The sequence below is a fragment of the Carassius carassius genome, chromosome 29, assembly GCF_963082965.1.
Source record: "Carassius carassius chromosome 29, fCarCar2.1, whole genome shotgun sequence".
Taxonomy (NCBI): domain Eukaryota; kingdom Metazoa; phylum Chordata; class Actinopteri; order Cypriniformes; family Cyprinidae; genus Carassius; species Carassius carassius.
Window position 1 is genome coordinate 25,671,441 of NC_081783.1, and position 144,179 is coordinate 25,815,619.

Consider the following 144,179-nt stretch of genomic DNA (forward strand, 5'->3'; position numbering starts at 1 on the left):
CGTAAGAGAACTCTGAAACATGTGCCGTTAAATTATTGAAATATTAACTTAAAATCTCAGAGGTACTTCAAGTAAATATTTTGGATATTTGGCTTACCAAAACATTTGGGAACCTATAGACCATCTTAATCAAAACGTGTGCAGTATTGGTTACATCAGGAAAAATAACTGGGTGGAAAATAACGTATAATAAAAATGTATAACATTATCCTGAAAGGCAAAAAGTACTCGGATGACCTACTACTTTGATTCTGAAGTGTACATCCGATGGACAATTTACTATCCCGTAAAGCCACGGGAAAGGATTTATGAATAGCAGTGAAGTGACGCAACTGATGCCGGTAGGTCACGTGATGGCGGATGTAGTCATGTGACACTTTTTGAGCGGTCAAATACCTACTCAGTATGTGATTTCGGGCCCACCAATGTGGTATTTATCAGGATTGGGAACCAGTGCCCTAGATAATTATTTAATAATAAATCAATAATAATAATTAAAAAAAAAGTTTATTAGGGCACTCAGTTAAAAAAAAAAGATATTTTGGTTAAATGCAATAATAAAGTTAACTGTGATAAATTTGGGTTAGGGGAACTGCTTTTGATCAGTTCTATTTATGTATTGTTCCAAATCGTATGATACTTGGTCAAATGCAAATTCTTTTGCAACAGCTTTCTTTGGTGAAAATAAATAAATAAATAACTGGACGATGTATACTCCTTGTGTAATATTGCTTAATGAAATTAGCGTTTTCGTGGGACGCGAAGAGGTCCACCTCTGCCCTGCCAAATCTCTCCCACAACAGCCGGACTGTTTGCAGGTGTAGAGACCATTCGCCCGTAGGAACATTGCCTCTGGACAGCCTGTCTGGACCCAGATTCTGTAGCCCAGGCACATGCACTGCCTCAGCGAACGCACGTCGTGCTGAGCCCAAACCAGGAGGCGTTCCGCTAGCCTGTACAGGTTTCAGGACCCGAGACCGCCCTGGCAATTTATGTAGGACACCACAGACATGTTGCCCGAACGGACTAAGACGTGGTGATCCTTGATTTGGGGACAAAAGCGCATCAGCGCGTTCTCCACTGCCAGCATTTCCAGACAGTTGATATGATGGAGCTTTTCCCGTTCTGACCATAGGCCAAAGGACGGTCTGCCCTCGAGCAGCGCTCCCCATCCCGAAGTGGAGGCGTCCGTCGACACCATCTTCACATTCGGGGAAGTCCCCAGGCTTACACCTGATCGGTACCAGCCGTTCGCTGTCCAAGGTGCCAGAGCTGTGACATAGCTCTGATTGACCTTGAGATGCAGCCGGCCAGACGCCCACGCTCTGCGCGGCACCTGCGTCTTCAGCCAGAACTGCAGGGGCGCATGCGGAGCAGGCCCAGCTGCAGAGCCGGAGATGCTGAGGCCATGAGGCCCAGCATCTTCTGACAGTGTTTGAGCGACACGATCGCGCCGCAGCGGAAAGAACTCGCTGCGCGCTGAATGCCCATCACGCGCTGTGGTGACAGCCGCGCCGTCATGGAACACGAGTTCAGAACTATACCCAGAAACAGAATCGTCTGACTGGGGTTCAGCGAACTCTTCGCCCAATTGACACTGAGGCCGAGCTTCTCGAGGTGATCGAGTAAAATGGCCCTGTGGTCCACAAGCTCCGCTCGTGATCGGGCCAGAACCAGCCAGTCGTCCAAATAATCCAGCACTCGCATGCCTCTGAGTCTGAGAGGAGCGAGCGCTGCATCCATGCACCTCGTAAACGTACGAGGAGCCAAAGAGGACTGTAAACTGGTATGCCTGGCCCTCGAAGGCGAATCTCAAATATCGCCTGTGGTTTGACGCTATCTGTATTTGAAAATACGCGTCCCTCAGATCTATTGACATGAACCAGTCCCCTCTGCGAATCTGCGCGAGGAGTTTCCTGGTCGTAAGCATTTTGAAACTGCGTTTCATCAATGCCTTGTTCAGCTGTCTTAGATCCAGTATGGGCCTGAGACCCCCGTCTCTCTTGGGCACCAGAAAGTATCTGCTGTACAGCCCCCCCTCGCTTTGAGCTTGAGACACAGGCTCTACAGCCCCTTTGCTCAACAGTTTTGATATTTCGGCCCGAAGTATGTGTGCTACTTCTGTTTTGACCGTAGTTTCGACGCGCGCTGAAAAGCATGGAGGGCGTCGAAAAAACTGTAGCGAGTAGCCTCTCTTTATAATGCCTAGCACCCAATCCGAAACTCCTGGAAGCGCTGACCATGCATCTGCATGAATGGCTAAGGGCTGGATGCGAAGCGCGCTCTGTTGACCGGGCAACGGCGGCGCTCGGGTGTGCTGCGCATTTGAGGCGGGGAGCGCGCTGATCACACATTATGAAATACTAATGTCCTTTGATGCTGAAAATCAATTAATGCTCATACTGGAAATAATTTTGTAAGAAGATAATGATTGTGAGCTCATATCATAGTTTTGATTTTTACCCAAAAGCCATTTCTTTTTGTTCTTTATTTTGGACAGCTTAAATTTACATATGGAAGAGTAATCACACATTTTTATTTTCTTCATCCTCAGTGGCCAATCATCATGCCCTGTCTGTAAACCTTCCCATGAGACATTATCAAATCCCTGGCAACTCAATATGAATTTTAAGCACTGGTTTGAGGTTGGGCCTTGCATGTTTTGAAATGTGTGTTATATAGATATGATTGTAGTTGTCTTAAATTTAAACCTTATAATTTCGCATCTCAATGCTTGTTTCACACAAAGTTCAAGACCTGAGACTTGGAACAGGACTCTCTCTTGGACTCTGTAATGGTCATGCTAAAGCTACAGGCCAATCCAACATTTTTTGTGTGAAGTTTCATTCTTCTAGATCTCTGTAATAATGAGGGTCAATTTATTGGTTAAGGCAAGGATGTTTTTGAATTAAATTCACCTCGTCTGTCAATGACAGAAACAGGGATTTGGCATTAATATTGTTCACATAATTCCCTACAGATTTTACAGGGGCTGATAAAAATGTGAACACAAGTCCAGCTGAATTTAGCCAAACGTGACTTCATCTGCATGTCATGAAGAATTAAATCATTTTATGTAGAGCAACATGACAAGTCACGGGTTGTTTTGGTTAGGAAAAATAAGCTATGTTGTGCACATATTGTGCCAAAATGTATAGTCTATATGTGTTTATTGTTGACAAACAAACTGTTAGGGAGATAACTCTTCACTATGATTCTTAAAATTGACCTTGGAAAGTCATGTGCATTTATGCCAAAATGTTTTGGAAAGGAACTTGGGGAACATATTAGACATTGTCTTGAGGATCATAGAAGAATCATACCATGTGAATTTATTCTTCCTTCAGGCATTTATGATTATAAACTACTGTGTGCTCTAGACGATGTTGTAATTCTTGAAATCATAGGTCAGTTAAAGATAAATTGCTGGGTGTTTTCAAAGATAAAGAGCTGATGATTTTGTGACAATGTTTTTAAGTTTAGTTTTTGTTTTGTAGGGATTTCTTATGAAGAACATATTAGTGAATTAGTAAATCATATTAGATAATTGAAACAGTTTTCTCTAAAGTACAGTTTACTGGGACATGCTGTCATTTTCTTCTTTAAAAAAATGTTCTGTTTACTTGTTAATCTGTAATTATGATTTGCCTTGGTGTTGTGTGTTTGCTTAATATTACTCTTCTCTTCATTTCAAATACATTCTATATAGCACACTGAATACAAGTATTAATTTATTAGTCACTGAATAGAATTTGAAATCATAACAACTAAAAACATAACTGAAGAAACATCAGTTGTTTAAAACATCATATTTCGTAAAATTATTTTAATCTAAATCTAACCCTTTTTTTTCTTTTTGCATTATTGACAAACTATTATTCTATTTAAAACTGTAAAACTGCTCTGATACAATCTGTATTGTTACAAGCTATATATAAATAAAGGTGATTTGACTTGACTTGAATGAAACCTGCGCAAATCACTATTTAATTACAAACATTATTTGGTCAAACCCTTAAGCTGTGTCTTCCTTAGAAAGACCTGGAACTGTCCATTATCATGGAGGGAAAAAAAGGACCTTTAGGCTATATAAGATGTCAAGAGAAGTTAATTAAACTGGGGCATATCCATATGGTAGTACCTTAGGATGGAGTTTGGCTTTACTTAATTATGAACCCAGCTAATTCTCTCAAAGCTGTTTTGGTATACCTATGACCATAACATCTCACATGCATCACTGTTTCCAAAGACTCCCAGAGCTGAATCGTGTGTCCTACTAGTTGAAGTAAGCCCAACTGAAAACTTTCAGAAAGGGCTCAGTCCTGTCTCACGTGTGATCTTACAAGCATGTGAGTGAGACGGCATGGATTCAATTTACAAATGTAAACTACATGGCTTAGGACAGCTGGAGAGTACCACTAACTATCAGGATTGTACTTAAAACTAATTTTATATATTTACAGAAATTGTAATGGTCTGTAAAGAAGTCATGTGTCAAACTCTACTTCCAGCTTTTCAACATACGGAAAACAAAAACATTGGAAATGTGGGTCAAGCAAGAGCCCTTAATGGAAACAGTGACTGACAAAACAAGTGCACGTGTTTGCAAAGCCAGGGGCTCCTGTCCAAAACCTTACAATCTTTTAAACAAGTTTTTTTTTTCTCTCTCTCTCTGTGTGCTTTGTTGTGTTTAACTAATGTTTCCCCATCTTTTCTTCAGAACAGCCTTTTTTTCCTACTGGGATCTGAATTTGATAACCATCATGTAATGTAGTTGGTGTAATTTAATATTTTAAAGAATAATTTAGATTTTTACAATGCAGGTTGTGTCAAAGCAGCTTCACAGTATTAAACCAGAAATATGTGCCGTTCTTCTCTGGCCAGACGAAACCTGGTTCCTGTGGTCTTGTCCTGATGACAAACTACGTGAGGAGGTCTTTGGAGGGGATTGGTCTCTGGGTCTCATCTAGTTGACATGGTCTCAGCTGACCCTGCCTTCGAGTGGCAAGCTGCCTATTGAGCACGAAGTGAATCGGCTCTGGTCGCATTCAAGTAAAGCATGGGAACAAACCTGGATTTTATCAGTGGACCTAAAATAAAATATGTCTATCTTATCTCTGTCACTAGTGTTTTATGCTAGAGCATTCGAACAGTGACTGCTCTGCATGCTCTAAGTGTACAGCCACAATAACAGGTGGTCGCCATCATTTTCAGAATAACCTGGCCAAAGGTTTGAAATGGCACATGACCAGCCTGTGCAGATCGCTATTGTCAAATAGTGGGACCTGTCACTGGTGTTCAGGGCAGTGTGAGACCTGTCCTTTGAACTGCTTCATGCGAACGAGTTGAGAGTGCTCTCATTTAAGATGCCGGTGTTTCTTGCACTGATGAAAGGAAGTGAGTCAATGGTCTACGAGCCTTTCAACTGACACTCCTTACAAAAATTAACCATGGTTTTATTACAAATAAAATGTCTATCTCCTTCCATTCATAGCAAATAAATCTCAAAGTAGTTGTTTTCAACCAGGCAATAGTTTCTTTCACAGAACAACAAACTGGACACTAACCACTCAGGTTTTAGGAGTGGCCATTCAACTGAAACTGCAATACTACCAGTCAAGGAAGACTTGCAGATTGCAAAAGCTGATTTCAAAATATCAGTTTTTATTCTGCTGGACCTATCTGCTGCTTTTGACACTGTCAATCATCAGATCCTCCTGTCCGCCCTCTCATCAGTGGATATCACAGGGATTTCACTTCGCTGGTTTGAATCCATCAACTGGTTACTGGGGTCCCATAGGGATCAGTTCTTGGACCCCTCCTCTTCTCCATATACATTATGTCACTGGGTTTCATCATATAGGCACATGGCTTCTCCTATTATTGCTATGCTGCTAGCACAAAGCTCTATCTCTCATTTCAAACAGATGATTTAACGGGAGCTGCACGTATCTCAGGCTGCCTGGCCGACATCACGGCATGGATGAAAAAACATCCCCTACAGCTCAACCTGGCAAAGACTGAGCTTCTCATCTTCCCTGCCACTCCAACTCTACAGTACAGCATGATTTCACCATCCAGTAAGGATCTACAGTTACCCCATCAAATTTAGTTGGTGTAATCTTTGATGACCCGCTGACCTTCAAAGACCACATTGCAATCTTGCAGAAAAATCAGGCCCTTTCTAACAAAAAAATATTTTCTCAAATTCTTGTCCAGGCCCTTCCTATTTCTCGGCTGGTCTACTGCAAAGCCCTTCTGGCTGGACCTCCATTATGCACAATCAGACCTCTACAAATGATTCAGAAAGCAGAGTCTGGTCGACTGGTCTTCAACAAACCCAAAAGAGCCCATTTTACACCTTTCTTTATCTCCTTGCATTGGCTACCGATTGCGGCCACATAAATCAAGACATTGACGCTTGCATATAGTACAACCACAGGCTCAGGACTGGCATACTTCCACTCACTTTTTCACTATTACGAATCTACATCCCCTCCAGAAGTCTGGGATCTAGGAGTGAGTGATGCCTAGTAGTACCACCATTGAGAGGCTCAAAATCAATTTCCACAACATTCTTGTTCACTATTCCTGGCTGGTGGAATGATCTGCTCCCCCCTATCCTGCTAAATGCTGAATCCCTGACAATTTAACAGCAACAGCTGAAAACTCATCTCTTTCAACACTACTTGACTTCATTCTAAATAAATAAAACTTTTATTTCTATTTTATTTATTCTTTCCCTTTCTAGCTTGTACTTACTTGAAAAATGTCTGAAACGTGGTATTATGAGCACATCCTGTGTCTGTTTGCCTCTTTAAGAAGATTCACTTTATGTATTCCCCAAATTTAAGTCGCTTTTGATAAAAGAGTCTGTAAAATGACAATGCAAATGTAAGAGACAGACTCAAAAGGGAACTTCTCCAGTTACTTAAAGTAACCTTGGTTCCTTGAAAGGAGGGAACGAGACACTGTGTTAGTCACCGTGTAAGAACTGCCTTAGGGTCCATAAGTAATTCTTGCTCAGTCGAAAGTCCTACACTATGTCCACAAATTGAAGATGCATTAATTTGGCAATTCCTTTTGAATATTGTCTGGAGTATCATTCCTTAGTACACTATTCAGATGACTTTTCACAAAAGCATTTAGTTGTGCTGCTCCTAATCTCTGGAATTCTCTTCCACAATCTATACGAGAAAGTGACTGTCTGACTACTTTTACATCATGTCTTAAAACTCACTTCTTTAAATTGGCTTTTTTCTGATCAATTTTAAACTATTTACTGTCAATAATTGTTGTTTGTTGTATTGTTTTCTTGATTTTATCATCACCACTCAACTGTACGGTGTCCTTGAATTTTATATATATATAAAATTCTTAATATGTAAAACATTGTAAAATAGCACCAAACTACTGAAAGCAATCAAATGTCCTTGAAATGGTTCACTGTCAGAATGTTTTCCAAGGATAATGAAAACAGTTTTGTACTAAGGGCATATTCAGCACATTTTTCTCCAAGTTAAAATGATAAAATATTAGGCTATACTTTTCATTCAGACCATTCTGGCCATGTTTAATTTTAGATATATTATTTCATACCATAATGGATTCAGTATCACCATATATAATCATTATAAAAACATTAGCAGCACAGTATGATACATGGGTTATTGTAGAAGAAATCAATCCATTTGGATGTTATTTGTGGTTTAAACAGGTAATCCTTCACTTGCCATTGCATATAGACATGCCAGTGCCATTGGTTTGTGTAGATTTCTATGTATCCTTAATGCTTTTTTTTCTTAGAAAATCAGAAACTGATCCTGTATCGCTGGCTTTCAAATGAAGCAAGCCACATGTCTGCCAGACACTGTAACTCTGCAAGTTATTTGGGAAAAGGAAGTCTAGAAAAAAGTCTGGCTTTAAGCATGTCTAGGATGACGAACCCAAGTTTTCAGAACAGTTTCAGCAGATCCTATAGTTTATACTTAAAACAGCTGCATCTTAGCTATTGTTTTAAATATAAGACACAATCTTGTCTTGTCTTTGACCTAATTACTGTAGTTCTAAAGAATGTAAAACATTAACATATTGTAATTAAAATATAATTAAATAATGTAAAATATACAAAATAACAAAGTGAAAATAAAAGTTTTGCTACTCTAACTATAGTTTAACCGTGGTATTTGTATTTAAATTGTAGTTATTGAAATAACAATCAAAATGCCAAAAAAAAAAACATGCTTACTACACTTTAACTACAATAAAACCATGGTTAATTATGGTAAAGGATGAAACATTTGGAAACTGCTCCAGATTAATCGAATATACCTGCAGTCTAATCTTTCCTAGCTAGTGCCAGTCACATAATTTATTGGCACTTTCTTGGAAATTTTTGGTAATTTCATAATTTACTAACATAACTATGACGTTGCATGCTCAAACTTTCTTTTGAGCCTTATTTATAATAAAGTGATATACAGCCAGCGCTGCCACACACATGCAATGGAAGAGTGCGTACAACGAGCCCAGTTCTACAGCTGACAGGACAGTAAATAAAAATTTTCTGAGATGAGAGAGACTTTATTTCGTAAGTTTACAAAAATAACATTAGAATTATGACACTGACATATAGTCTGACAAAATCTTATATAGTCTCAGCCTAAGGCATCATGGCCATGAAACTTTGGCTGAAAGTCTGATGCATATCACACAATAAATTGGTTCCAATTCAGGAGTTTTAAAAATTGTCATCAGATTGGTTAAATTACACAGGATTTCTGGGAGACGTGTACTTTAACGTCTCATCAGGAATAAAAGATGCCATGATTCCTAACCCTCTCATGAAAGAAGATAGCCATCATGTTTACAACTGTGATGATGAGGGCTTATCAGGATCAACTAAATGCTGGCTTTTCAAAACTGTGTGAAATATTAAAGGTTCATGGCATATAATCTTTCAAATGTGTCCAAGAGTTTTACACCAAGAGTCTGTTATTGGGGGGCATTTCCACGACCCTAAACATGATGGCTCAAAACGAAACGTAATTGGTTGCTTTGCCTGTCAGTCATATGGCCATTCAAGGCCATTCAAAGTGACCAAGGTTCCCAGACCTTCTGCTGTCTGTCTGAAGGTCTGGATATGCAAGACTACAGCTTATCTGATCAAAGACAAGTGCTTTCACATGTCTTTTAAAATTAAAGTCTCACGTCAGAAAATCATAGAATGTTTGTAGTTTGTAGTATTTGGCGCCACCTATTGTTGCAGGTGTATGATTAACATCACCGTTTTATATTTGGAACAATACAGTAATAGCAAATATATACACATAAAACATACATGTACATATATGTCCTACACCACGTTTATACAGAAAATATTAAAACTAAAATGGATTAATTAAATAATTTTTGCTTTCTTTCACACTTTATAGGAAAGCACCACCCTTATTTTCTTGTGCAGAAATGATAATAAATCATTTCAACCCAATAGAAAACAGGATAGTGAATCTTATATCTATGTCATACTTGTTGAATTTTATACATGACATTTACTAGATGAAAATAAACTTTCTAAACAATCCTGCAAGCAATCAGTCTGAAAGAGTGCATGGTTTATTCATTCATAATCCCATTTTCAAGCAGAGGTAACAGATTTTGGAGGTGGCTTTCACCAGTGCATTCGAGTTTCAGTAGATATAATCTGCCATCTAATGGTCTTACGGTTCATAAATATCTGAAAACTATGCTGCCTTATAGCACTTCTCTCATAATGCTATTTTTTTACATTCTCTGAAGAATGTGTTTGTACATCCAAAGTTTGCTGACATGATATCAGCTTGTTATATAGTTGCTATGATTTTCAGTGTTTTAACTGTTAAGTGGTTGTTCACTGGCCCAAGTCAAACATGCCCACTCACAAGTCTGTAAGATAAGGTTGAATATTCAGTGAACTCATAGCAGGACAGAAAGGAAAAAACAGACAGTGTAATTCAGTAAATGGAAATAACACAGTCGATATGCGAACATGTGTGGGTGGCTTCTCTTTGGTTTATATAGGAATGATAATTGTGGGTTGCCCTTAACTATTGACTGTTATATAATGCAATGGTGGCAAATTCACGTATTTATAATACTGCAAATAAAATTGATAAAAGGGCTGATTTTCACACAGGACAAATTCAGTCACTACGTACAGTGTTTTAATATTGTGCAATGTACTGATCAGATTGTACCTTCAATGCAGCCACAAACAATCAAACATCTTTTCAGCAATTTTTAAGGTTTGAAATGTCTACTTAAATCTCAAATAGATCTTAATATTAATATATTAGACAATAATAATCCCAAACCTGTAGAAAATAAAAAGATCTTTAGGCATCTCTAAGATAAACTTCTATAGTACTGTACAGTATTTTCACAGAAAAACCGTTAATCATTTTCAAATTTGTTCTATATGCCCTAAAATGAAAGTTACCTTAATCATCAAAAGATACTTTTGAACCAGTCTAAGGCATAATAACAATAAAATAGAGGCACACACATGCACACACCAAAATAGTAATGAATTATCTTCCAATATATCAACTAAATTAAATATAATATCAGACATTCAAAAGCCCTATAATCAGTAAAACATGAGAAAGCATGAATGTACAGTAGTAATCTCTCACTGTAGAAAATTTAGTGAGTCTAGATGCACTGTTTTTTTTGGAAATTAAGACATGGCTTTCAATTTCTCCATGATATGCATATTCCTAAACGTTTGATTAAATAGCTAAAGGGGAATTGAATAGTTCAGGGACTGTAGTGGTATTTTATTTGATTTGTGTAGCACTGGGGTGTCCTAGTCAGTTTCTGGAGGACCACTTTCATGCTTCAACTCTAATTAAACACACTGAACCAGGTAATGAAGGTCTTCAGGATTATAAGATTCTTCAAGGCATTTGTGTTGGAGCAGCCTGGAGCTAAACTCTGCAGGACCGTGGACCTCCAGATACAGAAATGGGCACCTCTGCTGTAGGTGCTACAGAAAGCCATTAACTTTCATACTTGGAACAAAACAAGATGACAGCGACTCTGGCATTTTAATAGCGCTTTTATCAAAAGCACATTATCAAATATCAATAGTCTCCTTGCACTTCGAAATTCAGTCTAATACTGCAGTGTATGCCAATGGTCAAAAACTAGCTTCACACAGATACATCAGTAGTAGCTACAGTACCGTCCACCTCAGCTGAGAGCAGAGGGTGGAACAGGAAATTGAAGGCGAACGCAAAGGCATTTCTGGCGTTAACCCTCCAGTCCTGCTCGATCTTGACCTGTTGTTGTACTGGTACAAGCGGTGAGGCACATGTCTTGCAGCGCAAGGCTTTGAGCTCAAACACTGGCCATTTGCTGCCCAGTCTACCCTCAAGTACCGTGCTGAACTCCACCAAGCTACCTGAACTGAGTGCCAGAAGGACGCGGCGAAATTCGTTACTAGCCCTCAGCACAATGTCTTTGGTGGCATCATCAAAATCTTGTGCCCCATTGCGCCCCTTCTGTGGCATCCCCATAGTTACCTCAAACTTGTAGTAGTCGAAACGTTTGACATGGCACTTGTGCTTTGCAAGGGCCTTGAGCTGACACAGTGGTTCAGCAGGTCCTGTCTGGGTCTCTTCACAAGCAGGATACTCCTCACCATATAGACATCGAACCCAGTCTGCTATAAAGACTGGCAGAAGGTTGATGACAGCTTGCATGCCGTTCTCAATCTCAGTGACGCGAACATACTTAAACCGGCCCTCCCACGTCACCCGGTGTCCCTCCAAGTGGCTGCAGAGGATCTGGGCATGCGCCATGTTACGCTCCTTCCAGGCACGAGGACCGCACAGGTCGCTGTACTCCTGCCAAGTCAGGGTGGAGTTGTATACCTTCATCCCCTCCGAACGGTACACGTAGAACCAGCTGAAGAGCACCAGGGCTGAAATCCACACAAGGATCAACTTGACCACACTGCTATGCCGCAAAGAGCGCAGAACTGCCAAGGGCGACACACTAAAACGTGTCCACGAGCGCAGCAGGACAGGCAGCACGCACACACATACAGTTACAACCATTTTGGTCACTTCCAGTGCAAGGAACCACTGCACTAGCTGCACTAGCATTGCGGCTGCTAAAGCTAGCGTTAACACAGGCAAAGCAAAGAAGAAAAGGAGATAGCCCACAGCTGTGCGCACAAGCCCCAATGCAGTGGACTCTTGCAATAGCGTGACGGACAGTTCACACCAGATGAAGCACACCAGGTAGGGCAGCAGCACACAGTAAGTGCCCCGTGCACCACCTTCTGTGGCCATACGCGAACACAGGTAGAGGAGGTATAGATACAGAACACAAGGTACACCCACATGTAGTACAAACTGATCACTAAGGCGCATACTGAACCAAGCACCACCAACTATCCGACCCACCCAGCCCCCCAGCAACTGATTCATGAATACAGAAATGGCGGAGGCAACCTGGGAAAGCAGAGCACATTTGGCATGCTGCTGCGCTGTTGGCCGCAGGCTTAAGTAGCTGCTTACAGTGAAAAAGACTGCAACTGTAGCCAGTTCTGAACATGGCAACCAGGACTTGTCTGCCACAGGAAATGAAAGGATGAGAAAAAGCGCAGAAAGGAGGAAGTAGAGATATGGCTCAAGATGGTTCCATGTGAAGTTTGACTCGGCCTGCTTAAGGTCGATCCCCGGCTCAAATTGAGACAACATGGCCGTCAGCGCTCGAAAGTTCTCCCATGCCTTGGTGTTCTGGAAGACCCTGAGTGTGCAGATTACCATTGACACGAAGGAGAGGTAGAATATAATGAGGGGAATGACAAGGACAAAGAAATCCAGGGTTAGGTTGGAGATGATAAAGAAGAAGATGAGGGCATTGATGTGATGAGTAGGTATGAGAGCGTTAATCCACTGCATGCCAGCACGTGACGCCCAGTCAATCAACACTTCTTTCACCTCCATCACGGCATGAAGAGGAAATTTCAACACCTATGGGTATGAAGAAAATTATTTGTTAAAATCATTTTTAGTACACTATAACATTGGGTCAAAACATAGCGAGCTGCTCGACTAAATAGATGTCAACTCTAAGAAATATTAAGAAATTGTTGTCATTAAAGGGATAATCCACCCCAAATAAAGAGTGAATATGTCATTGTCTTCCAAACCCATAAGACTTTCGTTCATTCTTCTTTTTGTTAATTCATTGAAAATCCAGATACAGAACCGCATGAGGTTGGTTTTTGTGCATCAAGCAAGCATGTCTTAGCTTTTGTGGATGTACTTCATGTGCTCTATGTATGCGCATTGATCAGTCATCCAATCTATAATTTGTATGTGAATCAAAAGCCTAAATTATATCTGATTATCTTATAAAGTGAGTGACAGAAGACTTGTATTAAACCACTCGATTCAGATGGATTTGGAAAGACAATTTTAAAATTTTGGATGAACTGTCCCATTAAAATTAACAATTTGATTGCTACAATAAGTTAGCAAAATGGAGAATTCAAATATTTTTTTGCATAGCATGTATAAAAAAATAGAGATAATATTCTTTATTAATTCTTAACGATATTGTTACACAATGTAAACTGTTCTATACACATATTAATTAGAACATGGGATTCGATTGTGTCAAAAGCAGATGAAAAATATACTTATTATACTCTAGCATGAGACCCATTACCCTCCAAGTGTTTAGCAAGTAAATTCAACCATGTAACTGTAATGTCCTCTTGCAATGCAACCCAACTGAAAAGTATACCATTTGACGTTGATGCAAAGAAATATGCCTATTCTGCATCATAATAAGTTCATTTTGTCAAGAAAAAGGGGACTGAAACTGCAGTTTTGAGTGGGTCGGCCACCCCTGGTAGCAGACATGGAATTACATGCATTGCTAATGACTATTTAATAGGGCTGTGTGGTATATCATGTTTGTATGATATATTGATATTTTCTTTATAAGCGATTCAATATGAGGCAATACCATTCAAATCGATATACAGTAGTTTAATACGAGCGCATCTGAAAATATAGTGGAGGACACAGACTGAGCTGCTGCGGGGAAAGTGCTTAATCCAATTTGTTCTTAACATGTAACAAGCTTCATATTAAGGCCTTTAAAAACTGGTAAGACATAGTTAATAGTTTCTTTTCACAGTAGTTTAAGGTGCTCGGCCAGTCATATTCTTAGAAAGAAAGGCTGCGTGTGCCTCTGACTGAGACACAGTCTACTCGCACTGTTTAATGCATCTGAGATGTGCTGTCTTACTGAATGCATAACTTACATATCAAAAGTATATCCTCCATCTGTAAATGTTAGAAAGCCATGGAAATGAAAAAAAAGTTCATGAGCCTTCTGTTTATGCCTTTAATATGTATTGTTGCTTTGGACAACATTGGGCAGTAAGTGAAAAAAATAGATATTAAATACAGATTTTTTAAAAATCCAAATATAAAATTGAAAAAAAATACAGAGATATGACTATTTGCCCATATCGCCCAGCCCTACTATATAAGCAGTGTTTTCTACCAAACTAAAGATACATAATTTCATCCAATAAAAAGAGGGTTTCATTTATCAGAACACTAGCCAATATCCTGTGTGTATCAACGCCTATTGTTGGTGAAAATTACTAAGGAGATTCCACTTGTGTGGATAGCTGGCCATGCAGTACACAATGAGTCAGCTCGCCAAGTTTTCACATACATAGATTTAAGCAGAAATGTAATGACACCTTCTGATGCAAAGGAAGTTCATCCGGGTTCTTTACTGGCCCTTCATCATCATCATCATCATCACCCGCGACCCCTTCCATGGCAGGAGTTGGGGAAATACCCTCAGCGTATTGTTTAGTATTCTCAACAAACTTTTCTACACCAACATAATCAATCCCTGCCAGAGAACAGACACACAAATTAGGAATATTATATGCATATTACCACATATGCAATAAAAGTCTAAAAAATAATACACTCTAAAGGAAAGATGACAAAATGCAATCACCATCTCTTGAGACCAAACTCTCCAAAACCTTTCTTTGTTTCTGTGTTGGTGTTGGGAGAGGGCTGCTTGGAGCACCATCTAGAGGTGGAGTACACACAAGCATGTTAAATGTTCTGGAGATATTTACAGTTGACACTGTTGATTTACGGATGAAGACTGCATGAAGATTCTTCATTTTTTATTAAGTTATAAATTCTAACAGCATACAGGTTGGGGGACAACACAACGGTAAAGACAGAAAATGACAGAACATTTTCCAAACTGGCTGACCACAACAACAGATGGCTGATGTTTTACCTGTCTCAGTGTTGAGCTCGCTCACATTTTCCAGAAGTTCAGCGGCAGTGATGTTTTTCTTCCTCTCTGGATTGAGTTTCCAGTACATTAACAGGGCTGCTTTTCTTACACTGCGCTGAAAACGAGATTCACATGCCAGGGAACACACCTCCTCTCTGTTCTCAGCTGTAATGCCTGGCACACACACACACACATTAATCCATTATAAATTCAATTCAGGCAAAGGGATATCATATCTTTATAATCTAAATATCATAATAAGTATCTGCTTTACCCCTTCTTTCATGCAGGCAGCGCTGTAGCAGTTTCACTGCATCTTTCCGTCCATTTTTGGCCGCCTGGATCAGCCATGTAACAGCAGTAACAGAATTCACTTCCTCATCTTCTTGCTCAGCTAATCTCAGGTAATATCTGCCAATCTGTCCAAAAACACAGTGTGAGTTTTTCTAATTACTATAAAGATGTGTAGTGTGTTTGTTGCATTCAGACCTCTGTCTGTGCTTTGGTGTCTCCATTCTTTGCCCTCTGTTTTAGATCATCTATGCTCAGTTCCTCTGGGATTTCCCCTAGAAACATACAAATAGCCACATATTGATATTATGTTGTCACAACAAATATGTTAAGTAGCAAACCAGCCCAGTTTATACTAAAGATGTTCACACAGCAGATTTTTTTACACACATTTGTTTTTCAAATCAGACCTTTTCGACTGACTACCTACACCAACTAATTTGCAACTGCTTGCAAAGCAGATCAATGTGTTCAGTCAATGTTGTCACTGCATATCAGTGGGTGAGTTTACATGGAGCATTGTAATCGTTTTAAAAGTCCAATCCAAATGAAAATGCTCCATATAAACACCTCAATGGGAATAAAAAAATGCCCAAACCGAATGAAATTGTAATCATCTGACAGGGGTGGGATAAATCTTTCTATAAACTGAACAACATTAAAATCCTGCCATGTAAACGCATTAAACCGATTATTTTGCATCTACGTCATCACGTCAAGGGGTCGTGGTCGTCAGAATGGGAATGTGATGTCACAACGCAGTACATTCTGTGATTTGTGGACACCGACACTACAGTAGAGACTGGGTAATAGTGGATGTAGAAGTTACATTTCAATTATGCAGTTAAAACACATTAGAATGGAGAACGATTGCTGCTTTATGAACTGCCACATTTGCTCTCATGACCGGAGCGGAAAGCAGATCTGAAATCAAGCACAATTTACTGCTTTTCAGCTTAGAAACAACACAATGGTAGTGCATAGCTCAATGAAAATAAACAACTTGACCAAAATTTGCCTTTGTCATTTATTATTTATTACAGATTCATAATTAAAAAAAACACGTTTGGAAATGTTATGTGCGATAGCTCTTTGCGAGCACTCTACGTGCTCAAAGCAATGCTCCTTTGATTCATTGTTCAGCAACACTTGTTCAGCTGCATTACAGAGGGTCGTAGGCTATGGTTATTTTATCCCTTAATGCTTTAACATTAAGAAATTAGAGCGATATGATGATATAATTATCAACTGGCTGAGAGCTATATTGGTTCTGTGTGTGGTACGATAGAAGACCGTAATGATTTCTGTGAGTGTCTATGTGATCGTGTTCTGGCCACATGTCTGAGCGCTCGACTGAACACTAGGGGTTAAAATATTAGTCAATTTATTCTAAGCAAGTGCAAGCAGTTATTAAAAATATTAATGCAAATACAAGCATTTTTTCTATTTGTATTTGTATTTGATGTCATTGTAGGCTACTTAGCATGTCCCAAAATTGAAAGCACCGGCACATCACAGATTAGATAATGTCTCATGTGAACAGTCCACCGAATCTTTCAATCAGAAAGATTTTAATCGGAATGACAAAAAAAGTGTAGATGTGAACATGGCTAATGAATGTGTTAAACGTAGTTGAGTGTACTTCACTTTCTTGGTAGTTAAAAGCAGAAAACATAAATAAGAAAAACATTAAGACAACTGACAATATATCAGTGCTCTTCATATGTCAATTGGATGTTGTATTGTACTATTGTACTACGTTTTGTGCATGTCAGCATTACTGTAGTATTATTTTATCTATTGTAGTTTTTATAGTTTTTAAATTAGCTTAAAAAATAGTTTTAAATTTTAGTAAATAAAAATATATATTTTTTATTTTAGAAATCATTTTTTAAATATTTTAATTTAGCATTCATTTGTTTTGTTTTTACCAGTTTTAGCAATTTGAATAGTTGTGGTGACATTTTTAATTGTTTGTTTTTAAATGTTAAGTCTTTCATCTAATCGTTATCATTTATTTTTCATTTCAATTACTTGCAGACTATTTTTTTTATATTTTTTGTTTATAATAACAACACTTGTGAGTGTGTAATATTAGATCTGAACTCATGAGTCAATGACTAATGGCACAGGAACTTTGGGAATACCAGCATGGGAGTATGTGACATTCGAGCTATTCTAAATAGAGTGAATCTGTACCCTGTAGGGGAAAAGATGATTGTCCTGGAAAGGCAGTGTGGGAATTGCTGGCCGCATTCAGCTGGGATCGACCTGTCTGTGAGGCATGATGTGGGGGTGAAGTCACTGTTGAATGGGAGGGACTAGGCTTTGAAGAAGAGGACACTGGATGAATGGTGTGCCCAGATGCAGAGAAAGCAGTGGGGACAGGGGATGCTGGGGATGGCAGTGGAGATTCAAGAAGAGAGGCATCCATTTCTAAGCTTAAAACAAAAAGACACAAAATTTGTGAGAAGTGCCTTTTAAAATAATGGGAAGTTATCTTTTCATTGCTGTATGTTATTAACTGCATCAGGTTCTTTTTATGTGTTAAATATAAATATACTACAAAACCTAAATTACATTAAGTTGCATTTTATTGTTATTTCTAATTAGTATTTATTAGTATTTTAAGTGACTATATTTCAAGACCAAAAAGGAGGTTTTATTACATAAAAAGGCAAATCCACACTTTAATTTAAAAGTATGCTATGGTAACTATTGATTCCACTACAATACCATACTGTCACTATTATGACTATTACGAAACTTAGTGAGTACAGTCATCATAAAAGAAGGAGAATCCCACATTTATTTATTATGATTTTACATTAGTTGACATTACTACTACCGAACTTCATTCAAACTATACAATGAAAGCCATGAATGTTGCCATGGTAAATGTTTTGTAGAGAGTTTATTTAGTGCGCTGCTTGTGATAAGGCTGAGCTGTCATTTTGTCATTGCTCAGCCATGTCACCTTCACTACTGACCGGCAAAACAGAAAGTAAAGTTACACTCAAACAAAAAGAATCAACGAGAACGGAGGAGCAAACAGAAATACCTCCGATCACTTCCAAAAGCAGATTTTTCTGTATGTCTGTGAATGCTCTTCATAGACATACAGTAGCGTTACATAAATGAAATGACATCACTGAATTCAATGATGATCTGCTTTAACTGAAAACTGAGTGTTTACTATTGTCATTTTGCATTATCGACAAACTATTTTCCTATTTAATGATGTACAGTTGCTTTGACATAATCTGTATTGTTAAAAACGCTAACGTTATATAAATAAATATGACTTGACTTGAAACTACACAGCGAGTCTTCAATCGGCGATTCAATCGCTATTTTTTCTTACCTGAGCTCCTCTATCACTCCATCATAAGTATGACAGAGCTGTCAGCACAACCCTGGTTACTTTAGTATATTCTGACACCAGACACAGTGTAACTAAAGTAAGTGATGAGCACACAACGGCGAGAGCAGAGGCCCGTCCAGCGTCCAGATGCTGCTCACCAAACAAACCCTCCCCCACTGACTGACTGGAGCAGAATGTTTTCGTCCTAATCAAGTTCCTGTTGCTGCCTCCCTAAATTTTCAAAATAAAAGACCCACAACTAAAACAAAATAAAATAAATTAAAAATCAAAGAAAAAATCAAAAAAAGAAAAAGAAAAAATCAAATCAAAGAAAATTAATTTTCTTTGATTTTGCCTAATTTTAAGACCCACACCCACATGAGAAATGAAAACTGATCTATTAATGTAATAATTCTAAGCAAATATAAATATTTTTTGTTACCAATCAGTATTGTGCACTATTTGTGATAAATTAAGCATCGAAATGAGATAGATAGAAAATAAGATGCAGAATTTGTTTCTTTCTTTAATGAGAAAGTCTAAAGAAGTTGAATGAATGCAAACCATGTCCTTCATTTCAAAATTAAATTTAACTTCCTAGCCAATTCTGGTAGTCAAGTCAAGTCAAATCAAGTCACCTTTATTTATATAGTGCTTTAAACAAAATACATTGCATCAAAGCAACAGGAAAACAGTGTGTCAATAATGCAAAAACAGTGTGTCAATAATGCAAATAGTGGTTGAAGAAATATCCCCCATATGTTTGTAAAGTGCTTTGGGTGTACAGCACACAATAAAGTGCTAAATAAATGCCTCATTCATTCATTCATTCATTCATTCATATAATTAAAACTTATACTGATCATTATGCAATGAATTTTATAATAGTCTGTCTGAATAAATGTCCTCTTTTCACTTCCAGTGCTGTGGACAGCATTGTGATTGGTCTCTGGCCTAAACAAAGAACATGATGTGTATTGATCAAGGAACATCACATTGTCGTTAAATGGGAAACATTTGTGTAAAAACATGACTGTAGAGCTACCATTTACATAGCCAGTAGCAGATGACTGGATGAACATCCTTCTTGATAAAACCAAGTTACGGTCAGAGCTGGTCCTGGCATGTCAGATGATCGTTGGGAACAAAACCCTGAATATCCAACAAGGGACCTCAATCAGTTAGGTTTCTGGACTAGAACAAAGAGATTGAGGTACTTGTTATATCCAAATAGAGCTAAATAATCACTTTATAATTTTGTTAAATTTTTTAATAAAGATTACTGATATATAAATAAGGTTGAGGCAGGTATGGGAAAGCAAGCCTATTTATAAGACTCAGCAACAGCAAAAAAATCCAGTGCAACAGGTAAGTACAGTATGTTATTCTTTGCCATTTTCTTCCAAATCAAAAGTGTTACATATAGCCTATGTAATCATTCTCACGTGTAATGCTAACAACAGGGAAACTACTTGGGAGAGAGCCACTAACATAACACAGAGATTTAAAAACAGGGCATTTGGGATGAATACAGTGAGAAGTGCCTGTTGGGCTTCTTCTTCTTCTTTTTTTTTTTTTTTTACGTGACAATGATTATATACATTTTCCCAATGTGAAAAACGTATTTCACCCAAGCTTAACATTCTTGAGGACCTGTGGGGGATTTTGTAGAGACAAGTTGAGCAACACCCCCTAAGTCTAGGGAATTTACAGATCTCATTCTTAGATAGAAAATGTGTTACAAACATGTACACTCAATGCAAAGAGGAGTCAGAGCAGTATACTTTAGTTAGGAAGGACATATTATGGACTAAAATGTTACACATTTATTGAATTTAATCAAGGGTGCACCCATTTCTTAAGTTACTTATTAACAAATATTAATAAAATATTTTTCTCGGTTTTTATGAATACATTTTGCCTTCTTTCCATGTGATCGTTAAGAACTGTCTTTTTTTGTATTTTGTATTAGTTCTACCCAAATGTCTTTAAAACTGATGATACATAATTTAAACATAATGACCTGAAAAGGCAATGCAATTGTGTAATAGGTTTTTTAAAGGAACAGAGCTTCAACATAACTTCAACCTGAATACATGAAATAGGAAATGTAATATTTTGAATGGAAAATATTTAGTTCCATTAAGTGCATACATATCAGAAGGAAAAAAATTAATTGGAGTTAGTCTTGCATTCCATTCTGTTCAGATATATGTTGTTTTATTTGCTTGATTTGAATTGAACAGACCAGCTTACCAACAGGTGCTATAAAACCATTGCATGAGAACATACAGCACAGATGGCATCAGCCAAAAAACAAGCAGCAGCATTATTTCATACATTTACATACTGTTCTCATACAAATAACCCTGAGATCACCATAAGAAGATGCAATTGTGCTTTTTATATCACTCTGTACACTCTTCACGATACCATAGAACATTTTTGTCTAAATGGCTCCATAAAGAACCTTTAACATTTAACATAAAAGGTTCTTCAAATTATAAAAATAAGAAAGTAAGAAAGAGATGGTTTTTTAAAGAACCTTTGACTGATTGCTTCTTTGTGCATCCAAAAATGGTTATTCAATGGTATCGCTGTGAAGAACCTTTTAAGCACCTTTTTTTTGTGTAAATAAAAACAGGAAACATAATTTTCTAATACTATTTTACATGTTAAAAAGAACCAAATACTTAACAACTTTTTGTAATGTATTAATTTTTTTGTAATAAACATATGTAGGCAAGTGTAAAATTTGTTGACCGCACTAATCTCAAGCATTTTCAAGAGCACATCGCAATGGCCCTTGCCTAACATGTTTATAATGGTAAATACATAAAACTGCATGAAATTATTACTCCACTTTTTATTGTATAACTAGAAAGCAAAAGATCTGAATCCATACTGTTTCATTTGATCCGATTTTATCACATTAAGCTACAACCAAGAATATGAGTTAAGCATGTTAAACTGGGGGCTGTTTGTAATAGTGTTTAGTATGTGAGTGTGTGCAGTGCATGATCTTTGGCTGATGAGGAATGTGTGCTGTAACCATGGTGACAGAGCTTGCTGCATTACTGAACAGACAAACCAGAGCAGCCCTTCTTCCAAAGCAGGATAAGATTGCTTTTCCTATGATCTATAGCTAAGACACATTTTCTTACCACCAGGGTCATATATATTTCTTAGAACTCATATTTACTCTCTTTCAAGTGTCATATATCAGCCAGTGAAGTGTGAAGACATGGTGCATGAATTTGAGACTCCCACCTATCTTTAAATATGAAGAAGAGAAAATAATGACATCTGAGATGGCATGATGATCAGATCATATTTTCTGATCAGTTTTCAGTCTAACATTCTTAGCCAGGCATTACTGTGTTTGGGTTCAACATCAGGGACAAAGAAAAGAGATGTAGTCTTTGCCACATTCGAGTAGGACTTTGTAGTAGGGAACAGAAGGTTCACGTACACACTTTCGCTGAGTAATACAGCTTAGAGCAGGTTTAAGATAATGAGCTTGTTATGAGTTTCACACACTGAATATGAGAAGGAGAGTGGCGTCCACATATATTAAACCCATAGCTTTCATATAAATGTTTTTTTCCTACTACAACTTTAATCATGTATGAAGAAAAATATACTGTACATCATACAGTAGGTGATGTTTCTTTAACAAATTTGACCATTTTTATTTAATTAAATTATTAGTTCTTAAGTACATGTAGTCTCTCAATTAATATGATCTCAAAAAATCTACATAAAATCTATATATAAAATATGTTAGTGTTAGAAATCTATACACCTAAACCAGAATGACAATTCAATATCCATGCAGTGCATTATAAGTCCATTTTAGGAAAAGAAAAACGTGAGAGTACATTTGAAACATTACATATGTTTATACAATATCAAGGACACAAATACTCAAATGTAGAATTCAAGAAAATATGATAATTTAATTGCAAATATTGTGCTGCACCCCCCACCCATTTATGAGATTACAGTTCTTGCCAGATTTTTGCCAAAATATCTATTCGAAGATACATTTTATTCATATGTCATACTTTCATGATTTTATGAAGTAAAAAGGATAAAATCCAGAGAGAGAGAGAGAGAGAGAGAGAGAGAGAGAGAGAGAGAGAGAGAGAGAGAGAGAGAGTTTGACCCGGGGAAGTAGGGAAGTGGCCTGCATATGGTGTTAATCATGCATGCTGTAATGTCTGTTTAACTGCACACCAACGTATACAAGGAGAGACAGAAAGAGGCAAGCAGACAAGGAAATCTAGGTCAGAATAATGGCACTTTAGTGATGTTTCTTGGGCTGAGCTTGATTTTCCACTCAGCAAAGACCCCCGTCAACCCCTTACAAGGCAGCGACTGGTGGTGCTTCACTATGACTATGTTCATTCATTCATTCATGCTATAAGCACATTTTCCTCTCTCCCTACTTTATGACTTATTACACGAGTTCATCAGCGGGTAACTCTTATTTGATGCAACCATTATCTGAAAGAACTGGGTATTATTGTAAGTTGTCTCTTATAATAAGTGTTTGTTTGTTAATGTGTTTGTTTGTTTGTTTGTTTGTTTGTTTAAAAACATTTATTGAATAACTATATGATTCATTAATAAATTAATACAATTTAAAAAATATACATTTTTAATATTAGACTTTGTTTAAATTTTTAGACTTGATTTAATGTATCTTGATTTTTCATTCTTATTTATTATTATTATAAGGCATATTATTATTATTATTATTATTGAAAAACAACAGACCTACAAACCTAAGCTATCCACATCAATAAACATAATGTATAGAGATTACAGTTTAAGATACAATAATTAACATCAAATATTAAATGTGTATCATTTTTCTCCGATAAAGTGAGGGTTTGCTGAGGAGTTTTGAATGACGTCCTTCACTGTGGGCGTGGAGGTGTTTTGTGAAATTACAGATCGTACTATGACTAAGGCTTGGTTTATGAATATCAAGTATGTACAGCTGACGTGTGTTAATACGTTCCAATTCCCATTGCTTGGCTGATATATAATGAATACTTACCGTTGACGCCGCACCGCTTCTTGCCAATTGCGAGAGCGTTGCTCATGAATATTAAAAGCGAGTCCTTCACAGTAGTAGGATTTGAAAATTCGTCGGATTTCTCTCATGCATGTGTAGTGGAGACTAATGTAACGCTGCTCGTCACCACTATAACAGCATCAACACACACCACCCTCTTCTACACTTCCGCAAATGCTGTCAGATGCCGTGTTTCTCCGGACAGAGCGGAATTAAGGAAACATTTTCGGCCTTCTGGACCGCGGATACCTGAGTCGCTCACGGCAAGTTACTGTGGATCGTACGAACAAATGTTCGTTTATAACCTGGATCACTGCACATGCACATGTGATTCGTCAGCACACACACTGCTACGTGGTATTTCATTGTTATAAATGAATGAATAATTTAATGCGAATGGTTGTATGAGCGTAATGAATGAATTCGAATGAATGAGTCTCATCACTTTCACCGGAGAGAGTTTATTGGTTTATTGGCTCGCCGCGCTCATCGCTTGCAACATTGCACAACCATATTTAATACATAGCATTTGTTTCGTAATGTAACAGTGACATCTGTCCTCGTGACGCTTTGTAAACGGCGTAGTTCCAGATTAAAACGGTGCCGATTCTCTTTCATCTTTCGGCTGTCACTCATGATGACGCAGCGCTGTCAGTCATCCGGCGGTTTGTTTGATGTGTTGTGCTGTGGTGTGATGATCGGAGATGTTGAGCTGCAGTGGGTCTGTGATGGCTGGTGCTGTGGGTGTGGTTCTGGCCGCCCGGTGCTGATGAAGTCTACCTCTGTGGCTTTAGATGTGCTGCTTACTGGGTTCCCTCGGTGATGGGAAAACTGGAAATAACGCGGAATTGTGGAATCGTGATTTCCAGGTCTTGAAAAGTTGTGAGAATTTCTACAGGCTATGAATATTTATATTGTTCTAGTCATGCTTAGATTTAGAATAGAGAAGAATGGGACTAGTTGTCACGCAGAGGACATGCAACTAGGTCTAGCCCACATGTTTTCTCTATCAGTGGTTTCAAAACTTTCTTCAAAATTGAATATTTTTTAAAATTCTGTCATCACATTATATTTTCTGATCATAATATAGCTGTTAGGTATCAAGTGTGCATGATACAATTGCATAATTTACAGAACACAGGTAAATGCTGTTCAAAATAATTTTGTGATTCATAATTATGTAGTCAAACAAACTGATTTTTTTATTTTTGTATTAGGTGGCTAACTTTGTTTTGATTATGTTTAAAGGGATACTCCACCCCAAAATGAAAATGTTGTTATTAATCACTTACCCCATGTTGTTACAAATCCGTAAAAGCTTTGTTTGTCTTCGGAAAACAATTGAAGATATTTTTGATGAAAACTGAGAGGCATGTGAATGTCCCATAGACTGCCAAGTAAGTAACACTGTCAAGATCCAAAAAATTATGAAATACATCGTCAGAATTGTCCATCTGCCATCAGTGGTTCAACTGTAACATTATGAAATGACGAGAATACTTTTTGTACACAAAGAAAACAAAACTTGGCAGTCTATGGGACATGATTTTAGCCAGGTTTTTGGCTCACCGACAGGTTTTGAGAAATCGCAGACAAATGCACGAAATCACAGGCACAGGCTCATTCACGCGAGTGACAATCACGCAGTGTGAGTGAGCAAAAACACGATCTGAGAGAATCGCAGACGAGTCGCAGACGCCCGTGAGATATTTGGCATGCTAAATATCTGGACCTGTCAGCGATTCAAAATCATGCTGTATGAAAAGTGTTCTGACTGAAAACTACATCGGCGATGACAGATAGCCAATGAGAGAGCAAGATACAGAGCAGCGGGGAGTTTGGGAAGAAGTTAAAGACCACAATATCAGCAAGCAAGGCTTATTTTCTTTTTCTTGTTTTCTCTGCAAATCAGTGCACAGGCAGTTTGTATTGCAAGCTTCTTGCGGCTACCATTTTTAATAATAATCCCAGTCTCACGTGAGAACTCCGGTCTTGCACGTGTGAAAAGAACAGTGACCCGACTACTTTGAAAATCGTGCCGTCTTAACTCAGCTTTAGGAAGGACATGGGGGTAAGTGATTAATGACAAAATTTTCATTTTGGGGTGGAGTATCCCTTTAAATGCTGGTAACCAGTTTAGGACTTACTGTTGTGCTTGTTGGGTTTATTTAAATGAATAGTCCCAATCAGGGGAGAAATATGTACAGATCAAGCACCTGAAACTGTTCTAAACAAAGATGGCAGTGGATTTTGTGAGAGGACAACAAAGGGACTTTTCCACTGTATTAATAATGACTTTTATTTTGACCAGAAGCGATAATTTAAATTCAAAATGCTTAATGATGGTGATGGATTTGTTTCTTAAAAACATGCAGCTTTTCACAATATGTCAATTGATGGACTGGAGTCGTCATTTTCTTGTGGATTATTGTTACATTTCCATCAGCTGATTGGACTCTCATTCTGATGGCACACATTCACTGCAGAGGATCTATTGGTGAGCAATTGATGTAATGTTAAATTTCACCATATCTGTTTTGATGAACATAAAAAACTAATCTACATCTTTGGCCTGAGGTTGCACTTTTTCAGCAAATTTTCATTTTTGAGTAAACTATTTCTTTGCATATAATATTTTTCTCTCCAAGAACAAGAACTATAATTGTTGGGTATCATGTGAATTTGATAAACCCACACTGACCAGACCAGGACTGGATATTTGAATGAGCAACAGGGAAACCACTGTCTGTGTTTAGTCTTCAAATGTCAGCCTACAACAGGACACATTTCCTAATTATTTTATTCAAATTACAATTCATGTTTGAAGCAGGATGGCATCTACTGTAGGCTGTTAGAGGTAGAGGGGGCCTTCAAAAGGTCTTCATAATCTTACCATGGGAAAGAGTTAACTATTAACTATTATTAACTATTTTCAAGTAATTTTTTTTTCAGCCATTCAAACATGTTCTGCATATTTAAAGATATCTTTTACCACATACTGTAGACTGAAATTGTTTAATCTGCTCACTCTAACTTTATGCAGATGGAGGCTTCATGGAAGGTTTTAACAGAAAGATTGAACTGCACTCAAAAAAAAGATTTGTTGAACGAACTTAATTAAATTAAGGAAAGGTTTTCCACGAAATTGAATTACATTGTTCCAACAATATCTAATTTGTTTGATATGATTTGTTGTAATCTTGTTGTATGAACTTGAATTCATTTAGTCAAGACTTGTGTTTTGAAAAAAAAGTGTTATTCCTATAAAGTTTTGCCATCCCTAATAGAGAAAATCTTTTCAGGTTAACTAGGTCTAATTTTGCCATGCCAACTCTAAAAAATAATGCCCTGTTAACTACATTTAATTGTGTCATGTCTAATATATCTAATATATCTAGCCAAAATGGCATTAATTCAACATGAATTGTTCAGGTAAAGTGAACAAAACTGAAAAATATTTTTTTTGAGTGTGTGTTCTCAGGGCAAAGTCATTTTTGTGAACATCACAACAGTGCAAGTTGTTAAATGTGTTACTTTAATTATACAATTTACTTTTTTACTTATATATTTCTGAATGTTGGCTTATAGCCTAGGTTTTAAATTAAATAAGTACTTGTTTTGTAATTGTAGGAAAAAAATTATTTGAACTGTTTTTTTTATTAATCTATTTATTTATTTTATATATACATACACACACATACAGTAAATATATATATATATATATATATATATATATATATATATATATATATATATATTTTTTTTTTTTATGTTGGCAATTGCCAAGTTACTAATTCTTTGAAAAAAATAATTCTTAGAGTCTTTAATTTCCAAATGATACTAATATGTACCTTTAAGGTACTATGCAGTTTTTAGGTTTTTAGTTTAACCAGTTTTTAGGGGTAAATAATATACAATGGTGTACATTTTGAAAAGGTAACATCCCAGTGACCGCTTTTGTATCTTTTTTTCTGAGGGTGTACAGTGCTGTAATAAATAAGCTATAAATATGATATTATGGTGAATACCCTGGAATTTTGAAATGTCTGATTAATGTAACATTCAAATATGTTTGACCTGGGCTAAAAGTAAAAATAATGTAAGGAAAAAAAAGCCTACTTATCACAACATTGTCAATCGCGTTGTCAATCGCAAACGATAATTTATTAAAACGTCTCGCTACCAAACTACCTACAGTAGCTTAATTTGTGGAGGACGAAGAGAAAGCACCCATTTGGTTAAATGAGCCAGTGAGAAATAATGACTTTTAAGTAGGGTCCAGTGCCTTTTCGATACTTTTAAAACAGTACCGGTGCCTAAATGGTACCTGAACCGATACTTTAAAAAAAAAAGAACCACACAAAAAAACTATGGATAATATTAAAGAACATTACATATATTTAAAATAAATCCATAGCTTACACCTTGGATGCTCTCATTTCCCAAGTTGTGCTTCCCTTAATCTAAAGCTAATAAATGTATTTCACAATCTGGGTCATTATTTAATACAAAACCACACATAATGTTTCTACTGTATCTCTGTCACTCACTCTGATATTTAGTTAAGATGAGTGCTGTCTGTCACTGTCTTTAATCACTTCTGTGAATTACTGTATGCTTATTCTTTATAAAGTAGCAAAAATGTCATTTTTAAAATACATTACTGTGCAAAAGTCTTTGGCACATTAGTATTTTCACCCCAAAAAAGGGGTTTTAAGCCAGTTATTTATATCTTTTGCTGTAGTGTGTCAGTAGGAATTAGTTTGCCATTAATTTTAATAATAATCTAGTGCGATTTTGAATGCACAAGCAATCTGACAACGGCAAAATGAATGTTTGGAAATGTAAACTGATATTTTACTGACACACTACAGCAAAACATATAAATAACTGGCGAAACACCATTCTTTTAAGTGAAAATACTAATGTGCCTAAGACTTTTGCACAGGGGCGTATGTATAAAGTACGTATGATTAAATTAAGAATATTTAAATAAGTGTAATTAAAGTATGTGTTCATTCATATGTGTTAAGGGCTAGATTTTCACTGGAGGAAACACCTGTGGTGTGATGAGCCAAAACTTTACAGTAGATGAGAAACCGACTAACTCGTGACCTTTTGTAAACTGTATTTATGACAAAGAACTGCACAGATACGGATATTCTAACAGTCTATCGATAAACACATACCGTATTTTCCGGACTACAGTCGCACCTTTTTTTCATAGTTTGGCTGGTCCTGCGACTTATAGTCAGGTGCGACTTATTTATCAAAATTAATTTGACATGAACTGAGAGAAATGAACCAAGAGCGAATGAACTGAGCGCTCTAATGCTGCTCAGTGCTCCTGTAGTCTACACTGAAGACATAGAGCGCCCTCTTGCGGCTGTGGACGGTAATGTTTTCTCTTGGTTCTTGGTTCTAAATAAATGCGACTTCAGTGCGACTTATATATGTTTTTTTCCCTCATCATGACGTATTTTTGGATTTTTATACTCAGGTGCGACTTATAGTCCGAAAAATACGGTACCTTGTGCCCTCTGTTTGTGTTTAAGTGCGCATGCGCTGCTCCGCTCGCGGTCTGCGGGTTGAAGAGCGCGCTGAAAGACGGAGAGGAAATTTAAGGGGACTGACTCTGAGGCGATCAGATACAGGTGCCATACCCAACCCTTCTTTTTTAAGAAATATATTTTTTGATAAACGAACCCAAAACTGTGATTTGTGATTTGTGTCATGTGCAGGTGCGATGGATCGCGTCAAAACCGATAGGGTGTCGGAATGGTATATGTTTATACATTTCATCCAACCACAATCAAATTCACTCCATCCGGATGGCGCGATTTATCTGGATAGTTTTTTTTTTTTTTTTTTTTTATGACGACAAATCAAAACAAGCCGAAATGAAATAGCAGTAACGAACCTATTTTTAAAATGTAAGGAGTAGAAAGTACAGATACTTGCGTGAAAATGTAAGAAGTAGAAGTAAAAAGTCGGCTGAAAAATAATTACTCAAGTACAGTATAGATACCCAAAATTTATACTTAAGTAATGTAACAAAGTATTTGTACTTTGTTACTTGACACCTCTGAAGTTGATAGTAGCTCCTTTAGTAGCAACACATTTGAATGTAATATTAATCAGACAAACATTCCAGGGTAATCACCATAATATCATATTTATGACTTATTTATTACAGCACTGTACACCCTCAGAAAATGTAGTCCTGGTTGATTATGTCTGACCGTCAAATGCAGGTCTAAAGCCAGTGCTGAACCTACTGTTGTGCTTGTTGGGTTTCTTTGCGGTTCTTTATTTGATCACATTTTGCTGGGTTGCTTAAGATCCCGGATGTTGCACATTACTGTCACAACCCTCCTTGCCAAACACACTGTAGCATTTAAATTGGCAACATAGCTGTCACGCCCTAACAGAACTTCCCTTAGCAACTGAAACCTGCCCTGCATCTGTATAGAGCTCTTTTACCACATACCGTAGATTGAAAATTTTTAATATGCTTATAAAGTGAGAAAGTTTTAAAGAAAGAGACATAGGACATAGGAATTTTATGGTCACATGCATTCACCTATGACCATCAAGCAGCTTTATTCATTTGAATATGCTGAGATAACACAGTGCTCTTTCATTCTCTGCCCGTTTAGATTACAAATTTATGTAAGTTTTTAAGATATCAGGGCATAGTTTCAAAGGTCAGCAGAAATGTTGTGTAAGGTAGACTTGTAATCGTTTTCATTCTGTGTCCGCTAGTAGTGGGTTTGTTTTCCTAGGGTGGGACATTTGTAAATTTGTTTTGCATATGCAGTACTGGCCTGTATGGAATGTATGTGGGTCAAAAATGTATTTACAGTCCATAAACAAAAATCGGCACACTGCCACTACTGCTCTCAAAAATGTATAAAAATCACAATGTTTCGAAAGTCTTCGTCAGGTTTTTGTGTTTTTTTCTTTTTTTTAAGATGAAGACTTGTTTTCTTGTATTTGACTACTAGCTACTTAAAAGAACAAAATTCAATAAGGTGGTTTTATAATTTTTTTTTATTATTATTTATTGTTTTCTTCTACAGTTTTCATAGGGAACTTGACTTTGATGTTTCCCATAAACTTGCAATATCTGCAGACTGGTAGTAAACTCTTATGACTGGCTGGACATCTGGTAGCCAAATGTGTGTGTGTGTGTGTGTGTGTGAGTGAGTGTGTGTGTGTAGGATATATTTAGCAAATGTACAACTTATGCAAATGTTCATGATTTTATAAACCCCTGGTCATTTTGCTTAAGGAAGAATAACAGTTTGGAACAGATGACGTAATTATGAAATGTTATTAACAGTTCATTACTAGTTTGTTAAACACGTATTTTCTCCAAGAAACTGAATTACAATCCAGATGTGTTTCAGTGTGTTGTATAGTGTGTTGAGTCTCGGTCTCGGTCTCTGTATTAGTGAGAAGTAAAGCTTTTGTGTGTGTTTGCACTCTTTAAGTAGTTTTTTTCATTTGACAGAAATAGGTCAAGGTAAACATCTCAATGTATGGTTAAGTTGTATGGCTATTCTTTTATAACCCAATTGCTTATAAAGGAGTTTAAAAAGCTCTCCTAACCTGATGATCTGTTTCTGACATTATTATTTTATTTTTTTGTTGATGCAGTGCTAGTATTAGCTAAATTTGCTATTAAAAAAAAGGCAAAGTCTGCTTTATTGTCAATTCTTCCACATATACAGCACATACACACAGAGAATTGAAACTGTGATACTCTCAGACCCTTGGTGTATACAGATAACACTAATAGCAAAACATAAAAATTCAGATAGATACAGTTTAAATATAAAATACAACTATACAAATAAGGGAATAAAAAAAAAAAATAATAAAGTGAAATAAAGCAGCACAAGGCAAAAAAATTATAATAATAAAATAAAAAAAAATGAGGGGAGTGGGTTCAGAGTTCAGTGGTGCCTGGGGCAAAAGATGGAAGGGGTGCAAGGTTGGGAGGGAGTTCTGCTTCCTGACAGCCTGATGAATGATATTTAATTTCCTCAGTGTTGAAGCAAATATTGATTTTTACATTATGTCACAAATATAAACTTATTTAAGGTAGCTCAGTGTGTTCATGAATTTATAGTGGCCATAAATGTCACGTTCGAATTAAGGACAGGAAGCAGTTGCAAGTAAATTATGTTTATTAGAGAAGTATTGCCAGGCTGGGTTGATGGTGGGTGACGCAGGGACCTCGATGGCAGCACAGACTGGTGAGGAGGTGATTGAGTGCGCAGGTGGGGGATCCGTATGATGACTGGTAATTCCAATAGCGACCGAACAGGAACAAGACACAAACGTAGCTGAGCAGATGGAACACAGACAAGAATCACGGAGGACCTCAAACAACGATCTGACAAACAAGAGATGAAAGACAGGGCATTAAGTAGGCTGGTGGAATGAGTGTTCCAGGATGTCTGTAGCAGGCTCCTCCGGAATGTAACCCTCCCAGTCCACCAAGTACCGAAATCCGCGTCCCCTCCGTCTTGAGTCCAGCATACGATTGACGGAATAAGTAGGTTCCCCATCTAAGAGTCGCGTGGGAACCGGGGCAGGCGAATTAATCGGAGAATGAAATACAGGCTTTATTTTAGATACATGAAAGGTGGGATGAATTCTCCTGTACGCTGGAGGAAGTTTAAGGCGGACTGCCACCGGACTAATGATCTTGGTGACAGTGAACGGGCCAATAAATTTAGGAGCCAGTTTATTAGAGACGGAACGGAGAGGAATGTTCTTGGTAGAAAGCCACACTTTTTGACCCACGACGTATACGGGAGGCCTCGACTGGTGGTGGTTGGCTTTAGCCTTGGTGCGCGCCCCCACTTGGAGTAGAGTCTCACGGGCTCTAGTCCAAGTACGCTGACACCTCTGGACAAAGGCGTGAATGGAGGGGACCGCGACTTCGGATTCCAGACTGGGAAAAATTGGTGGCTGGTATCCTACACTACAATCAAACGGAGATAGGCCCGTAGCTGATATTGGTAATGTATTGTGTGGGCGTACTCCACCATTGACAGTTGTTGGCTCCAGGAGGAAGGATTCTTGGAGACCAAACATTTAGTATGGTTAACTCCTGGATGACAAGCCACATTAGAGCAATGCCCCCACTGAATGACGGTGGACCGTAATCCCTCCGGCACAAATAATCGATTCGGTGGGCTACCGGGCGGAGGCGTTACCCCTTCTAAGGCCGTCTTGACCCTCAATTCGACCTCCCATGTGAGTGTGGAGACCACTAATGTCTCAGGTAAAATACACTCGGGAGTAGATGGGCGTTCGGAACGGTCAAAAATGCATGACAAAGAATCGTGTTTGGTGTTCTTGGAACCCGGGCGGTACGAGAGAGTAAAATAAAAATGTCAGAAAAAAAGTGCCCACTGAGCCTGCCTGGAGTTCAACCTTTTGGCAGTACTAATGTATTCTAAATTCTTGTGGTCGGTCCATACTATAAAAGGAAGTTGACGGCTAGTTGACTGAAGTTGCGAATAAAACGCCGGTAGAAGTTGGCGAACCCCAGAAACCTCTGTAGGGCCTTACGGGAATCTGGACTTGGCCACTCTACCACAGCCTTACCCTTCTCGGGATCCATGCGTATTCCCTCAGTCGACACGATATACCCAAGAAACGGAACAAACTGTGCATGAAAGGCGCATTTCTCCACCTTGACAAACAGCCCATTCTCTAGCAACCTCTGAAGCACTCGTCGAACGTGCTGCACGTGTTCCTGGAGAGAAAAGAAAAAAAAAATCAATATGTCGTCCAGGTAGACATATATGAATTGATCGATCATATCTCGCAGCACATCATTGACGAATGCCTGGAAGACCGCTGGGGAGTTGGACAGCCCAAAGGGCATGACCAAGTATTCAAAGTGCCCCTGGAAGTGTTAAAAGCGGTCTTCCATTCATGCCCCTCCCTGATACGGACCAAATGATAAGCATTACTGTAATAACAAAAACTCCATAATCATCGGGAAGAAGGAGGTGGGAACCGGCAGACAATCAAATGAAACTTTAATAATTCCAAAATAAATACAAAACAGCGCATCAGCCCCTCACGGACGACTGATGCGCACAAAATAAAAACCAAAACATAAAATAAAGCCCAGGCCTGGTCCTCTCTCGTCCTTCACTGTCGTTGCTCCAGTTTTATATCCTTCCTGTGGGACTCAAGACCGGTGGTGGGTCGCAGGTGTCGTGGATTTCCCAATCACTCCACCGGCCTTGCTCGTGTTCCCACATCCCTCGGCCCCGCCACACTCGTCACAATTACGTAAGTCTAATTTTGTGAAGATCGATGCTCCCTTCAACCTCTCGAAGGCTGAAGACATCAACAGCAAAGGGTAAGTATTCTTTACCGTGATGTTGTTCAGTCCCCGGTAATCAATACAAGGTCGCAGCAATACGTCCTTTTTCCCCACAAAAAAGAACCCCGCCCCCACTGGAGAAGAGGAAGGGCGGATGAACTTCGAAGCTAGAGAATCAGAAATATATTTCTCCATAGCCTCCCTTTCTGGGACAGAAAGTGAATATAATTTGCCTTTAGGCGGAGACTTAACTGACAGTAAATCTATGGCACAGTACAGGACTCATGACACTTGTTACTCCAGGCCAGGATGGAATGCAATTGCCAGTGTATTTTGGGGTTGTGACGGAGGAACCAGGGATGACCAAGTACTATGGGTGCAAGGGGAGAGTCAAGGATGTAGAATGAGATGATTTCTGAGTGGTTGCCTGATGTGATGAGGGTAATGTTTTCAGTGATGTGTGAGATGACCGGCAGTCTCTGTCCATTGAGGGCGTGAACCGTGATCTGGTGAGTGAGGGGTCTGAGGAGAATTTGAAGTCTGCTTGCGAGTGCATAGTCCATGAAATTACCTTCAGCCCCGGAGTCCAGAAGTGCCTGACAGTCGTGAAGTCATGCTGACCATCTTAGTCTTACCGGGAGGAGCGTAGATGATGATGAGGTCTTCTCGGCGGAGATCCCACCCGATAGTAGCCTTATACTTACTACCGTGCTTGGCCTTTTAACCGGACAGATGTAGGCGTGATGACCGGTCCCCCAGCAGTAGAGGCACAGACCCAGGGACCTCTGCCTCTCCTTCTCCTCCCGGGAAAGCCGAGCTCGCCCTACCTGCATGGTAGGAGGGGCTGGCCGCGTCCCCGCCGCTTACTCGAACATCCGTATGGGCTCTCGGTGTGGGATTGGGTAGGTTACGTTGTTCTACTCGTGTTAGTCGTGCATCTACCCTCAGTGCCAGCTCAATGAGCCCATTGAGTGAGGTCGGAAGGTCCAGGGCATAGATATCCCTCTGGACGCGGTCAGCCAACCCATGCAGGAACATGTCCCACTGCGCCTCCTCGTTCCATTGACACTCCACCGCCATGGTGCGGAACTTGATAGAAAAGTCTGAAACTGATCTCTTTCCTTGACATAATTCGGCTAGCTTCCTAGCCGCCTCTCTCCCGGCGACGGCTCGATCAAAGACCCACTTCATCTCAGCGAAGAGTGTCTGGAACGAGGCGCAGCATGGATCTTGATTCTCCTACACCGCCGTTCCCCATAATGCCGCCCTCCCAGTGAGCAGTGTCCACACGAACACCACCTTGGCTTGTTCATTGGAGAAGGTCCTGGGTTGAAGAGAGAAGTGCATATTGCATCGTGTTAAGAAAGCTCTACAGAAATTCAGCTCACCCGAGTAGGTTTCCGGAATAGGAAGGCGTGGTTCCGGCTGGGAGGGGGCCTCCGATGGTGTGGGAGGAACGGGCGGTGTGAGCGGCGCAGTGGGGGCTCGCAGAAGCTGTAATTGCTGGGTGAGCTCGGACACCTGCGCCACCAAAACCTGAACAGCGCGACCTGTGTCGTTAAGATTCCGTTCCTGGGAGTCCATCCTTCGAGCACTGGCGCTGAGGAACTCTTCCAACGCCGATGATGGGTTACTCGCTGATTCCATGGGTGGTCAGATCATTCTGTCACGTTCGAATTAAGGACAGGAAGCAGTTGCAAGTAAATGATGTTTATTAGAGAAGTATTGCCAGGCTGGGTTGATGGTGGGTGATGCAGGGACCTCGATGGCAGCACAGACTGGTGAGGAGGTGATTGAGTGCGCAGGTGGATGATGGTGAGGGGTCCGTATGATGACTGGTAATTCCAATAGCGACCAAACAGGAACAAGACACAAACGTAGCTGAGCAGATGGAACACAGACAAGAATCACGAAGGACCTCAAACAACGATCTGACAAACAAGAGACGAAAGACAGGGCATTAAGTAGGCTGGTGGAATGAGCTGCAGCTGCCGCTGATCAGATGATCAGTGGTAACACCCACATGAAACAATCAACATGACGTAACATGAGATGAGCAGGAAACGGTGCATTCATGAACCGTGACAATAAAGTTACATATTATAAAAAACACTATTTAAAAATCTAATTACAAATAATTGCAATCAAAAATATTCAACTCCCTTGACCTGCAAGACTTTTTCTGCGAGAACAAAATTCTATAAAAACAGATAAACAAAGGCATCAGTAAACTTTTATAGGACGTTTAATAATACGTTTGATTTGAGAACATTTGAGAATGCAAAGTTGATAAAAAATGAATGAATAAATAAATAAATAAAATTCAAATTGGCTCTAAAGATCTGTGTACATAATTATTCAACCCACAAATTTTGTGCAGAATCTTTTATTCTTTATAACCTTAAATGCTATCTGTAAGTGCTCAGAAACTTCTGTCACCTCTCTACTGCAATCTTGGCCCATTGAAAAAAGGTTCCAGATTACTGATAATCTTTATCGTTTTCATTGGCACTGCTTTCTTCAAACTGCACCAAATATTTTGAATAAGATTTAAACGTAAAGACAGAGAAAGCCATATAAGAACAATCTACGACCGATCAATTAAACAAAATTTGGATAATAATCAAGTTTCATCCTCTGCAACGAAGACATCACAATCTCTGCCAAAATGGCCCAATACTTCAAAAAATCCATGATCTTCATACAGTCAAGATTTCCACTGCTCGCAATAGCAAAACACCTTTATAACAAAAATGGTCCAACTACATGCTTAACTATGAAAATGGTGTTCTTCTTCTCTTAAGTTTTGCATTTCTTGCAGGCATAGCCACGGGTTCAGAAGGTTTCAGTTTTGTCACAAACATTCTTTCAGAGCTCCAGAGGTCTATCCAAATTAATTTTAGCATATTCAAACCAGCCTTGTATGTTCCCTGTCTGTCGGTCACTATGAGTTATGTCGAACAACATATGGGGTCTCACTTGGGAGGCCAATCATCTTTGAGTTTAAGAGAAAACGCCAATGAAAATTAGCTAGTGGATTTAACATACCTGAGCCACTCCCCGTGCCAACGGGTATAAATAGGGAGACAGGTGCATCCACTCATTAGATTTTTGCTTCGGAGCCGAGTGGTTGTATGAAAGCTGTTATACTCCACAAAGCCATTCATCTGCTGTGTCGGGAAGCTGTTCTGGTTGGCGGTACGGCGCAAACAGTGGTGTCCCTTTCAGCGATTCCCCTGGGTGCTTCAACTAAGAGAGCAGATTTCCTAAAAGAGCAAATCACGAACGATTCGCATCTCTGTCGGCTGCTCTCGCTGCCAAGGCTTACAGTGCTGCGGGCCAAGCTGCCTCTGCTCTGCATGCCAAGGCTATCCTGCAAACTCACCAAGCCAAGGCTTTAACAAATGCATGAGGGTAGAACCAACCCGAGGTTGATGCAGGAGCTGCGCACGGCAACTGACCTCACCTTTCCGGGTGACGGAGTCACGACGCAGTCCCTCGGGAAGGGGATGACCACTCTGGTGGTCCAGTAGTGCCGTTTCTGGTTCAGCCTGGTCTGTATGAGAGACGTTGACAAAGTGCACTTTCTCGACGCTCCCATCTCCCCGGCTGTCCTGTGTGGTGACGCTGTCAGGGGCTGTGCCCAGCAGTTCTTGAAAGAACAACAGCAGACTGAGGCCATACAGCACATCTTGCCACGACGTGATCCTCCGGTTGCCACCATTCCGTCGCGGGCGGTGCCTCAGCCTCCTCGTCGCCGTGGGCGCCCCCCTGCGTCCTCCACACCAGCTCCGCCCCGTGCTAAGAGTTATTCGAGGCCGGCGCGTTGAGCTCCGCGCAGGAGAGCGCGCCCCCCATGTCACTTCCTGTTGCGAAGTCCTCTAGGAAGACGACTAAGCGGCCCTGACATGGGCAACTCGGAGATGTGGGAGACTGCTCTTCAGGAGCTGGCGGAGACAGAGCCACTCCTTCCCCCAGAGGAGGGACGGGTGGAGAATTCTCAGTTTTTGTTTCTTTCTGTTCTGTTGCCATTGGACCAGCGGCACCCACTTTTTCATAAAAGAGCAATTTCCCTTTCCTCCGAGTTGCAAGGCTCGCGGGTTGACGATGAGCGACGCACTGCCTCCTCATTCTCACCCACGACGGCCCCTTTCGCCAGCGGTCAAGAGGTCACGGTTCGGAGACGCAACGCCTCTCCACGCATTTCTGGCCAGTTCCTCCAGGAACAAGAGGAGTGTGGCTGTGATGACTCGGAACGCGATGCCTTCTAGGCCATCTGAGACAACTCCCCATCACTGCACCACTGCGGGTATGTCGACTGTCCCTTTGGTGCCACTTGTACGGAGTTTGGGAGCGTGGCTTGCGCTGCCCAACCCGTCACGCTGGCTCATTCGGATGGTCCGACTCGGTTACGCGATTCAGTTCGCCCGGCGACCTCCCAAGTTCAATGGCGTGCTCGAGACTTCGGTGGCAGACCAGGATGCCTCTGTCTTGCGCGAGGAGATTGCTGTCCTGCTGGCAAAGGATGCAATCGAGCCGGTCCCTCCAGCCGAGATGAGGACAGGGTTTTACAGCCCTTACTTCATCGTACCCAAGAAAAGCGGTGGCCTTCGGCCTATCCTGGATCTGCGAGTCCTGAATCGGGCCCTGCACAAACTCCCGTTCAAGATGCTGACTCAGAAACGCATTATCAAATGCGTTCAGCCCCAGGACTGGTTTGCTGCGATCGACCTGAAAGACGCGTACTGTATCGATCCTCCCTCACCACAGACTGTTTCTGCGGTTTGCATTCGAGGGTCAGGCATGGCAGTACAAGGTCCTCCCCTTCGGGCTCTCCCTGTCCCCCGTGTCTTTACGAAGGTCGCGGAGGGCGCCCTTGTCCCACTCTGGGAAGTGGGCATCAGGATCCTCAACTATCTCGACGACTGGCTCATTATGGCCCGGTCCCGAGAGCAGTTGTGCGATCACAGGGACTTGGTGCTCCGGCACCTCGGTCAGTTGGGGCTTCAGGTCAACCGAGAGAAGAGCAAGCTCTCCCCTGCAAAGAGAATCTCTTATCTCGGTATGGAGTTAGACTCAGTGGGTATGATGGCAAGGCTCACCAGCGAGCGTGCCCAGTCAGTGCTCTTTAGAGGCAGAACAGTGGTACGACTCAAACACTTTCAGAGGCTCCTGGGGCATATGGCATCCGCAGCCGCAGTGAAGCCGCTCGGGTTGCTCCATATGAGGCCACTTCAGCACTGGTTGCACTCTCGAGTCCCGAGATGGGCATGGCGCCGCGGTACACATCGTGTCACCGGCGTGCCCTTAGAACAAGTGTCCCGGCATGTTGTTGCCACAACAGATGCCTCCAACACGGGCTGGGGCGCGACATGCAACGGGCAGTGCATCTAGCCTTACGGCAGTTTCTGTTGCTAGACAGGCACATGTTGGTCCGCACGGACAACACTGCGGCTGTTTCGTACATCAACCGACAGGGCGGTCTACGATCACGTCGCATGTCTCAACTCGCCCGCCATCTCCTCCTCTGGAGTCAGACGTTGCTCAAGTCGCTGCGCACTACCCACATCCGGGGGGAGCTCAATCGTGCAGCTCTCACGACAGCTCACCTTTCCCGGGCAATGGTGACTCCATCCCCAGATGGTCCAGCTGATCTGGAGTCGATTCGGGGAAGCCCAGGTAGACCTGTTCGCTTCCCACGAGTCCTCCCACTGCCAGCTGTCCTATTCCCTGTCCCAGGCCCCCCTGGGCACGGATGCACTGGCACACAGCTGGCCTCGGGCATTACGCAAGTATGCGTTTCCCCCAGTGAGCCTGCCTGCACAGATGCTGTGCAAGGTCAGGGAGGATGAGGAACAGGTCCTGTTGGTTGCGCCTTACTGGCCCACCCGGACCTGGTTTTCGTAACTCATGCACCTTGTGACAGCCCCTCCCTGGCGCATCACCCTGAGGAGGGACCTCCTCTCTCAGGGGCTTGGCACCATTTGGCACCCGCATCCAGATCTTTGGAACCTCCATGTGTGGCTTCTGGATGGGACGCGGCAGACCTAAGTAGTCTGCCACCAGCGGTGGTAGACACTATAACTCAGGATATAACTATAACTCCTCTACGAGGCAGGCCTATGCCCTGAAGTGGAGTCTGTTCACGAATTGGTGTTCTTTTTACCGAGAAGAACCCCGGAGATGCCCGGTCAGAGTCGTGCTTTCTTTCCTGCAAGAAAGGCTGGAGCGTGGGCTGTCACCCTCCACCCTGAAAGTGTATGTGGCTGCCATTTCAGCCCATCACGATGCAGTGGATGGCCGGTCCCTGGGGAGACATGACCTGATCGTTAGGTTCCTGAGGGGTGCCAGAAGGTTACATCCTCCTAGGACACCCCTGATTCCCTCCTGGGACTTCGCTATTGTCCTGACAGGACTTCAGAGGGGTCCCTTTGAGCTGCTGGATTCAGTCGAGCTTAAGTTCCTGTCTCTCAAGACAGCGCTCCTGATCACGCTCACTTCCATCAAGAGGGTCGGGGACCTCCAAGCATTTTCGGTAAGTGAAGAGTGCCTTGTGTTCAGGCCGGCGTACTCTCACGTTGTCCCGAGACCCCGGCCGGGATACGTGCCCAAGGTTCCCACCACTCCCTTCCGAGACCAGGTGGTGAACCTACAAGCGCTGCCCCTGGAGGAGGCAGATCCAGCCTTGGCGTTGCTGTGTCCCGTAAGAGCGCTTCGCATATACGTAGACTGCACCCAGAGCTTCAGAAGCACTGAGCAGCTCCTGGTCTGCTTTGGAGGTCAGCAGAAGGGGAAGGCTGTCTCCAAGCAGAGGTTGGCCCACTGGATAGTGGATGCCATCGCCTTGGCGTACCATTCCCAAGGCGAGCCGTGCCCCATGGGGGTGAAGGCCCACTCCACACAGAGTGTGGCCTCCTCCTATGTGCTGGCGCATGGCGCCTCTCTGGCAGACATCTGTCGAGCTGCGGGCTGGGCGACACCTAACACCTTTGCGAGGTTTTACAACCTTCGTGTAGAGCCAGTTTCTTCCCATGTGTTGGGTAACAGGTAAACTGGCGGGAAGGGCTGGCTGGGTGTCACGCTTGCTGTGCCATTCCCCCTAACACAGGGATGCGAGCGTCTTTCTTTTCCCAGTAGAGTTCCCCGGTTGGCGCACCCTGGTTAAGTATCCTCCAGCACCCTCAGCAGTCAGACTTGGCGGAGCAGTCTGTCGCCAGGCCCAGTACTGGTGTTAGCATGCCTGGAGCTCCGGTCAACCCCTGTACTGGGCTAGGTGTCCATATGTCTTGATTCCCTACAAGTAATCCCATATGTGTATTTTTCCACGATAAGGTTTCCCTCTTGGCAAACCCGTGTCTTCCCTTGACAGACCCGTTCTGTCAGTCTCTTCTGGCAGCTGTTCCATCCCTACTCTAAGGTAGGACCTGCCTCAGAGATCCCTTTCATATGTAGTACTGCCCCCTGGGTCAGTCCATATCAGTATCTCCACAAGTCACCTCCCTACGGGTAGGATGTGGTCTCCGTAGCGATCTTTTCCTAAGGCTCGCTTCCCCATTGTCTTGCCAAGCTGAAAGAACAAATAGGGAAGATTTGAAGCAATCTTTCTCTGAAGGTTGAAATCCCTTCCATTAACTTTATGTGGGCGGAACAACAGCGTGGCCTTCTCCAGCAGCGATGTACTCACCCTTTGGCCCCTTCGGCACCAAGGTCAGTGAATTTGCACTGGGGCTTTGGGAAGGTTACGACCTTAAGCGTAGCTTTTGTGGCATGCCGCGGCTTGCCGACAATTGCAGCGCCACAGGGTTGTGACGGTGTTCAGGTTGTGGCGTTTTCCATAGGACCCCATATGTCGTTCGACATAACTCGTAGTGACCGACAGATAGGGAACATCTCGGTTACGTACATAACCCTCGTTCCCTGATGGAGGGAACGGAGACGTTATGTCCAAATGCCACAACCTTGAACCGGTCGCTGTTGCCGGGACACGTTCTCGGCTCCTCAGCGTAAAACCTAATGAGTGGATGCACCTGTCGCCTTATTTATATCCGTTGGCACGGGGAGTGGCTCAGGTATGTTAATTTTCAGCGGGCCAATTTTCACTGGCGTTTTCTCTTAAACTCAGAGATGATTGGCCTCCCCAGTGAGACCCCATATGTCGTTCAACATAACGTCTCCATTCCCTCCATCAGGGAACGAGGGTTACGTACGTAACCGAGACGTTCTTCTTTGTCAAAAGTTGCATTTGGTGAGTTGTCCTGACATGAAGGCCAAGCTCGTTTAGTGTTCTTCTTAGTCTTCATTGAAATGTTGCCTCCGCCTTTCATCAGGTCATCTTGCAAGTCTTTGGAAGTAAATTAAGGGTTTTTACAGTTATTCTGATAAAACATTTTTATTCCTCTTGATGATATTGTGCTTTTTCTTCAATGCCCTCAAAGGTTTTCTGGTACAGTAGATACCTTTTAAAGTTTTGCTTATGGCTGCTATCTGTGTCTCTAGGAACCTGTCTAGGTTTCTTCTTGTCGCCACAGATTGTCCAATTTAATAAATCTCTATAGCTTGTGTGAGAGCTCTTTTGACTTGGCGTTTTGACTTGGACATGTGATTAAATTTGTTCAGTTTCCAAAGAAACTTGTGTTTTAGCAAAGTTGTGTGCCCTACCATACAAACAAGTGACTTATAAACAGCATTACAAAAAAGCATGTAACTCAAAAATATTCAATTATCACCTTTAATATGCCATAAAGCTTTTGTTTGATTGCAAGCGTATGTGGTATATAAACTGTATTTATGATACTCAAAAAAAATAATAAATTACAAAAGCTGTTGCATGGGTGGTCATTTTTTTTGGCCTAAAGGGCCATAAGTACCTTATTATTACATACTGTAGATGGTAAATATTAGCTCCTTTTGAAAGATGGGGCCAGTTAAAACAGGGCAGTCGGAACTATGGGCCTAACTGGGCCAGCAGAAAAAAAAGAAAACAAAAAACTGCAGCAATCCTAAACCTATATTTAATAATAATAATAATAATACAAATAATAGTTTAATATTAATAACATAAAAGGCCATTTTAGTGTACTTAAAGATACATTTTTATGACACACACACACACACACACAAACAACAACAACAACAACAGCAACAGCAACAGCAACAGCTACAACAATACACAGTGGTTGACCACTATTTTTGCCCACATAGTGATTGTTGCATCTGTTGTCGGTAATATAATGAGGCACCACTAGATGGAGGCACAAACATGCAAAATACTTTGGAGCCAAATTCCAGTGAACAAATGGCACATGTGAGTGTTCAGATCAGTGTGTGTAAGATTGTTTGTGTTGACTGTAGTCTGTGAGCATGTGTAAGGGCAACACCCTCGCCCTTACTGAATGGAACAAATGTGTGTGCAGTCACTTTGGATTTTGACCGACCCTTTCTGTTTCCAGCAGGAGAAGAGGAAGATGCCACTGATGGTGTGGTCAATTCCCAGTGTTACAAAAGCTTTAGAGTGAGATTTGACTGTGGAAGTGTGGATTTGACTGGTAAATCATCATTTTGGTGAAGATGGCTGCAACTACGCCCACCTCGGCCCCACCTCCCAAAAAGAGCAGAGGAAAACAGGAAATAGAAACTCTACAGACAGCCAATGAAGAGCTGAGGAGCCGATTGAGTGACTTACAAAATGAACTGCAACAGGAGAGAGGCAAGGTACGCCCATGTACTGTATGGCTTTGTTCACATTACAGCTGATTTTGTGCACTAGTAGTATTCCAAATCCTACAAGCATATTAAAAAAAATAAAATAATGGACATAATATAATATTAATAACATAAAAGTCCATTTAAGTGTACTTAAAGAGAGCCTTTCATGACACTTAAGTACATTTTGCAGTAAGTAACAGTTTAACCATATTTCAAAGACAGTAGCATTTTAAAATCAAATATAGAGATGTACTTAAGTGCTTAAGTGGGTCAATATAGCAATATGCAGTATGCTTTAAAATAATATGTGCAAGTACAAACTGAATGTAAAGTATTTCTGTGATATGTACATATAAGTAAAAGTATGTTAAAGTTGACTTCTTTTTTACGATGAACTGTCTGCATTTCTATGCATAATTTATGAAAACTGATCTGATTTTTTCAGAAATAGTTGTTATAATCCAGTACATCAGTTGTCATAGTGATGTCTTAAGTATCAGTACAATATACAGAGACACAAGTGATGATTTGTGAAAAGAGAGGACTGGGAAACTGTAAATTTGTGCTCTGCTCATGTTTGTTTATGACATCTCTGTGTGATCCAGAAAGCATATCTGGAGCTATTAATGTTTTTCAGACAGGGAAGCATCCATAATCATTCACAAATTTACACATTCACTATTTACTAGTGAATTTGAAATAGTTCACAATATGAAAACTGAATGATAAATTTACATTTGGCATTACATCTGCATTGCTAAATTAGGAAAAATAAATGAAAAACGGTCAGACTGAATCACATATCCTAAAACTTGTGTTGTAAAACTGTAATCAGATCATAAATCGTACAAGAATGTCATTTAAATAAGATTTGCATGCATTATTCTTGCTGTTCAGGCTACAAACATCTAAACCGATTCAGAAGATTTATCCTCTTATGAATCATATATCCCAAAATCCATCACCGGTCTGAGCAGTAATTTGTGCCAATGATTGCTTCATGGCCATAATGAGTAGAAGAGTAAACATGCCACACCCTCTGGAACCGTCAAACAATGGGACAGCTTAATGCTGCTGGAAAACTAGGATAAATGTGACAGTTTATGGAGTCAAAGGGAATTATTTCTCATAATCAAATGATGCCAACATGGTTTTAGACCTGGTAAAACAAATAAAATCAAACAATGTTTTTACACAGAGCTTAATGCAAAACCAGTTTGGTACATTTAATTCCTTCTAGCTCATTGCTTGGTCACTACATTTTGTCCCTCTCTCCATACCATTATAAAACCTTGAAGGTTATAAAATACTGACAGAATATGAAGACATTTGTTAATGGTGGAAACAAATGCAGAGAATATGTGGCAAGTGGCAAAAAACTAGGGACAAATTAGGTGAGTAAATTTAGAGGATGGAGGTCTGGGAGAACGTCTCAGGTTACGTATGCAAGCATGGTTCCCTGACTGGCATCCTCTAGGGGTCGCTATGGAGCCTCATCGTGACTCATGTCTGAAGCATACATTCAAAAAACACCAACAACATGTTGGCCGGCGACAGCCCATGACGTTACTACCGATGCGACTATAGTATAAATAGGCTACGGAAGAACATGTCATCCACTTCTTCGTCTGAAGCTTGTGTCTGAAACATGGCAGTAGAAAAACCCTAGAGGATGCAGTGTCTTGTTCCCTGCTCAGGAATCCATGGTTACATACGTAACCTGAGACGTTTCCTTTTAAGGGAACTTCAAACTGCATCCTTTAGAGGTCACTATGGTGAACTGTATGGTGTCAAGCCAAGTATGGTGACCCATACTTCATACAATTCGTGCTCTGCATTTGACCCATCCAAAGTGCACACACACAGCAGTGAACACACACCCAGAGCAGTGGGCAGCCATTTATGCTGTGGCACCCTGGGAGCAGTTGGGGGTTCGGTGCCTTGCTCAAGGGCACATTAGTCATGGTATTGCCAGCCCGAGACTTGAACCCACAACCTTAGGGTTATGAGCCAAACTCTCTAACCATTAGGCCACGACTTCCCCAAAGTACTAGCAAAATACTAGCATGCAAACTTACCACAGTGTGGATTTTAGAAACTGCACAAAGAATTAGTGGTCGAACGATATATTGCCAAGCCCGATATATTTTTTTTTCTGGGCTGATGTGTTCCAGGCGGGACTTTTATTTTGAGAGCAGCAGCTCCTGATTTCGCTGTCGTTGTTAACAGTTCTGTCTAATACAGATAGAAGTCTGTTTAATAATCCGATAGACCGGTTAAACAAAGGAATCGGTGTATACAGAAAGTTTTATAACGATTGCTTATATATTATTAGTAATAGAAAGGCAAACATTATAATACTTTCTCATTTGCCGTCAGCATTAAACAAATACGCATTAATATGATTCAAAGAAATCTTAAAATGACTAATGAACATTTAATTTAACAAACCTTGCAAACTTAGTCGATAGTATCTCGATATTAGATCTCGAATCCAGCTGTGAGATCATGTGAAGTGTGCATTTTTATCCAGCATGATCACGTGTTCTCAGTGTGACGGTCAGTCCGTGTGATTTGAATGCTTTAAACTCATGATTTCAAAATATGCTGTGGTTTATGCATTTGCCCTCTGTCATATTCATGTAATTTTCACTGTGTGCTGTATGTAAAATGAGTGTTAACATTGCTTTATTTAAAAAAATATGATTCCCAATGCATACAAAATTTATTTAATTTTTATTAAATATTTATTTATTTGTGAAAAATTAATTGTCATCTAATGTATAATATGTTTATTTTACGCATTTATTATTTAATCCATTTTTAAATTTCTTAAATATTAATAATAATAATAATAAAAAAACTTATATCAGCTTTATTTCGGCTATTACCCCCAAGTAATACACATTGGTTGAGTGGAGCCCAAGGTTTACCAGGGTCTAAGCCAACTCTGAGAAAGGGAACGATGCTAATAACTCTTAACCCTTACCATAAAGGATTTCAGAAAGTGCAGAAAGAGTCTTAGCGTGCACACTTACCACTATGTGGATTTAAGAAAGTGCCCAAAGTGCTTAGCGTGCACACTTACCACCGTGTGGATTTCAGAAAGTGCACAAAGCTTAGCGTTTGCACTTACCATAGCATGAATTTAAGAACTTCCCAAGCATCTGTCCTCAGAAGCCCGCAAGTATTGAGCCAAACGGTAGTGGCAAGCTCAAAGATAACCCTCTGAGGCAAGGGAAGCACTGCCTGAGACAACATTACACAAGAAGTTTCTCACAAATGCCACCTATACTTCCTGCTCGATGCCTAAGCAAGAGGGGAGATTCTGGTGACCACGAAGCCCCTCAGGGCAACGTAGATATAGTGTACCAGACAGGGCAGTCTGAAAGCATAAGCCTAGCTTGGATCCAGGAAGATGATCAAGAAGGCTCCCGCAGAAGCCTATGACCTGGCCGCATGATCCAGGAAGCATGAAGCCAGAACCAGGGCTATCATACCGGCTGTATACAATATCGACGAGTGAGGTAAACACTGCAAGTAGAGCACCCAGTTTCTGATTCCAGTGGGGTGCTCACCGAGGACCTACCCTAGAAAAGGACAGAAACACACAGGTCCTGGACAACACTGCAAGACAAACTTGCAGATGGATTATAAGGGAATTAGGAAGGGGAATATAAGGGCAGATGTAAAACCTGCCCTTAATTAAGTATCACTCTGATCTGGACAAAAGTGCTGACACCTTGTCTGGATCACATCCCTTAGGTCTTGCCTACCTCCCTTTGGCCTGTGATTCCTCTTACCCCTACCCACAGCCGCAATACTAGCCTTCTGCACCCGTCTCTGATCCTCAGACCAAGACGGGCCAGGACCCCTGTGTTGTTCAGGTTCAGACCTGGACCTTCATGGAATGAAGAATTTGAAGGCTGCTGAGCGCGCCTTCACCTCCCTGAACTTCTCAACCAACATCTCAATGGAGGTACAAGAAGAAAACCCCTCTCTTTCACCCACAGATTTCTCTCCGTTACTACCATAGCTGCCATGGACTTGCCTATAGCAGAGGTGGCCTGCTTAGTAGCACATACTGCAGAGCAGGGATAGGCAACTTCGTTCCTGGAGGGCCACTGTCCTGCAGAGTTTAGCTCCAACCCTAATTAAACACACCTGAACAAGGCAATCAGTGTTTTTGGGATTACTAGATAGATACAGGCAGGTGAGTTTTTATGAGGGCTGAAGCTAAACTCTGCAGGATAGTGGCCCTCCAGGACCGGAGTTGCCAATCCCTGCTGTAGAGTGAGATCCATGGTGTGGCGCAACTCAGCTTTCTCATCAGGAGAAAGGCCCTCTCCTTTATCCAGGGGTTTCAGCAGGTCAGCCTGATATGCCTGGAGCACCGCAATTGTGTGCAACAAAGCGACAGCCTGACCTGCTGCTGCGTACACCCTGCCATTCAAGCGATATGTACTATATCCCGAAGGGGTTTGGATGGCGAGGAGGGAGTCTTTAGAGATGATGTCTCACCCATAGAGAGATAGTAACTCCCAGTCGCTTCTAGATGCAGATGGCTCCCCCCCCTTCCTCAAAAAGAAAGACAAACAAGAGTGGAGATATTTAATTGGAAAACGCTTGCAGTGCACACAGATTGCCCCCTCAAGGACATTGCATGCATGCGTGCTCTTCGCCCAAACAAATAATGCAAAGATCATGTGTGTCATCAGGTGTCATATAACACTCGGATGCACACATCCTCTAAATGGCTTGCTAGTGTTCGCCATATTGTAAGGATGAAGATCGCTCTTACAACAGAATGCACGTTTCATACAAAACAGTCAGTGAAGACAAAGAAGAGGATGACATGTTATTCTGGTTTCTAGTCTATCCAAGTCAAGTCAAGTCACCTTTATTTATATAGCGCTTTAAACAAAGTACATTGCGTCAAAACAACTGAACAACATTCATTAGGAAAACAGTGTGTCAATAATGCAAAATGATAGTTAAAGGCAGTTCATCATTGAATTCAGTGATGTCATCTCTGTTCAGTTAAATAGTGTCTGTGCATTTATTTGCAATCAAGTCAACGATATCGCTGTAGATGAAGTGACCCCAACTAAGCAAGCCAGAGGCGACAGCGGCAAGGAACCGAAACTCCATCGGTGACAGAATGGAGGAAAAAACCTTGGGAGAAACCAGGCTCAGTTGCTACAGGCTACAGTATTTATACTATATTCGCACCTAACATGTAGAGGACGCAGTTTGAAGTTCTCTTGAAAGGGTGCACTGGATATTTTAATAGTCAATATATGTTTTCTAATTATGCCCTACTTTACATAAGGCAAGTTAATTGCCTTAACACGTTGCACACACAATGGTAATTCAAAGTGCTACACATTGGCATATTAAGTTCATTTTAAAATCATTTGAGAAAATAAAATAAATAAAAATACTTAAAACTTGGAAATCAACAAGAAAATTATAAATACATTGAAACAAATAAAAGGAAAAAAATATGTATATAAGGAGTGAGATCAGTAGTCGGATGGCTCAATCAGATTGATGCGCCTTCATATAAACACCTCAATCTGTCTGACTGAGCTTGAAAGGGGTGATGTAGATCTGAAATAATCTGACTGATGGGAAAAAAATAAGCATGTTGTTAATGCTCAAATAAGTCTGTCTACAAAAATACTCTGCACGTATGCAACAATTCCATGATGCACATTTTTACTAGAAATGATAATTATATATTTATGCACAGGCTTTCGCCAGTTTTCAGATGACTGGGCACTGCTCATGTGCTGATATTTTGTTCAGAATACATGTAGCGCACATGTAAAAGAACATGTGAATCAGATTTCAGTCTAGGGCTCATATAAAAAGAACTTTCAGAATCTAAAATTGAATTGGATTCATTTCGATATACGAAAAGTGGTGCAAGCACAGGGAAACAACAGCGTTTTTAGCCTGGAATTAAATCTGGCTGCATTTGGGGCACATCTGACTTCTGGAAGCTTATTCCAGCTGCAGACAGCATAATATCTAATTGTTTCATCATGTTCGGAATGAAACCAAGGTTTCTGGCTCATTCCTGATGAGCTGAGAGGTCTATCAGGTTCTTTCACTCTGCAGTTGTATGAACTAAAGGTCTGAGGCTCTAAAATAATTCAGGTTTACACATTATTTTAAGGTGACATAGTTACACATGCTACATGAATGTAACATAATAATAATAATAAATTATTATTATATCAAGGATTATATCAAGTAACTTAATCCTAAACCAGGTACATGTAGTTAATTGATATTATTCAGTACTTATTTGTATTACATTGTTACAATGACGCCTTAAAATAAAGTATAACCTATTTCAATCTGTTCACTGAGAGTATATATCTGTGTAAATGATTTGGATAGAAAATTTTTGTCTTTTTGGAGACATTTACAGGTTAAAATCTATAATTGTTTAAATACATCAATGCCAAAGATTGGTATTTGACAAACAATTGGAAATTCACCCCATGAATCAAAAAAAAAAAAACATTATTTTATTAATACCTTAGTAATTACAGATTTGAAGCAATGGGAGCTAATTGGTGAACTTGCAACATTATGAGAACCGTAATGTGAATGCCAATATTCACCTTGGTTAATGTCCTGTGAAATAACCTTGTCTCTCAATCTGTAGGTGGGTAAATTACGGGAACGTTTGCAAGAGTTACGGGCCCAACGTGAGACTGAGCAGCACAAGCACTCGGTCGCTCTCACTGAACTCCGCGTCAAGCTCCATGAGGAGAAGCAGAGAGAGGTGGCGGCCACACGAGAGAGCCTATCTCGGCAACACGAGACCGAGCTGGCCCGGGCGGCACGACTCCGTGAGACAGAGCTGGCCCGGCTTCAGTCGCTGGTGTGTATTTTGCGGGATGGAGCCAGCAGCGAGCTACGTAATGCCCTGAAGGAGGAGGCACGAGAGGAGGCCCGCAGGAGCTACGAGGCAGAGAAACTCAGGCTCACCCAGGAGCTGCAGGAGGCGAAGACGTCACGGCGGCAGGCAGAGGAGGCGCTCTCCCATGCTGTGCAGGCCGACAGAGCCAAAGCTGCCGATCTCAGAGTGGCCCATCAAGCTCATCAGGAGGAGATCCAGAGAATCAAACGTGAGAGCGAGAGAGAAATCCGGAGACTGGTAAGGATGGATGGAGTTATCTAAAAACGTCACCACATAAAATGTCACAAAATAACGGCTGTCTCAGTCCAATCTCAGGCCATTGGTTGATTCAGTGTGGCTGCTCTGGTTTAAACTTTTTGGGGGGAATCAACTTACACATGTTTATACATACTTGTATTATTGTCTCTGTTTGACATTTGACATGCATCATTTGATTTAAATATCAGCAGATATTAATGATAAGTTGATATTAATGTATAAAAGGCCTCAAAATGTCCGTCTCATTACTTCTTTCTTATGACAGAGAACAGATAGACAGGATTTTAGGTTTTTTAAAAATTTTTATTGTGAAATATTACAATTTAAAATATCTGTTTTCTATTTGAATGTATGTAAATTATTCAGCTTTCAGTCTTCAGTATCACATGATCCTTAATAAATCATTCTTATATGTTGATTTGGTGCTCAAGCAACATTTCTTATGATCTCGATATTGAAAACTCGATATAATTTTTTTTTCAGGATTTTTCAATGAATAAAAAGTTCAAAATAACAGCATTTACAGTAACAGCAAAAATCTAAAAACAAAGAACTTACTGGGCCAAAACCTTAACGTTTCTATATCTGTGCATTACCTCCATGCTATTTTTGCTATTAGTTAGGTCTATTAGCAACTAGACCTAAAGGAAGGACATTTTGTGAAATGCATGACCACAAAAAGCATGTACTCTGATGTATGTTTGTTTCAGATGGACGAGTTGAAGAGCAGAGATCGTGTGGTGCAGTCACTGGAAAAAGAACTGGGAGTGCAGGCGGGACAGACACAGCGTCTATTGCTGCGGAAGGAGGAAGCAGAGCGGCATTATGGGAGTCCGAAGAGAGAGGTGGCGTCGTCTCTCGGGGAAAACTCAGACTCTGTCAGTAACCAGGTTCGTTCTGTTCTGAAATCAGAAATGGCTGATAAAAAGCTTTTATATCTTCAGGAACAGAAACACTGATTAGAGCTGAACAAACATGGCAGAGAGCTTTTTTTTGCATGCTGAACTTCACACCATCACACAATAAAGTTTGGATATCCATTCATAGGACGTGGATGAGAAGGATGTTAGGAGATTTCACCTGAAGATTGCAGAGCTGCAGGCAGTCATCAGGAAACTAGAGGATAGGAACACCCTGCTTTCAGATGAGAGAAACGAACTGGTACATATACATACACACACTCTCAACAAACTAAGGACAAAAATTATATAGGAATTTATTTAATAGGATCTTATATGAGCCATACACTGTAAAATATCCTGTTAAATGTACAGTAAAAAATTGCAGCTGTGGTTGCCAAAAATTCTGTGTAAAAATAATGACAATGTTTCAGTTGTTATCTAATGGAATATTGGTACCCGTATATTTTACAATTTATAATCGAGTATTTAATTAAATTAGAAAATGTTAATATACCAAGCTACCTGAACTGCCAATATGCTTTGTGTCTTAAAATGTACTGATATAACCAGGTGGTACAATAGAAATCCACATGATGAATCCAAAGCAAATGCCCTGTTCATAAACATTGCCAGTACTCACGTATAGCTGATGCACATGAAACAGACAAAACACCTTCTGGGTAACACATTATACTAAAATAATGCAATAATCATTATAACTAAATGTGTTCTCCTGTGTAAATTCATCCTAGCAATTAATGATTGCACGGTTAGTTCTCAAACGATTTGTAAAAATCTGTAAGATAATTCTCACACAGTAGGATCTTTTATGATATCTTCCAAATTATGATGGAAATCCCAATTGGACTTTAGTACAGATGTCTTTCATTCTGTATGTAGATCAGTCTCTCTCTGTCATACAGCTGAAACGAGTGCGAGAAACAGAAGCAGAGATAAAGCCTCTCATGGAGAAGAATAAACGGCTGAATAAAAAGAATGAAGAGCTGCAGCAGACTCTACAGCGCATGGAGGACAAACTGAAGACACTCAGCAGAGAGAACGCGGAACAGGTGTACTATAAAGGGAAAACTAAAAGTTATGGGAAATAATGTTGGATAGGACACGGTTTTAATAATCAGGATCTAATTGGCTCAGCCATTGTCATCATCAGAAAATAACATTTGATTCAGATTTGTTACATTTTGATAAACATTTTTATTCAGATTTAATTTAATGATAATTTAACATTTGTTACATTTGTACTTAATATAGAGTATATCTTTGTCGCGGTGTTTCCTCAGAAAGAGAAATCCCAGCAGAACTTGCAGCCGGGTGGGCTGAAGAGACACACCTCTCTAACAGACCTGAGTCACGCCCACGAGCAACAGGAAGTCGAGTATCTGCGCTTGCAAATCAGCGAGCAGCGTGGTGTTATTGATGAGCTCACGCAGGTTTGACTCTGTCAGCCATTAACACTCGTTTACATGTTTTTATTTGCAATTAGAATTTCAGAGCAGAAGAAATTCAAGACAAAAATGTGAGTTTGCTAGTTAGCAGAGGGTTACAGCAGTTATTGTACACTATATACAACAAAAACTATGCATTTTAAACAAGAAAATATATGCATTAATAATAAATCATACTCACAGGCTGTGTTACAGAGTCATGACATGGTCAAAATAAAGTGTGTACCTTTAATGAATATTTGTTTTGCAAATCCTGCATTGAAATTTGCAGTCGAGAGTAAAATGATGGGAACACAATGAGAGGTTGAAATTATACTGTTGTTACTGTATAATACATTTTTCTTGGAAAAATTTGATTTACACACGTAGCAGAAAGAACATTATGTAGATTTATTACAAACCTACATTGGTTTGTGCAGGAAATAAGACTGGAATTACTGAGGACTCGTTTCAGGCAGTTCAGAATCAGTTCTTTCATTTGGGAAAGAAATAACATTTGTCATGCACTTTGCAGACCTTTTACAGCCATAAACTGCTATTATTGGTATATATATATATATATATATATATATATACAGTACAGACCAAAAGTTTGGACACACCTTCTCATTCAAAGAGTTTTCTTTATTTTCATGACTATGAAAATTGTAGAGTCACACTGAAGGCATCACAACTATGAATTAACACATGTGGAATTATATATGGAATTATATACAGAACAAAAAAAGTGTGAAACAACTGAAAATATGTCATATTCTAGGTTCTTCAAAAGTAGCCACCTTTTGCTTTGATTACTGCTTTGCACACTCTTGGCATTCTCTTGATGAGCTTCAAGAGGTAGTCACCTGAAATGGTCTTCACTTCAGGTTTAATAAGTGTGATTTCTTGCCTTCTAAATGGGGTTGGGACCATCAGTTGTGTTGTGCAGAAGTCAGGTGGATACACAGCTGATAGTCCTACTGAATAGACTGTTAGAATTTGTATTATGGGAAGAAAAAAGCAGCTAAGTACAGGAAAACGGGTGGCCATCATTACTTTAAGAAATGAAGGTCAGTCAGTCCGAAAAATTGGGAAAACTTTGAAAGTGTCCCCAAGTGCAGTCACAAAAACCATCAAGCGCTACAAAGAAACTGGCTCACATGCGGACCGCCCCCAGGGAAGGAAGACCAAGAGTCACCTCTGCTGCGGAGGATAAGTTCATCCGAGTCACCAGCCTCAGAAATCTCAGGTTAACAGCAGCTCAGATTAGAGACCAGGTCAATGGCACACGGAGTTCTAGCAGGCGACACATCTCTAGAACAACTGTTAAGAGGAGACTGTGTGAATCAGGCCTTCATGGTAGAATATCTGCTAGGAAACCACTGCTAAAGAAAGGCAACAAGCAGAAGAGACTTGTTTGAGCTAAAGAACACAAGGAATGGACATTTGACCAGTGAAAATCTGTTCTTTGGTCTGATGAGTCCATATTTGAGCTCTTTGGTTCCAACCACCGTGTCTTTGTGCGACGCAGAAAAGGTGTACGTATGGACTCTACATGCCTGGTTCCCACCGTGAAGCATGGAGGAGGAGGTGTGATGGTGTGGGGGTGCTTTGCTGGTGACACTGTTGGGGATTTATTCAAAATTGAAGGCATACTGAACCAGCATGGCTACCACAGCATCTTGCAGCGGCATGCTATTCCATCCGGTTTGCGTTTAGTTGGACCATCATTTATTTTTCAACAGGACAATGACCCCAAACACACCTCCAGGCTGTGTAAGGGCTATTTGACCAAGAAGGAGAGTGATGGGGTGCTGCGCCAGATGACCTGGCCTTCACAGTCACCGGACCTGAACCCAATCGAGATGGTTTAGAGGTGAGCTGGACCGCAGAGTGAAGGCAAAAGGGCCAACAAGTGCTAGGCATCTCTGGGAACTCCTTCAAGACTGTTGGAAGACCATTTCAGGTGACTACCTCTTGAAGCTCATCAAGAGAATGCCAAGAGTGTGCAAAGCAGTAATCAAAGCAAAAGGTGGCTACTTTAAAGAACCTAGAATATGACATATTTTCAGTTGTTTCACACTTTTTTTGTTCTGTATATAATTCCATATATAATTCCACATGTGTTAATTCATAGTTTTGATGCCTTCAGTGTGAATCTACAATTTTCATACTCATGAAAATAAAGAAAACTCTTTGAATGAGAAGGTGTGTCCAAACTTTTGGTCTGTACTATATATATTACAGACTACAAGAAAGGTAATTTCTGAAAAACCATAATAGGTGAGTGTTTTTTACCCCACCCAAACAGCTTTGGTTACATCAACAAATAAGAAAGATTTTTACATTTTGTTTACAGGTTATGAAAATTAACATTTATTTCAATGATAAGCGCAAAATAAAACCAGGAAATTCATTTAAAAAGTAAAGATTGTCAATTTTGATTTCATGTTATCTTTAAATCTATTTACAGATATATTCTGTGTCCTTGCCTAGTTTTATCTTATCTGTGTATATGTGTTTCTGTATTTGTGTCAGTGTATTTGTACGGTGTGTGCTTATTCTCTAATTAGTCTCACCCTGTAATTATTTGTGTTTGGTAATCAGTGCTGTGTCTGATAATTAGCTTGTTTACTTCATTAAGGCAAAGCCTAATTAGAAATTAATTACTGTCACTCTCATTTTCTCTTTCCCTCCTTAATGACTTCTGTTAATATGCACGCTGATATTACAGTATTGCCAGCAATACAGCAGAATTGCATGTGACAAAAAAAGAAGTTTACATACACTATTATTAATTTTTCATAATTTTTAATACCTTTATTCAGCAAGAGTGCATTAAATTGACAAAAAAGTGACAAAAAAAAGCAATGTCATTTTCCACAAAAAAAGCAGTTCAACGGTTTCATCATTGCCAATAATACATGTTTCTTGAGTGGCAAAACAGTATTTTAGAATGAATTCTGAAACATCACATAACACTGAAGAGTAATGGCTGCTGACATTTCTGCTTTGCCATCACAGAATAAATGACATTTTAAAACATGTTTAAAAAGCTATTTTATATTGTAATAATAATATTTCTCAGTATGACTGTTTTTATCCTAGTTTTCATCAATTAAATGCAGCCTTGGTGAGCATAAGAGACTTAAACACACAGTAGTGTAAACTTGTTGGACTGTAACACCCATACTTGATTCAATGTGAAAATAAACTCACTCTTTAAATGTATTGCTGAATAAGGATTCAAGATTTGTCACATACAAGTTATATGACATACAACAAGCAGTGAAATGTAGGGCTGGCATACTCTTTAAATAATAAGAAAAAGATGTACACAATATATTAAACTACTACACAGATGATGTGCAGAGATGCTACACAGAAACTGCTACACAGATGATGTGCAGAGATGTAAACAATGTGCAGTGAGGATGAGTTGCATATAGTTGTAAGATTCTAAGTTGTGTGTTTTTGTATTGTATTGTTATCAACTTATTTAATGTGATGTCTGGATGTGCTTTCAGGAACGGGACAGGCTGATAATCAACAAAAAGAACAGGCGAAAAAACATCAAGTTGCCCAGGGTGAGCTGATTTTCTCAATCATAGAATTATATTGAACTATATTTTCAGTCTCTTTGAGGGAAGTTTTGCTCTGGTTACTTTCTCTTTTTTTGTTAAAGCATATGGATACTGTCACTAAGCAACTGTCTCCTCTGAGGAGTGAGTGTGTGTATGTTTCTTGGTGTGTGCTGGCTACATCGGCACATTAATTGGCCTCTCGGGACCTTTGAGTCAAGCCAAGTTCTTTTTCTTTCTCATGCTTTCACCAGCTAAACATCACTTAAAAAATCTCTGATCAATCATTCAAACAAATAAAAACCCTATATTCAGAACACAAACATCCGTTAACGCAACTGTGATTTAACTGTCCTATTGTCCTTCAGAGTTTGCTTGTGTTTACTTCACTGTAGTTTGGATACAAAATTATCCATTTTTTGTTAACTAAATCTGACAAAACCTCCTTTGGGAACATTTGAGGATGTCATGAATTGAAAAAAATGCTACTAAATAAATGAAATGATGTTTTATTCTAAAAAGGTATGAGTGTTGGTGAAATAATTGATATATAAGCTATTTATGATTAGCTTTATACTGTATACACTACATGTTCTATGACGTAAACCTGTGTGTGTGTTTGTGGTGCTGTGAGGTGGGGTTTAATTGTTCGTTCTCAAGAACCGTTGCTATGGAGGTGGAGTCAGTGGACTTGACTATAAATTCACACAAGAAAGAAACATCAAGACATTACCGTAACACAGGCTTTAGAACACATTAGTAACTCATGTCCTGTAAGTGTGAACACTGAGGAAGATGATGCTGGTTAAAGAGGTTAAAAGGATATACCGCATACCATGACACTGGACTGAGGAGCACATCCAGTATGCCAGAGTACTTCCTGCTGGTGCTGTATCTCTCCATGTTCCTGTGTCTGTGTGCTCTGGTGTGTCTGTATTTCTCTGGCTGTCAGGAGATGACCTACAAACACGATGGTAAGAGAGCTATTGCGTAGTGATTTCAAAGGACATCTGTGTGCCAGTTACATACTGTATTTTTTATGATTATTCTGGATTTAGAAACAAGTCACACTGTGTTCACAGCATATGTGGGTAGTAATGACAATAATGTTGACTCTCTCGTTTTGTAAAAAAATCAACATTTAGATTAATGCATTTAATGTAAGACATTCCAAAAGGTATAAAAGCAGAAATGGTCAGGGTCATATTTTTATTTAAATCACTCGCATTAATTTTTCCGTGGCACTGCTGTTAGGTGAACTTCTGGTCATGCGTTACCATCATAATTCCTGTGGGTGGATTTCTATCTGTGTAAACAAAAGAGGGGAGAGGCAAACTACTGTGCAGATTGACACAGCATGTTCATTTTTGGCATAGGCTACTTGCGGATATTGTCTGAAAGTTATATTGGACTTTAGTTTGGTTAATAACGGGATTTTAATACACAAGTTTAATGTGAATCTGTTTAAAATATTGAAGCATTGGTTTCTTTCTTTTTCAGAGGCATGTTGTGGAGACATATTTTGGATTTGACGAAGAATCTGTCGATTCTGAAACGTCATCTCTGACATCATATAACACCGACCGCACAGATCACACCCCTGCTACCCCCGAAGAGGATCTTGAAGATGTATGTCATGTAATAAATTATTTTACAAACCTCAATACCTGCACTAAAACACTCTTGCAGCTCAATATACCACGGTTCAAAAGTTTGGGGTCAGTAAGATTTTTTTTTTTTCCTTACGTGAAGAGAGTTATATAGTGAAATATTATTACAATTTGAAATACCTGTTTTGTATTTTTGTATTTTATAATGCCATTTATTATTGTGAGGGCGGACCTGAATTTTTGGCATCATTTACTGTTTTCTGTGTCGAATGATCATTTAGAAATAATTCTTATTTGCTAATTTGTTGCTCAAGACACATTGCTTATTATTTTCGATGTTGAACCTAATTTTGTGGAAACCGTGATGCACTTTAATCAGGATAATTTGATAAATAAAAAGATCAAAAGAACAGCTTTTGTTTGAAATGGAAATCTTTTGTAACGTTATACTGTAAATGTCATTACTGAAAAAAGTTTTATTTAAAGAAATTAATGCTTTCATTCAGCAATGACACATTACATTCCTTAAAAATGACAGTAAATAAAAAAAATACTGACCCTACACTTTAGAATGGTAGTGTACATCCAATCCAAATGCACCAGTTAGAATCTTAATCCTGTTTACACCTGTCTCTTAAACCATATTTTCCTGTGCTATCCATCAAAGTTCCTGTTCCAAAGTTTGTTTGTTTTTTACTTTCAGCCCTTTTTCATATGTGTAACTTGCTCTGCACATTTAACTTGGCTAATACTTCAAATGATTTATCTTATTAAAGCCCAGTACGGCTACTTACTTACTGTCCATGAAAATTTGATTACGAGTACTTAAATCGAATTCTGAGCAACCACATAGCAAACAACTCCAAACATTTTCACAGCCACATAGCAGTACCACGACAATAATTAACACCACCCTTACATTTCAATTATCTTCTGACAGCATAAAACTGTAGTCTGCATATTCATTTCATAAACTGGCCAGCCTGGGAGAGTGTAAACATGGTGTCAAACTACAGTCTTTGTTTAATTCAAAGCATTCATTTGAATTAGGCTTGTTATTTGGTCAGATGAAGTTAAGTGTTGTGCTCAAGGGACCATGATGAGGCATCTCAGCAGTTCTCTTGTTCATAAGTGGTCCCCTACCTTCATGTTATTTACTGATAGCCAGAGCTAGTTAACGAGGAGTGGGATTATAAGCAAGTCATTAAATGCACCATGAAGACGATCCCATAACAATTTGTTCATGTAGTGTTCTCATCTCCCTCGAATATGCTGTTCATTAAATAAGATTTTCTTCACTAAATGTCATAAAAATTAGGCACACATTTGATTTAAGTTTGATTTTAGTTTACTGACTGAAACTGTTACAAACTGTAAACAGTTGTTTGTTTACAACAAGCATTTTATTGTTGCACAATGTAAACTGTATTATCGCACAGCTGCATAAAGTCGGGTATGTATTATATCCAGCTTTATTTGTATATATACAGTGTGCTCATGTAAAGCAATATAAAACACATAGGAAATGTAATCTATTTTATGTGCTAAATTTAACTGACTAAGATTAATGTATTAAAACATTATAAACAATAACATCATGATTTCCTTAATGCTGATTTAAAACATTGTGTATTATGATACAATACTCTGCACAATCTGACTTTGTTGCAGCTTAGAATTATATTGCTGTTCTTATATGGCCAGAGGAGATCGGCACACTATTTTCGACACACTATTTCCCAGTTTAATGCTGTAAAGCTGCTTTGACACAATCTGCATTGTAAAAAGCGCTAAATAAATAATGGTGACCTGACTTGACAATGTGTATTGTAAAATAATGGGATTCATGATAATTACAGAAACTTTTACAGGAATGTAATTTGTCTGTATTAAATATAATGGGCCTTTATGATGCACAAGCAGAAGAATTTTATGTGTAAATCCTCTGGAAGGTTTTGCGTTTGATGCGTTTGAACAATCTGAAATCATACATCCCAGTCCTACTTGGGTAGTTCACCCAAAAAAAAAAATTGTCTAAAATTTCTCAAAAAGATGTTCCCACTGCAGGCAAACAAAATCATATCCAAATATGAATGAGTTAAACTAAAGGTTGTTTTGAGTTGTGTTTTTGGTTTTCAAGAATTACTTAACTAGCTTTTTCCTTATAATAGTTCACCTATAAATGAAAATTTGGTTTCACTTTATTTTGATGGTTGACTATAAGTAATATTACACCTACATATCTACTACCTCTCAAAATTACAAATTTGCAAAGTTACTTTTAGTCGGTAGAATGTCTGTTGGGACACCATCACAATTGTGAGTTAGCAGATATTAAGCAGACAGTCAAATAATACTTTAATGAGAGTAAGTGGACATGTAGGTGTAAAGTCACTCATAGTCATCTGAATGCTCAAAATAGGGACCATTTTTACCCTTGTCCGTCCAAACCTGTATGACTTTCTTGGTGTTGTATAAACTCCACACCACCTCCCCCAAAACTCTTTGGTTACCAACATTTTTGAAACAATAATCTTTTGTCTTAACCAGTAGAAAGAAAGTCCTGCAGGTTTAGAACATCTTGAGGGTGAGCATATGTCATGTTAAATTATTTCATATTTTAGATTAACAGCTGGGAATTACTTGGCCAGCATTCTCATGAACAAATGTGACAAACGGAATTGCATTTGTTATTCATCAGGCCTTTTCCCGAGAGGAGGCAGAGCTGCGCTTTCGGCAGCTGACACGAGAGTACCAGGCACTGCAGCGAGCTTACGCACTTCTGCAGGAGACTACGGGGCCTCTGGACCCTGAGAGACACTGCAGGGTGAGGACCCATGACGCCAACTCCACAGACGCATGTTTAACCCCATCAAAACTGGACATTCTGAAACATTCTGAAATTCCATTATCATTATCATCATCGTCATTATTTTTTTATTTTTTTAGATCTGAATCAAATTGTGCTGATGTTTAAATACCAAAACATTCCAAGACCTCTTCCCTTACCCACACTGAAATACAGCCAGCATTGTAGCAAGCATGGCCGAAAATTCCTGCCTCAAAAAAAAAAAAAAACTACCAAAATTTAAACATCTGTCATTTGAAATTCTTTTGAAATTCAAAAGAAGCCAATATAGACTGTTTATGCGTATATATGCCCTGGGCTGGCTCTTTGATTGGCTCTGTGCTCTGTCCGTCAGACACGGGAGCAGCTGCAGACGGAGCTGATTGGCTGTCAGGCACGGATTGCCGACCTGGAGCGGAGCTTGGCAGAGAAGGGGCAGGTAAATAAGAAAGAGGGCGGGGAGAAGACACCCCTGACTCCAGTCACATTGGCTTTGCTGCTTGTCTTTCTAACAGCCATGCTTGTGTGCTGGCGCTACAAAGAGAGGATATGGCACCAAATCATGTGACTTCCCCCCCAGGATCAGTCATACTGTACAGATTTTGTCAGTCATACTTTACAGTTTTCTTTATTTCTGTACATTTTCTTTTGCTTGACCAGTGCTTTATTTTGCTTTTTCAATGTATATAGTAATCACATCAATCAGCAGAGTTAATTATGGTGTAATCGTTTCATATTCATGCTATTTGTACCCTGCCATCTCCCTTTTATACTATAACCTTGTTTTCACAGCCTGCCTTAACAGTAGATTTTACAACTGCAGTACATCCTGACCGCTGACCAAAAATTGGTCATGTAATTACATAATTCGCGTGATTCATGGAAGTGGGCATTCCCTCCAGAGCACTTTTTTGGTGCAATTAATTTTCCACAACTCTGTGATTGGTGGGATTTTCTGTACAGCATCATGGGTAATGCAGTTTCTCACTACAAATTCTGCTGTTAAATTTTGTTATTATAAAACAATGTGGCCTATTGCTTCAACAAAAGCATATAGCATCAATTAACAACCTCAGAACTCACAACAGGTCTGTCTTTAAGTTTCCTATAGGGAGAAAATTAGTTTTGTACTTCTGGAACTGTTGCACGTTATTTCAACATCCATTAAAACACAAAAACTAAAAACATGCATATAAACAAACATATTTGTCTGGATATTAGACATGGTTTCATGCATCAAATATATTGAACATGGTTTTGTACATTAAATACACAGACATCCTTTGATTGTTATGAAAATTATTTGGAAGAGAATGTATGTGATGCAGAACGTTTTACAAAGCAAAAAACATGATTAAGACAAAAATAGCACCAAAAGATTGTCTTCTCTGATATAACAACTCTTGTTAAAATCTCAGAAAATATAGTTTAGTTTTTTCATGTCCCTTTAATAGTATGGGAAGCAGAACTGTGAATTATTCTGCATTTGCTAAATGTTTCAAACAGTAGAGTGCAACAATGTTTATGCATGATCTCATCATGTTGCTTGTTTAATTAGGCGAATGCTGACCATCTATTATTTTAGAAATTAAAATGTAGTATTTTTACTCAAATTTCTGTTCCAAAAAAAAGAGAAACAAAAAAGAAAAGAAAGAGAGACCAAAAACAGTTACAAATCAAAGTCTATATTAGTTGCAGTTCACACTGAAACACTGGTAATGGAAATGCATTGTTTCCCTGTTGTAAATAATAAGAGAAATATGATAGTATGCTATTTCGAACATAGCTATTTTTGGCTTAATGATCAGTTTGTCATTGGTCAGCCTGCTCTTGCATGTATTTCTTTTCTATTCTATGCTTGTCTCTTATTGCTTGCTTGATGTTTTTTCTTTTCTTCCCTTAATATGGAAGTGGACTTACCTGCATGAAATCTAATAAATATCTGCTATTTCTCCATCTTCTCATTTTATTTTATTTTTTTCTCTATGTGTTTCTTTGTTTATGATGAGCTCAGAAGAGCTTCTTTGTTAATGCTGAGCTGAGTTTAAAACTAACGATTATTTGATAATTGATGTTAGATTATTTTAGGTTGACACAAGTACATGAGAGTGTGGATTGTGTGTATGATTAGTGATAATAGGAGTGTTAGTAAAGTACTAGTAGTGTAATTTGTAGTGGTGTGTGTGTGTGTGTGTGCGTGTGTGTGTTTGTGTGTGTGTGTGTGTGTGTGTGTGTGTGTGTTGCTTTGTTATGCAGGATTCAAAATGGGTGGAGGAAAAGCAAAATCTTCTCAGGGTGAACCAGGAACTCAAAGAAAAGGTATAGCTTTTGTTTGCTGTTTGAAAAAGCCTGTTTCCTACAACCTACATATGCTCAAACATAAGCACTTAACATTCCTCTGGTGTGTGTTTCTGTGTGTGTGTGTGTGTGTGTGTGTGTGTGTGTGTGTGTGTGTGTGTGTGTGTGTGTGTGTGTGTGTGTGTGTGTGGTAGATAGTGTCGCTGGAGCAGTGTGAAATGCGATTACGCTCAGAAGTTCAAGACACCCTGGATCAGAATGAGCTGCTTGAATTCCGCATTCTAGAACTGGAAGTAAGAGAATCTGTTTTGCTCCCACAGCAGCAAACAGGGACGGCCAAACCCAGCTCATGTCTACACAAGCTACATACATGAATCCATTTTACCCCACATCCACAAAACTGGCACTGCATTCATTTGTTTTTATGTTTCATGTTGCTATATGTATATTTTTATACACATTTTAAATGTCTTTTTTTCTGTTTCAAGAACTGTATATTTATATCACTATTGTTTTGTAAATTATAAGTTTTAGTGGAATAAAATTTATTTGAATGAAACCCCTCACTATTCTTTTTTTTTTTTTTTTCATTTTGACTGCACTTCCTGCATGTGTTTTTATTTGTGTACACACAAATTCACTATTATTTAATGGTCATGTCAACTTTTCAGTGAGCAGATCATTATTCCTCCCAATATGTATGCCTATGTACTCCTTTAGTTTGCTTGCACAGTCCTATAGATATTCTATGAGATGTTGAAATAACTTTGTGATCATTGTGAAATATTTGTGAGAAGATATTTAATTTACAGAATCCAATTTGCAGTACAGTCGTGGCCAAATTGACAGTATTGACAGTGACATTAATTTTGTGTTTTGCAAAAATTGCTACTTAAGCTGTTGTGGTGTTCATTCACATTGTTTCTACAAGTCACTGGCAGTGACATAATCTAGAAACAATGTGAATGGACACCACAACCGCTTAAGCAGCAAATTTAGCAAAACACAAAATGTATGTCACTGCCAGTAATTTTGGCCATGACTGAATACAGTAAAGGCAGCTTCCAATTAGAAAGCACTCTTTCTTAGTTCAAATTACTACATATACAGTAAATAAGTGCATACTGTTTGATTACAGAAATGACTCAAAGTGTGTGTTTTGTAAATAATACAGTTGAAACATTGGGTTGTTTGAGTGTGCTTACCCCAAAAATCTAAATTCGGTCACCCTTTTGTTACTTCAAACATGTGTGCCTTATGTGTGTGTGTGTGTGTGTGTGTGTGTGTGTGTATAGTCCTTCAGCATTCTACATTTTTAAAGCATTTTTAGTCAATGATTACATTGTACAGACAGCTTAGAACATCCTTAATATTGTACACATGGAACATCTAATTATAATTAGGTCATGTGATCAGTAGTCATTTCGACACTTATTTATGCATTTTGAAGACACTTTTATCCAAAGTGACTTACATTAGAGGAACATTAGCAGATTGTCAGAGAGCCTACAATATTCAACAACATTCATAGTACCTGCATACATTCTGTTCCATAATGTTGCATGAAGTGCAATATGAACTCATCTGTATGTGTAAGTCTTTTATAAGCATTCTATGTAAAAATATATGAATGTCAAAAATGTCACCACTACCTTTTATGATGTTTCAAACCCATATTACTTTCTTTATTCTGTTAAACACAGATAATGAATATTGGAAGAAAATCCTGGCTATTCTTTCAATGCAAGTAAAAAGGAACTGCCCTCGTGACAAAAAGTACACTTTACCATACTTTTAAAATATAGTAATTCATTTTCATAATATACTTTAAAACAATATACTTACGTGTGAAGTAAATGTAATGTTTTTGGATGCTTAAATGCACATTGTTTCCTTTAAATCATGACGAAATATGAATAAAACAATTATTTACATCTACTATGAAGTAAAATTTTAATTACATTACAGAGTGTACTTTTTAATTATATAGTGTGTGAAACAGTCATGAAAGTGTATTCGCTTCTATTACACTTGATTGGTATTTAATTTCAGCTATATATTATAAGCAAGTACAGTTTTTAAAAAAATATACTTTAAAGTACACTGCAAGTGCACATTCAGTACAATTAAGTGCAAGTATTTTTCACAAGAGTGGTTCTGTCTTGCTTCAATAATGATACAAAATACATATTAATACATACATATTACATATATTACACAAACCCCCCACCCCCCACCACCCAATAAAAGCTTTCTATATATATTTCACCACCGATTCCCTTTTTTTAATAGGAGAGGGAACGCCGTTCTCCTGCCTTTAACCTGCAAATCTCTGCCTCTGAAAACAACAGTATCCTACAGCTACACTGCCAGCAAGAGGGTGTCAAGGTAAAGCCCACACACTACTGGTATACTGTATTAGAAACATAAGTTACTAATGTTAAAGTACTTAATTCAAAACTATATAATGTATTTACTATATTAATGTGTGGTTGAAGGAATGTGTCAGTTTAGCTCCATTTATAGAATATACAATGATACAATAAACTTTATAGTATGCAATTCATGTGCTGTATGATAAAATAAATTGCACCCTTCACACAGTTGCATACATGTACCGTATTATAACATGCTGTATGTTGGCCTCATCTTGTTTGGTTTAGGATGTCATCATTCCTGACCTCATGAAAAAGCTTGACATTCTTGGGGACAATGGGGTATGTTTTTTTGCCATTATGTGCACGCATTACTCATGTTTCTCAAAAAAGTGTTGAAATGAACACTTATCTTTGGCAGAACTTGCGAAACGAGGAGCAAGTGACAGTCATTCAAGCAGGCACTGTGCTGTCTTTATGTGAAAAGGTATCATCTCTTTCATTCTCTAAATCCTCATAGATAAGATGCCTTATTTTGTCAGTGGTTATATTGTATTGCTATATCTTTGTGACCAGTGGTTGAAGCAGATTGACAGCACTGAGGCGGCCCTGACACAGAAAATGGTTGATCTGGAGAATGAGAAGGTAAGAATATCCATTCGTGTCATCTGAGATGAATGTGTTGTATTTGTTCCAACAGCTGGTCTAGCGATAGATGAGGCTTGATGACACTTGATTAAATATGTATCATTTGTGCGTGGTCCTTTCTTGACCTTGGTGAACTGCTGTTATCAACAGGAGCTGTTCAGTAAACAGAAAGGTTTCCTGGAAGAGGAACTAGACTACAGGAAGCAAGCTCTCGATCAGTCCCAACTGGTAGGACTTGAGATTATGTAGCAGTGTAAACGGATACTTCTGGATACTTGCGTATAATCAGTATGTATTTGTGAATACTTTTACAAATGTTCTTGCTAGATTTTGTTCTCAACAATGTGTCAGCAAAATAAATGTTGTTGGCTGACCACAGGAGAAGCTAAATATAAAACAAATTAAATGTACTATTTGGCCAAGATACATATACAGTATGTGACCCGGGATCACAAAACCAGTCAGAAGGGGTTAATTATTCAAAATTTAGATTTATACATCTTCTGATGTATATTCCATTGATGTATGGTTTGTAAGGAAAGGACATTATTTGCCCGAGATACAACTATTTGATAATCTGGAATCTGAGGGTGCAAAGAATCAAAATATTGAGAAAAAGAAAGTTGGCAAAATACAAAACTAAAGTTGTATACATTTAAAGCTGTTCAAATGAAGTCCTTAGCGATGCATATTACTAATAAAAAAATAAGTTCTGATATATTTATGGTAGGAAATAAAATATCTTCATGGAACATGGTCATTACTTAATATCCTAATGATATTTGGCATAAAAAATTATTATAATTTTGACCCATACATTGTATTTTTGGCTATTGCAACAAATGTATATCTGCTATTAAGACAGATTCCAGGGACACATATTTGCATGCTTGTATAAAAATCTTTTTGCATGTAATTTGATTATATATATATATATATATATATATATATATATATATAAATTGGGCAATAGTGTTTCAGATGTAACTTTAATTAAGCTGTCAAGTAGTAGACAAATGTTGTGATTAAATTCTATCTATCATAAATTAAATAATATATACAGTAATATTGAAAATTTTGGCGTTAAAAGAAGTTTTTCAAAGCATCTTACTGAGCAAAAACTTTTAAGCAATAGGGTCAAGTTGGTGTGGTAAAGTAGTTAAACACAGGAAGAGTACAATAAGTTTGTACAATAAGTACCTTAATTTCTTTTTAGAAAGTGACAAGACATTAATTTGTACCATATTTGTGGCAAGTGCCAGTTCGGTCAGTTTGACCAAAAGTATATTGGAAATTCATGAAAAGATGTCAAATCAATTTCACCATTTAATCGCACCATACTCATTACCGTTTGCCATTTATAAAGCATTGTGTACATGTTTGTTTGTTGTGTTCAGAGGGTGCAGGAGCTGGAGGCCACATTATATGCTGCCCTGCAGCAGGATCCAGACAGCTGTGTGGGGGAGAGTTTGAGTGACAGGCAGCGAGCGAAGCTGGCCGAGTCAATGGAGGCAGTACGGAGACAGATCCTGCGGCAGAGTCGCCATGCCGACACACTCGTCCTACAACAGCGCATGGAGCTCCTCCAGTCTGCACAGCAGGTCGGGATCTATGCATGTGTTAATTAGTAAACTTGCCAAAAAAGTACTTGTCTAATAAATAAATCTGCTTGGACAGTGTTCTCAATATCTCTTTATGTGTTTCATTCAAGAATGATTTGTTGTTTTATCATTTGACTTACAGAGGATCAGAGAACTTGAAGATAAGATTGACATGCAGAGAAGACAAATCAAAGAGATTGAAGAGAAGGTGTGTATGGATGTGTTAGATCATGTTCTGGATAGATACTGTCTCTGAAATGTTCTTCTTCCAAATTGGGCTGCAAGACTGATTCCTCTTCTCCTCTCCTCTCTCTTGTTTGAAATTTGTGTTTATTATAATTTATAGTTTTTGTTCCTTTTCTTGTTTTTCTCCCTAGCTTTTATTGTCTGGCCTTAACACCCCCCCCCCCCCCCACACACACACACACACACACACACACATCATATTCTCTCTCTATATCTCTTTCTGTCTCTCACTGTCTTTCTCTAACACACACAGGTGCAGTATCTAGACGAAAGATACAAACTCATCTTGCCACTAGAAACTTTGGTGACACAATTATTCCTCAGTTTGTTGTACAAAACATGTTTTTAAATATTTTATGAAGCGTTTCCAAAGAGAAACATTCGTATTTCAAAAGTTTCAGAGGCTGCTTAATTTTGTTTTGTCCAATTTAAATTGTGTGAACAAATATATAATTGAATGCACCGTAAATATTTGTTATAATGAGTATTTAAAGAAACACCACACTTGTCAGACTGCTTTTAGTTTCAATAAATAAAGTTGTATTTTTTTCACATGTGCTCTTGAAGGCTTTATTCAAATTATGGATAACTGTACATTTCTAAAGTTTAAATCAGATGTGAACAAGACTATGGGTGGTGCACCTTTTTACTTGAAAGCAAGCTATTATTTAGATCAACCAATAGGTGGCAGTAAAGTAATAAAACATCCGTCATCCTTATGCCTTCTGGGATGGGGAAAAAGTACTGCAGACTATCTCACTCATCTGACCTGAGTTCATCTCACTGTGCTAGACTTATCAGATGGAGATGACAAACTTTTGTAGTCCCAATCAGAGAAGGTGGCAGACCATTGATTAAAAAAAAAAATGAAAAAAAAAATGTGAGAAGACAAGGTGTAGCCAGAAAAGTGTGGACGCATGTGTGAATGAAGTTAAAGAAAGAAGGAGGAACAGAGTGTTAAAAAAAATCAGCAGGAGTGAGGCTGAACACCTCAAAATGTTCTCATACTCGCTGACAAAGAGGAAATAACCCCATGTGTTTATGCACAGATTCCTGAGCCAGAGAGATGATCTCAGCTAAAGTCTGAACAAACTTGCCTGTCAAAAATAGAGTTGGACAGAGTAAGAGAGATTCAATTTAATCAGTGTGAGCTACATGATTAAACATAGTGCAGATTAGCATTCATCTGGAGAGAGTGATGAATGAATGATGATGTATGATGGACACCTGACGCAAACCACCAAAAACAAGCTGCTCAAGCTAGTGAATTTCTATATGTGACCCTGGACTTAAGTCGGGGTATATTTTAAGCAATAGCCAAAAAAAAACATTGTATGGGTCAAAATTATAGATTTTTCTTTTATGCCAAAATTCATTAGGATATTATGTAAAGATCTTGTTCTATGAAGATATTTTGTAAATTTCCTACCGTAAATATGGTATATCAAAGCTTTATTTTTTGATTAGTAATATGCATTGCTAAGAATTTATTTGGATAATTTTAAAGGCAATTTTCTCAGTATTCTTTTTATTTGTATTTGTATTTTTTGCACCCTCAGATTCCAGATTTTCAAATAGTTGTATCTCGGCCAAATATTGTCCGATCCTAATAAACCATACATCAATGGAAAGCTTATTTATTCAAATCTCAATTTCAAAAAATATACACTTAAGACTGGTTTTGTGATCCAGGGGCATATATGTTAAACTGATACAGTTACTTTCAGAGTTTTTCGATATGTTATTTTCAGATACCGTTATTCAAACTGTCCTTCACACACACTTTCTGTCTTCCTCTCTGGGTGCCTTCTGGCAGGGCGTATTTTTAGTTCAGAACAGAAGTTTGGTGGGGATGAGAGGGAAAAGATGCAGACCCCCACGCTGCTGACGCAGTCTCTTAATCACCCCAACTAATTCACACCAGCCCCCTGCTCATATCACACACTTTATATGATTTTTCCATTCATTCTCCATGCTGACTGATATGCATCTGATATTCACTAATGTACACTCAGTCTGATATGCACATTAGTGTACAATAATGCACACTGTCTGATGCACATGTACGTTGTTTAATGCTCTCACTTGGGTATACTTCATCTGATAGACTCCATCCAGTGCACTCACTAGTGTACACTGATGCATTCTGCCCAACTCACCAGTGTTTATTCCATCTGATGCACATCATCTAATGTTCTCACAAATGTATATTCCATTTGACAAATATTCACTAGTGCATACTCCATTTGATACATATTCAGCAAAGTACACGCCATTTGAAAATATTTACTAGTGTACACTCAGTCTGATACATTTAGGAATGTATAGCCTACTCCATCTGATAAATATTTACCATTGTAAACTTAACATGTTATATACTGAATAGTGAACAAACCATCTGATGTACTTAACAAGGTATAATTAATCTGATAAATTATCATTAGTGTACACTCTGTACACAAACTGATCAGTGATTAGAGTACACACTAGTGTATATTCCATTTGATAAATATTCACTAGTGTATACTTCATCAAATACATATTCAGTAATGTATACTCTGTCTGATAAGCTTATTAGTGAACACTAATGAACACTAATGTTCGATGCACACAGTAAGTGTTTACTTCATCCTGTCACTCACTCGTTCTGTCTGATGCACTCCATCTAATGCACTCACTAGTGTATAATCCATCTGATGCATATTCACAAGTGTGCACTCCATCTGCAATCAGAAGTGTACACTACATCTGAAACTGTTCATTAGTGTATCCACTCTTATACACTCACTAGCAATTGCAGGTAGTATACCGCGTTATTGGAGTTCGGCCATATTTGTCCCCAGCAACAGAATGTTATTTGTGGTTCAAACTTTATCTTTTTTTAGTCTCTCCCCACATTCTGTTCACTCCTAAGTTAATAGCGCTAATGATCTTGCAGATGGAATAATAACACTTGTACTCTGTCTAAGACACCCAAGCACATGCACTTGTACTCTCTCGGGCATGACACACGCCTGATGATGCACGTCACAGCCACGCCAACACACGTCCATGCAAATAGAACCATCTGGAGAGAGCGTATTAGAAGATGATGAGGTTTAGGAAACAAGAGATGAATGAATGGCGAGCTCATGAATGCCTGAATGCAAGTGATTAACACACAAGACAGCAGAACAATGCCAAACAGAAAGCCTAGAACAAACAGCACTCTGTGGGAGAATAGAGCAAGTGCGTCTTCAGAGGAGAAATTTCCATTCAAGTTATTTTGAAAGAGCTTTCCATATGTGTGCGCAGAAACTGTTTAGGACCTGTTGTTAAATAGCAAACGAGAGTACATGGAGAGTCACCTGCTTATCCCAAGAAATTATTTCCAAAGTGTCTCCTTGTAATGGTCAGATTGTCATTTTATATCTACATTATCATACCTTTATATATATATTCATTATTATTACTATTATTTATTATTATTATTATTATTATTATTTACATCAGAGAAAAAGTTGATTCCTAAACATCAAGTCTATGACGTTAAATGACCTACGTATGAAAGACCTCTCAGAAATAAACCTTTCTACTAATGGTTTCAGATCACTTGGATTACTGAAGGGTGTTGTTTAGTGACTTGTCAGGGGAGAAATTCTGAATAATAGTGAAATTACTGTATCAGTTTATATATTAATGTTAAGTTGTGTTTATTAACTAAGTGAAATAATCTCTTACATGCCTACTGGCAGCTGACGGAATGCTCTGTTGGGGACTTAAAAACTATATTTTAGCAATTTTAACTGGGGTGAGATTTAAAAATCTTATTGCCTCTCCATCACCATCTGCTTAGTTAATGCTAAAACAAACACATGCCCACACTCCAACAGATCAAATACTGCAAAACAAGAGATCACTCAATAATAATATTTATTCATGGTGTTTTTATTAATTTTTTTTTTTTAGACAAAGACAAAGTTTGTGTTTAACATTTCCTTCTGTCAATGTGACTAAAAGAGAAAGACTGTGTGATATCTTACATACAGAGAAAACACAGATCTCTCACCTTAAGCAGTTTCAGAGGTTGAATTAAACATTGACTTACTGCCCTAACTTCACCTGATACTCAAAGTACCTGGCACAACTCAGATTAACTAACACAAACCAAAGTATTAACACAGTTTTTACAAATGAAAAACATTAGCGATGGTCTTTGTTGGTCAGTTCTTCCATTAGCTGTCTGTTCATCATATAGTTAACAGTAGCCCCCAAAAATATTTGGACATTTAAATCACTCCTAAAAAATGTAATTGCATTAGGAAATAAAATATCAAAACAAGTGGCATCTGTTTTTAGTTAATCACTTCAACTTTGCACATTTCACTTTGACAATCAGAATGTGTCCTTATACAATATCTCTATTGTTTTATCATTTTAAATCTAATAAGTTTTTTTGTGAAATGTTCTTCTTGAAATTTGAACATTGTAGCACAATTGCCTAAATACTTTTTTGGAGCAAATGGAATTGTATCTGATTTAGTACCCAACAATCACCAAAAAGACACAGCATTCTAGTTTCTAATCTACTGACAGTGTCTTGTTGGAAACGTTTGTCTAGTTTGTGCACGTGTATGTTCCTTTTTACATAATGATGTGATGGTCATTGATAACTGACTCTCCTTTGTCAGCATGAGAGTTTCCTTTCCACGCAGAGACATTCCCCGCCATCCTTGACATTGACCTCTAATTTCATTCTCCACATCACTTCCTTATTTTCTCTTTGCCCCTCTACTTGTCCTGTGCTCCCTGATTTTAGAGAAGGACGTGATTTGAGGTGGCATTGCAGAGCCTGCTGGAATTGCATGCATGCAGTAGCCATGTCTCTGTTGTACTGTATGAACTGCACAGTGTGTGTTGTGTTTAATTTGTTGTTGTGTGCCAGTCTTGTCACCCTTTCCTGCATGGCTGCTTCTATGCATTTATTAGCATGAGCCCAATTGCAGGAGAAAGGTAGTGAAGCATATCAGAAGAAAAAAGGAGGAGAAGGAAAACTCAGCCGAAGAGAAGGTGAAAAGAGAGAGTAAGTGCTGTGAGCGAGAGGAAGGACAGAAGTGAAGACGAAGAGGAAGATGGGAGAATGGGAGAGTCGGAACCCAGTGGACATTCAAGTTCGAAACAGCGGACTGAGGCTGCATCCTCATTGCCATAGTTTGCCCAGTACTCTTCAGGCTCTAGCTTGGGTAAAGCAGCCTCCTCCGCAGTGAGATCGTACTTGGATGAGAAAGAGGATGATGAAGATGAGGGATGTTTGACAGAGGTGAATGGAAAGGCCTTCAGGGTTTCGCTGCTCTTGTGAAAGTGGCTCTTGGACGATGAGGCCGGTTTGTTCTTGGAAAACCACCAACGGGTCTTGGTGCTGAAGGTGGTGGTGGTAGTGCCAGCCAGGGATCCTGGATCAGGCAATGGACAGAGGGCAAAGTCCAGCTCTCGCAGGAACCTCAGGTCCTGGCCTTTACGAGGGGCTGGTGTAGAGCAGGTTAGGTCTGAGCTGGAGATCCGAGCTTTGCGGAACCACTCCCATAGTGACCTGGCTTCACAGCCACAGGTCCAGGGGTTACCATTAAGCCTGAGAAACTGCACCGACGACGTATCCTTCAATGCCTGGCCTGGAAGCTCCTGCAGAGAGTTGTTAAAGAGATAGAGGATGGTCAATCTGCCCAGGTCACGGAAAGCTCGCCGATGGACTTGTCGGATGCGGTTGTCATGCAGCAACAGGCGGTCAAGATTTACCAGGCCACGGAAGGCATTTTCTGACAGGACACGGATACGATTGCCATGCAGGAATAGGTGGGTGAGATTGACCAGATCAGAAAAGAGGCCATCTGGAAGGTGGCTCAGCTGGTTCTCCTGCAGGTAGAGAAACTGCAAGCTGTAGAGCTTGTGGAAGAGGTCAGCAGGCAGCTCGGTTAAGTGGCAGCGGTGCATGTGTAGACTCTGCAAGCGCTCCAGCCCCCTAAATGCACCCCCGTCCAGCCTGCGCAGTGATGGGTTGTCACTCAAATCTAGTTCTTCTAGTACACGCAGATTACTGAATGCACCTGCTTCGATCCATGTGATGTTGTTGGAATACAGCCACAGGACCTGCAGATTCAGAAAGTAAAGACAAAGGTAAATCTCTGCTTAAATCTTCACACGAAAAGATTCAGCGTGATGATTACTTACAGATACGCTCTCACCTGTGTTTCGAAGCCAAAGGAGTCGGCTCTGAGCTCAGTGATACGGTTGTTCTGCAAGAAAACCCGCTGGGAGTCATAGGGCACACCAGCTGGAACAGCAGTGAAGTTCTGAGACTGACAGCTCACAGTCATGGGCATATGGTAGCAGACACACAACCTGGGACATGCCTGACCTGGTGCACAGCGACATGCCAACAACCATATCACCAACCAAAGAGACAAACCACCTGTGGAGTAAAAAAGAGGTAGACTTAACATGATGTTTGTGTTCACATTTGAGAAGAAGCTGTTCCACATCCTCTTAAATAATTTGTTATTTATGAAGCCGGATTAAATGCAATATAACAGCTGCTATCATTGCTGGGTTAAGTAATAACATATATTCAGCTTGAAGAAAGCAGTTCTAAGAAAGACTCTCTGTCCATTCAGAGACTCCCTTAGTGCATGTCTATGTCCATCCAGGACAGAAAAGTGCCTAAGAGTGCTCAAACAAAAAAGGTTGGATTAACTTCAGGTTTGTGAAACCGAACCCGATTCAATTACTGCAGCTCATGAATATTTAAGATGGGACCTCACAGGGATCAGTGACTCTACACAATAACATGGCGCTTAAAGACATGCATGGTGTGAAATAATCATGCTGCGTGCATTCATGTTGCCTGCACAAGATTTTCCTGTAACCTGACCCATGACCTGGTCATTCCACAACCCTTTTAGGACAAGATGTACTAATCCGCTGCACAGGACTAATGTGGAAAATTGTTGGCTACTTTGTTACTTCATTGCACTGGATACCCGTTTTTGTTAACAGTAGCTTTGTAAGTTTCTCAGCAAATTATCGATAATTCTATATTTAACCTGGTTATATCAAAGGGGCTCATATTTTATAGATTTGTCTACTCGCATTACACTTATTGATAATTCAGAAGTGGCTTTACTGAGGTCAGAAAAAACTGGGACTCTAAATAGAAAATGTATAAATGTAAACATATATATATATATATATATATATATATATATATATATATATATATATATTCAATATATTCACAAATAGAAATGTGTATCAATTAATGTCTATCAAACAAAAGTAAAGATAATTATTTTTTAATTATTTTTTTAAATATTTTGTAAAATATTTGTTTGATAGGCTACGTATTTATTGTTACATGATTATATTTGTTTGCATCCTGTAAATGTCAAAATGTAACATTATTCAATTAAATGTCTTTAAGTGTAGGACATACATATCTAATACAAACATATACGAATAACTGTTTTAGCACAATATAACCAAAAATTCATTTTCTAAATGTAAATAATGTCTATAATTGTCCCTCAAATTAAAATATGCATATTAATTAAACATTAACTAATAATTACAGTAAAAAGTTGGTACTTACTCTTGAAGGTAAGCCTGTTGGAGACGCGAGCGCCCCGCGCAGCCGCACGAGTTTCCATGCCAAAATCCAAACCGAGAGCGAGTTAGCTTGAGCGCGTGCTGCTATCTGCTCTAACGGTCAGCTCTGGTGCTCGAGTGGACTGCGACTGAGGAGCTACGCGCACCCCGGCAGCGTTTATAGTCCAGCACCCGCTGCCCACGGACACGGGACGCAACGGAATCTCTCATACGTAACGCCCGCGAGGGCAAGCAGTACGTAGGTGGGGGGAGGAAACCGGAGTGTGTGTCTGAGTGAGTGTATTGAGGGGGATGACTAAATAACTTTAACAGTTGTTTTACATAGATTTTCTTTTCTCTAGAGTCGTATTAGTAAACAGGCTAGAATACAACAACCTAATTTATGAAATCATTGTGTAGGCTACGGATAAGGTTAATGGACGAAAAACTAAATAGCCTACACTTTTGACAAATAAGCTTATAATTTGTACGAATACAGGTGACAAGTAAGATTTTAATATAAATCATTTTGGTTATGGTATCATTATGGTATATGTTTATAATATATTATACATACTAAATAATACATATAGACAAAAGCAATTTGTTCTCATAATATGGATACTTAAAATAGAATTTTCTTTGAATTTCATTGATTAACAGCTTTTATACGATTTTTCAAATCATAGTCATTCACATGATAATGGAATTAGGTAATTAAGGGTTTCTGAGTAAAAACTCTTTACATTTCTGTCAGACTTTTATCTTATAATTTCACATTTTAATTTTCTATGTACAGTATGGTGTGTTTACTGTTTTTTGAATCCATGATGATAAGTAGGCTTGCTGGAAGCATCAACTTTTCTGAAAGCTTTTCTCCCACTTGACAGCTGTCATATAAAACTGTAAAGCCCCCTAAACCGGAAGCAGCTTCTATTAAGCTTCTATTCTATCTTCAACTATTAAAGGAATGTAGGTATTAATATATATATATATATATATATATATATATATATATATATATATATATATATATATATATATATATATATATTGTTGTTGTTGTTGTTGTTGTTGTTGTTGTTGTTGTTGTTGTTTGTTTGTTTCATATAATATAAAAATAATAATAATAATAATAAATACATGCTTATTTTGAACAAAATATATTTGTGAATAAAAGTTGTGATTAAAAGTCTTCTTATACCATCCTTAGATGATTTGTTGTTCTTAGCTGGATCAGCTACTCTCCCAGTTGACCAAGTTGGTGTTTAGCCAGGCAATCAGCTTCTCCCATTTTGACCACCTGAAAAGTGTCCCATTTAAAATCAACATCAGACTAGGCTGAGACATCAACAAACCAGCTTACCCATTGGAAAACTGATGTGAAAAGGACATCAAATTGACATAAAAATTTATTTAAAAAAGAGGTCAAATATGCAAAGTTGATGCAAAAACTTTACATGACGTTGATTTGATGTAATGTGATTTGATTGAACGCCAAACATATTGACCTACATATACATTAATCCAATTTCAGTCTGGGATTAACTTCCTATTTTCACCCAATTGCTACTTGAAGAAATAGCTGTCCAAAATAAATTTAAAATTATGTTACAGCATCTTGATTGAATCTTGGTTTGATGTCGAATTGATGTCAAGGTGCCCACTGGCTGGTTTAAGATGTTTTCTCATGCACATCCCATTTGTAGCGGAAGGGGAAGGTCTAAATGTAGCAGCATCACATCAGGTTGGGAAGTTATTTTGCTTCCCTGTTGTAAAATAATTAAAATGTTAGGTTATATTAAGAGACACACTATTCTTCATATATATCCTAAATTCATACACTAGATGGCAGAGTGCATAATATATAGTATAAGCACATACAGCACTGGTAAACCTCACTCCCCTGGCCTCAAGAGACGTTTTAGTGACTGCCTGCTGGTTGATGCTGCTTTAAATCCCAATTGGAGCAGTGCAACTAGGATTAGTCACATGCACAGTACATCAGTTTGGTAAGAATTTTTTGGGCATCAACAATAAAATGACATTATGAGTGTTGCCATAGGAAACAATAATTATTCTGTCCCTGTTGTTGTGAATGACAGTATTTCCTACAAGACATGAATACAAAATTAAATAATAATAATAATAAAAAAACATCAATACAAGAAATTAAAATTTCCAATGGGATAAATGGCACATGGAATATTAACCTTGTAAAGCCTGGCAGAAAAATATAAGCCAGAAACATTATAGCAGACTATTTGTTTAAATAAAATGCATATAAATATCAGTTGACACTATATCTTCCAAAAATACATTTTAAGATTGTATGTAAAATATTGCGTACAACAGTTTTTTTCAGCAAAGTTTATACCTTGTTGATAATTTAGAGAATTTAGAAATTAGGCTATCAAATATGATACTGTAGGCTTAGCTTAACATAATTCTAACAAAAATCTTTCAGAATTTTTAAATCCTTTAGCTCCCTCTGCTATTTTGTTTTCAAGCAATAAAATACTATTAGAATCAAATACCAGGAGGTAAAATAAAAATAAAAATTCTAATTTCAAGAAGATTCTAGCAATCAAATTTGATCATATAACCTGAAATTTCCTCAGAATATTTTTGCTCAGTGGAAATGCAGAGTTTTAGTTTCCAGAGCCACATTTTTAGTAGACAAAAAGCTGCTGCATGTGTAAATGGTTGTGTAAAAGAAGTATTAGAAATTCATGTATGCATTTGTGTGCAAGTGTCATGTGTGTGGGCTGCACTGAGTCAGAGTTCTGTTCCCTAACCATGAGTGAGGTCAGTGTGCTCCTACTTTAGCATGATGCAGCCCATCTGTACACACACACATGTGTACCTATGTCATGACTCATGACACATGCAAACACACACGTTTGTTTTTGTTTCTTTATGGGGACTTTCTTTTTGAGTTATATTTTATACTGAGCTAATGCTATTATCTAGCTCCTCACAACCCCATGTTCAACCTGTGTACACACACAGAGTCTGCTCTGCCAGAATGTGATCATGTGCATTACACTTTACAGTTCTTGTACTCCTCCTACTCTTTCTCTCAGTGGACCTTATGAAATATCACATGACAAACACTGAATATCATATACACACACAAGAACACACAATTCATCTGTACCCACAAGCTAACTCATCACTGAGAATCAAAGGTTAGGGCAAGGGACCATGGGGGATGGGACACACAGCCTGCAGAACCATACACACAGTAGTAGGTCACTCCTCGTCATAAGTGCCCTTTGTTCTTAGTGTGCTTTGCAGAAACAAGGCAGCCGAGCCTGAGGCTATGCACTGTGCACAATAATCTTAGCCCACCAGCTAACTCATCACTGCACATTCTCTGCAGGGGGCCGTGGGGGAAGACACACACACACACACACAAGACATACATACATGAGGCAAGATCAGACAGATGACCACACTCCCCCTCAACACTTGGGGCAGTGACACACGCTTTAAAGAGCAACAGACGGGTTTGGGGAGAGTGTGTACATGCTTGTGTGTGCATGTCAGTTCATATGTGTGTCCTTTGACAGTTGCCAACCTGTACTGAACAGCTCAACTCTGAATGTTTTGTTCTATTGCCATGAACATGTTTTTCAGCTATACTGTACACGTGTGCCTTCTTACAGAGGTTGAGAAGAAAATCTTAATATAAATCTCCTAATGTACAGCATGTATTTGTGTCACAAATTTAGTTCTTAAAGGTGAAGTGTGTAATTTCTGTGCCAACAGCAAAAACGTGTTTCTGTACAGGTTGTCTGCAATAAATTACTGCAGAAATTATGTTTTTGTAGGGCAAAAGTTAGCATCACTCTGGTTAGTCAACAAACATAATCAAAGGTTTTAATATAAAGGGAATATTCACAAATGAGCATAACTTTTATGAATTTTGAAGCCTAAATAAAATTGTCAGAATAAAGAATATTCAGTTAGACTATTAGCAAACTACAGTCAAATTATGTCAATGTCACTACCACTAAGCTTCCTACAACTCTTCCAAAATTATTTCAAATAGATTTAAAATGTACAAGTTGGAAAGTTTTAGTTAGAATAGTTTGCAAGAGAATGAAACAATTGTAGTGTGTCTTTGAGCAATACACTATGGTGTTTCGTTACTAAATGAATCCACGTTTTTGAACAAATTTTGTGAGCCAGTGATTAAGAAAGTCACAAACGAATAAGCTGAATGAATTACTCAATGACCCACTCACCCACTGGCAGTTTTAGTTTCATATTAAGAGTATAATTCAATTATTATTATTATTATTATTATTATTATTATTATTATTATTATTATTATTATTATTATTATTATTATTGTTGTATATTTCAAAATGAATATTTCAGTACTCAGTATATTTCTATTCTCATCCCAAAAATGATGTGCTGCTAATTCGATTTTTTTATTAAATAATAAATAACTTATTAAATAGTAAAAAAAAACAAAAAAAAAAACACTTATTTAATGGAAATGTTCCATTTAAAGAAAATGCTCTCCCACCTGTTTAGTACTGTCAATCCTGTATACCTCTAGACTTAGCTATCTGACCTGTTTTTGTCTAAATAATGACTTTCCTTTACTCCTACGATTTATACACTTCCTGTAATAGAGAGCAGAACCTTATCATCTCTGTCATCTTTGTCTAACTGACTAATATATTTACCTTCATTCCCTTTTTACTGCCTCCTTTTTTAGATCTGTCTATCTGCTCTCTATTCATTCATACATCTCTATTTTTATACAAAGGCTGTCCCTGTCATATCTCAAGCCAATATGACGCAGAATAAATGATGCAGAGAGATGAAGAGAATGTGTATGAGAGAGAGAACACAGTTAATGGTACAAGCTGTTGGCAGAGAGCAAATAATCAAACTGCTTTTATCTACAAAATGGTTCAAATCAACAGTTTTTTTTTATCAATGCTTATCACCCATCCGTAAATCGTAATCCTTCAGATGCTAGATACTGAAAGAGAAAGACATCAAATTATCAAATTCAAGGAAAAAGGGAAGAAGCCAAAAAAGGGTCAGTTCTGTGGGATTGCTGAGCTACATAATGAAGTAAATATGAGTGATGGTGACTGGCTACAGAAGTAACACAATGCCTGTAATTAAAGGCCTAGATCACACCACAGAGACAGCAGAGGTACACAGAGAACAGAAGACTCTAAATGACTAATTTCCTCTTTTTCAAAGATGTCTGCTAACAGCTGCGACACCTTAAGAGAACACCTGCAGATCTCAGACAAATCCACTGATTGCTCTCAATAGAGACAGTTACCTTCAAAATAGCAGTTGTCCAGTGGCAGAAGATTTGAACAATATCAGGCGCTGATATGATTCATACCTACTTGTAAGAAAACCACAGCAAAAATTGTTGCCTGGTGGTACAGACGATTAAACTCCTACCAGCAGATTGCCATACAAATGATTGCCATGCAACACAAGGTTGGACAGTGGAAAAACTAGCAATAACCTGCCTGCCCACAACATGGAAACTTGTGTCAGGCATTGTGCTTGAAGAAATGTGCAAGGCTCAGATGAGAATTGGGAAAAGCATGAAGGCCAAAAAACATTATCTGCTGAGTACATAATAGGTCATCAAGAAAGTAGATTGGATGCATGTGCTACCAGGGGCTGTAAATAGCATGGCAAAAGGATAACACACATGAATTAATTATGGCTGCACAAACATGAGAATGGGTTCTATATGAGTTCATAACAAGTTCAAGGAGAATGTACAGTATACCCTGAATAGTTTTTTTTTTTTTTTTTTTGCATAAAAGCAGCTTCTGAATCTATTAACTCAAGATTTAAGACCTGTTGAGAGTCTGGAGAGTATAAAGTCAAGACTGTGTAAGCAAATAATGATAAGGAGTTCACAGCACATTGCAGCATTAGTGCATGATGATGGACTAAATGTATATGCAGCATATTATCAGTTAAAACTCCTAAAAGCCAACTTCTGTCAGGGTCCTGCCCTGACATTTCATTTGTCTTTTGTTTGCTTCATGTGTCTACGTTGTCTTGTGTGTCAGCACATGGCTTTGTTGAGGGTTTTACTCAGCCATGTGCTCTTCTAGCCCTTCCTGCCTGTTTCCTCGTTACCACAAGCTCTTGTAAGCCCTTGTTGGTTTAATTGTGCTCACCTGTTCCTTGTGTACCTTCCTCCCTGTTTATAGTTGTCTTTGCCATTTTGTATTTGCCAGTTTGTGGTAATTTGTACCCTCACTGTGTTTGTCTTTGTCTCTGTCTCAGTCTGTGGTGGATGTAGCAGAATATATGTTCCTGTCTCCCTGCCTGTTTGATTTGTTAGTTCTTGCCCTAGTCTTGTCTCTGTAATTCTATGTATTTTTGTATTTTCTCCAATGGCATGGTCTTGCAGCCCCCTCTGTATTCTACCTGTTCATGTCTGAGGCAGCTCCAGTGGGGCTTCCCTAGCTGCCTCTGTTTCCTGTGTTCCTGTTGTGGTATCAGCTGTGCACCTTACTACCCTTTTGTATCAGTATGTTTTGACAATAAACACCTGTTACTCGCACTGCAATTGGGTCCTCCTTCCAGATCTCAATGTTACAAACCGGCCAAAGTCAGGGCCCAACAAATGAGCTTCACCACTTGTCACTACAAGACTAAGCCTGTCTTGTCAGTTCCAGATACCCCTAAGTCAACTGAATTTGCTGCAGCCATCCCTGGGTCAGTCAAACCATTTCCAGACACTCCTGATTTTACCAAGATTGCTGTGGTTATCCCTGTTCCAGTGAAGTCAGTTTGAGCTACCTCTGAGCTGCAGCCATTCCTGCATCAGTCAAGCCAGCTTTAGTCTGTCAAGTCATGCCTTCAGAGATTGTCCCTTCCCATTCTGTGTGGGCCATACAAAGTGTTCCTGCCTGCCATGTCATGCCTACAGAGGTCGTTCTTGCCAGTTGGGTTGTGGCCATAGACTTTTCCTGCCTGTCAAGTTTTGGCCACATAAAATGTTCCTGCCTGTCCTATGTTATGTTATCTGAGGTCGTCCTTGCCAGTTGGGTCATGGCAAAGGAGGTATGTTCCTGTTTGTTTTTTCACAACCTCAGAGGTTGTTCCTGCTAGTCAAGTTGTATCCACTGAGATCATACTAGACCAACTCTCGCTGTTTCTGACGAGTCCCTTGCAGGATGTTCCTGTCAGTTTTTTCCTATCATTGTAGATCGATCCTGTCTGTCTTGCTTAGCACACAGAGCTAGTCAGAGCTAGTCCAGTTAGTCAAGTTACACTCACTGTTATCATACCAGACCAGCTATCTGCTGCTTCTGATGAGTCCCTCCGAGTATGTTACTGTTAGTCACGTTCCACCTGTGGAGGCTGTCCCTGAGCATACTGCTCTCCGTTATTACCTCCTGAAGATGTTCCTGTGCAGTCTGCTGCAGCCTGTGAGTCTCCAGAGTTTGACCCAGCCCCTGTGCTGCCTGCTCATGACCCTGACTTCATACCCCCCCCCCCCACCATGTGCTCATCTAGCCCCTACTTGTTTCCTATTTACCACACCCTCTTGTTAGCCCTTTTTTGGTTTGATTGTTCTCATCTGTTCCTTGTGTGCCTTCCTCCCTAGTTATAGTTCTCCTTGCCTCTTGATTCTTGTTTTTTGGATTTGGTAAGTTTTTGTCTCTTTGCTTTTATAAGTATTCATTTAGTTTCCTTAGTCCTGATCTTTTGTTTGCATTTTTGGTTGATATTTAAGTTGCGCTAATATAATTATTTTCTATTAATTTTTTTTTTATTCTCTTTCCTGTCTTGGAGTAATTTGTGTTCCTGTGGAGCCTTGTTCTGTCTTGTGGTGTTAGAGTTCCAGTCCTGACCGGTTCCTGCCCATTGGTTTGGCATGTGGGGTACTTCAGAGTTTACGGTCAACAAGTATCTGAGCTCAGTTCCCAACCATCAGCAAAAATAAGTTTTCTCACTTAAATTCTTGGGAGAAATTACTGTGATTATAGGACATTTCTTCAAGAGTGGTGATCAATTGGCCCTTCAATTGGTCTGTGCAGTTATTTTATCCAAAAGAAAGAAGAAATGACAAAACAGAATATGGCCGAAACAATGGTTTAGTAGATATGGACTTTCAGTACTGCAGAAAAAGTTGGAGGTAATTAAACAGTATAGTGAAATGTGGTATTATATACACAATATATGAATTTGTTAAATTAATTTCTATTTAGTTGATTTGATTAATTTTTAGCTTTTCGTTTCTGTTCATAAAGATGCAGGATAAGAGTGTTTATGCCTTCTGCACTGTGTTTGGCTGGATTAGTTCCACCTTGTTATTGTCTGCTCACATTACGAGATCACGTGGTGATAAAATCAAACAGGTCTGAAAATATCGTAGTGTCTGTGATTGCTCGAGACAGGTTCTGATCACGTTGCTGACCTGCACATATTAATGATCTTCGGCAACTGCAATGAGCACCAATGTGGTTACAACCCAGGGGTTTTGTTGCAGGCTGTTGAAATATGTACGCGACAGCAAAATCCAGCCAAAAATCTTATAGTGTAAGGCTTTACTGTCACAGCAATTGTGTTTCCTTCTCCCAGATCACTGACAGCTAGAGTTCTTACTAGAACCAGGAAGTATGACCATATTAGCCCGGTTCTGTCAACACTGCACTGGCTTCCTATTAAACATCGTATCGATTTTAAAATCTTGCTTATTACTTATAAGGCCCTGAATAGTTTAGCACCTCAGTATTTGAATGAGCTCCTTTTACATTATAATCCTCCACGTCCGCTGCATTCTCAAAACTCAGGCAATTTGATAATACCTAGAATATCAAAATCAACTGTGGGTGGCAGATCCTTTTCCTTTTTGGTGCCTAAACTCTGGAATAACCTACCTAACATTGTTTGGGAGGTAGACACACTCTTGCAGTTTAAATCTAGATTAAAGACCCATCTCTTTAACCAAATCCGTTAAAGGATTTTTAGGCTGCATTAATTAGGTAAACCGGAACCGGGAACACTTCCCATAACATCCGATGTACTTGCTACATCGTTAGAAGAATGGCATCTACGCTAGTATTAGTCTGTTTTTCTCTTATTCCGAGGTCAACGTAGCCTACAGATCCAGTCTGTATCAAGATAGAATAGAATAGAATAAATCTTTATTGTCCACCGGGGTGGAAATTTTTCTTTGGCTCACCGCAACATACAGGACAGATAAACATACAAACAATGTCTCAAACATAATAAAGAAATATTCCTAAATGACTCAAAGATTAAAATTAAAATTAAAAAATAAAAATAAAGAAAGATACAATGCAAAATATCATATTAAGAATAATATACTTAGATACATTAAAACAGCAGCTCAGTTGTTTGTTGTTACTTTTTTTGGTTAAGAATAATAATGACATTTGGAATAAAAGATTTTTTATAAATTATTTTAGCCAGAGGCACTTCAGAAGCTCAAACTCACTAGAGAGGGGGTGAGTACTATCTACAGTGATTTTCCTAGCTTTCTTCCTCGTTCTGTCAATGTATATTTGGGACAGTGGTTTTTGTGGTTTTCCTACTATTTTACTAGCCATTGACACTATCCTGTTGAGCTTTTTCTTAAGCTTACAGTTTAAATTGTCAAACCAAGCAGAGAGATGGAAAGTTAAAAGATCAGAGGGTCACTATAGTCACTCGGATCCACTACATATCCAGCCCAGATGGTGGCGCCTAGTAAGAACCTCTACAGCCCTGAAAGACAGCGGAGACCAGGACAACTAGAGCCCCAGATACAGATCTCTTGTAAAGATCTAGTCTCAGATGACCACCAGGACAAGACCACAGGAAACAGATGATTCTTCTGCACAATACGACTTTGCTGCAGCCTGGAATTGAACTGCTGGTTTCGTCTGGCCAGAGGAGAACTGGCCCCCCCAACTGAGCCTGATTTCTCCCAAGGTTTTTTTCTCCATTCTGTCACTAATGATGTTTCGGTTCCTTGCCGCTGTCGATTATTGTTTGCTTAGTTGGGAACACTTCATTTACAGCGATATCGTTGACTTTATTGTACCGATTCTATTTAAACTGAACTGATATGATGACATCACTGAATTCAATGATGAACCACCTTTAACTGTCATTTTTAATGACAGCACATTAATTCTTAGTTAATTCTCAGCACATAGAGACTCTTTCACCTAGATATCACACTATAGAGACTGTGTCTGTTCCCCGAACTAGAAAATACAAAAAACGTCCAAACCAAGTTAAGATTAACAATTTAATTGAGGTTCAACAAATAAAAAACAGAAGCAATATGGATAAACAAATAATAAAGCTTGGCTTATTGAATATCAGATCCCTTTCTACGAAAACACTTTTTGTAAATAATATGATCACTGATCATAATATAGATGTACTCTGTTTGACAGAAACCTGGCTAAAACCTGATGATTACATTATTTTAAATTAGTCCACCCCCCAAGGTTACTGTTATAAACATGAGCCACGTCTAAAAGGCAAAGGTGGAGGTGTTGCTTCAATTTATAACAACGTTTTCAGGATTTCTCAGAGGGCAGGCTACAAGTATAACTCGTTAGAAGTAATGGTACTTCATATAACATTATCCAAAGAAACAAATGTTAATGATAAATCCCCTGTTATGTTTGTACTGGCTACTGTATACAGGCCACCAGGGCACCATACAGACTTTATTAAAGAGTTTGGTGATTTTACATCCGAGTTAGTTCTGGCTGCAGATAAAGTTTTAATAGTTGGTGATTTTAATATCCATGTTGATAATGAAAACAATGCATTGGGATCAGCATTTATAGACATTCTGAACTCTATTGGTGTTAGACAATACGTTTCAGGACCTACTCATTGTCGAAATCATACTCTAGATTTAATACTGTCACATGGAATTGATGTTGATGGTGTTGAAATTATTCAGCCAAGTGATGATATCTCAGATCATTATTTAGTTCTTTGCAAAATTCATAAAGCCAAAATTGTAAATTCTACTTCTTGTTACAAGTATGGAAGAACCATCACTTCTAAAACAAAAGACTGCTTTTTAAGTTATCTTCCTGATGTATCCAAATTCCTTAGCATATCCAAAACCTCAGAACAACTTGATGATGTAACAGAAACTATGGACTCTCTCTTTTCTAGCACTTTAAATAAAGTTGCTCCTTTACGCTTAAGGAAGGTTAAGGAAAACAGTTTGACACCATGGTATAATGAGCATACTCGCACCCTAAAGAGAGCAGCCCGAAAAATGGAGCGCAGCTGGAGGAAAACAAAACTAGAGGTATTTCGTATTGCTTGGCGGGAAAGTAACATATCCTACAGAAAAGCATTAAAAACTGCTAGATCCGATTACTTTTCTTCTCTTTTAGAAGAAAACAAACATAACCCCAGGTATTTATTCAATACAGTGGCTAAATTAACGAAAAATAAAGCCTCAACAAGTGTTGACATTTCCCAACACCACAGCAGTAATGACTTTATGAACTACTTTACTTCTAAAATCGATACTATTAGAGATAAAATTGCAACCATTCAGCCGTCAGCTACAGTATCACATCAGACAGTGCACTATAGACCCCCTGAGGAACAGTTCCACTCATTCTCTACCATAGGAGAGGAAGAATTGTATAAACTTGTTAAATCATCTAAACCAACAACATGTATGTTAGACCCTATACCATCTAAGCTCCTAAAAGAGGTGCTTCCAGAAGTCATAGATCCTCTTCTGACTATTATTAATTCCTCATTGTCATTAGGACATGTCCCCAAAACCTTCAAACTGGCTGTTATTAAGCCTCTCATCAAAAAACCACAACTTGACCCCAAAGAACTAGTTAATTATAGACCAATCTCGAATCTCCCTTTTCTGTCCAAGATACTAGAAAAGGTGGTATCCACACAATTATATTCCTTCTTAGAGAAAAATGGTATATGTGAGGATTTCCAGTCAGGATTTAGACCGTATCATAGTACTCAGACTGCTCTTCTTAGAGTTACAAATGATCTGCTCTTATCATCTGATCGTGGGTGTATCTCTCTATTAGTTTTATTGGATCTTAGTGCTGCGTTTGACACAATTGACCACAACATTCTTTTGCATAGACTTGAATACTTTGTTGGCATCAGTGGAAGTGCATTAGCATGGTTTAAATCGTACTTATATGACCGCCATCAGTTCGTAGCAGTGAATGAAGATGTATCCTATCGATCACAAGTGCAGTATGGAGTACCTCAAGGCTCAGTACTAGGGCCGCTATTCTTCACGCTTTATATGTCACCCTTGGGAGATATCATCAGGAAACATGGCCTCAAGGTTAGATTATTGTAATGCTTTATTGGGTGGTTGTTCTGCACGCTTAGTAAACAAACTACAGCTAGTCCAAAATGCAGCAGCAAGAGTTCTTACTAGAACCAGGAAGTATGACCATATTAGCCCGGTCCTGTCAACACTGCACTGGCTCCCTATCAAGCATCGCATAGATTTTAAAATATTGCTTATTACTTATAAAGCCCTGAATGGTTTAGCACCTCAGTATTTGAATGAGCTCCTTTTACATTATAATCCTCTACGTCCGCTACGTTCTCAAAACTCAGGCAATTTGATAATACCTAGAATATCAAAATCAACTGCAGGCGGCAGATCCTTTTCCTATTTGGCGCCCAAACTTTGGAATAACCTACCTAACATTGTTCGGGAGGCAGACACACTCTTGCAGTTTAAATCTAAATTAAAGACCCATCTCTTTAACCTGGCATACACATAACATACTAATATGCTTTTATTATCAAAATCCGTTAAAGGATTTTTAGGCTGCATTAATTAGGTAAACCGGAACCGGAAACACTTCCCATAACAACCTATGTACTTGCTACATCATTAGAAGAATGGCATCTACGCTAATATTTGTCTGTTTCTCTCTTGTTCGGAGGTCACCGTGGCCACCAGATCCAGGCTGTGTCCAGATCAGAGGGTCACTGCAGTCACCCGGATCCAGTACGTATCCAGACCAGATGGTGGATCAGCACCTAGAAAGGACCTCTACATCCCTGAAAGACAGCGGAGACCAGGACAACTAGAGCCCCAGATACAGATCCCCTGTAAAGACCTTGTCTCAGAGGAGCACCAGGACAAGACCACAGGAAACAGATGATTCTTCTGCACAATCTGACTTTGCTGCAGCCTGGAATTGAACTACTGGTTTCGTCTGGTCAGAGGAGAACTGGCCCCCCAACTGAGCCTGGTTTCTCCCAAGGTTTTTTTCTCCATTCTGTCACCGATGGAGTTTCGGTTCCTTGCTGCTGTCGCCTCTGGCTTGCTTAGTTGGGGACACTTCATCTACAGCGATATCGTTGACTTGATTGCAAATAAATGCACAGACACTATTTAACTGAACAGAGATGACATAACTGAATCCAATGATGAACTGCCTTTAACTATCATTTTTGCATTATTGACACTGTTTTCCTAATGAATGTTGTTCAGTTGCTTTGACGCAATGTATTTTGTTTAAAGTGCTATATAAATAAAGGTGACATTGACATTTTGTATTATTGACACACTATTTTCCTAATTAATGTTGTTCAGTTGCTTGGATACAGTACTTTTTTTTAAAGCGCTATATAAATAAAAGTAACTTGACTTGACATCTTCTTTTGCAATGGCAATCCCTTTATTTTCTTAATTCTTCCATTCATATGTGGTCCTGGTCCACAAAACCAGTCTTAAATCACATGGGTCTATTTGTAGCAATAGTTGTAGTTGTATCTCTGCCAAATATTGCCCTAACTTTCAGATGACGTATAAATCTCAGTTTCAAAAAAATGTACCCTTATAACTGGTTTTGTGGTCCAGGGTTACATATATCCTTGTCATAGCACTATAATAACCAATGTTTTTGTTGTGCTTCCTTAAATCTCAGCGTTTCCATTTATAGCAGTTATTAGAGCCTTCCCATCTCTGTCACATTCATCTATCTCACTGACTAAGTTTCGCAATCAGTCATTTTACACCGCCCTCGTCACTATTTCTGTTTTCTGTTCATTAGTATTTTTAGTGGCGATGTCAAACCATGTCATATCCCAAACAATTTATAACAAAGGATGTTCAGAGAGAGAGAGAGAGAGAGATAAAGAGGAACACAAAGCAAAAAAAGGTGGAAATAATTTGACACACACACGTATATATATATATATATATATGAAGAGTTTGGTTCCAAAACGCAATAAATCCATTTTGATTAATTTGAGTAAAAATGGCAAAAAGAATGTGGAAAGATCAAAACCACTATTTTGTGTTTCAAATGCAGATTTTGATTTTCAAAGATTTATTATAAAACTTTATTTCTTTTCCTCGAAATGCATTAAATATATATTTTTTCATATATTTATCACAAGCTATATATATATATATATATATATATATATATATATACATACACACACACAGACACACACACACACACACACACTAACAGTCAAATTCTGCAAAAATTCATGTTTTCAAAAGGAATCTCTTATGCTCACCTTGACTTGACTTGATCAGAAACAGTAAAAATATAAACTATTACAATTTAAAATAACTTTTTAATAAAGTGCTATTTAATTCTGTGATAGAAAATCTAAATGATCAGCATTCATTTCTTTAGTATCATGTGATCCTTCAAAAATCAGTCTAATATGCTGATTTGGTGCTCAAGAAACATTTATTATAATCAATTTAGAGAACAGTTGTGCTGCTTAATATTTTTGTTGAAACTGTTATATTGTTTGTTTTTCAAGATTCTTTAAAGAACAAAAAAGTGGGTTTTGGGTTCAACTCAGAGAAATCTATGCTGTATGCTGTACTTCACTGTAGCTTTTTTATGTAGATTATTTTCAAGTAGCCAGTAGTTCTCAATTAGGCAGCTGGGACTCACTGGGCAGCCTTACCAAGCCTAGCCTAGAGAGCTACAGTAAGCCTTAAATTCAAGTTTAGTTATATATTGTTAAAAAAACAATAGAAGTAAAGATGCACAACATTGTTATTATTTTTTATTTAGCATGTGTATTTGAGTGCAAAGCTTTATACTGTACAAAACACCACCTTGTGCGCCATCTGCTGGTGCCCCTTAGGTAAATGTCTTACATCTGTAACACATATAACAAGTTTTGATTCACAAAGCTTTTAATGCCATGGTCTGGACTACTAATTTGTAACTTTCTTCACTTTTTGGCAACATGTAACAGGCTCTTTACATAGAACCATTGTCCAAGTGCGGTTGTTTATTTATTTACTTAATAACACAGGTAATGTTTCATAAATGACATGTGACTAATCATACTGAAGTTGCAGGACAATGACGTCATGGCAACACCGATTGGTTATTGGCACCTTAAGAACTCACAGGAATGTTTCAGGACGTTTACATGTTCTGACAAGATTTTTAGAAGTTATGGACAAACATTACAACAGTAACAAATTCAGTCAATTTCACTTAACGTCTTATAAAAAAAATCCCTTTATCTGGAGTAATACTGATATATTTTGTAAAAGAGATCTTACAGTGATCAGACTAAATAACAGCTACTTCATTAGAAACAACAAGGAGGATTTGTTTTATCCAGCAGAGAGTGTCCATCAGAGGGCTCCTACAACCAACAAGCATGTATAATATATATATATATATATATATATATATATATATATATAACCAGTGCCTTCTTCATTCTTCATCTGATATTTTCTTAGTGTAATGTTCACTTGCTCCTTTTTGCAAGATCCATTAACTAATGTGCATAAAAAATAGCAAAGAGGGTGGGGAAGTGGTCAGTTTCCTTCTATGATCAGCAGAGATAACACACCACATACCATCACAGGGTCAAGAGTCAACCTCTGCAAAACAGGGCACTGAAAGGTTAGTAAAATATTTCTTTCCATGATACATTTTTGTGTAGTTTTGTAAAGAAAAACTAATGAGAAATAGAAACCAGTTTTAAAAGTCATAGGTCAGATTTATATTCCCTTTGCCTAGAGGGCTTATGAAGAGGCACTTTTGTTGGAACTTGCTCGCTGGGCTGCTTGACGCCGACAGTGCAGGTACACATAAAGAGGGTTGATGAAGGCCAAGAGACTTAGAACGGTCAGCCCGATGTTCACCTAGAGAAATCAATTATTACAGTTCAACCAACACTTGCTCTAAACAGGGGCTTTTTAAATGTCAGAAATTCTTTAAATAAACTGTTCTTTAGTTTTTTTTCTTGATGGGTGTGTGAGCAGAACATAACAATTTCAAAACTCAGAAAAAAAGACAAATATGCTGAATCTTTATCTGCCAAACAAATGCCTTTCTTTGCTTAGGACTAGAGGATTTCAAAAGATAAACAGTTGTTTCTTATTCTGAAGCTGACTCAACCCGTTTTAAGAAACATAAAAATGTGAGTTGTTTGTCAGACTCCAAGGAAGTTCCGATGAATGACAAAGCTAAATAAATAAATAATAATAAAAAACAAACCAATAAACCATAATGAATGTACATATCTGCAATAATCACACACTATGAAAGCTAAAACCTGATCTCCACTAGAAGGTTATAATACAGTTGGGTAATTTGCTAACACGCTGTATGTTTATTTTAATCTAAAGTTGTGGTCACATTTCTGTAAAATTTCACAGGAAAAATCATGTAATTTAAATATAAATCAACATAATCAATAATTTCATGTGAGAGCGAAAGATTCTGCAATGACTTCAAGCTCGATTTTCTGAGTTGAACGTGACTTCTGCGTGAACTCATATATCGCTATACCATTGAAATTTGCTAATGCGACCTCACCTTATTATAAAATGCATGTACGTGTGGGAAAGACAAACTAAATACATTCAGAAGCTTACATAAAAAGGGTCTCCACCCAGTGGTCCTTTAATGAGGGTAAAGCAGGGATACTGGAGCAGTGAGAAGACAGCTGAGAGAGCCATCACCATTCCAAATAGCTTTCCGAAGTGTTCGTATGGAAACCTGAAAAAACAAAAAAACAAAATCACAAACATATTTACAATTATACATTAGTTACTAATATCTGTAACTCACAGATAATCTAATATTGATTAAATAAAAGGCCACTTAAGTGTACTTAGAAAATACACTGTCATGACTGGATCTTAAGACAAAATGCGCTTTTTAATAATGTCCAGTTAAATGTTTACTTTAAAGTACATGTTAAATCATTTCAATACCCTTTTGTCATGCTTCAAAGAAGTACACTTTCATTTGTTGACGTGTTGACCAACATACTAACACACAGACAAAGTACTTGATAACAATTTTTACATGTAGTGTGTTATGTGATATAACAGTTAAAGTGAATATAGCTGAAATGCATTAAATTGCAACTTCATTGTTACTAATGTTAAATTACAAATATATTAGTGTGTGACATAAAGGTTTCAACAGAAATTACATTAATGTATAGTTTACTTTAATGACAATATAAGTAATTATAAAATTACATACTTAAAGTAGATATACTTAAAGTCCTACTTAAGTGTGTCAGTTCATATAACTGCATTTAATATAATTTTAAACTATGTATTACTTTAAATTGTAAATAACATGCAGTTAAGTGTCTGCACTCATTAAATTCTGTTCACACTTAAGTATATTATTTTAATGTATTTTTAAAAGTATGCTAAAGTGTATTTCACAAGAGTAATATACATCTAACTGTTGTTATTTACCCTAATGCCAACCCATTTAATTTCTTAAAACTGTCATACAGGTTTGTACAGGTTGTTTTTATATTTGGGTGGACTATTTAAGCTCTTATGGGCCTCTGATGACTCACGCCACACTGATGAAAGCAGCATTTCCTCCATAGAGGAAAGATCTGTTGAGGACTTGCAAGATGAAGGTGAGGTACTGCAGGGGAAGGATGGGGGTAGCGGCACACACTGAAAACAGCACACACTGCAGCGCCGTCAGCGACAGAGACAATATGGCTGGCTTCAAGTCTGCCTCTTGTTCACTTTGTCCTTTATAGCACAGTATTTTACAAATTAAATTTTACACTCTCAGAAAAATAAGTGTGATTTTAGTAAAATATATATATATATATATATATATATATATATATATATATATATATATATATATATATATATATATATATATATATATATATATATATTAAATAAATGTCTTTTATGTTATCATTGAGCCAAAGCAATTTTGAAGTAGTTTATATATATGGTATATATGATCAACAATATTAATTAAATATTTAAGTTACTTACTAATAAAATGAGTAATTATACTTAATAATACGTTACTATTTAAATGACTTATTACTTACTTTAAAAAAAATCCCTTTTCTCTTAAATTATACACGGTGTGGGGAAATTATTTTACTATTAATTAAATAATAATTTAATTTCACTAATTATTAAATAATATTTTAAACCCAGTAGTAAATATGATTATAATATTGCTATTTAATACATTTTAAATAGTTCTTCTGTAAATAAATTCTTTAATCAAATCAAATCTACTAATGCCTAATCTAATTTGCGTAAAAGTTGTTGTGTGAAAAATCCGCATTTTAGCAGATAATAGCCTACAACAGATACTGTTTGTCTGTTGCATAAATGGATATTCAGCATTTTTTACAACGTACACCAACTGCAGATAAATCTGGACCTAACTAATATATATATATATATATATATATATAATAAATAAATAAATAATGATGATGATAATGCTAATGCCATGCTTGATGACTAGAAAATCTCATGAAGGTGAATCAGATAGCAGCTCAGTTTTTTACATTTCTGTCAGGAATTTAATAAATGCTCTTTTTGGTCTAGGGAGTGAGTTTTCTAATGTTTTCATATAATGAATACTGAATACTACCAAAACAAACAAAGAAAATTAGATTTTTCATCATATGACCCTAAGGAAATGTGTGCATTTATGTGTTGACCTGGTTCTCGTTGCTTTCCTTTTTGGCGGTCCATGATAAGGCCGTTCCAGGGAGCACACAGTATCCCACACAGCTGAGTAAATGCAAACGCATTTGTGTATCTACTGACTGTTAGCAAAAACAACAGGACTGTTTACAACTGAGAAAATGATAAAAACTCAAGCTCATGAGTTTACACACATGACACAGTCTGAGCCTGTTGGTATGTCTATATCTATTCATACTGCTCAAAGGCATGGCTTCACCTGCCCATAAATAGCTGGACATGAAGATAAAGAGACTGTGTGTCTGTGTGGTATGCGTGTATATACCAAGGCCTGGGTCTCCAGCAGCCAGATGATTCAGCATCGGGTTTAAGGTCCCGATGAACAAGTAGTGTCTCAACTGCATCACTGAAAGCCACAGCAGATGCCAGAAGAAGAACCAGGAACGCAAACAGCTCTTGAAACTACGCTCTGACAAAAACATATACATGTTGATACACTTCATAATATATATTTCACAATAAAGTATTAGTAAAAGTAAAAGGGAAAGGAACACATAATGCAAGGGCTTAATGACAATAGCAGAGAAACGCAGTGACTGGGAATGTCTTTTTTATTATTTTCCACCATAAATTCTATGGTTATTCATAGTGAAGGAGTGGATGCCGAGTTGCCATATCCTTCTTATTGATATTAATAATATTATTACATTATTTCTTGTTTGACTATTAATCAAATTATGGCAAGAGTGAAATGTGTAACCTTATGTGCGCTTATGAGATATTAAAGAATCCTGCTATACCCTCTCTAAGATGATGACTTCTTACTGTGTGTGTAAAGAACCATACTGATAAAATTCTTGCTAGGGCTAGGCGGCCTTGAAGTTCTGATAAGTTTTCTGCGTATGTGTGTTAGTATCTGTCTGTATGGGGAGAAGCTCAGACAGTCCCAGGACAAACATTTAACTGTCAATGTCCAGCATATCAGATCACACATTAAATTCTTTGGAGAGATGTATCAAGTCTGACCTCTGATCACCAAAATAGTTGTCAGAAGATATGTTTGAATCGTTTACATCCATATGTGGAAACGTCTCTAGGTTACGTATGTAACCCTAGTTCCTCGAGGAAGGAGACGCTTTGGGGAACGAGTACCAACGCCGCCAGACCACCAAACCCCTGCCTAGTGTGTATCCGAAGAGCACAGCTTAGGACGTGAGGACAGAAGCGCCTGGAGTGACTGGCATGTCTAGGCCATAGAATTTAACAAACGTAGAAGGCGTGGACCACCCCGCAGCATTGCAGATGTCAAGCATGGATACACCTGCTAGGAGGCCGCCATACCCCGAGTAAAGTGAGCCTTGGCTCCCGACAGCGGGGGACGACCAGAGGACTCATAGGTGGCATTGATAGCCTCGACTATCCAACGACTAATAGTCTGGTTAGAAGCAGGAGAACCCCTCTTGGGGGGACCGTAGCATACAAGCAATTGGTCAGTTTTTCTCCACAGGGCAGCTCTATGCGTCCAGCGCTCGAACTGGACACATACAATTTAGCTTCGCTTGGTCGGGCTCCCGAAAGGGAGGAGGACAGAAGGCCTGCAGCACTACAGGTAGTGGTGTAACAGAGGGAACCTTAGGAACATATCCCGCTCGAGGGTATATGAACACTTTTGTCATGCCAGGTGCAAACTCAAGATAAGTGGGGGCCACAGAGAGGGCCTGAAGATCTCCTACTCTCCGCAGAGAGGTGATAGCCAACAGAAAGGAGGTTAAGTGTAAGATTTCTGTCTGAAATATCTTGAATGGGTTCACACGGGGGTTTGCACATTGTCTCTAACACCACAACCAAGTCCCACAAGGGAACACGGGACCGTACTGGAGGTCTCAGCCTCAGCCTCAGCGCACCGCGGAGGAAATGTGTAACTAGGGGGTGTCCACCTGAGTTTCCACCTCAGGGTGTACAGTTTCCTCGTTGAGGGAGCTCTGGATTGGAGGAGGGTCTCAACAACCTCGGTTGAGAGACCATCTGCTAATATTTGTGCCCCCTCAGGGGCCACACCCACAACTTCCACAACTCTGGGCGAGGGTGAATTATCGTGCCCTGCGTCTGTGAGAGTAGGTCTGTCCTGTTCGGTATCTCCCATGGAGAGCCTTCGAGGACCGAGACCAGGTCTGCGAACAATACTCAGTCCGGCCAGAACAGGGCTACTAATAACAGACGGACCGCATCACGGCGTACTCTCGCCAGAACTCCCGGGAGCAGAGCAATATGAGGAAAGGTGTACAGATGAAGCCTCGGCCAGGTCTGTACCATAGCGTCCAGTCCCAGAGGAGCTGGATGAACTAGAGAGAACCAAAGGGGACATTGTGATGTCTCTTGAGTCGCAAAAAGGTCTACTTGAGCCCTGCCAAACACTCTCCATATCTGTTTCACCACCTCTGGGTGAAGTCTCCATTCCCCGGGCCTAGGCCCCTGCCTCGACAGTATGTCTGCTCCCATATTTAGTTTCCCAGAAATATATACTGCTCTTAATGAGAGGAGTTTGCTCTGGGACCACACCAGGATCTGTGGCAGGGTGGCCACTCATGACTGCACCCCAGCCGGTGAGAGATGCGTCCGTCGCTAGTATTACACGGTGACAAGGAGCTCCCAGTACCGGGCCCTGATTCAAGAATCAAGGTTTCTTCCACATGTCTAAGGCACGGAAGCAGCGCCGCGTGACCTTGATAGTGTGAAGTATGCCCCTCGGGGAAAATCCCTTGGTCTTGAGCCACCACTGTAGGGGTCTCATGTACAGCAGGCCAAGAGGTATCACGTTGGACGCAGCTGCCATCAGACCCAATAATCTATGAAATTGTTTGACAGTAAGTGACTGGCCTTCTCTGACGCTCTCGACAGAGATGAGGATCGACTCGATACGAGCAGGGGACAATCGTGCCTGCATCGCGGTTGAATCCCATACTATGCCTAGATAGGTGGTTCTCTGAACCGGAGAAAGTACACTCTTCTTGGCGTTCAGTCTCAAACCCAGCTCCCCCATATGTGCGAGAACGACATCTCGATGCCGAGCCGCAACCTGCTCTGACTGAGCTAAAATCAACCAATCGTCGATATAGTTGAGAATGCGGATGCCCTGCATGCGCAGGGGAACCAGAGCCGCGTCTACACATTTTGTGAACGTGCGGGGTGAGAGTGCAAGGCCGAAGGGAAGTACTCGATATTGGTAAGTTTCGCCCCCGAAAGTGAACCTCAGAAACTTCCTGTGTTGTGGAAGGATGGATATGTGGAATTATGCATCTTTGAGATCTATTGTGACAAACCAGTCCTTGGACCTGATCTGAGCTACAACATGCTTGATCGTGAGCATTTTGAACTTCAGTCTCATAACTGAATGATTTAAGACCCTCAAGTCGGACGCAACCCCCCATCCTTCTTTAGAACTATGAAATAGCGGCTGTAAAATCCAGACTCCCTGTCTTGAGGAGGGACCACCCCGATGGAGCTAGGGTGCGGCTGGGGCATCTCCCGCCCAGATGCCCCGAGAGATCGACGGAGGAACTTATGGAACGCCGCCGCTTGTTTGCGGGCCTCCTGGAACCTGTCGACGACAGAATTGGCTGCGTCGCCGAACAGGCCAGTCGGCTGAATCGGGGCGTCCATGAGGCAGACCCTGTCCCGCTCTTTCATATTGGACAGGGTCAACCATAAGTGCCTCTTCGCGGCCACCATAGCTGCCATGGACCGCCCAATCGCTCGGGCGGTCTCCTTGGTGGCGCGGAGGGAGAGATCAGCAGTCCTTCTTAGTTCTGATATATCATGGGACTTGATCTCCTCTCTCTCATCTAGCTCTTTAAGCAGGTCAGCTTGGTACGCCTGTAACACTGCCATGGTGTGCAAGACACGCACAAGCCTGACCTGCAGCCGCATACCCTTTGCCCACCAAAGCCGATGTTGTTCTGAGTGGCTTTGAGGGCAATGCCGGGGCCTTCAGAGACGATGCCAAGCCGGGGGACAGATAGCTCGCGAGCGTCTGTTCCACCCGGGGCATCGCTCTATAGCCGTGCTCTCCCATCCCCACTACATTGCCATAGTAGTCAGATGAGGGGATCTAGAGGCGGGCTGAAAATGGGCGTTTCCACGACCTGGCGATCTCATCATGCAGGTCGGGAAAAAATGGAAGGCCCCGGCTGGGAGGTGGCTGACTCGCGCGCAGGATGCGTTCATCGAGCTTGCTTCGCTGCGGTTCGGTCGTTTTTTCCGGCGTGCCACTCAATGCTTAATTTGGCCACCGCGCGAGTAACCACCTCCAAGAGCTCCTCATATTGCGACGAATCCCTGTCGACCGACTCCACATCGACCTCCTCGGAGGAAGAGAGGCGGAGCATCGATCCCTCTCCCTGGGTGGAAGGAACCACAGAGCGTGCTTCCGACTCCAGGGATTGGGCGCCGGATCTGGCGGAAGTGGAAAGAGATAGGGACTGGCCCGTCTCCATTCCCTCCACCAAATCCACCTGCGAACCCCACGAGTGCAGCCGCACCGACATACGCTCACAGTGCGGACAGTCGGCCCCCTTGAGAGCCGACTCAGCGTGCTCGTTTCCAGGCAAACCACGCATAAGCTGTGTGTATCCCCACCCGTTATATATCGCGGGCAAGGAGAAACACACAACCTATAACGTGATTTGGAATCGCCATCAGAATGCTTGGATTTCGCCTTGCTCTTCGGCATGACTTGGAGCTCTAACTGGACAGACAACAGTAAATAAGACTCACAAGACAAACAAGTGACATTCACACACAGAGCGCTTGCTGAAAGACGCGAAGCTGACGCCAGCTGTGCGGCACGTGCTTTTATAGCTTCCTGGTCACTTACATCACCCCGCCTGTGACGTCATGCTCTTCCATTGGACTGATTACACACGATATTCAGAGTCGCTCTCGCTAAGCGCGTTCCCCAAAGTGTTGTTCCACACAGCTCAAGTTCCTGAAGAGGAACTGTCTAAGTTTATCTAGGTTTCGGAACCATCAGAAATTTGTTGACTTATGCATTGACACAATTAGTATCCTCTGTCAGGGTTTAATTGTTGCTGATTTTGAGTTGTACACAGAATGGCCTATGAACTCCATCGAGACTTCTGCTGATGAAAACAGCAAACCATGTTCTTCAGTAAATTTGTCTTTTATTGAACGCATCTCTGACTCCTGGTCTTCATTCATCATATCTGGTCCTTGGGTTTTAACTGTACATTCCCCTACAATAGATGTAAAGTACTTGCACTAACCATACATATAACAGTATTTTACAGTAAAACTGAATATAATATGATCTTAAGCATTTACAGTTATTCACCATACATGATAACGTAAATAAATTAATATTTTTTGACTGTATTAACATTTTTTCCTGTTTAAAAAAAAAAAACAGGCCTTTTTTTACAGTAAATGTTACATTTGTAGTTTAATGGGGGGGGTTGTTTGTTAGTTTTTTTGCTTAAAAATGTGTGAGCTATTCTGACAGTCATCTTTATACTGCAAAGGCATATAGTAGACACAACATATGTATTACAAAATGGTGTGTATAGTGGCACCGCTGTTAAGTGTTGAAAATGTTCTTACCCATTTTGACTGTGTTTTGGCCTTGATGAGAAGTCTCTTTAAATGGCATTTCCTCTTCAGCCTGGGATGTTTGGATGTTTTTCTCTTCGACATTTGCAACTGCAAAATCCTGAGTCCTACCACAATTCATCCTACCACATTTAATAAGAAACAGACATGGGCAAAGCATTGTTAGAGGAAACATATCCAGTATAGACAGTGAAGCATATAGTCAATCTGTGAAGAACAAGCATTCTGAATATCATTATTCTGAAGTAGGTATTTCACCTTACAAAAAAAAAAATAGACAGGGAGAAAAAGCAATTGGTAAATAATATTAAAAAATATTTAATATTATACATTCATACCCTTCTTCATTTCATTGCAAAAACACTTGAACGAGCGGTGTTCAACCAAGAATCTGCCTTTCCCACACAGAAAAACCTCCTCAAGAGCAACCAGTCTGGTTTCAGAAGTGGACATTTAACCAAGACAGCCTTGCTCTCAGTTGTCGAAACCCTACGACTGGCAAGAACAGATTTCAAATCTTCAGTACTTATCTTGCTGGATCTCTCCACTGCTTTTGACATGGTTAAGTCAAGCCAAGTCAAGTCACCTTTATTTAAATAGTGCTTTTAACAATACAGATTGTGTCAAAGCACTTTACAGTATTAAATAGGAAATTAGTGTGTCAATAATGCAAAATGACAATAGTAAACACTCAATTTTCAGTTAAAGGCAGCTCATCATTAAATTCAGTGATGTCATCATCCAGCTCAGTTCAGTTTAAATTGTATCTGTGCAATCAAGTTGACAATATCACTGGATATTAAGTGTCCCCAACTAAGCAAGCCAGAGGCGACAGTGGCAAGGAACCAAAACCCTATCTGTAACATAATGGAGAATGGGGCAGAATGGGGCAGCTCTCCTCTGGCCAGACAAAACCAGCAGTTCAATTCAAGGCTGCAGCAAAGTCACATTATGCAGAGGACTCATCTGGTTCCTGTGGTCTTGTCCCAGTGGCTGTCTAGGAAACAAGGTCTTCACTAGGGATCCAATAGATACTCCTATCAGCCTTATTGGCAAAAGAACATCCTGGAACCCCCCTCCAATGGTTTAAGTCTTACCTCTCAGATAGGTCCTTCAAGGTATCTTGGAGAGGCGAGGTGTCTAAGTCGCAACATCTAACTACTGGGGTGCCTCAGGGCTCAGTTCTTGGACCACTTCTCTTCTCTGTCTACATGGCATCACTAGGCTCTGTCATGCCGAAACATGGCTTTTCATATCAGTGTTATTCTGATGACACTCAACTCATTCCATCCTGATGATCCGACGATAGCTGCTCACATCTCAGCTTGTCTAAAAGACATTTTTTGCTGGATGAAGGACCATCACCTTAAACTCAACCCAAGACAGAACTTCTTGTGGTTCCAGCGAACCCATCATTTCATCACATTTACACCATCCAGTTAGGCACATCAACCATAACACCTGTGTGATTGATGATCAGTTGACTTTCTCAGACCACATTGTTAAAACTGCCCGGTCCCACTGATTTGCTTTATTAAACATCAAGAAGATCAGGCCCTTGCTTTCGGGAACATGCTTCACAACTCCTCGTACAAGCTCTTGTTCTATCCAGGCTGGACTATTGCAGTCCTTTCTTGGCAGGTCTTCCAGACAGTTCTATCAAACCTAATCCAGAACACGACAGCAAGATACATTTTTAATGAGACGAAAATAATGCACTTAACACCTCTGTTTATCAGTTTACACTGTCTACCAATAGCTGCTAGCATAAAATTCAAAGCATTGATGTTTGCCTACAAAACCACCACTGTATCTTTTATTATACAATTAACAAAAGTAAAAAAAAGGCCTCTAACACTAGCTTACTCTATTCTTTTAATTTTTTATATAATAAAAAAAAACCTTGCTATATGTACTACATTAACCACTTCAGCTGTTATTTTAATTTTTTTTGAGAATTAGGCATATGCAATATTGGACCCACCGGTGGGTCCCCAGAGTTGATGTGGTTTTAAGCTAACTGAGACTTCTTATAGCACTTGCATATTGTTGCTCTTTTGTTGATTTTTATTGCTTCCATTGTCCTCATTTGTTAGTTGCTTTGGATAAAAGCATCTGCTAAATGACTGAATGTAATGTAATGTAATGAAATAATAAAATAATATGAAACAAAACTCTGACTACTTATCTTGTTGTTTGTTGTTTTCCTGCAGGCAAAGTTTCATATTGTTTGCATCTAATACAAAAAAAAGGTGTTGATTGTGTTGTTTACCCATAGGTGTAGTTCTCCGGAAGCGGGTATGGGATATGTTTACGCGGCATCAGCACAAATGTCCGGAACAGATGAATGACACTGCAGCAGGCCAAGAAGAGGAAAGACCCTTGCAGAGAGACTCCATCCTCATACAGCAACTGAAAGAGATAGATGTGACCATCATAATTCAAGATTTCACCAGCAATCTTATCTTTCTCTCCAGTGTGAGGTGTTTTATTTGCCTCTTACCTTGATGATGAGGAAAACTGCAGAGGAAGAGTCAAAGGCTCCATTATACAGTGTGATTATAGTGGAACGGTGAGTGCCAAAGAGATTCCCCACCTAAAGACAGCAGATGAGATTACTGCTTAATAATACACAAAACATCCAATATGAGGATATTTAATTGTTAAAGGGTTCATATAATGGAAAAAACTAAAAAGGAGTATTTCTTGCTCTTTCGGAATTAAAGAGATTTATGTTCTGTGTGGACATATGCTTTACAAAGATGTTGATCTGTATTGGACACAACAGCAACACCACGTGCCTTTATACTCACTTCACATAAGAAAAGGTTAGCCAAACATAACAAAGGTACTTTACAAACATTTCCTAAAACATTACAAAGGTCAGAAACAGACAGTGTTGGGGGTAACGCATTACAAGTAATCCAAGTTCCATTTGCAACAAAAATATATTTTGTTATAAAAAATACTACCTTTTCTATCTTTATGTTTAGGGTCCCATATAATTATGATCTGATTATTTCCCTTTCAGATTCTTTCGATACTCATTTGATTTAGTGATTTGGAACAGATATAATGCTTTAACCCTTCTAGCAAAGTATGCATACATTTAAGACATGTGATTGTTATCCATTGTACTGTAAGCTCAATAGCAAATCACAGAAAATAACATTTAAACAAGTCCAAAATCCATGTTTCTTAGACACCCCGAACATAAGTAGCAAAACATTCTTCATGGTAGATGTTTGATGAAATTTCTCTCTCAAAAAAAAAAAGAAGACATCTGTAGACATCAGACAGAAATAAATTCAGTCTGGTTAGTAATGCATAAAGCTGGTAAAGTTGTTTGTTGAGTTGTTTAAATCTTCAGTTTATTTCATCTAAGGCTGTGGCTGAAGTCTGTTGTTCTTGTGTTTTTCTTGTTTCTTTTTCCATCAGTGAATCTGCTCGCTAATAGTAGGTGTTCATCAGTTTCTGAATTTACTCAGTTTTCATTCTCTCTGTCAGGTGGACCACATTAGTAAACTCATGTAGGGAATAGTGAATGAGGGTGTAAGCTGTGATTTGAAACCCAGCCTCTGAGTGTCAACTTTGGAAACTGTTTATTCACGCATTATCAATTCAAAGAAAGCAACCTCATATCCTGAGAAAATCCAGTGAAAAGTTTTTTTGAAGCAGCTCATGCATTTGATACTATGTATCACATTGGGTTTGAAGCCTCACTGCATGATGAAAAATATTCAGTACCTGTATGTTGGTCACCAAGAACAGAATTCCTCCCACAGCAATGAAGGACAGAGCAGGGAAGAGGAGGACGGAGTTCACTGCAGGAGTGAAAATCGGCTATGACTATAAACAAACCGAAATGTATCAATATACCAAAGGTCAAATAAAGATAAAAACCTCTATTTACCAGGACTGGAAAAGGCTATTAACAACATTCCTGCAGTGTAAACTGATCTGTAAAATAAATCATAACATGAGGATATGAGAGTGGTTAAATAAACAGGTGACAGAGCCTACTTGACGTTTTCTCTGCCCTCCTGTCTCAAAAAATATGCAAACATAAGGGATTGAGTTATCTATACAGATTAAGATTTATGAGTTGAGAGATAAAGTGTCCCCAAAAATACACATAAAATGCCTTTCAAAATTTTGGGATCAGTAAGACATTAACACTTGTATTTAGCAAGGATGCATTAAACTGGTCTTTCGAAATAAAAGAGATTTATGTGCTGTGTGGATATATGCTTTCAAAGAGGTTGGTCTGTATTGGACACATATAATTCAACATATACAATCACAGATAGTTCAAATATAAAACAGTTATTTTAAACCCCTCTGTTCTCATGCAATCGGTCTACTTTTTCACACAGCAGAAATACAAGTCTAATTTAATACAGATCCCTCCTAATTGCTTTTAAGGAACAAATGGATAACAGGAGAGTAAACAGTCTTACAATAGCCTTTAATCATCACTACACTCAAAATATATATACATTTTGTGAATACATTTTGCAGTTATAGTGTTTATATAAACACTAAAAAGTCCTTAAAATAAGAGGATCGAAGAACACATCCCTTGCAAAAATACAACAGCAATATGATGGCATCGGGTGGTAATACCCTAGTATTGACTGATCACCATATTTGTGTGCCACAAGATATGCTGGGGTACTTCAAAGAATATCATAGTATTACCTTTTTGTGTGGTTGTGATATTGGTATGTAGGACAGGCATCTTTAGCAAGACAGATACACATTGCAAATCTGACTTACATTCCCAGTAGCCTGGCAAATGTAGTACCAAAGTGGTCAAACAGGAAGCCATTTGGCAGCGTGAGGAAGTTGTTCATGAAGGATGCGATGGTGAAGATGAGTGAGAGCTGCTCATCTTGTCTACTGCAATCTAACACACAACAAATGTTAAATGTACTACACAGTTTCCACAGCTAGACATGTATGCACAATGCATATGTTTGCATTTTCAACTGACCTTCAACAGCAGTTCCGTTTATTGTGACATTCACACATAGACTCCTGAAATAGCCTTCAGTCTTGAGCACAAAAACCAATGATGCCCAGCCGAAAACAGCCCCTGCAAACCCCAAACACTCCACTAACCCAGATATCAGAGTAAACCAGGACCGTATCCTCAACCCGCCTCCTCGGCAACAAAACATCTTGCTTCTTTCTCTCTGCTGTACTCCTCTGCCCTCTTTTCAAACAGTTTTGGAGTTTCTCCAATGTCCTTGAAAATAGTAAAAAAATGTAGTTAGTTCAGCTTTGCTAAGAAAACTTCAAAAATTTCAAATGAGCTAAAGCAAGACATGTGAATGCGGATGCACACTTACTCCTGAATCTTCAACTCCTTCAACAAAGTGTACAGACATTCACTTATCCCTCCCTTTCACTTGCTGTCTCTTTATATGGACCTCTGTGTTTCTTTTCCCTCCCATTTTTACAAATCCCTCCTCTTATTTCCTTCTAGGACACTCTCAGCAGCAGATGTTTGTAAGAATTCAATCCACCACAGATCTCAATAACAGAGCAGTTTGTTGTTGTTTTTTAAACAATAGCTTGTTGAATTATGCATCAAACAATGTGATTTAACAAGATCCCTATTGATCCTTATAAAATTTCAAACTAAAATTGTTAATAAATATAATTCGAAGACACATTTTTCTGTGTATAAATTGAAGTTGGTTTTGGGAATCGGTGTGCCGCTGTATACCCCCTTTAACCTTTTTACAGTTTAACTGATTTTGAGAGGAACAAGTGAATGAACTACTGAGGGACCTGATAAGCTCTGAAATACTGGTTTGTGCCTCACTCTCTGACTCCTCAAACATACATTCCACATTAAAGCATGAGATAGGCAGCTTTGAGCAAAAATGCCACAAAGCAAGATTGTCTGAATGAGCAACATTTTACGGTTTTGTAGTCAAATAAGAAATGCACTGGTCCACACCCAAATACAAGCTTGTCCCTTGTCATTCAGCACAATGAATCATGACTGCTGACCTTGTGATTTGTGGTGGTTCTGTTATTTTAGAACTTAAAATAAAAAGAACAGCAGAAGTTAAATGTGTGATTGGCACAAGACACACTATTTCTGTGCTTCCCTTTCAGTTGAATGATGCAACAGAGTTTAGAATGAGATTCTAATTGCACTTTCACAGTTCTTATCACAAGACCACCAAAAGATTTCCTCTTTTGTGTGACCATCTACGTCAAAGTCCTCAGAAATGTGAGGCCCATGATTCAAGGTAGGTCTATTTTAAAAGATGTCTTCAATTCTTGTTGATTTCAAATGCCTTTATACCAAAGTTTAAATTGAATGAAAAGTCATTTAGACATGTATACAGATCAACATTTTTGGAAAAGGGTCTATTTTAATTGCGTGCTTTTCAGTTGTATCATCCTGATATATTTTTGACTTTATGTCCAGAAATAAAAAATGTACTCATTATAGATGCATTATACAAGTAATTGTTTGTATAAATTGCATTTTGATTATAGTTTTGGACAAAATGTGCCAAGTCATTGACCCTTTTATTCTAGGCAGGAAAATATATTATTTTATTTTATTTATTTGTTTACTTACCTACACTCTTAAAAATAAAGGTGCTTCACGATGCCATAGAAAAACTTTTTTTTTTTTTCTAAATGCTTCCATAAAGAACCTTTAACATGTTTGACCTTTGGACTGTGTATTCGACTGATTTCTCTGCTGCCTGCCCCAATCTCTGCTTGTTTCTGGGTTCGATTCTGGTTATCCCTGACACACCTGACACCATTCCAGCGCCACTGCACAAAATGGCTGCCGCCCCCGAGACTCATCCTGTCATGGCTGCCAGCCCAGCGCCGCTGCACAAGATGGCCGCCAGCCCAGCGCCTCTGCACAAGATAGCCGCAAGCCCAGCGCTGCTGCAGTTGATCTTCCAGAGTCAAGTCAGGTCCCCGTTGACTTTCCAGAGTTAAGTCAGGTCCCCTTCGACCTTCCAGAGTCAAGTCAGGTCCCTGTCGACTTTCCAGAGTCAAGTCAGGTCCCCGTTGATCAGGGGTGCATTTCCCAAAAGCATCATTAGCCAACTATGGTCGCAAGTTCCATTGTTACCAATGTAGTTCAACAATGTAGTTTGGTGTTTCCCAAAACCAAACTGCGTCGCAAACTTGTGTCATTAGAACGACAGCTCTCCACCTGTGGTTAGAGGCATAGTTCGTCGTTAGTTTGCTGTGTCTACGTCATTGATTGCGCCGCACCTAGGCTGTGTTCTATTCAGAGTTATCGACCCTATGTCCTATTACTTTAGAAGATTTCACCATCCACTTTGAGTGATTTAAAAGACTTAAAGTTGTGGTTTAAGTTTATTACATAATTCGGCTTTTTATTATTATTACAAATTCAGTTTGAAACTATATAGCAGCGTGGCCCTCGCGATTATTCTCCCTTAGAAGTGCCCTATGAAAGCATTAATCTTAGCCTGTCTGACATTTCCGAGCATTAATCTCAGCCTGTCTGACATTTCCGAGCGTTTTTCCCCTGTGTTTGTTATTCCTGTGTTTGACCTTTGGACTGTGTATTCGACTCTGATTTCTATGCTGCCTGCCCCAATCTCTGCTTGTTTCTGGTTTCGATTCTGGTTATCCCTGACACACCTGACGCTATTCTGAATTTCTGCCTGTCTGACCATTCTCTAAATAAATACTGCATTTGGATCCGAACGCCTCTGACTTTCTTCATAACAGAAGACTTTGCCAAACCAGGATCCAGCTGCTTTAATGGATACATCCAGGTCAGTCATGAACCCAGTAGGTCAAATTATGTGTCTACGTCAAGGAATTCGGCCCATCGAGGATTATGTGAGGGACTTTGTTGAGTTGGCCCATTTATCTATCATGGATGAGATATGTCTGATGAAATTTTTTCGTAGTGGCCTATCTGAGCCGCTCGGCTCACTCATGCCTTTGCACAAACCTCATTGGACACTTGAAATTTATATAGATCTGGCACTTCAAATAAGTGGCTCCGCATTTACTGTAGGTGTTGTGGACGACGAGATGCACTAGATGGCCGCCAGCCCAGCGCCACTGCACAAAATGTCCGCCGCCTCTGAGACTCAACCTGTCATGGCCGCCAGCCCATCGCCACTGCACAAAATGACTGCTGCCCCTGAGACTCATCCTGTCATGGCCGCCAGCCCAGCGCTGCTTCACAAGATGGCCGCCAGCCCAGCGTCGCTACACAAGATGGCCGCAAGCCCAGCGCCACTGCACAAGATGGCTGGCGCAGTTGATCTTCCAGAGTCAAGTCAGGTCCCCGTCGACTTTCCAGAGTTAAGTCAGGTCCCCTTCGACCTTCCGGAGTCAAGTCAGGTCCCCGTTGACTTTCCAGAGTCAAGTCAGGTCCCCGTTGACCAGGTGTGAATTTCCCAAAAGCATCGTTAGCCAACTATGGTCGCAAGTTCCATTGTTACCCAATGGTTCAACGATTCGGTGTTTCCCAAAACCATAGTTCAAACGAACATTCGCAAACTGCATCGCAATCTTGTGTCATTGGAATGACAGCTCTCCACCTGTGGTTAGAGGCATAGTTCGTCGTTAGTTTGCTGTGTCGACGTCATTGATTGCGCCGCACCTGGGCTGTGTTCTATTCTAGAGCTGAAACAACGAATCGATTTAATCGATTAAAATCGATTATTAAAATAGTTGTCAACTAATTTAGTCATCGATTCGTTGCTAAATAATTTATTTGCCGTAAGCGGCTTATTTCGTGCATATTTCAAATCTGCGGTGACCAAAGTGTGGCAGTAATGAGCCACCGGAGGATTTACTCAGCCAGTACAACAGGAGAAGTAGCGAATAGCCAATAGCTGGCCTCGTTTTATGTCACGTGCTTCCCGAACTGCGTCTGCAGCATTCAGCAGGATGTGGGAGTACTTTATTTTGAGCCTTCAAAAAAGAAGATTAACCTGTAAACTCTGCACTACTGAACTGTTTAAGGGACCGTTCACATATCGCGTCTTTTGCGCGCTCATGTTCGTTATTTCCAATGTAGGCGCGCAGTATGCGCGCTCATAATGGAAGCGACGCGGTCGCGACGCACCCGTTTTTCCAGGCGCGTGCACACCGCATAGAGTTAAAAACATTTCAACTTTTCAGAATGCAGCAAGCGCACCGCGGGTCATGTGACAAGAACTAAATAATCAGCTTCATCCTTTCCCGTAACAACGTTAAAAGCTCAGCCAAGATGAAGGAACAGCTGATCATAGCTGTATATGGATTCCCATTTTGAAATAAATTTAGTAGCAGAGCTACTGCAATCGATTTTTTGAGCTGCAAATCCATTTATCCTTTGCTGAAATTTCCGCGTCTTCTAGGAGAGAGCGCGTCATGGTTGCTTAGCAAAGGCAGACGCCTCAGGGGCGCTTCTGCCCGAGCGTTTTGGAAAGAAGGAGAAAGCGGTGCGCCTAGCGTTTTCCACGCGTTTTTAGGCGCGATATGTGAACGGCCCCTAAGCCTTTTATTTGTGCAGATTCTCCAGTACAATGTTGTTTGCAAATGTTTAGTCGTAAAAGCTGATAACATTGCTTTTTAACAGTTAACATTTAAAGCTTTACAAACATGTTCTGTGATCAGTTTGTCGTTTACCAGTTCATAATTCAGTCTTGCAGCCTAATTATGACTGAATGAGAGAGGTAAATGTTTAAAGATATTTGAAATGCACTTTTTTTTCTAAGTATTCACTGCTCTTTTTCACACAGCAGGTTTTTGTGTGTCCGTTTTTTCTGGACAACCTTCTGATGGATTTTACTTTAAATTGTGAGTTCCATTCAGGTTTCATGCCATTGGCACTTTATTCGAAGGATTGTTTACAATTTCACAGCATAAGCTATAAAGCTGTTTCCCAGTAAATAATAAAATACAACGCACTGCAATCTTATTCTGTTTTATCCTTATTCTTCGTGAAAATATGTTCTGAAAGATTCCTTAATAAGCTTTGTTCGGGATGTTAAACTACTTTAGGAGCTCTAAGGACTGCCATGGTGAAAACATTATTTGAAATCTCCTTGTGAAATTTGCTAGAGTATGGGTCAGTGTTCTGATTGCAGAAGAGTTCGACAAAGGATTACTAACACATAATAAAACAACTCCAGGTATATTTGTGATGAGGATATGACAATGCAAAATTATTAAAATCTCTTAAAAATCTATGCTGAATTATAAAGACCCTTTATTAATAATTTACTTTGGGGGAAAAATGGGAAAAACTAAAATATAAGTACATAAACCGATTAATCGATTAATCGTAAAAATAATCGACACATTAATCGATTATCAAAATAATCGTTAGTTGCAGCCCTATTCTATTCAGAGTTATCGACCCCTATGTGTGAATACATATATGGAGAGAGACAGTATATAAACTGTTTGCAAAAGTTTTTTTAATGTTTTTAAGTGTTCATTTAATGCATATCGGCAAATAAACCAAATATTTAACAGAAATTATGTCAGATTAAACAAATGGTTTAAACCGCAGTGGTGGCTGGATGCTGCACAGGTGTCAGGACGTATGGGCGAAGAGGACATGTCTCCCTGCAGCCAGCTATCACCAAAACCATGCACCCTCTTCAGCCATCTGCAAACTGGAGAAGTGGCCCACACAAAAGAGTCATGTGTGCATCCATCACGCATCCATCAAGCCAGAACCCACCACCTCCATAAATTTCCAACAACATAATAATGCAGTGTAGCTAACAACTAAATTTAAAGCGTTGTTTCTTCTTATTGCCCTCTGAAGATGTGAAGCCTGATGTTGAAGGGCCAGAGTGGAGAGGGCCTGATGTTGAAGGGCCAGACTGGAGAGGGCCTGATGTTGAAGGGCCAGACTGGAGAGGGCCTGATGTTGGCGGCCTGAACTTTAAAGTCAAAGGCCTGGTTGATGCACATGTATCTATATCTCCAAGGAACCTTCCATTGCAACAGGCCCCAGGATGGCCAAAACTTTCTCTTTCTCTGAAGGGACAGGGGAAACTGAACTGATACCCCATCAGTCTTGTTTGCTTCCCTCTTACATGCCGCAGCCCTCCGTTTTGTCAAACTTGGAAAGTCCCTCCACTTATTCCTGCCTTCTCATTGGCTTTGTTCATATCCATAGCCAGCTTCATTCATTTTTTGAGTGATTTCTGCCCAGATTTTATTTTTGTCAGCATTTGTAATGCTATTTTTCCGCTTTGAAAATAGCTGGACTTTATTATTTTCCAACTCCTGCAAAAGAACTGCAATTTCATGCTTTGAAAATTGGGGTTTTCATGTCATTTTCATTAACACGTCAAAATGGCAAGAAGACATAAATAGGAAAATTTAGTAAAATAAGCAATCCACAACAGTACATCACAGTTTTTCAAAACCCATCTTTTTTCAATTGTGTTTAAGTAGCCTATCGATATTAAATAAGAAATAGTATTCATATGAAATTGTGAAATTCTTGACATTGGGATCAGGAAACAGCACATTTTTAACTTCGTGTGTGTATTATGTATTGCAGAACAAATGAATGGTTCGTTATTACTCAACTCCTACATAACATCATTTCAAAAGCGTAATTCGAGTCGAAGAAAAGAGAAAATAAAACCAAATTACTGTAGGTGGCGGAATGTGTTCATGGCTCCAGTCAGCCATTAGATTGAAGAAGAAGAAGAACGACTGCTCAAACCAGCATAGTTTGAACGATGGATCTGCGACACAGGTACCATGGTTTTGTTGTATGAGAAACGCACCCCAGGTCCCTGTTGATTTCCCAGAGTCTAGTCAGGTCACCGCTAACTGTCCAGAGTTAGGTCAAGTCACCGCTGACCATCCAGAGTCAGGTCAAGTCACCATTAACACCCATGAGTCAAGTAAAACCACAGTTAAACAACTTGAGTCAAGTCAAGTCACAGTTGATCTTCAGGAAATAAGTCAAGTCACAGTTGATCTTCATGAGCCAAGTCAAGTCACCAACGATCTTCATGAGCAAAGTCAAGTCACCAACGATCTTCATGAGCAAAGTCAAGTCACCAACAATCTTCATGAGCTAGGTCAAGTCACCATTGATCTTCATGAGCTAGGTCAATTCACCGTTAATCTCAGGAATTAAGTCAAGTCACTGTTGATCTTCAGGAACTAAGTCAAGTCACCAATGACCTTCATGAGCAAAGTCAAGTCACCAATGACCTTCATGAGAAAAGTCAAGTCACCAACGACCAACGTGAGCAAAGTCAAGTCACCAACAACCTTCATGAGCAAAGTCAAGTCACCAATGATCTTAATGAGCAAAGTCAAGTCACAGTTGATCTTCATGAACCCAGTCAAATCACCACGGATCTACCAGAGCCTTGTCACGTCTCAGCTGAACCCCCAGAGCCTCGTCACGTCTCAGCCGAACATCCAGAGCTATTGTCCTATCCTGTCATGGCTATAGAGGCCATCTATGAGCTCTCATTCGTTCCGGTCATGGCTACCGAGGCCGTCCACCAACCATCTGTCTGTCCTGTCATGGCCATGGAGGTCCTCCATGAACTCACCGCCTGCCCCGTCACGGCTACGGAGGCCAGCTACCATCTCATCACGGCCATGGAGGCGGCTATTAACCTGTTTATGTTTTCTGTTTCAGTTCCACCTGACCAGACTTGTTCTCCTGTGCCATCGACTCCACTGTGGTGGTCCTCTGCTCTGCCCTGGTGGGCTTCTGTCCCGTCTGCTCGGCTGTGGTGGTCATCTGCTCCGCCCTGGTGGGCTTCTGTCTCGTTTGCTCAGCTATGGTGGTCATCTGCTCCACCCTGGTGGGCTTCTGTCCCGTCTTCTCGGCTGTGGTCCTCTGCTCCGCACTGGTGGGCTCCAGCTCCACCTGTTCCACTCTGGTGGGCTCCCATGCCACCTGCTCTGCCTTGGTGGAGCCCTGTTCCCGAGTTAAGACCACAGCGGGTCCCTGTTCCCGAGTTAAGCCGATGGCGGGCCCCTGTTCCCGAGTTAAGCTCTGTTCCCGAGTTAAGCCCATGGCGGGCCCCTGTTCCTGAGTTAAGCCCATGGCAGGCCCCTGTTTCCGAGTTAAGCCCACAGCGGGACACTGTTCCTGAGTTAAGCCCACGGCGGGTCCCTGTTCTTGAGTTAAACCCTGTTCCGGAGTTAAGCCCATGGCGGGCCCCTGTTTCCCATGTCAGGCCCAGGAAGGGCCCCTGTTTCCCATGTCAGGTCCAGGAAGGGCTCCTGATCTCCATGTTAGGCCCCGGAAGGGCTCCAGTTCCACCTGCTCTGCCCCGGTCCCTGGCCACTGCACTTCTACATGGACCTGGCCATCCGTCCCTCCCCCTGTTCCGCCTCTGCTCCACCGCCCTCATATATTGTTTTGAGCGTCTCGAAGCCGCTCCTTTGGGGGGGGGGGGGCCTATGTCACGATCATTAGTTGGAGCGCCCATGATCTTCAGTAGAGGGCATTCCCCTCAGGACTCATTCAGAACTGCATTTCCCATCCTGCCTCATCCATGGTACTGATTGCACACACACACCTGCATCTGCACTCACACCTCCACCTCATTTCAGCTAAAACACACACATATAAGCAGCACACTCACTCCAGCACATTACGAATTCTTGTTTAGCCTGTCTGACATTTCCGAGTGTTTTTCCCCTGTGTTTGTTATTCCCGTGTTTGACCTTTGGACTGTGTATTCGACTCTGATTTCTCTGCTGCCTGCCCCGATCTCCGCTTGTTTCTGGTTTCGATTCTGGTTATCCCTGACACACCTGACGCCATTCCTGATTTCTGCCTGTCTGACCATTCTCTAAATAAATACTGCATTTGGATCCGAACGCCTCTGACTCTCTTCATAACAGAGATGGTCCTTATAAGATCCTTAGACTGAATTGTCCTTTGTGAAACCAAAAATGGTTCTTTTATGGCATCACTGTGAAGAACCTTTTAAGCACCTTTATTTTTAAGAGTGTACTTGCTTCCTTCCTTCCTACCTTCCTTACTTGCTTACTTACTCTTATAATTTACAGTAAACTTACAAACTCCAGTATAATTTACAGATTTAAAACATGGATGTTTGAGCCAGCATAAATAAATTTCCTATGAAAAAATCATTTAGCTGTGTTGTACTATTGTTTGCTACAGTACATACAATCTGTGGAACGAATCACATGCGGTCACAGATGTGTAAAATTAGCTCATCATTTTCATATTTGTGTAAATGTCATCACTTGAGAATATCATAAGATACATGACACTAAAAGGGGAACCATTTTGAATGAAACAGACTTTACCAAAATGTAACCTCAAGGTTACAACCTGAAATTCTCTTCTGAGTCCAAAGGACTGCTCTGAGAATGTTTTATTGACTATTCTATGTCCAAACCTGTTTGTTTTATGACTAGACACTTTTCTAAACCTGTGCTCAGCTACAGTATTATAACACTACTACTATCTTAATTTTTCTTGTAATGGAAAGACCAATCATAAATAAGAAACATTTCTCAAAGAGACAAATTTTTCTTATTGCACATCTAAATCCATCCCCCCTGTAGCCTATACATTAGTGTTAAAGGCAATTAATTCATTGATCACCGGTCATGAATGTGTCCAGCAGCTAAGTCCTATGCACCATTTCAGTGATCATAGATACTGAAAGGTATACGAAATACACCCAGTTGCAGGTTTAGCGTATTACCTACTGCTTCATATCACTGGCCTATTTCTGTAAGAAAACATTTACAGAATACTGTATTGTGCTTGAAAACAGCTTCTAATAATGTATAATGTGACATTTTCCTTTTGTACAAATATATATGATTAAATCGGAGTATTGTCTATGATGTTTCTTATGTCTAGTTGTTACAACAACTTTCCAGTCTCGAGATTAGATTACTGAAATAAATGGTTATTAATATCAATTAATTGTAATAATAATAATAATAATAATACTTATTGTAGATGTTTTTGTTGTTGTGTACGGTATTTCATAAGTTATGGGGACCAAATGACCCCACAAGAATAGTAAATCCTGATTTATTTATTTTTTAATTGTGGGGATTGGCTTGTGGGTGGGGGGGGGGGGGGGGGTTATAAACAAATAAACAATACTAACTAAATTATGTTTACACGTGTGTAAACATAACGTGTGCGTGCGTCTGTGCCTGTATGTGTGTGTGTGTGTGTGTGTGTGTGTGTGTGTGTGATGTCACAGCATAACTTTGGTTGTGAAGTGATTGCAAAGTAAATATATGTATATCTGGCGCCCTCTTCCGATCTGAACATACATCCACTCCGTGGGTGAGCATGATTTCACCAAGTACATGTTTCTGGAACAACATTCCAATCAATCACTCAATCACTCAATCAATCAATCAATCAGGATTGAGATATTACTTTTCAGGAAATATCTGTAACAGTTTGGGTATACTTCTACACCCTTGTATATCATGTATGTATTTCCCACTGATTTTAGGAATTAATTATGGGTAGGGTTAGTTAGGGGTAGGGATTGGGTTAAGTCTATATTTTTCGACAAAAATGTTGTTCCAGGATCATCAAAAAATTGACACTACAAATTAGAGTGACCATACTGACCATATTGGCATTTATTCATAGCATCTTAGCTTCACCAATATTGACACCAAATCTTTTCCCTTGAATTAAGGGTTGATGTTAAATAATTCATCATTTAATCAAACCAAGAGTAATAAAATGCACGTCCTCTTGTGTTACATGTGTTCATACAGAGAGGTGAGCACAGAGTGGATGGAGAAAGAGGTGAAGGAAGACAACAGATAATCATGGGCAGTGAGTGAATGAGAGCAAAGATAGCAGTCTATTTTTAAAACCATCTGCTTTGTGTTGAGGGAGATGTTCCTCTACAGGATAAGAAGAACTATACATGTCCACTGAGATAATGAACCACAGTCTGCTTTGATAAAGAAGTGTACAAAGTGAAAGCGTCAGATGAATTCCAAATTCTTCATTTTTAAACTGCTGTTTTGACCACATTCGCATAAAAATCCAAAATAGCATCAAGAAACCCTCTTTGTGAATGACAGAGAAGACAAAACTGAACAACTGGAAACATCAGTATGAGGGGGCTATGATCTTTTATTATATAACATTAACAACAGTAACATTTTAGCACCTAATGTGTATATGTTAGAACCTAAATTGTAGTACATTCGGAAAGTGTAATGCCCTAATGACAGCTTTTGTAAATTTTATAAGTGTATGCAAATAAGGTCCAAAAAGATTTAGCCGGTTTATATTCAATTAAAAAAATGTTAAGGCTATTTCTGTCATAAACGTTTGTCTCTACAGTATGTTGGATGTGCGTCAATAATGTTTATTACTTCTAATGTTGTGTATTGGTTACCAGCACTAACAGCTGCTCAGTGGGTCTGTCTGAGCCAGTGTTACCAGTGTTACACTATTTCTGGAGAGTGTGTTGTTTAAAAGGTCAGACTGAGACAGAAGGGGGTTGAGGGGTAAGGAAGAAGAGAGCAAGAGAGACCAAGAAAATCAGAAGAAAGACAGAGGTGAAGAAGGAAGAAGACAGTATTGTCTGTCCGTCAGTTCAGTGATTACTGTAGTTAGACTGGACTGGAGATACGTTCAGTGTGAACAGACAACACTGGACACATGGAGGATTCCGAGAATATCGCTTTGACCAATGAAACAAAGGTAATGAGTGACCAGGTAATTGTTGCAGTGAATTATCATGTGATTCGCTCTATTTCATTTCCTATATTTCTCTCACTATCTCACATTAACCCTTGTGTTCTGTCTGAGAGATCCCAAGCCCTTTTTAACATCTCAAAAACATGATGCATCAGGCTGATATGACATGATGTTTACAAATGTTTTGAATAATTAAGATAGCTAACCATTTATTAATAATATTATGCAATCTTCATGATATTATGCAATCTTATATATATATATATATATATATATATATATATATATATATATATATATATATATATATCTATATCTGATGTGATCTGTTTAATGCAATGGAAAATATTTAATTCTAATATTTTGAAGGGAAATAAGATTAATTACTTATTTACTACAAAAAAATTGGTGGAGAAAATGTTATTTCAGAAATTAGTGATAAATGTCATAAACAATAAACAGCAAGTATCACACTGAATAAAAGATGACACTTTGATGTAGAAAAAATATTTATTTTCTTGTAAAACATAATCCAATAACCTTTGTTTTATTTACAACTACCTGTAATACTTTTTTTACAATGTAGATTTTTTATCAATAGGGTCATTTGAATCCCAAATATACTATAAATATTGAAAAAAAATAAAAAATCCATGCATTATATTTGGTGTCACTCTCTCCCTCCCTTACACACACACACACACACACACACACACACACACAAAGACAGACAGACATGCAGGCAAGCTGTCTTGCATTCTGAAGTTGCTATGGTCAATATGTTTGCACTCCAAGTCAAAAACACATAATAATGACAATATCATGTAATCATTATCAGGACTGCTATCAGATTGATAATTTTGCTGGTTTAATTTATATGTGGTAATTCGATATGAGAACACATTTACTAATGCTCCCCCTCCCACCTGCTCATTTATTGGAATGCTGCAGCTCTTTTAACAACTGTTGAGTCATGACCTCATGTGACACCTGGGACAGCTTTTCTAAATACACACACACACACACACATGAGAGAGAGACACAAACACTGATGTTACCTTATATCAAACTGAGAACATTACACATAAACCCTTTGGCTGGGATTGAAATGTAGTGCGTTACAAGGGGTAAAAAAGAATATCTTGATGAAAAACTTATTTGACTGATTGATAGATGAGACAGTATATACTTCCTGATATAAAAGATCTTCACAAGAGGATGGAAGAAATAAATACTATACCAATTTAATTACTGTACAGGCTACTAATTTAAAGTCTTTCTGTTTATGCTTTTGTAGCATTGTTAGCTTACATAAACAGTAGCCTGCGATTATCAGTTAGCAATATGCTTGTTCATTGACTAGCTAAATGCTAAAAACTAGAGGACAACTAGTTAACACTATTGTTATTATACTAAAATAGTTATTATACTACTGTTCCAAGTTACAAATATATACCTGGTCCCACTTTATATTAAGTGGCCTTAACTACTCTGTACTTACATGTGAATGAATAATCTGGTACAATATACTGTCTACATTGTAACCTACAATCTATTGTGTACATACATGTTTTACATAGTACTTATATCTTTAAAATACCTGCATGTAATTACATTTATAATTACACTGTTGACACATCCCTTACACTTTACCCACCTTTAAACCTACCCATACCACCAAACCTGTTGCACACACTGTAGAGATGCACTGTGATTGGTAATTTTGTACTTTGGTATCATTTTTTGTTTGGAATGGGCCCTTGACAGGATGCCAAACATGTGAAGTCCCCAGAGACGGAATGTGTTGCAGAGACAGAGCCAGGAGGTGGCACTAATACTACAGAGGGTGGAGCTAATGAGAAAAACAAAGAAAATCATGAGAACACAAAAGCTGAAGCCAGTGACAGTGAGAAATGTGAGCGAGAGGGTGGATTCACAGAGAATGCCAACATTGTGGAAGAGAAAAAAGAACAAGAGAAGGAAATCAAAGAACATAGATTTGGAAAACAAGAAAAAGAGACAGGGGTAAATGAAAACAAAGAAAGTGAGGTAGAAGAAGAAAAGAAGAGTAACAACGATCCTCGCAGGAAAGAGAATGATTCCTGCAACAAAGAGGGACAATTTGAGGTAAAGCACAAAGAAGAGGACAAGATAACAAAAAAAACTGAAGGCAAAAATAAAGAAGATGAAAGTAAAACAAAAGAGAAAAAAGAGACTAAAGATGATATCAAGAACAAACCAGAAAATCTGGGAAGAAAAAGTGGAACAGCTCCATCCTCTGCTCTCAGAGCCCCCACCAAGTCATCTGCTCGACCCTCGGCCAGAAGAGATGCCATGGCCAAGTTTCAGAAGGACCAGTAAGTCATCTCACTAACATGATATCTTTCTTTATCATTATCATTATCATCAACCTCATTATCATTTAGATCATTTTACAATACCATGTGCTTTGAAGTTTTGATCACCCACACATTTGTTATATTCTCTATTTAATAATAATAATAAAAAACTGAAATCTTCAGTAACGAATTCTGCTTATTAAATAGGTCCATATGTTCAGTGGTATCTCTCTGCTGTTGTCGTTGGATTTGTAGTCTGCTGTGTCTTAAGTGTGAATAGCATATGTTGGTTTGTTGTATAGGACTCCAGGTGTCAGAAACTTTAAAGTTCAACGGACATCTATAGGTATGACTGGTGGAGCATCAATTAAACAGAAAATTCTGCAGTGGTGCAGGAACAAAACACAGAAGTATGAGGTAAACTAAAGTTAAAACATCATGAAAAGTTTTAAAAATGAGAAACACAATATTTGTAAACACAGAATGTTAAATTAACTAAGTACTCAAGATCCCTATATACCTTAGGCATGATGGATGCCATATTGAATATTACACAGGTATTTTTAAGCATTTTTGAGAGTATGTGCTCACCATCAAAACTACATTCGTTAGTATGAGCAAAGCACATTAGGGAAGTATGACCTATAGTGGAAGTTTTCCTATAGTTCAGTTCAGTTCAGTTCAATTTATTTATATAGTACATTTAAAAACAACCATGGTTGACCAAAGTGCTTAACAATGTCTAGAAAAGAAAAATAGAGATTTTAAATAGAAATAACCCTTGTGTTCTTTGTATCTCAAAGGGTGTCAACATAGAAAACTTCTCTTCTTCCTGGAGTGATGGCCTGGCTTTCTGTGCACTCGTTCATCGCTTCTTTCCCTCTGCTTTTGACTTCTCCTCCCTTAAATCAAGTGAACGGGAGAAGAATTTCACTCTGGCCTTCAGTACAGCAGAGTATGTTGACATTTGAATCTGTGTGTAAATATATAAGCAGTATCACATTATGGCAAAAAGTGGTGTGTGAAGATGAGTATATTTGTTCATTTAATTTCTGCAGTTAATATATATATATATATATATATATATATATATATATATATATATATATATATATATATATATATATATATATAAAAAACTCTCTTTCAATTCCAGATCTCTTGCTGACTGCTGCCCCCTTTTGGAGGTGTCTGACATGTTACTGATGGGCAACAACCCAGATCCTCTGTGTGTTTTTACCTATGTACAGGCTCTCTGTCATCACCTCTCAAAGACAGAGAAAGAGAGGAGGGAAAAAGAGAGCATAGAGAAGGACAAAAACAAAGAAGAAGATCAAGGTGTTTCTAAAGGTAATGGAGATGGAGAAAGGGATGAGATTAAACAAAATGAGGAGACAGAGAAAAATGGATCAGATTCTGACAGAAAGACAGAACAAGAGACAGATCAGAATGAAAATGTAGTAAATGCAGATGGTTTGGATGAAAAATAGAAAAAATACATAAATGAAAGGAAAAGGAAAGTGTCAGAATAATTTTGTTGTCATAATCTGCTTTTTTGAAGGTATGGATAGTGATTTTTTTGTCTTATGTGGATGATAAATGTGTTATTTTTTTGTTGAGTTGTTTGGGATTGTATAGGTTTTTAATTATACAGATTTTCATTTTTCTCAAATGCTTGAAAATGTGACTTTTATTCTATTTTCAGGCCTATTTTTAAGTGACTACTGACTTCAAATACACATCTCACATTGTCCTCTGACTCATTATAAGCTATACAATGTTTCATGGCAAATAAATAAATAAATAAATAAATGCTCTCAAACATTTCCTCTGAGCCTATGCGCTCTAAAGACTAGCAAAGGTGTGTAACAAAAATTTAGAAAGTGATGCTAGATGTCTCCACAGTATTTGCATTATTCATTATTCACGGCATTGTTTCTTTCTGTGTTCCCATCATCTAAATAAAAAGTTATTTTGCATTTTAATCTAATTTTAGGGTGATTCTTCAATTAGGAGGGTTTTTGAAGTGTAAGTTTAAAGATTTCATTCAATTCCCTATTAAAGGGTGGTTCATATTAAATTAAATTGCTTTTTCTTTCTTTGTTTTAGAACATGAAAGGGTAAATATGCAACAATTTGGGCATTTTGGGCTTGTTCCGCAGCCAGAGTTTTTAAGTTTTCTTTCTATACAAATTAATAAAATGTGTTTAATAATACAGTTACTATAGTTTATATAATATTGTTATTATATTATAATATACTTGAATGAAAACAATGCAAATTCATTTTCATGTTGCTTTAAACCTTATGCTTATGTATTTCTATTATCAAAATGGATATTATTTCATTTTTATATTTTTAATATTGTCATTACTATCACATGTCAAGATAAGGAGAAGCGTAGTTACTTGGGCTATACGTTTTAAAATACATTTTCAAATAAGATTAACCTCATTCTAAATTGAAAAAAAAAAGGTCAATTCAAGTACTTTGCATTGTGGGGTAGAGTAGGCCTGTACATTACTGCACATAGTAGGTACAGTGATGCAGTGTTCTCCATTATATTTACTATGTCCTCTACACATTTTACATTTTTTACACATTTTGCACTTCACATGCTGTGTAATTCATGCTGCGATAAGGATGGCAGCATCGATCTGAACACAGCCCTAGTGTTGTTTACATCAGTGGATGTCAATTCTGGTCCTTGGGACTCACTGCTTTGCACAATTTGTATGTCTCTCTTATCTAACATACAGATGGAGCTTCATGGAGCTCTCTCCTAATGTGCTAATGATCTGAATAAGATGCATTAAGTAAGGATGTCATACAAATATTCAGAGCAGTGGGTCCAGTTTTTCTTTTTTCTTTTTCTTTCTTTCTTTTTTTTTATAGCAGTGTTGCATAACTCAACTTGTAACAATTAAAAAATATACCATTTGATCTATCAAAGTCAAATTATTACAAAAACCAAAAGTAAAATTATTCTGAAAAACTTAATGTGTGAAATTAATCCAATCATCCATAATAAATATTAAGGAAAGAGAACATCTCTCTCTCTCCTGCTTAATTTATTTATAGGGCACAGAGTGACTTCCAAAACAGAAGTCACGCTGACTGAATTCTGTCAGCAGTTTTTGTTTTGATGGCTTTAGAACATGAAACCCATGAGGGGCATCTGCTCCATGCTGGAGCTATAAATCACCTCACTCTAACTATGCCTTAAAATTTCTGTTGGTTAGAGTTAGCGAAAGTGAGGTAAAGCAAAAAAAAATAAATAAAGAGAGAGAGGAAAATGATTATGCTAGGTGCACGTGCTATTTCAGATAAATTTAAGGCTGCTGACACAGTGAAGTAAATGGTTCACTGTCACTGTTTATGACACCCAATTCGTTCAAATGTTCCAACCACTTGGTGCTATATATACACATAGGAATCTTATCCCTACATCGTTTGCACTCTCTCAGAGTATCTCACTCAGAGTATTCTATTTCCCTGAGTGCGGCTGGTATGAAACTGGTATGAAACTGGTGTGGTGATCTTATGAGGTCCCGATAGAGACCAACTCTGTCAGTGCATGCAAACACCCACAGAGAGAGTTAAGAGTCAGAAAAAGAGAGAAATAAGAGCACATGAGGAAATCGATGAATCTGTCTTTAGGGTATTAATTCTGGAGTATTTACTGCAAACTGTGTTTCATCTGTCAAGATCTGACTGAGAAGACCACAGATCGCCTTAAGACGCAAAGGATCATGCAATACTCAGTAAATGCTGACATCTTGAACATCTACCTTTGTTGGATGCTCCATAGTATTTAATCATTATTTGTTTTGATTTCCTGGGTGGATCAATCATCAATATACAACCATCAACCATGGATTCCACTGATCCAGAGTCTTCCAATTACAAGGAATCAGACAGCCAAGCTTCGCCCATTCCACCATCATCGACATCCCGCAAGACCACCCATTACCGTGACCATGGTGGCCTCACTTATGGTGTGGGAGTTGTGTGGACACATCTTCGTCCCTTCATTCCCTTTTTTCTGGTCTCCAGCCTAGTAGTGGCACTAGTCTACCTGCTGCAAACCATTGTGTATGGAGGGCCCTTCACCGACCCACTATTCTTCAGCAAATTTGAGAAACGCTGGCCCCCACCCGGACAGCAGCCATCAGCCACAGAGTCAGCACATGGATTATCTGGTATCCTTTAAAGCAGAGAACCCTGTAATGAGGGGGTACTGTATACTGGAGGCCCACCAATAAAAATGTAATTTTGGACCCCATGAATCAAAGTTGCGAGACTCAGGATTCATCAGATTAAAGTTGTGAAAGAGTAAATCAGGATTTTGTTGTCCCTTACTTTGGAATCTGGGGGTAAAAATATATGCAAAGGATCAAGAAGCTCCATAGAAGACAATGTGATACAGTTTTGATAAATAGCCGAGAACTGATAATGTCATCCCTGTGATACTGGATTCAGATTTTTAACTTTTCATTTCAACTTTTGGTTGAAAGTCACCTCAGCTACTTTAATTTCACCTTCATTAATATTCACCTTTCATATTTTGATGTTTTCTTGTTACTTTGTTATTTCAGATAGCTGTTAACCTACTATCTCAAAAGAAAGTGAGTTTAAAAACAATTTCTAAAAAGCACTGGCCTATTTAATATATGCTCTGTGTGCATGATAATGATATGTGGTGCTAAATACATATTTGGCAGGCATGGTTTATGTTTCTAGTCAAGTCCAAATAGTTTGATGTTAAAGATCCAGTTACTGACACTATGAAGTCTAAATAATATGAGATGTGATTATATGTTCAGATTTAACCTACATTTCCAGTTGCAGCTGGAATGTAATTGCTATAAAAATTTCAAATTAGTATGACCATAATTAGAGATACAAGACTCCAAACAATTAAAGAACAAAGAACATAAAATTGTAAGCCAAAAGTTGTTCTTTGTTATGTACTTGTGTGTCTTATTTTATGTTCCTGTATGTGTTTTTAATAATGGCGCTTAAACCGTCCTCTAGGTGTCACTTTTCTCTTACGGTGAATTCTGGTCAAAATGGTGGGGACTTTTACTGAACTTGAATTCACCCCATTTCTATTGTTTTTAAGTTTCTATTACTTATTTCTAGCTCTCTACAATCTAATCTGAAATGTATGTTTTTTTTTATTACCTGGACCAGCGTTTAGCTGACACAGACTGTGATTGTCTAAACTGAATACAAATTTAATGTACTGAATTATACATTCTTTATGAGCTGCTTTTAAGTTGAAATTTTGAAATAAACGTCTTGCAGTTGATAAAACTGTCTAATATGTGATAATGCCAATGTTAAAACTAAAACAGTAGTCGAGGTCTATTCCAGCATTTCTTTAATCTCAAGACAGTTGCACGGCTGATGCAGACTGATACAGTCACTTAGTTGTGGAATTTAATGTCAGACTAAAACAGTGTTATAGGCTACATTTACATTATTTATATATTCACAGTCTGTTAAAAGAGTTTAATATGTGTCGATATTCCATATTCCAGACATGGCACCATAATTACGCACATTCTTTTATAGGCCTATAGAAGGATTTTGGTTAAAATCTAAAATTTTACAAATATCTCTAAAAATCTAATACAGCCAAATTGTAACTACGACCTTAAAGGGCTTCATTTTGCGATAATGACCGACGACTGTACATTTTCATGCAAACTACATATATGTTTGACTGAGGACTTATTTTTTTATTGTTTTCATAGCATGATAATTTCCCTTTAATATCTCTTACGCGTAAAACCGTCAAACAAACATAATTTCACTTTTGCGGATAACAAGTTAGTGAGGACATTTTTGCCCGTGTTTAATAATTAATTATCTTTTTTGTTTTACATAAACATCCATCGACTACATCAACACACATTTACTTAACCGGGGACATAGACTTCTATAGTTTTAGAACTAGTTCTAATATAACTAAATAAATTGCTTAAAAATGTTGAGTTTAAGTTTTTTATTTCATAAATCAGCATCGTTTCCCAAAAGCATCGTCAGCCGATTGGAACGCAGCCATCGTTTCGTTTGTGCGAAGAAATAGTGAGTTTGTCAAGTGAGTTATTTTTTTTAAACATTCCAAAAGCCAAAAGACACATTTCTCATATAACAATATTGGCAGAACAGTGTGTTATAGGTTTTATTAAATGTTAATACTCAAATCACAGTATGTTTATTGTAAATGAATTTACCCAAATAAAGTAATTTTGTTGTCTTTACAGAATTAGAATATAGAATTCTCTCTACATATGTGTTTGTGTGTGAAAGTTCGAGTATATAGGCTATATATCACACAAACACACACACAGTATATACACTGTTTGTAAAAGTATTTTTTATGTTTTTAAGTGTTAATTTAATGCATATCGGCAAATAAACCAAATATGTAACAGAAATTATGTCAGATTAAACAAATGGTTTAAACTGCAATGGTGGCTGGATGCTGCACAGGTGACAGGAGGTATGGGCAAAGAGGATATCCATTGTCTCCCAGCACCCAGCTATCACCAAAGCCATGCACCCTCTTCAGCCACCTGCAAACTGCAGAAGTGGCCCACACAAAAGAGTCATGTCATTCCATCACCCACCCATCAGACCATCACCCACCACCTCAATAAATTTCCAATAGCATAATAATGCAGTGTAGCTAACAACTTGATTTAAACCGTTGTTTCTTCTTATTGCCCTCTGAAGATGTGAAGCCTGATGTAAGAGGACCAGGCAGGAGGGGGTATGATGTTGAAGGGTCAGACTGGAGAGGGCCTGATGTTAGAGGGCCAGACTGGAGAGGGATTGATGTTGGAGGGCCAGACTGGAGAGGGTCTGATATTAGAGGCCCAGGGTGGAAAGGCCTAATGTTGAAAGGCCAGGCAGGAGGGGGCCTGATGTTGGACGTCTGAACTTTGAAGGCAAAGGTCTGGTTGATGCACATGTATCTATACCTCCAAGGATCCTTCCATTGCAACAGGCCCCAGGATGACCAAAACTTTCTCTTCCTCTGTAGGGATGGGGGAACTGAATTGATACCCCATCAGTCTTGTTTGCTTTCCTGTTACGTGCCATAGCTCTCCGTTTTGTCACACTTGCAAAGTCCCTCCACTTATTCCTAACTTTGTCTGGGCTTTGTTCGTATCCATAGTCAACATCATTTATTTTTTGATTGATTTCTGCCCAGATTTTATTTTATTTTATTTTATTTATTTATTTATTATTTTGTCAGCATTTGTAATGCTATTTTCAGCTTTGAAAATAGTTGGACTTTATTATTTTCCAACTCCTCCAAAAGAACTGCAATTTCATGCTATGAAAATTGGGGTTTTCATGTAATTTTCATTAACACATGGCAGAATGGCAAGGAGACTTAAATAGGACAAATTGAGCAAAATAAGCAACAGGTGTCCACAGCACGTCACAGTTTTTCCCAGTTTTTCAATTGTGGTTAAGTAGCCTGTCGATATTAAATAAGAAATAGTATTCATACGAAATTGTGAATTTATTGACATTAGGATCAGAAAAGAGCAAAACTTTTCTGATCCCAGAAAACTTTGTGCGTGTATATAATGTATTGCAGAACAAATGAATGATTCGTTATGACTCGACTCCTACGTAACATCATTTCAAAAGCGTAATTCGAGTCGAAGAAAAGAGAAAATAAAACCAAATTACTGTAGGTGGCAGTATGTGCTCATGGCTCCAGTCAGCCATTAGATCGAAGAAGAAGAACGACAGCTCAAACCAACATAGTTTGAACTATGAATCTGAGACACAGGTATGGGATTATAATCCCGCCAAATGTATTGCAGTCACAGAGCGAAAAATAACAAGCAAAGATCAAATATTTAAAAACACGTGTAAAATAATAACGCACAAAACCGAAAAACAAATGCAGTTTTTTTTAAATGACAAAAAGCGCAGTCATGGATCGAAAAATAATACAAGTAAATCAAAAATGTAAACGCATTTAAAATTCTACTGCACAAAACTGAAACATGAATTCAAAATTTTCCAAATCTCAAACAAAATCAGGTTTCCTGCTCATATGTAATTTTTTTGTGTGCTTGTGGTTTTTTCCCCTTTGCTCTTGTTTCCGTTTCTAAAAGTTGCAGTTTGAGTTTCATGTAAATCAGGGCAGCCTTCAGCATCACCATTGGCCCACAAGTTCTAGATTGACAGCTGCGCCTCTAGCCAATCAGTCCAAGGGGGAGTTGACGTCACTCCAATGCGACTGGTGGCTGCTGTGGCAGGTGTGTGGGTGAAGTAGAGGGTGATGGTGACACGGGAGTGGATTTTAAAATCTCTCCCGTCCCAATCCCACAAAAAAACTGGGGGAAAATCCCGTCCCATTTCCCGGAATGACTCACGATCTCTCCCTCTCCCATGTTGTATTTTTTTATTTTTTTTCAGCCGGAATCTGTCAGTTACAGTGAAAAAAATACAGCACAGTTCACAGCACGCCCAGTTTTTTTTGTTATTTTATTGAACTGAAAGCAATCTTAAACAAAGCACATTGTGCATTTCACACACGTTTTCTATTTTATTTTATTTTTTCATTTGAGCATAGACATTGCACTCTGAGAGTGGCACTCTCTATAGATTTATTTTTCATAAATGGAGTTTCTCAGTCAAATTAACATTTTAAGAGCAAACGAGAGCACTGGTGCCTCCATCTGTCCTGCTGTTCAGTATCCACACACACTTCAATAGCGCACATTTTTGTGGTCAACATTAGATTGAGCGGCCAAATAAAGTTATTACTACATACATCTTTTCAATGAAAAGCTATATTTTTGAGGTCTGAATGATAGGTGGGCTTTTGGATGTACTGCCCGATGTAGGCTACTGTATTACCACATAGACCAGCCATTACCGATGTGTCCTTTACCAGCCACACCAAAGCAAACGGGAGGAGAGCATAAAGACACATGGGGCGAGTACAATTGAGTTCAAAATTAAAATATAAGCCTACAGTTTATACTTTATTTATTTAAAAGGTAGGCTATATTTGTGTAGAAAGTTGGGGATCAAAGTGTTATTACGATTCCATGTCCCACCAACATTTTTTCCCGTCCCATCCCAATCCCGTGATAGTGATTTTGTTTACAATCAATGTCAGCCTCTAGTGTGATGATGGATAACCAGCGTCAGCAGGCAAATCCCGGACGATCTGAGGTAATTGGTCTTAAATATTTTGTAAGTGGGTGACAGAAACATTCCCTTTGTGTGATATTTAATGCGCATCTTGTCAGTAAAGCTGGTTGTGTAATCAGCGGTAAATCTCCATCACCTGTGCACTTTCACAAGGAGCAGTATTAGCGTTCGACTTGAAGCAGCTGCACAGAATGATCACTGTAGGACATCAAAGTACCGCGCGAGCGATCCGAATGCATTGGATCCGTGTGCTCTCTTATTGCTCGCGCGGTACTTTGATGTCCTACAGTGATCATTCTGTGCAGCTGCTTCAGGTCGAACGCTAATGCTGCTCCTTGTGAAAGCGCGCAGTTGATGGAGATTTACCGCTGTTACACAGCCGGCTTTACTGACAAGATAAATAAAATATCGCGTGTGATTTATCGTGCAGCCCAACTGCCTAAAATATAAAGTATTGGTAAATAAACCAAACTAACAAGACACGTGTTAACAGGATATTGGCCTACTCGGACTACATAGTGCTTGCAGAAAATATCATAATACACAAAGGGAATGTTTCTGTCACCCACTACCAAAATATTTATTATGGCTAATTACCTGAGATCATCCGGGATTTGTCTGCTGAGCTGGTTATCCATCTTCACACACCTGCCACAGCAGCCACTAGTCGCATTGGAGTGACGTCAACTCCCCCTTGAACTGATTGGCTAGAGGCGCAGCTGTCAATCTAGAATTTATGGGCCAATGGTGACCTGAAGCCCTGATTTACATGAAACCCAAACTGCAACTTTTAGAAATGCAAGCGCAAAACGTGGAAACAAGGGCAAAGGGGAAAAGACCACAAGCACACAAAAAAATAACATATGAGCAGGAAACCTGATTTTGTTTGATTTGGAAAATTTTGAATTCATGTTTCAGTTTTGTGTAATCCATGACTGCGCTGTTTGTTATTTAAAAAAATTCCATTTGTTTCTCGGTTTTGTGCGTTATTACCTATTTTACACGTGTTTTTAAATATTTTATTTATGCTTATTATTTTTAGATTTGTGACTGCAATACATTTGGCGGGATTCTAATCCCATACACAGGTACCGTGGTCTCGGGAAACAGTCGTGACTAGCTAATTCATTTCCATAACGATGTTAGCGAGTTACCTAGTTGTACGGGAAACGCACCCCAGTATAGTAAGCTATTATGTGTTCAATTTGTAATATGCATAACATTATACATTACATGAGTAATTGTATGTAGTTTATTTTATACTTTTCGTAATGATTCTGTGCATTACTTTTAAATAAATACATATTTTAAAGACTTGTGAACTGCAACATAATTTGCAATTAGTGCATAATTTTAGGAGTTCAAAGGTGCTGAACTAAAGGAACATTATAAGCACTGTCATTATAAGACTCTGCAATACCAATTAGCCTATTGTGCTTCTTTGTTTGGAGACTTGCACACAGATGCCGAGCGCACAAAACAGGATTATTACACTGACTGAATTAAAATAGAATATAAAGTGCTAGAGTTAGTGGGTCAAATAAAGATGGAACAGATGTGTTTTTGTTCGTTTCTTGAAGATGGCTAAGGACTCAGCTGCTCGGATTGAGTTGGGCAGGTCATTCCACCAGGAGGGAACAATTAATGAAAAAATCCGTGAAAGTGATTTTGTTATTCAAAAAGTATAGGCGTAAGTAATATATACTTTAGCCTACAGTACATTTATTATCCAGTCAGTAGTAGTGAAATGCACTAATTCTATGCAAGACTTTTCATGTGAACTGAGGTGCAATAGGGATCATTTTAGCCTGCATTTGACGTTGTATAGGCCTATGTAGCCTAATGGTCTGAGAACGCTGTAAGAACTTAACATGATACGTAAGCAGACCACCTCAGACCGTTTTGGCATATGCAGCAATGTGCGGAGATAAGCCTACATTTTAATTAAGGGATACTCACCCATTATGTGCATGTTATACAGTATGACATACAGGGAGACGCATTTCCACGTTTATAGCATACTATTGCACAACTGCAGTCAAGCATTTCTCTGAAACGCCTGTTTATTTTGTAATATACAATAGGCCTATATATATATATATATATATATATATATATATATATATATATATATATATATATATATACTATATAAATGTCTGTGATAACATCGGCGGCAAAATCACAAGCTTGTATAAAAACTAGTTTGGAACCGTGATTTGGAAGAGTTTCATTACCTTTGGACCTGAAATCTCATTTGCACTTTGTAATAAACATTCTACGGGGTGAATTTGGAAATTGGAGAGGTCCATTTAATAAGCAATTCATGACGTGATGTAATTTGGGTTAGCTACGTAAAATGGCAAATATGTCTTTAATTCCTGTAAAGGCCTATATAAGATTAGCCTATCATGCCAGTCACTACTTTTAAATAAAAAGCAGGTAAACTGCTTTCATTTTATGTACTTTTCAGGGGTGAGGATAGGAATTAAAATAATAATAATAAAAAAAGTGCGATAAGCGGTCATGGCACACAGAGGGCGCTCTCATCATTGCATTACGGCAGTGATGCGGGCAAATGTGCAAAGTAATTAATTTATGTACAATATTTGATCACAGCATATTTTTAAATCATCTTGTATACAGTCACGCTAAATGTATATTGTTAAGCTGATCGACAAGAGGGTCGAATAGAGATGAAATTGTTTCTACGTCAGTTGAAAATATAGGCAATGTAAGCGATGCAAAATCTAATTATTTCTTTGCAAAACCTAATTAGGCATTAAAAAAGGTTAACGCCAGCGCCTGAAACCGTTTTTGTTTAATAATCCCATTACTGACGGCTCATCATGTATAAAATGGCGCAGAAGGACACAAACTTTCCACTTGTTAAAGTGAATCTCCCAGAAAAAGACAAGACAAACTCTACATTAGCTCACTGTTAGGATATGACAGGATACCAAACGGAAAGGCGCATCACGGCACTGTAAGTAGCTAGTACATTTTAACGTTTTAAATTGATACATTTTGAGCTCTCACATTCTTAAATTCTCTTATGAACAGAAATCTGTTGGATATTTTGTCTAATGCTGAATGTTAGCATACTTGGTTTTAGCGACCGCTGAGAGCTGTGCAGTGTTTTTTCCTCTGAGATCATCAGCCTACGTCGCAGTGCAGCTGCAAATAGTTGTTATTCTCAGAGGAATCACGTTGTTTAAAGGCAGCTCATATTGATAAATAGCATATTTGTATGGATATCTTGAAGTGAGTGCTACAAGACGTAACAAAACAAAACAAAAAAATAATAAGAAGAAGAATAAAATAAGGGTCAGACTATATTGTAATGCTTTGATTTTGCCTTTGAATGAATTACGCACAATATACTGGTTTATACTGCACTGCGTCACGTGAACGCATTTTTAGATAAACTGTTTATAAACCGCGTTGGCAATTTATTTTGAAATGACCAAATTCGAGAACATGTGAACTTGGACAATATATTACAATTTTATATAAATTCAAAGCAGATGTAATGACTAAAATGTATGCATTAATGTTTTTGGCGTAGTCTCTGGAAAAAGAAACCAGTGACGATGTGAAGCATTTTCGCAAAACCGAAGCAATTACCAGGGAAACCCTTTCACTTTTCCACCCTTAACCTTTCCCTATTTCGAAACGGATCCATCACATCTGACGATGGGCTTTCCGTTCAATCTGCATAGAAACTAAAGCTCAACAAAAGAGATGGATTGACATCTCAGAGTCAAAGACTGTGTAAGCCAGAGAAATCAAAGACTGCAGTCAAAAAGAATGTGCTTGTTATCGAAAAAGAAGACTGTATTCTCTCTGCAGCTGTGTATCGAACCTAGAATAAAGGAAAAAAACAAACAGGATCAGAAATAGAGCGAAACAAACGTAATTCTGGACAAGCGAGGAGAGTGGACAAAAGAAAAAAAAGGGATGCAGAAAATCGACTTTTAAAAGACTTCTTTTAAGTTATCGACGAAAAGAAACATCGCATAACTATGAACGCGCGGGTTTAAAATGTTACTGCCGTGTAACATTAAAAAATAGTTTAATAGGCCTACTTTATTTGTAGGCTTCAAATGACAAATTAAACTGTAATATATTAAAAGTCTGTTTTTCGAATTTATAAAGGCCATATTTCGCGTTTTTTCTTCTTCTCTATATTTACCGGCTCTGCGCGGTTCTTAACACGGGTTTTCTTAAACATTAAATCAGACTCACGGGAAGAGTATTCTGTATTATTATTGCTTTATTGGTGGACCTGGTTCCGCTAAATGGGACAATGACTGTCACCCCAAATTACAGAGGCGTTTCAAAAATTTCAGGCTGAAATGAGCTATTGTCACTGCAGTGATCTTTAAGTTTCACTCAAACTGATGTGGAATTACGGGATGCATATCCTAATAAAAACGAAAATGTTTATGTGTGTATTTGGATAAAAAAAAGAGAGAAATAAAAAAGAATAGGCAATACATTAGTTAAATATTTTTATTTATATGATATAATTTATTTATTCAAGTATTATGACATAAACATTATTAGCTTAATAAAATGAAAATGTTTTTTTTTTATTTACCTTTTTTATCATCTCATCCCAATGATAAAGTTAGAAATAGGTTGATTTTGGATGATAAACCACTAATATTCTAATATGTAGTGGCAAAAATAACATTTTAAAATTACATAAAATATCATTTTAACTACATCTAAATAACAGTACAAAAATAAATAAATACTAATAAATTAATAAATTATTATACAAGTTCGGAAATAAGCCCAATATTAAGAAAAACAAGCACATACCGCAGACTATACGCGATGGTGCACAGACAAAACCATCCTTAATATATTAATTGTCATCAATGAATAAGAGCCAAACTATTCAACAGAAGGAACAGGCAGCAGAACGATAAACAAACCCATGAAAAAGATAAACATTTCACAACAAACCTAAGCAAGTCCTATATACTGTATGTTAAATTGGTCAGTCATTGTAATTATTATCTGTGCTTTATTAACCTTTTAACATTTGAGTTAACATATTTATATTTATATTGTTTTGTTTTGTTTTTCCTGAAAAGTATGTGTTTGTCGTTTTGGATAAAATTCGACCATTTGTATTTTATGAGTCGTTTCCCCAAGCTAAATAGAGACATCAAATTAAAAATGAGTCATTGACAGGTTGAGAGAAATAAGCCAAAGCCGAGGTCTGCACACAAAGAAACACTTTTATAACTGCCCCGTGGAGAATTTAATGTCAAGAGCACCATAACAGTATCGTTATTAACTATCAACTACAATCTCAGAATGACTTAATCAAACACAAGGAGCTCGAGTGGGAGTACGGATGTAATAATGGCTTTAAAATATGACGAAATTATTTCCCGTCATTGCAGAAAACAAATTGAACATTTATTGCATATATATTAAAAATTATACGCTGGTGCGTGGAGCTCATGTCTCTTTTATTGAGGCGCTCCTAAAGGTGAATCCTCTGAGGAAGCATTTTTTTTCTGTCTTGTTAGTCCCACTGGAGAATGTTGCAAAATTGCCTTGAATCTGCTAAATTGATTCAAAAAATAATTCATAACCTATGTGTGAAGAAAAAACACCTTTTTTTAATGAGCTGACAAGTGCATTTCGCGTGAGTCTTAAAAACTCAGCACTTCATGCTTTTGCTTCTGTTCATGGCCTTAAAATAACGAAACCAGGACATAACTGATAGTCTTGTTTACTTGGCCTGCGTCGCAATCCAAAAATTAAAAATAAAAGAAACCTCTCAAACTTATGATTGGTTTCCTAAACATAACGATTATGGAGATACAATGCTTGCATTGTGGATTAGTTCTGAAAATAGCGCAGACACCCCTCGGCATGGCGAAGAGGCCTGCTCTTTGTCTCTGATGGTAGATGAATGGTTGGTGTCACCCACATGATTGGTTTGCACTATTAAATTGTCAAAAAGAAAGGATTTCCCTAATAATGGTTTTTTATGAAGAGTTATGGAATGTGGCGTTTCTGGGTACGGACATGAGTACTAACAAGGGTTAAGAGGGGAGGGGCAATGCCCAAGGTCATGCAGAGTTTTCGTCAATGATTATGCTTTAACCTTTCTGTGTGGTCAGCGAAGTTGCATGTTGTTTATTTCTGCGCAGCATAGATCTAACTCTCATCTAAGTGGTGATCCCCATGTTCAGGTGTGTTTGGTTATAGTCAAATCTACTTTGAAGCCAATATCTAGGAATAGGATTGCGTGCTCTAGTCTGTCTTTTGCCATCTTATTATGTATAATCATCATTACGTTTAGTGGCAATTGTGTGATATTCTTCTGATATTTTAAAGGATATATTTCGGCTCCACCTTTTTATGTAATTACCGGTTAAACTGTCAATCTGCGGACACATCTTACTAACGTCGAAAAGTTGCACATGTAAAACTCTTTTTACTCAAATCTATAACGTCGGTAGATTTTATTTTTTAAACCAACCTTATATTTAAGTTTTGTGTTAAATGATAACAGCTCCGACCAACCCATTCTTTCCCTATACAAAAAAAAAAAAATAATAATAATAATTAAAGCCTGTTTGAATACTTGGCCCCTTTGTATGCATTGTGTTGCTGACCGCAGCTGAAGATTTTTGTATTTTTGATATTTAATTCCGTCTGTCATTAACACTGCTCTCTTGTTGACTTTTCTTGACCCACCGACCCGTTCCACAAACTTTCCCATATTTAACGCGGGACCCCTTCTCTTCTTCTTTTGGGTCATTCTCTCATTTAGCTGCCACGTTGAACGCGTTGCCGATTTTTGGCTTGTGCTGTTTGCTCTGTTCTTGAACTTCAGAGCATTAAACTGGCCATTCCCCCCTCCTGTACTTTGAACTCTAGATCTTCTCCTGAGTAAAAGCCTTGTCCTACAAGTCTCCCCATGGTTGCCCAGCTTGCTAATTAGTTAAACAAACGCATCCCCTAATGATTCCCTGGGCCGGCTGGGTTGGAGTCGTTTTGTTCGGCTCAGCTTCCGCTGGCGAGGGTCGTTGCTTGTCCTGTTAGAGACTTGGCCTCTCTGACCCAAACTAAGGGCAGGTTGTTAAAGCTGCTGGACGGCCCTGTCCGAAGGTCCATCCCCCACCAGGCCAAAGGCCACAGGGCCAAGACGGACTCGGAATGCCCACCAGCTGTTAACGGTGACAATCACGAGAAGGCAGGCAACATGCGAGAAGCATGTCGTTGTCATCCGATCTATAATATATATATATATATATATATATATATATATATATATATATATATATATATATATATATATATATATATATATATATATATATTATCTGCTTCTTTTTAGTTTCGTAATATTTACGAAAATTGTTGGGAGTATACATGGGCCTTTTATCTATTAGCATATTTTCCTAGCCACAATTTGACGTCGCCTTAATGCTGAGCAAAAAATATTATTTCAGCGTTTTTTTTTTTTTTTTGGCAGTGTTTTGCCATTTGACCGCGCTGTGTGCGCTCTGAGGAGGTCTGGACAGAAATGGATACTAATTGCGGGAACTGTAACACTGCTGGTCGCCGCAGCGCCTCAGGCGATCCCCAGGCCTGCTCGTCAGCAGTTAATTGACAAGGGCTTGTCTGTTTTTGAGAGCAGCTGGTCCTAAGCACTGGCACACAAACGCAATCTTGACACGGCCTCTATTCGCCTGGAGGAGTCTGAGGAAAAACGCTGTTAAATAGAGGGAGATTTATTAAAACTCCCTTTGGGTGTCACGAAGTAAGATATTTCCGATTTTGCCCTTGATTTGCTACCCTTATTAATGATGGAGGGCAATCGCTAATTTAGCAGGTGACATTTTTGCTGTTCTGGATGATTGGCAAACAAGCACGAAAATTGCAAACCAATGGCCGAAATATACAGTGCTTAAATTCTCTGACACAAAAGGCGCAATGGCCTTTATTTTGATGAAGCCGTATAATTTTGATTGTAGTTTGTTCCACATCATCAGTTTCATCATCCACATAAAGCAACCCTAATGCACAATAAAATGTAATCATATCATCTAAATATTAATATCTTAAGGCTCCATTTAGTGACTTGAATTTTAAGCGCGGATTTTAAAAGGAACACTCTGAAGTCCATCGTGTTAATAAAAAGGCCTTTCTTGAGTATTGAGCCATATACTGCAGGGCTATGTTTTGAGGGAGTCAACAGATACTGAGGTGGTATTGTTTGCTTATAAAATGGAAAGAGTTTTTCCAACTTTCCCACTGCCTGCCCGGATGAATGTAAAGAAATCCTTTTCTGTCCGCTTTTACACTGAAATCGCTATTTTTTCGTGTATTCTCACGAAGCGCCCCCCTTATGTCACAATAACAATGCCTGGAGTGAAGCACCCCGTAGGAGCTCCACAGTTGGGGATCTCTGGGATTGTTTTAGACATCTTTAGATTTCATCAATCAAAATGACTGCAGTTTTCCATAAAAATGCTGAATTTCGGACAAGGTCTGAGAGAGCTAGGTAGAAAATGCGTCGCTGTCTCGATCGATGATAAATGGCCATCCTTTGACTCGGTAAACAGAGAAATACGTGCTTGAGCCACTTGTCTTGCAGGTTTTATTTTTTTTATGAATAAAAAGAGTTGACAGTGACATAGGAGCTCATTTGGATTGTATCATTTTTTTTAAGACAGCAAAATCATAGTATAGTTTTTAGTGAAAGCATCAAGTTTAATATTTGTTTTAGCCTACTGTATTTCAAGAAAAAATAACACTCCTTCAAACTTACATGTATAGTAAACACATGAAATGATGTTGAAAAATGTCAGCAACGTGCAGTGAAAGAGGCACTGCAACAATTCATTTTACGTAATTAATTTTACAGTATTTTTTCGAAGGGTGAAATAAAAAAAAAGCTTTTCCTTTTAAAATTTGTACAAGGTTATGCTTGAGAGACAAATAGTATCTAACTTCCCGTAGGGTAGCAGGCTTTAATGTAGCACCATTTTAACATGTTGCTTGGTTGGCAACGATGCACTAATCGAAGGGTCCAAGCAGTGAATTATCAGTAAATGTACCTGCTCATATTAATTTGGTATGTAATAATCTAGTAAAAATAATAATAATATTAATAATAATAATAACGCTTAATGTTGTATAACCTGTCAGGAATCAAGTTTAAGAGAGCTCTGTAAATGACCGCTTGAAATCAAGGCTATATCTAAATAAATGAGAGAAAGAGAGAGATTAAGGAACGGAGGTTAAAAAAATTGTACACTCTACTCATATTATTCAGAGGGAAAAACAGTGTAGCTATTGCAAAATGCGCGTTTATTGTGTTTATTGTTGAATTGCAACATTTGCATATACAATGAATGGGGTAATCCAGTTCTTATTACTTTATTGATCATTTATACTTGTTGAGAAATAAACCGGTGAGTGAAATCATTTGTTCTGAAAGAAAGGCATCTGAGGTCTGAATTGACCTTGTCGACTTGAAGAATTGTTTAATTTTGGTTCTTGGTTGGAGTACAGTGGGCATTGGATGCTAATAGAGATCTAATTGATGGGTGGAGTGGCGTTTCTGCTCTTATTGCGCCCCGGCGTCTGCTGTAAAATAGAGCCATAATCCGATTGAGGTATTCCTCCAGGAGACGAGTGTGAGCCTACGGCCAGGGGGAAAATCGTTATTAAAAAAGTTAGGCGCAGAGAGAGAAGTTCGACATACTGTTGAGGCCTGATGAAAAAAAAAAAAGGGGGGGGGGGGGGGGGTGATATCATCGACAGAGCTGACGAGATATCATTCTACATCCGTAACCAGTTTTACCGTTGCTCTAGACTAGGTGTTCTGTTTCAAGATCGTTTTCATTTTAACGGAGAAATAAAAAATAAATAAAATAAAAGACATAATTAATTGGTCTACTGTAAAACACCTGATTCTCTTCAATAACGAAAAATATTAAAATATATTTTAAAACAAAAGCCTACATGTTCAATAGCTGCAAAAATAACTAACTAATAACTCTTACTTTTTAAAGTAAGAATTAGCTTACTTGAAGTTATATTTATACATTTAATAAGGTAGCCTAATGCGTAGCCTATACATTTACATTAAAGTTTATAAAATGTTTTTTTTTTAATGTTTTTATATGCCTAAATAAAACTGTAACTGGCTTTATCACTTATGGGAAAATAGGCGATCATGATATAAGTTTAGATTTATTCCTTTTTTAGCTGTTTCTTCTTTGTTGTTACAGTTGTGTGGGTTACGTATTAGTGTTTTTATAGCGTTGAATTTATCGCATTGTCTTAGTGTCGTGTGCTACCCCGATAATGTTCATTATTTTGGAATTTTGTTAGACTGCTCTACATTTTTTATCGTTAACCATAGTTGCTTTGCTTAATTATAATGAACTCCGCGCCATGGTGTGTGCCCTTCAGTTGTTTAATGCAGCGATCCGATTTTAATAGCCTAAATGTGATGCTATGTATACTGTACATTATACAATGGAATTGCAGTCAGGAACTGTAATATGTACAGTAGCCTAATCAAAATGCCTTCTGGTAGGCAACTTATCGTAAATGATTAGTCCTAGCAACCACAGCTGCCATATTTATACCTTAGCTAAATTTAACAAAAAATAGTGTAATGTGTAAAAAAGAGATGTTAACACGTTGTTTAAAAAGAGAAACTGCAAAATAATATAAGCTTAAATATAATCATATAAGCAAATGAAAAAGAAATGCCTCCGAGCCTATGTGTGGTGGCCAGTTAACATTTTTTCTGGTTTGGTTTTGGTAAAAAAATAATAATAATAATAAAGCTAAAAACAACCTACTGGTAACACTGGCCATATAAAAATCATATAAGCTTTTTACTTTTTTTTTCTTTCTTTTTTTTATCCGCATCTTAAAACAAAAAAATGTTACGACCACACTGAACTGTCTTGATTTTTCTAAATGTTTGTATTTCGAGAGTTCACTGAAACATTCCAGAACAAATACGAGATTGATTTGAGTGATCAGTCTTATAGTAAACATTCTCTCTGTCTCTTTTTTCTCCTATAGAGATGGTTGAAGCCTGTCTGTGTTCTGAGCTCGCCCTCACAGGCGGATGATTGATGAGGGATGGGGGCAAGGCCGAGCACGCACAGCATAAAGACCCATACACGGCTCAATAAAGCCGGGCCTGAGCGGGGACCGGGCGCGCTCAATAGACGCTGGCGCGAGTAGATTGAGGCCAACGGCAGAGAGGAAGGTGCTCTGTTGTCCCATAATCCAGTTAGCCATTGAGCCACCAGCCGTCTGCAGCACGATAGAAAGCAGTAGCGAAATACGGCCGAGGAGAGCAGAGGACAGTAAGGTTGGGCAGCCTAGTGTGTGTGTGTGTGTGGTGGTGGTGGGGGGGGGGGGCTCATAGCCCCTGCTGAGAAAGACAGAGCACAACAGAGTGAAAGAAATAAAGAAATAAATAAAGCGAGCACATTACAGTCCCACATTAACCAGGCACCCTGGAAAAAACGGCAAAAGTGAAGATTGAAATAGATTTATTCCTATTCACACATAAAAATATACGATAAACATAGATTCTCGTTTAATTTACAGATTAAGGTTTGTTTTATGGAAACAATTAATAATAATAATAATAATAATAATAATAATAAATAACTAAGTGAGTGATCCTGTTTTTATGTAAATCATTATCACCAATGCATTTATTATTTTTATTAAATAATTTACAGGAATGCACAATTGCAACCTATGGAATGATAAACCAATATATACTAGGATGTAATATTTTCACTTTCCACTGCAATTTACGAAGGGAGAAGTATATCCCAGCAGCTTAATGTGAACATGAATAGGTGCCATCAGGCTCCGTCATAAGAGCTCCATACGTGGCCTGCACACCATGTTCTCTGCTCTTCTCCACCTCATCATTTAAAAACCCAGCATCAGTCAAAAACACAATTAGTATACCCTAAACCCCTGCCAGGAGTGCCTTTCATCCAGCCAAGGCCACAGACAAGGTATCCTGCAGAACTGCCTTGTTCCTGGAGGCCAAATAGACAGAGAGAGTGATGGAGAATTAGAGGGATGAAACACTTACGCTGCACTCTGATGCCTGCTGTGATTCTCAGCAGGTTTTTCACAACAGCTTTCATTCTTAGTTTTTAATTTAGATTTTTTATTTTATTTTATTTTTTTACTTTTTTGTACTTTTTCAAGAACTCTCATGGTATGGTTAAAAGATGAATACTGTCTTTATTGATCACCTTTCTACTTAAATGTTCAAATTTATAATGAGATATATATTTATACATCACATAATGTGCAGAAAACAGAAATTTGTTGTCATATTACAGTCACTTATATTCTAGCCCAGTGATTCTACTGGAGTACTACTAGCAAAGTTTTCTAATTTGTTGGTATTTATTTTACTTTCATTAAATTTGGTTAATTTTTTTATTTTTTATTTTTGCAATGTAATATCTTGCACCCCTGTCAGAATATTACACAATAAAGAACAATATTTAAAATTACACCTCATGAAGCGTTTTGTTTTTGCCCCAATACTGTCAAAATCACAAAACCAGGGCTGGTTCTGTATATCCCCATGTATTGTGATTAGAACAAGGGTGGGAAGCCATATTTGAAGCCACAGGATCTTGTTAATTCAATTCCAACTTGGGTTTTAATTGCTCAATTGAAGTCATAATTTAGCCATAGGAAACCGTTTCACCTGTTCTCTAATATTTGATTCATGGTTAGAGTTTCTTAAGCTGTCTATTTGTTTCATATAGAGCTGATGAGGTTGATGATCAAGCTTGATGCAATGTTTGTGGTTAAGCAAAGATTTTTTTAAACACTAGAGATTTGTCAACCTTCAAGACATGCAAGCACGCATATAAAAAGACACGGAAATCAAATAATGTGCCCCCTCTCCCCAAATAAACAAATAAAAATAAAGGTTCAATTTTTTTTTTTTTTGGTTCCCAAAGAACCTTTCAGTGAAAACATTCAGTTAGATACATTTTTCTTTCTTTTTTTTCTTTCTTTCTTTCTTTCTTTCTTTCTTTCTTTCTAGCATAAAAAACATTTAAAAAATCTAAATAACCTTTTCCCACTACAAAGAACCATTTATGGAATGGAAAAGTTTCATGACTATTAAAGGTCCTTCGGTAAAGAACGTTTATTTTCAAGAGTGTGTGAACTGGACTGTGAAGTACTCAGGCTAAAATACTGTAATTAGTACTCTGATAAATATTCTGCAATTGCGTAATAGTTTAAAGAATAACATTTAAATTTTTTTTTACAATATTGATTCAACAGAGTTTTTACAGCATCTCACCTTTAATGTTACAAATATTGAATAATCATAACATAACTTGTTAATTGTACAAAAAACAACAAAACATTTATGCATCAGTGAGAAAACTACTACAATTTTGATATATATTGATAAAGCGTCTATGTGAAAACATACCACTTCTGGGATATGAAACGCAAGACAGACGGGAAAAAGAGAGAGGCCTCAGCCTCATATGGGAGTGTCCGCAAGCAACAGAATAATCACAATATAATCAAATTGCCCTGTTTGATAATGGACGGCTGGAAAACGAAGAGGAATTCCAGGCAAATTTGTGCAAATAAAAAAAGATTCCACCTGACATGATGTGCCGGTGAGAGCCAGGATATAATGAGGTGTAATTTGTCTAAGAGCATCCTCCCCCCACTTGCCTTCTCCCAGCCACTGTATTCTACCAAAGAATCAGAGTTCATTTCATGGACTGTCCATCATTCACTCTCTCCTATTCTGTCTCCCCGCCAATGAGTTAGACTCGCCTCAAAGTATGTACAAGTTCTTTCTGTGTGTGTGTTTTGAACTGAGCCTTATTCATTTCAGGTAGATGTTGCAACACAGAGCAATAGATGGAGCTGTCTGGTGAAGTATGAGATGCGCTGCTGGCAGGAATGATGATACAGTCAACATGTGGGGGTATGTGTGTGTACGGGCTCCTCAACCGTATATATTTCTGCAACATAAGCAGCTGCACTCAGTCTCTCTGCCGGTGAAATGACTCTTCCTCTCCTGAGGGGAGAATTACCTACCACCAGCCAATGCTTCCCTCTTGCCATCCCTCACAGCTCCCATAAATTATTGGAGATTTTCATATTTCATATTTCATCTACATTCATCTAGCACAGCTGGTTGGCACTGGGCAGGGCTGATGGAGGAGGAGGAAGGGGAAAACGGGGCGTCAGAGAGGAGAGCTGAATGTTTGGCAAGCTGGTGGTGGGGCCCCTGAGATGGCTCTAATTGAATTGCGAGGCCCTTGATTAGATTAGCCTTGCGGCAGCTTGCTGCCATTCTGAAGTATGGGTGCCTTCCATCCTACTTAACCCCTCTGGCCCACCCCACTATACACACACCCACAGTGGCCAACACACACCGTGCCGAGCAACCAGCCAGCCAGCCAGGCGGAGTGCTCCCTATATTTTTAGAACATCAGAGTTGGGCTCTTTTGTGATTTTTCTATCTCTTTGTCATTCCTTGTAAAAGAGGAGATCTTTCACCGCCAGGTCCTACTACTGGAACCCCCCCCCCACTCCATGTGAGAGTCACTACTGCTTGCCCTGAATTAATCCAGTTATTCTGAGTTGTTTGTTTTTAAGTTAGTAGTGTATGTTTATGAGCATAATCTCTTACATGTTTAGTAATGTAACTACAGTCAATACACACACACACACACACACACACACACATTTGGTTTTCTGAAAAGTGG

At 38.8% G+C, this 144,179-nt stretch overlaps 5 protein-coding genes across 10 annotated transcripts; 2 read left to right on the forward strand and 3 right to left on the reverse strand.

Moving 5' to 3' along the window:
• Window positions 1-10,185: 10,185 nt before the first annotated feature.
• Window positions 10,186-18,070, reverse strand: wfs1b (Wolfram syndrome 1b (wolframin)). Its single transcript, XM_059516444.1, has 7 exons — window positions 17,836-18,070; window positions 15,835-15,911; window positions 15,620-15,764; window positions 15,346-15,519; window positions 15,049-15,126; window positions 14,780-14,937; window positions 10,186-13,025 (listed from the first exon to the last, which is right to left on the reverse strand). The coding sequence occupies exons 1-7, from the start codon at window positions 18,068-18,070 to the stop codon at window positions 11,193-11,195; spliced, it is 2,700 nt and encodes an 899-aa protein (XP_059372427.1). The 3' UTR covers window positions 10,186-11,192.
• Window positions 18,071-24,097: 6,027 nt separating this feature from the next.
• jakmip1 (janus kinase and microtubule interacting protein 1) lies at window positions 24,098-69,455 on the forward strand. 5 transcript variants are annotated; one of them, XM_059516447.1, is made up of 21 exons: window positions 24,100-24,349; window positions 43,896-44,157; window positions 50,834-51,328; window positions 52,060-52,239; window positions 52,397-52,510; window positions 53,175-53,321; window positions 53,553-53,702; window positions 57,224-57,283; window positions 58,778-58,906; window positions 61,589-61,714; window positions 62,091-62,174; window positions 63,992-64,054; window positions 64,228-64,326; window positions 66,326-66,421; window positions 66,697-66,750; window positions 66,830-66,895; window positions 66,985-67,053; window positions 67,207-67,284; window positions 68,454-68,657; window positions 68,800-68,865; window positions 69,004-69,455. In XM_059516447.1, exons 2-21 carry the CDS (start codon window positions 44,014-44,016, stop codon window positions 69,052-69,054), a joined length of 2,475 nt encoding a protein of 824 aa, XP_059372430.1. In that variant the 5' UTR covers window positions 24,100-24,349; window positions 43,896-44,013; the 3' UTR covers window positions 69,055-69,455. The 5 variants fall into 5 exon arrangements, with proteins under 5 accessions (XP_059372435.1, XP_059372430.1, XP_059372432.1 ...); XM_059516449.1 differs by having other exon boundaries at window positions 43,899-44,157; XM_059516450.1 differs by lacking the exon at window positions 24,100-24,349 and adding an exon at window positions 24,676-24,968.
• A 3,354-nt stretch (window positions 69,456-72,809) lies between these two features.
• Window positions 72,810-76,727, reverse strand: rtn4rl2b (reticulon 4 receptor-like 2b). Its single transcript, XM_059516456.1, has 3 exons — window positions 76,525-76,727; window positions 75,122-75,348; window positions 72,810-75,026 (listed from the first exon to the last, which is right to left on the reverse strand). The coding sequence occupies exons 1-3, from the start codon at window positions 76,580-76,582 to the stop codon at window positions 73,938-73,940; spliced, it is 1,374 nt and encodes a 457-aa protein (XP_059372439.1). The 5' UTR covers window positions 76,583-76,727; the 3' UTR covers window positions 72,810-73,937.
• Window positions 76,728-92,247: 15,520 nt separating this feature from the next.
• On the reverse strand, window positions 92,248-106,782 carry slc43a3b (solute carrier family 43 member 3b). Its single transcript, XM_059516454.1, has 13 exons — window positions 106,479-106,782; window positions 106,121-106,375; window positions 105,904-106,033; window positions 105,038-105,084; window positions 104,872-104,948; window positions 103,628-103,720; window positions 103,397-103,536; window positions 101,116-101,246; window positions 95,825-95,968; window positions 95,514-95,621; window positions 94,377-94,563; window positions 93,427-93,550; window positions 92,248-92,691 (listed from the first exon to the last, which is right to left on the reverse strand). Exons 2-13 carry the CDS (start codon window positions 106,305-106,307, stop codon window positions 92,572-92,574), a joined length of 1,488 nt encoding a protein of 495 aa, XP_059372437.1. The 5' UTR covers window positions 106,308-106,375; window positions 106,479-106,782; the 3' UTR covers window positions 92,248-92,571.
• A 10,799-nt stretch (window positions 106,783-117,581) lies between these two features.
• smtnl1 (smoothelin-like 1) lies at window positions 117,582-122,153 on the forward strand. Of its 2 annotated transcripts, none has more exons than XM_059516459.1 (5): window positions 117,582-117,832; window positions 119,597-120,186; window positions 120,471-120,585; window positions 120,972-121,123; window positions 121,325-122,153. In XM_059516459.1, exons 1-5 carry the CDS (start codon window positions 117,791-117,793, stop codon window positions 121,656-121,658), a joined length of 1,233 nt encoding a protein of 410 aa, XP_059372442.1. In that variant the 5' UTR covers window positions 117,582-117,790; the 3' UTR covers window positions 121,659-122,153. The 2 variants fall into 2 exon arrangements, with proteins under 2 accessions (XP_059372442.1, XP_059372441.1); XM_059516458.1 differs by having other exon boundaries at window positions 117,585-117,847.
• Window positions 122,154-144,179: the final 22,026 nt, after the last annotated feature.

Excerpts from the sequence above, each read along its gene's own strand:
- wfs1b (XM_059516444.1), bottom strand. The coding sequence starts at position 18,070 with ATGGATGCCTCTCTTCTTGAATCTCCACTGCCATCCCCAGCATCCCCT. Across the intron at positions 15,127-15,345 it reads CGAGCTCAACACTGAGACAG|ATGGTGCTCCAAGCAGCCCT; the intron begins GTAAAACATCAG and ends CTCCACCTCTAG. Across the intron at positions 13,026-14,779 it reads AACTTCCTTTGCATCAGAAG|GTGTTGAAATTTCCTCTTCA; the intron begins GTGTCATTACAT and ends TCATACCCATAG.
- smtnl1 (XM_059516458.1), top strand. The coding sequence starts at position 117,791 with ATGGAGGATTCCGAGAATATCGCTTTGACCAATGAAACAAAGGTAATG. Across the intron at positions 120,187-120,470 it reads GCCAAGTTTCAGAAGGACCA|GACTCCAGGTGTCAGAAACT; the intron begins GTAAGTCATCTC and ends TTTGTTGTATAG. Across the intron at positions 121,124-121,324 it reads CTGGCCTTCAGTACAGCAGA|ATCTCTTGCTGACTGCTGCC; the intron begins GTATGTTGACAT and ends TTTCAATTCCAG.
- rtn4rl2b (XM_059516456.1), bottom strand. The coding sequence starts at position 76,582 with ATGGAAACTCGTGCGGCTGCGCGGGGCGCTCGCGTCTCCAACAGGCTT. Across the intron at positions 75,349-76,524 it reads CAACAGGCTTACCTTCAAGA|GTGGTTTGTCTCTTTGGTTG; the intron begins GTAAGTACCAAC and ends TTTACTCCACAG. Across the intron at positions 75,027-75,121 it reads CCTTTGGCTTCGAAACACAG|GTCCTGTGGCTGTATTCCAA; the intron begins GTGAGAGCGTAT and ends CTGAATCTGCAG.
- slc43a3b (XM_059516454.1), bottom strand. The coding sequence starts at position 106,307 with ATGTTTTGTTGCCGAGGAGGCGGGTTGAGGATACGGTCCTGGTTTACT. Across the intron at positions 104,949-105,037 it reads AATAGCCTTTTCCAGTCCTG|TGAACTCCGTCCTCCTCTTC; the intron begins GTAAATAGAGGT and ends TCACTCCTGCAG. Across the intron at positions 92,692-93,426 it reads TGGGTGGAGACCCTTTTTAT|GTGAACATCGGGCTGACCGT; the intron begins GTAAGCTTCTGA and ends TGATTTCTCTAG.
- jakmip1 (XM_059516447.1), top strand. The coding sequence starts at position 44,014 with ATGGCTGCAACTACGCCCACCTCGGCCCCACCTCCCAAAAAGAGCAGA. Across the intron at positions 53,322-53,552 it reads GCAGAGAGAACGCGGAACAG|AAAGAGAAATCCCAGCAGAA; the intron begins GTGTACTATAAA and ends GTGTTTCCTCAG. Across the intron at positions 58,907-61,588 it reads CCGAAGAGGATCTTGAAGAT|GCCTTTTCCCGAGAGGAGGC; the intron begins GTATGTCATGTA and ends GTTATTCATCAG.